The sequence below is a fragment of the Dendrobates tinctorius genome, unplaced genomic scaffold, assembly GCF_039654945.1.
Source record: "Dendrobates tinctorius isolate UK_male_01 unplaced genomic scaffold, ASM3965494v1 ptg000032l, whole genome shotgun sequence".
NCBI lineage: Eukaryota > Metazoa > Chordata > Amphibia > Anura > Dendrobatidae > Dendrobates > Dendrobates tinctorius.
In genome coordinates this window covers 37,591,071-37,710,302 of record NW_027361700.1, presented here as the reverse complement: position 1 = coordinate 37,710,302, position 119,232 = coordinate 37,591,071, and the positions used below count along the sequence as shown (strand labels likewise).

The 119,232-nt window shown below is 45.9% G+C and overlaps 4 protein-coding genes across 9 annotated transcripts in view; 2 read left to right on the top strand and 2 right to left on the bottom strand.

Moving 5' to 3' along the window:
- The first annotated feature begins 7,964 nt into the window (after positions 1-7,964).
- ASB16 (ankyrin repeat and SOCS box containing 16) lies at positions 7,965-52,347 on the top strand. 3 transcript variants are annotated; one of them, XM_073572773.1, is made up of 5 exons: positions 7,965-8,303; positions 44,565-44,832; positions 49,354-49,843; positions 50,187-50,300; positions 50,625-52,347. In XM_073572773.1, the coding sequence occupies exons 1-5, from the start codon at positions 7,994-7,996 to the stop codon at positions 50,808-50,810; spliced, it is 1,368 nt and encodes a 455-aa protein (XP_073428874.1). In that variant the 5' UTR covers positions 7,965-7,993; the 3' UTR covers positions 50,811-52,347. The 3 variants fall into 3 exon arrangements, with proteins under 3 accessions (XP_073428874.1, XP_073428872.1, XP_073428873.1); XM_073572771.1 differs by lacking the exon at positions 7,965-8,303 and adding an exon at positions 40,164-40,283; XM_073572772.1 differs by lacking the exon at positions 7,965-8,303 and adding an exon at positions 40,755-40,851.
- Positions 52,348-55,120: 2,773 nt separating this feature from the next.
- SPRTN (SprT-like N-terminal domain) lies at positions 55,121-60,973 on the bottom strand. Its single transcript, XM_073572770.1, has 5 exons — positions 60,696-60,973; positions 60,465-60,564; positions 58,719-58,847; positions 58,110-58,377; positions 55,121-57,343 (listed from the first exon to the last, which is right to left on the bottom strand). The coding sequence occupies exons 1-5, from the start codon at positions 60,971-60,973 to the stop codon at positions 56,694-56,696; spliced, it is 1,425 nt and encodes a 474-aa protein (XP_073428871.1). The 3' UTR covers positions 55,121-56,693.
- Positions 60,974-61,045: 72 nt separating this feature from the next.
- TMUB2 (transmembrane and ubiquitin like domain containing 2) lies at positions 61,046-69,348 on the top strand. The gene is made up of 3 exons (XM_073572774.1): positions 61,046-61,188; positions 66,545-67,200; positions 67,937-69,348. The coding sequence occupies exons 2-3, from the start codon at positions 66,554-66,556 to the stop codon at positions 68,295-68,297; spliced, it is 1,008 nt and encodes a 335-aa protein (XP_073428875.1). The 5' UTR covers positions 61,046-61,188; positions 66,545-66,553; the 3' UTR covers positions 68,298-69,348.
- A 32,878-nt stretch (positions 69,349-102,226) lies between these two features.
- The window catches only part of ATXN7L3 (ataxin 7 like 3), a 20,346-nt gene continuing 3,340 nt past the window's right edge, over positions 102,227-119,232 (bottom strand). Inside the window, exons 3-12 of one of the 4 annotated variants that reach the window (XM_073572766.1) lie at positions 118,512-118,644; positions 117,009-117,180; positions 113,528-113,646; positions 113,230-113,252; positions 110,662-110,707; positions 110,478-110,509; positions 109,768-109,839; positions 108,948-109,063; positions 107,992-108,125; positions 102,227-105,786 (exon numbers count right to left, since the gene is read on the bottom strand). In XM_073572766.1, coding sequence (XP_073428867.1) covers positions 105,644-105,786; positions 107,992-108,125; positions 108,948-109,063; positions 109,768-109,839; positions 110,478-110,509; positions 110,662-110,707; positions 113,230-113,252; positions 113,528-113,646; positions 117,009-117,180; positions 118,512-118,644 — 990 coding nt within the window. In that variant the 3' untranslated portion in view covers positions 102,227-105,643. The remainder of the gene's footprint in view (positions 105,787-107,991; positions 108,126-108,947; positions 109,064-109,767; positions 109,840-110,477; positions 110,510-110,661; positions 110,708-113,229; positions 113,253-113,527; positions 113,647-117,008; positions 117,181-118,511; positions 118,645-119,232) is intronic. The other 3 variants (XM_073572767.1, XM_073572768.1, XM_073572769.1) reach the window with 3 other exon arrangements.

The following is a 119,232-nucleotide window of genomic DNA, read 5'->3' as shown; positions in this document are numbered from 1 at the left end:
AAAATCGGTGACGCTTAAGCGATATCGCTTAGTGTGACGGGGCCTTAAGCCATGTGATGGCTGCACAATTATATCCATGTATGTGTTTCTCCAAAATAGTGTGGCGGTTAAGAGAAGATATAATTTTAACATCCAGCCAAAGACAGAGACGAGACTTATTCAGCACCGTCCCCAGTCGGCTTCCCCTATTCCGTTCTAGTTGCTTGACAGGTCTCACCTATATGTGTACATCGGGAGACACCTGTCAGTCATCTGGTGCGGTTCATGGAGAAGCTGACTAGAGGTTGGGATGGACCAGTCTTTTCTCTGCCTTTTGGTCCCTGGCCAGATCTTCAGATTATATCTTCTCTGAACCATTTTTTGGAGAAAAACATTCCTGGATACAACTCTGCAGCCAGACCCTGATTCATGTTGCCCATGGTTTGGCAACCCCCCCTTCCACTAAAAACACAGTTTAATAATAATTTCCTTAAAAATCCAAAAGAGAATAGACTAGTCACAACAAATACAAGTAGTTACCAAAGTTAACCTACAGTTGCATCTCACAAAATTAGAATGTCATCAAAAAGTTAATTTCAGTTCTTCAATATAAAATATGAAACTCATATTATATAGAGACATTAAAAACAGAGTGATTTATTTCAAACAGAATGATCTATTTCAAGTGTTTATTTCTGTTAATGTTGATGATTATGGCTTACAGCCAATGAAAACCCAAAAGTCATTATCTCTACACTGTGTTCCAAATTATTATGCAAAAAATATTTCCTCATATTTTCTCTAAATTACCTATATGAATTGCAGTCATTGTTATTTTCCAGTCATCTAATATTCTAGTATAATTGCAATGTTTTTGAAAAAACTGCCTATGAAAACAGTATATTTTTAAAAATAAGAAACACTCAAAATGCATGTTCCAAATTATTATGCACAGCAGAGTTTTCAACCTTTTTATTTTTATTTTGAACAAAAAAATGGTCAATTGTGAAATTATAAGCATTATCAGCATATTACAAAATGAAATCAAACTGGTTTCAAGTCAAAACTTTATTCTAGGTGATGTTACATTTGCACATAGGACCCCTTGTTCGAAAGAAGCTTCTGAACTCTCTCGTCCATTGAATTTGTCAGTTTTTGGATGGTTTGAGCTTCAATTGTTTTGCATGTGGACAGAATACCCTCCCAGAGCTGTTGCTTAGATGTAAACTGCCTCCCGCCATCATAGACACTCCTTTTGATGATGCTCCAGAGGTTCTCAATGGGGTTGAGGTCAGGGGAAGATGGTGGCCACACCATAAGTTTGTCCTCTTTTATGCCCATAGCAGCCAGAGATGCAGATGTGTTATTTGCAGCATGAGACGGTGCATTATCATGCATGAAAATGATCTGCGGAAAGCACGGTTCTTCCTCTTGAACCATGGCAGGAAGTGCTGTTTTAGAAACTCCACATAGATTATGGAGTTCATCTTTACCCCTTCAGGGATCCTAAAGGGGCCGACAATCTCTCTCCCCATGATTCCAGCCCAAAACATTACTCCACCTCCTCCTTGTTGGCGCCTTAGCCGTGTTTTCATGGGGTGTCCATCAACCAGCCATCCTCCACTCCATCCATCTGGACCATCGAGCGTTGCACGGCACTCATCGGTGAACAAAACAGTTTGGAAGTCAGTCTTCATGTATCGTTTGGCCCACTGGAGCCGTTTCTGCTTGTGTGCAGTGGATAGAGGTGGTCGACAGGATGGCTTATGCACAGCTGCAAACCTCTGAAGGACCCTGCATCTTGTTGTTCGGGGGATGTTGGAGGCACCAGCAGCTTCAAAAACTTGTCTGCTGCTATGACAAAGCATTTTTGCAGCTGCTCTTTTAACCTGACGCAATTGCCTGTTGGAAAGAGTCCTCAATCTTTCCTTATCAGCACGCACACGTGTGTGCTGGGAATCAGCTACATACTTCTTGATTGTGCGATGATCACGACGAAGTGTCTTGGCAATGTTGATTGTAGTCATGCCTTGACCTAAATACTCCACAATTTGTTGCTTCTCAGCAGCCGACACATCCTTTTTCTTTCCCATTTTGGCTAAAAATGTAGGCTGCTAAATAATGTGTGTAACGGGGTCTTCCAAGCTGGGGTACCTCTTTCAGTACCACCCTGTGTTTTCGGAGGTCTGCTCTGCGTTGGCTGGAGTCTGACTGAATGACGCTGGCTGGAATTCCTCTGAGTGCATGGGCGCATATAAAAGATCACTGCTTCTCCATGTATTTCCAGTCTGACAACACTTTACTCACAGGACACAGAATATATCACACAGATACAGAGGGTCGGCCAATAGACAAGCGTCAGGCCAGACATGCATTACAAAAGCCGCAGGTGGCCGGAGCCTGCGGATGTTTACTGTGGGAATTACAAAGGTGGGGGGAGGGCGGACACTGCTGATACATTAGGGACATGCATCTCACATGGAACCTATTATATATACATATAACTGCACAACATATTCTGGGTGCTTAGTGGTTCTGTAACAATGTGGAACAGCCTTCTTAAGTAGTCTTGCCTTTATTTGGACACACCTGCCAAACTAATTTGCACAGGTATCTGCAATTTCTTTCAGTGATATAAAGAGCCCTGACACACATCACCATCAATGAGTTTAAATGACAAACAAAAAAATTCTAACCCTATCACTCCTAAACTCTTTTTGCATAATAATTTGGAACACAGTTTATAAATTATAATACTTTATACCACCAGTTTGAAAAATGATTTTAAAATCCGAAATGTTGGCCTCCCGAAATGTATGTTCAGTAAATGCACTTAAGACTACGGCCACACTATCAGTATTTAGTCAGTATTTCACATCAGTATTTGTAAGCCAAAACCCGGAGTGGGTCAAACATGCAGAATTCTATTATACCTTGTTCTCTGATTGTTCCTCACCCGGTTTTGGCTTGCAAATGCTGAGAAAAAACACTGAACAAATACTGATAGTGTGGCTGTAGCCTAAAGTCCCCGTCATACAGCGATCTCGCTAGCGAGATCGCTGCTGAGTCACAAGTTTTGTGACGCAACAGCAATCTCACCTGCGAGATCGCTGTGTGTGACGCTGACCAGATTCCGGCCCCCCTGCCGGGTATCACTGATCGTCCTGGAATGGCCAGGACATTTTTTTGATCGCTGGTCTCCCGCTGGCCAGCACGCATTGCTGCGTGTGACAGGCGGGAGACCAGCGAGCGGGAGCTGGTAACTAAGGAAAACAGAGGGTCTCTAAGCGGCGCGCAGCGCTTAGAAACCCGATGTGTACCTTAGTTACCAGCGCGCTGGTGCAGGTAGCTGGTAACCAAGGTACACATCAGGTTTCTAAGTGCCGCGCACCGCTTAGAAACCCGATGTGTAGCTTGGTTACCAGCTCCCTGCACCAGCGCGCTGGTAACTAAGGTATACAGTAGGTAACTAAGCGACGTGCGTCGTTTGTTACCCCCGTGTCGCTGGTGCTGATCGCAAGTGAAGCTGCCTGTTTGGCAGCTCACCAGCGATCATGTAGCGTCACACCAGCGATCCTGACAAGGTCATATCGTTGTCAGGATTACTGGTGCGTCGCTATGTGTGACGGGGCCCTAATACTTGGTCAGGGCTCCTTTTGCATCAATTACTGCATCAATGTGGTGTGGCATGGAGGCGATCAGCCTGTGGCACTGCTGAGGTTTTATAGAAGCCCAGGTTACTTTGGTAGCAGCCCTCAGCTCGTCTGCATTGTTGAGTCTGGTGTCTCTCATCTTCCTCTTGACAATATCCCATAGATTCTCTATGGGGTTAAGGTCAGGGGAGTTTGCTGGCCAATCAAGTACAGTGATACTGTTGTTTGTAAACCAGGTATTGGTACTTTTGGCAGTGTGGACAGGCGCCAAGTCCTGCTGGAGAATGAAATTTCCATCTCCAAAAAGCTTGTTGGCAGAGGGAAGCATGAAGTGCTCTAAAATTTCCTGGTAGACGGCTGTGCTGACTTTTTGGTCTTGATAAAACACAGTGGACCTACGCCAGCAGATGACATGGCTAATCAAACCATCACTGATTGTGGAAGCTCCACACTGAAGCGATCACAAACAAGGACACAGGTGGTAGCCACATGCCAGCTGCAACCTTCTGTAAGAAAAGTGATTAAGGCTCATTGTGGTCTGAACTACCTCTTATAACATTTTATGAGCATTTCATCATCTTTGTAAGACCACTTTTTGAGACTTCATAGGACAATCTGAAAATCCAGGACCTACACATGATATAACCAACAGAAGATTGCCTTCCCTATGTCTTTTTTGCCCAAGACAAACTAATAAAACTCTAAAAGCAACAAGTTCTCGCTTCATATTTTTGGAGTGTGCCGGGGTTAGATATTTTGTATTGTACAGACAATAGACATTACAGCATAACAATAAACACAGATACCAAGAGGAATGAGGGCCCTGCTCGCAAGCTTACAATCTATAAGGAAAAAAGGGGAGACATGAAAGGTGGATGGTAACAATTGCTTTCGTTCGAACCAGCCATAGTGTAAGAATCGGGTGTTCCTGTTGCTGCATGAACCAGTTAACAGTCTAAATATGTAAACAGTACAGACACAGAGGGCTATTAAATGCATAATACTTTTTGTATTGAAGAGCTGAAATAAATTAACTTGTTGATTATATTCTAATTTTGTGAGATGCACCTGTATATTGCACTTAAAGGCGCATATTCAAAGAGGTCTCAATGCAATTAATGAAGCATACTCGGCGCAGATGATAGAGAAAAAAGATACATCAAAATTAATGTAAGTCCCTGCAAACCCCTAGGGCCATGTGCACACGTTGCGGATTCTGCTGCGGATCCGCAGCAGATTTAGCTGCGTTGTACAGTACCATTGTTTGTAATGGTAAACTGAAAAACGCAGTGCACATGCTGCGGATTTTTCCGCACGGATTTGCTGTGGGTTCAAATCCGCAGCATGTCAATTCTTTGTGCGGAATCCGCAGCGGTTTCACACCTCCATTGTAGAGGTGTGAAACCGCAGGGCTAAACCACAGGTCTTTTGACCTGAGAATTTACCTGTGGATTTTTTCCAAATCCACGTCGAAAAATCTGCAGCACCTAAAACTACGTGTGCACATAGCCTTAATGTCACTCTGCTGGACTGTGACGTTTGGCACCCTAGGAATTAATGCAAGAAAGGTTCCCCTGCTTTCTAAAACAAAAACTAGAAATCTTTAAAAGGATACATAATCCCATATGTAATCCAGATGTCACACATATCAGACAGATAACAGATCGCGCAAATCAGCACTGCCAATACTGAATGCTATTCGCATACTGAAAATTGCCCATACCCATAATATCCCTTATAACTTTGTAAAACGTGTTCCCCATAGTTACCGATTCACAGTTTGCCCTCCAGACAGCAGGTTCTTCAGCAGGAATAAGGCAGCACGGTGGCTCAGTGATTAGCACTTGCTTTGCAGCGCTGGGTTCCTGGGTTCAAATCCCACCAAGGACAAAATCTGCAAGGAATTTGTATGTTCTCCCCATGTTTGCGAGGGTTTCCTCTGTGTAAAAAAGGAGAGAAGCCAGCACTGCTTGTGGTCAGAACGCAATACATAAAGTGCATATGCACATATTAATTTTTAACTATTTCAAAATGAGACATTTAGCAAAAATGTTGGTTTATGGCTGACCACCATGGTTGCCGTGCGCGCTGGGTTATGTTCGCCATTTTTTCTGTATTCATTGTGATTGATCTAGGCTGCTGTACACACACACAGCATCCCTGCCCTACCCCAGGGCTCTAATTAATTGTGCTCCTGTATTTGGGCCTGTGTTGCCCTTCATCTGTGATTACTGGTCAGGACAGTGGCGGTTCAACCTGAAATGTCTGTCTGGACCTGGTCAGCCTTTATCTCCGCTCACCTCTTCTGGCTTCATGGGAGCGATTCAGAAACGCTTCAGGTACAGTGTGCATTTAATATGGTCTTGCTTTTAGTACATTTAGGAGGCTGCAATGGCACAGAGCATATAAAAAACGTAGAGTAGGACTGCCCCATATGGCAATGCCTTGGCATGGCGGGGTGGCTCAAAGAATTGATCAATTGTTTGCTAAATGTCTCATTTTAAAGTACAGTTAGAAATCAATATGTGCATATGCACTTTATGTATTGCGTTCTGACCACAGGCAGCGCTGGCTTCTCTCCTTTTTTTCCTCTGGGTACTCCGGTTTCCTCCCATTCCAAAGACACACTGATCGTGAATCTAGATTGTGAGCCCCATCGGGGACAGTGATGATAATATCTGTAAAGCGCTGTGGAATTAATGGCGCTATATAAATGAGTAAAATAAAATAAATAAGGATGTAGAATCCAAAGTGAAACATAGGTGAGCTTGTCAGATGTTTAACAGCGGTGCCTTAGTGGTGTTTTTAGCACATGGATTGAATATATGCGTTCAAGGATGACGGGAGTGCCGGCTTTTTCCTATCCAAGTCTATTGTTTTGTTTTGACTGCTGAGCACCCAGATTGGATTGCACATGCGAACAGTTATTTTTTTACTTTACATTCTTAAACATTTAGGATTGGTTACTAGTGATGAGTGAGCATGCTCAAGTGCTCACAGTGTCTTCTGCATACGCAAAAAATATTGACTGCCTGCACCTCCATGTCTCATGACTGTTCAACAGCTTCAAACCCATGCAGGGATTCTCTAACAAACAGGCAATCCCTGCTTGTGTTGGAGTTGTGGAATAGCCATGAGACATGCAGGCGCAGGGACTCGAACATAGTATTTGCGCACGCCGAAGACACACGGTTAACACCTTATGTGGCCGTCAGCACCCTAGTTGTTCAATAATAAAATTAATCATCAAAAATATAGTGTCTAATAATTTTGCACGCAGTGTATGTATAAAGCCTCCAGGTATTTAACCTGCCTGTGGGAACATGGATGTGGCTACAAGATGGTTATATTCAGTTATTATTTCTAGAGTTTATGCTCCTTTTTTTTATTAAGTTATATTTGGAACAAGATTTTTTTTTTTTTTACTGGCCATAAAAGCAAGAAACCTTTATTTGTGCAAAAAATGGGCCCATGGTAGTCTGAAAAGGTAAAAAACAAACAAACATAGATTTAACTTATGTGTCAGACACTTGCTGTTCCTCGGCACCGCTCCCATCTATCTCCTTACTCTATTGGCGGCGGATGTCACCGGCTGTACCAAGAAACAACGATATATAGTTTATAGTAGGTGGTGGTGCGACCTCTGAACCCCACCAATTGCTAAAACTCCCCACCCCCTCTTCACTGACATTATTGCAGTGTGTCGGGTTGTGGTGTTTGTATGGATTGGGTGTCAAGTGAACAGGGTTGGTCAGCACAAAATGACTGGTCAAACTAAGCACAGTAGCTTGGTGCACCCTTAGTGTGGCCAAACTGTTCAGTGCACCTTCGCACCTGCTTTCTTTTGCATCTGTGTCTGCTCACCTCATCATTAATTGACAGCTCTGGCATTACCAGAGCTAGAGAAGGGCAGAGGTAGGAAGGTACCCCAAGATCCCATGTGCTTGGATTAATCAGTCCTTTTGTGCTTTACACTGTGCTTTACATCTTTTATGTGTAATAAGGTCATCTAAATAGATGGGGGGGTCACAAGTGGGGGGGTCTCCCACTCATTTCCATCTTCTCAGGCTGTTATCACAGGAACATAGGACTATTGAACAACCTATATATTATACATGTGCGAATACTGTTCTTGCTTTTACACATGCCTAATGGTGATAGCAATAAATGTACAGTGAACAAGGGATCAGATAGTGACAACCGACACCCATAATTATACTCAGGAAGGTGACACTGCAAAAATATGTTTACCATGTGGAGAAGCAGCGATCCCGGGGTTATAAATAGGACCGCTCTCCTCTCACGGACTCAATGAGGCTTTGGGTTCCAGGACTGGAAGGGAATGCTAAAACCCATATAAAATGGCCAAAGAGACCTTCCCCTACTCGGCTGCCACCCTGCGATCCCTGCAGCAGCAGCGAGAACAGCTGGAAGATGAAGAACGGAGGAGGGCGGTGAGGAGTCAATGTCTCACCCGCAGGTTCCTGTCTGACAGCCGGCCTTCATTCCCAACTGCCAACCGAAGGCTCCAATATTGCCGGGACATTGCCATTCATAATGCCCTGTACACAGGAGACGTGGAGAAGATTAAAGGGATATTCAAAGAAGATGGATCAGCAGAAGTGTTGGTGGAGACCGTCAGTGAGGAGCTCCAATGGTCCCCGGAAATGGGTGAGAAAGTCTCTGGGGTGTGCAGTTCACTATAATGAAGGGTTAAATTAGCTGAGCAGATGTCACCATGTCGAGAAAGAAACGCCAGCTGCAAGGACACTGGAAAGTATTCAGACACTGAGGCGAGGGGGCAACAATAGTGGTAGGATAGCTACACAGATATAACTCAAGGCAATGGCAGCAGCTGAGCGTATACAGCTCGTGAAACTTCTCTCAAATAAAACACGGGAAATGATTAGTTGTTGGGAAAAAAATACGTAATTGGTGAAATAGAAAAAAAATTACAGGAGCTATTATTTTTTTCTTCTTCCTGTATTTCTATGACAGAAGAATTCATAAAGGTATGGCCTTCACTAATATTGTCCATCAGGGAGATTCCAACTTTCCTGAAGAGCGTCAATAGATCAGCTTTGCAGGACGGAGCCTTGTCATAATCCAATTATTTACTGTCCAACATAAATTTTCAATCAGATTTCGGTTCAGACTGCAGGCTAATCTTATCATTGAGGAGATATGTTTTCTGAAGACAAGCTGTAACGCTCTTTACTTTATCGTAAAATGAATTGTCATCCTAAAAAATAGCTTCATCACCTTTCATCTAAGAAAGTATTGTGAGACATGTTTTGATTTCCATGTGCAGTCATGCCCAAAATTTTAGAGACTGACGCAAATTTAGTTTTTAGCAAACTTTGCTGCTTGCTTTGCCTCGCTGAGCGTGTAGATGCACTGACACCTGCCTGCTGCAATTCCTGAGCAAGCTCTGCACTGTTGTTGAACGGATCCTGTAGCTGAATCCTCTTTATGAGATGGGCTTGACACCTGGCACCCTTTGCCCTAAAGAACACCCTACAAGGATTGCACCACTTAAATGCTGCTGTCAGAGATAGACAGTGGGTGGTCTTTAAGTGGTTAAACAGCAATCATAGAATCGTAGAGTTGGAAGGGACCTCCTGGGCTATCTGGTCCAACCCCCTGCTCAAAGCAGGATTCGCTAAATCATCCCAGTCAGATGTCTGTCCAGCCTCTGTTTGAAGACTTCCATTGAAGGAGAACTCACCACTTCTCGTGGCAGCTTGTTCCACTCATTGATCACTCTAACTGTCAAAAAGTTTTTCTAATATCTAATCTGTATCTCCGCCCATTCAGTTTCATCCCATTGCCTCTAGTCTTTTCTTGTGCAAATGAGAATAAAGTTGATCCGTCTACAATGTGACAGCCCTTTAGATATTTGTAGACAGCTATTAAGTCTCCTCTCAGTCTTCTCTTTTGCAAACTAAACATTCCCAAATCCTGCAACCTTTCCTCATAAGACAGGGTTTGCAGACCGGTCACCATTCTGGTCGCTCTTTTCTGAACTTGCTCCAGTTTGTTGATGTCTTTTTTAAAATGTGGTGCCCAAAACTGGACACAATATTCCAGATGAGGTCTGACCAAAGAGGAGTAGAGGGAAATAATGACTTCACGTGATCTAGACTGTATGCTTCTGTTAATACATCCTAGAATTGCATTTGCCTTTTTTGCTGCTGCATCACACTGTTGTCTCATATTCAGTCTGTGATCTATTAGTATACCCAAGTCTTTTTCACATGTGCTGTTGCTTAGCCCTATTCCTCCCATTCTGTATATCCTTATTTCATTTTTATTGCCCAGATGTAGTACTTTGCATTTTTCCCTGTTAAAAACCATTCTGTTAGTTGCTGCCCACTTCTCCAGTTTATTTATATATTTTTGAATCCTCTCTCTCTCTTCTCTAGTATTAGCTATCCCTCCTAGCTTTGTGTCATCAGCAAATTTAATCAGTTTACCCTCAATTCCTTCATCTAAATCGTTGCTAAAGATGTTGAACAATACAGGGCCCAGGACAGAGCGCTGTGGTACCCCACTTGAGACATGCTTCCAACTGGATGTGCAGCCATTTACGACCACTCTTTGGGTCCGATCACTAAGCCAGTTATGAATCCACCTAACAGTTGCCTTGTCCGTTCCATACTTAGTCATTTTTTCAATAAGGATTGTATGAGATACTTTGTCAAATGCTTTGCTGAAGTCAAGATATACTATATCTACAGCATTTCCTTGATCCACCCAATCAGTGATTCCGTCATAGAAGGAAATTAAGTTAGTCTGACATGACTTATTAGTTACAAACCCATGCTGACTCTGTTTAATCACTTCAATCTTATCCAGGTACTGACATACATGTTGTTTAATAATTTGTTCAAAGATCTTTCCTGGTATACAAGTCAGACTCACCGGCCTATAGTTGCCAGGGTCCACCTTCTTCCCCTTTTTGAAGATAGGAACAACATTTGCTCTTCTCCAGTCTTCTGGGACTTCTCCTGTTCTCCAAGAATTTTCAAAGATTATGGAGAGGGGTTCAAAAATTTCTTCTGCTATCTCCTTCAGTACTCTGGAGTGTAATTCATCTGGACCTGGAGACTTGAATTCATTTAGGTTAGCTAAGTGTTTCCTCACTATCTTTCTGTTTATAGATATCCTGGATTCTTCTATTCCCTTAATAGGACAGTGAAGAACAGTTGATGTTACATTTCCTTTCTGAGAGAAAACAGATGCAAAATAGGAATTTAAAAGTTCGGCCTTCTTAACATCCTGTCTTACCATTTCATCATTTTCATCCTGTAAAAATCCTATAGCATCTTTGACTTTTCTTTTACTTTTGACATATCCCCAAAATCCTTTATTATTGCTTTTGACATCTCTTGCAAGCCTCAATTCATTGTCAGCTTTAATAACCTGATTTGTGCCCTGCAGGTTCTGCAGACAGCATTATATTCTTCTTTAGATATGCCTTCCTATTTCCATTTTATAAACATTTTTTTCTTCCTTTTTAGCATGTGCTAAGTTCTGTGTTCATCCATCCTGGTTTCCTTAAATGCTTCCTATTCTTCCCTCTTTTCGGAATTGCTAACAATTGTGCTTTGAGAATTTCATTTTTCAAGATTTCCCATCCTTCCTGGACATTTTTGTCTTTAAGGATATCCAGCCATTGGATCCCTCCAATTCTCTTTCTGAATCCCTTAAAATCTGCCTTTCTGAAATCTAACCTTGACGTCTGAGTCTTCACAGGTCTTCCGCCTCTAGTTATCCAAAATTCTAAAATAGCATGGTCGCTACCTCCTAGGGTCCCAGCCACTTTTACCTCCTCAACCATTTCCTCCCTGTTTATGAGGATTAGATCCAAGGTAGCAGTTCCCCTTATTTTCTCCCCTACCTTTTGGAAGTTAAAGTTGTCAGCAAGAGAGGATAAGAATTTCCTTGACCTGTTAGTTTTGCCTGAGAGAGATTCCCAACAAATGTCTGGATAGTTGAAATCTCCCATGACAACTATGTCATATTTTTTGGAGAACTTGGCCATTTGATGCATAAAGAGTTCATCCATCAGAGCGAGCTCCAAATACTGCTGGCATCTGCCATGTATGGTCTAGGTTCATCTTGGTCCATGGCTGATGAATAAGTCATGGAGGGGCTAATGATTAAGGAAACGTGATTACTGTCTTCAGGAAGCTATCTTTACATGTTTCATTAGAACAGGACCCGACAAGTTCCAGCATCATCTGCTTGGCCAATATTCACTGAATATCACTTTCATCCAGTCATCCGCATTCAATGATGGTGTTTTGCCACCGCCCTGAATCCTGATTTACTTTGTGTTGTTTCTGGTTTTCATGAGACTTTTATTTAAATACCATTTCATTAATTTGCGTTCTTACAGTTCAGTGGGAAAGATGTACCCCATCTTCCCTTTCCTCTTTGGTTCACGCAGCTGACTGGGAAAACTCAACCACTCAAGTTTTTGGCATAAAAAACACTGATGCAAAATACCGACCACATACAGATGTGTGAATAAGCCCTTAGTACCAATGGCCGGACATATGTGGAGGAAGACAGGCAGAGCTCCGGACAGTGGTGGGGGAGGGAGATGTTTATTCAGGGAGTGCAGTGTACAGAGGAAAACCTCATTCACAGGTCAGTATTTTTGCATCAGTATTTGTATGCCAAAGCCGGAGGAAAACTATGATTGAAAGATTGACACGTGTTCTGTGTTTTGGAGACACTCCTGATTTTGACTCAAACAATACTGAAATGTGAATCAAGCCAATGACAGTCATTATGCGTTGTTTCACTCCACGTGTGAGGGACCACTCCAGGCTTGGACTGGCCCACAGGGTAACAGGGGAATCCTCCGGTGGGCCCCTGTGCAGATCTGGGCCCCCAATCCCACTGTATGGGCAGTACTTGGCATAATTCACTTGATTCACTCTGTACAGAAAAAAGCAGCCTCTCATCATTCAGTAACCAAGCTATCTAGTTTATTATAATAGAGAAATATAGGTACATTTCTGAACGAGGGTAGTGTGATATTTGTATGCAGAAGAAAAGTGGGGCCCCCAAAGTCAGTGTTACTGGTGGGCCCTTGGCACCCCAGTCCGACACTGGACCACTCTAATGATCAGTGTGCATTAAGAAATTCTGTGCAAGCAATTCTTTTTGTAAAAAAAAATATATATATTTTAATTATTTTAATTTTAGGCAAAATCACCCAGCCCTTAATGATAGTTCCAAGAAGTTATTTTGGGACATGTAATGTGCTAAGTAAAGGTGCTGGGGGCTTGGAGGGATATAAATTAGAATGATGAACTTTGTTTTAAACTTGTATCTGCTTTTGTCTGGCACATCCAGTGTGAATTTTGATAATCCGCTCTGCAAACTGCACAAGTAAATGTTAAAAATAAATGTTATTGTTCTAATTTATGTACTCCCAACCGCCCACCACCTTTACTTCTAAATAACTTTTTGGGACTCTCATTGGTTCAGGGCGCTTGTGTGTGTATATGAATTTGGGGGCTAATGAATACTGAGAAATAAATATACACGCCTCTTCCAGATAATCAAAGATTTGCAAGACCCAGGTCGAGCCGCCACATCTGTAGTCAGTGTCTTGCAAACAACCTCCTACCCGCTGACATACCCCCATCTTTATTAGTCAGCTTCATTGATGCTTGTTGCCTGTGTGATGTTGCTCAAGGCTTACTACGCGAATGGGGGCTGGGTATGTCAATAGGTAGGTGGAGGTAAGCAAGGTTTACCAGCCCAGCGTGGCAGCTGGATCAGGGTAGTGTGAATCTCGTTGCTCAACCATATATTAAAAATATTGATATAGCTGCATCCGCCATAATGTACACATTTTATACTTTCACTATAAATATACGTGTGTGTGCAAGCCCCCGAAATACTCATCTCTCCCTGGTCTCCACTGCTCCTGGTCTCTTCAGCATCTTCTGACTCTATCGTCTCAGGGCAGAGGGTGCGGTGACGTCACTACAGTGCATTCTCTGTGTTGAGCAGTGCAGAGTCAGAATATGCTGACGGGAGCAGTGGAGACCAGAGCAACGGGGAGAGGTGAGTATTTGATTATTTTTTTTATGAATGAAGCAATATATGGGGCTATTATACTGTATGCAGCACTGTATGGGGCCATTATATACTGAATGGAACATTATATGGGACCACTGTATACTGTATGAGGTAATATATGGGGCCATTATGTACTGTGTGGAGCAACATATGGGATCATTATACTGTATGGAGCAATATATAGTGCCCATAATAGTGTGGAGGACTATGTGGTGCCCATAATACTGTATGGAGTACTATACTGTCCGGTCTAAAATAAGTCTGCAGTCACACTGCGCTCTGCCAGGATTTGCGCTTTCTGAGCTGTAGTAGAGTTTACAATAGATATCAGTCATGTAATGTAAGAATTGAAGTCTTTGCCATTGTACTATACCTAGGTTTCTTATCTTGCATCATGAATCATAAAAAAATGGGGTGAATTGTGGATTTAATCTGCGCTGCTGAAAGATTCAAGGTCCAAAACATGTAGCCATTCAATTGTGGATTTATTGTGTTGTTCCTGATGAAGAAGTCTTGTACTTTGAAACGCGTTGAGTAAATCCACATTTGAATGGCAACACGTTTTGGACCTTGAATCTTTCAGCAGCGCAGATTAAATCCACAATTCACCCCTTTTTTTGGACCTTCGGCTGGTCACGAGTGGACCGGTGGATCTGCTGCAGCGAATATCTTTACAAACCTGTTTCGTGGCTCTATCTGGTGAGTACAATACAATCATTGGTTTCTCGGATAAGACCCTATTGCGCCATTTTCTCCAGCAGCATACATTGCATCATGAATCACGGTATGTGTTGAAGGGGCCCACAAAAACCTGGAGCCGGCCCTCTGTGTGTGTGTGTATGTAAAACACATGGACATCTACATACATAGAAAAATACTATTTTTCTATGAGTCTCTCTTGTAGACCGTGTTCTCGCGTAGCACAAATGCTGTGTGTTTACTGCTGCATTTTTATGTGTTTATGTGCAAAATGGATTTGATTAGTAAAACTCCTGCGAAGACGCTGTTGAACTCTGCGTTATTACTCTGTAGGCTTCTGTGGGAAGCCTGAAAAAATACATGTAGAAATGCTTGTAAAAACTCTGCCTTCTACATTACAAGCACAGTGGATGGGATATATAGAAATCCCATTCCTACTGCGTATACTCGAGTGTTAATGAGCAGCAGCATGTCAATTAGACTGTCATTAGATGCGGCAAATCCGCATAGTAACCTAAACACGCATTTATTAGAATGCTGCATCCAAAATGCTACTATTTCTGATTGTGGGCATGTAGCCTAATACAGAGGGATGAGAGCGGTACTATAATACAGAGGGATGAGAGCGGTACTATACTACAGAGGGATGAGAGCGGTACGGTAATACAGAGGGATGAGAGCGGTACTGTAATACAGAGGGATGAGAGCGGTACTGTAATACAGAGGGATGAGAGCGGTACTGTAATACAGAGGGATGAGAGCGGTACTGTAATACAGAAGGATGAGAGCGGTACTGTAATACAGAAGGATGAGAGCGGTACTGTAATACAGAGGGATGAGAGCGGTACTGTAATACAGAAGGATGAGAGCGGTACTGTAATACAGAGGGATGAGAGCGGTACTATAATATATGGGGATGAGAGCTGTACTGTAATACAGAGGGAAGGGAGCCGTACTATAATACATGTGGATAGGAGCCGCGCTATAGTATCTGGGGATAGGAGTAGTAGCATAATATGTGGAGATTGGAGCAGTCGTATATTTCACGGGGATAGGAGCAGTACTATAATACAGGGGGAGAGTTGCGGTACTATAATATATGGAAAGAGGAGCAGTACTATAATACAGGGGTATAGTTGCGGTACTATAATATATAGAACGAGGAGCAGTACTATAATACAGGGGATAGTTGCGGTACTGTAATATATGGAAAGAGGAGCAGTACTATAATACAGGGGGATAGTTGCGGTACTGTAATATATGGAAAGAGGAGCAGTACTATAATACAGGGGATAGTTGCGGTACTGTAATATATGGAACGAGGAGCAGTACTATAATACAGGGGATAGTTGCGGTACTGTAATATATGGAAAGAGGAGCAGTACTATAATACAGGGGGATAGTTGCGGTACTGTAATATATGGAAAGAGGAGCAGTACTATAATACAGGGGATAGTTGCGGTACTGTAATATATGGAAAGAGGAGCAGTACTATAATACAGGGGATAGTTGCGGTACTATAATATATGGAACGAGGAGCAGTACTATAATACAGGGGGATAGTTGCGGTACTATAATATATGGAGTGAGGAGCAGTACTATAATACAGGGGGATAGCTGCGGTACTATATAATATATGGAGAGAGGTGCAGTACTACAATATAGGGGGACAGGAAACTGCAGAGAAAAAAGATTGTGAAGGTAGGAGATAAGTCGGTGATGTAACCAGCATAGAGGGAGCAGATCAGGTATCCTAATGCAGGATAATATAGACTCCGTATAAATAATATTAGAGAGGAAGATGTAACAGCTTTGTAAGTTTTATGGATGTTGTAAGAGTAAAAACAAGATCGGGCATATCCTTCTCGCACCGGTTCCGGAACTGCCAGGACTGTAACCAATGTTGCGGGGGGGAAGATTTTCAGACAAGGACCGACCCTTGCATGTGACTTCTGTAGGCAGGGCCAGGTTAAAAAGCGCTGTGCGCGGGAAAAGGGTATGAGTCCGGGTGGGAAAGCTAAGTGGACAGTCATGTGCAGTGTCGGCTGTTAAAACAGAGCATCCTGTGGGCGCAGGCCGACTTGACCGATCCCCTGAATACAGGTCCACTGTAGGTGAACGACAGACTGCCGTTATCCCGCCAATCTCCGTGTTAGGAGGTGACCTGCTGTTGAAATCAGAGACTGTAACGTGTGTGCGGCGCAGTGAGAACAGGTGACTAGGCCAGAGCCACTTAGCCAAGTACATGTATACACCGCGGAGCTAAGCCTCATTCCGGTGGTTTCTTGGACCACACTGAGCCCAATGATTGGCGTACGTGAGTGCGGGGACCCCCCACATCCTTCACAGACTCTTCACTTGCTCCGTGGATTGGAACCCCATTCTCTGCAGACAGCTCTGAGACGTCACATGCCGCTGTTGTCTGTGCCACTGTTGGAGCACCGAGACGCTGCAATCAAGAAGACTACAGACTGATAAGTTTATTTGTCTTTCCTGCCCTGACCCTACCAAGCTCTCAGTTCTTCCCATCTTCCAAACGCTCTCCCCTTTACCTCCAACTCCCTGCGCGGAGTAAACATGTTGTTAATAAACCTGTTAAATCTTGTTCTGCCTCCTGTCCGCGACGACATCCCACGTTCATGCAATTTCTACAATGTCATGGGCAGAATGGCTGATTTGTGCTGTACTGATGAGGAGGACAAGAAGTCCCAGGATGGCTTCTCTCACACTGATCAAGCAGTGGCCACATGGAGCAGTACAGGAGCAGAGTCCTGGCCATGAGGATGGGGGCATCACTGGCTGTTAGGATAGAAAACAGGCACAGGAAGCTGCGGAACCTAGAGGAGCATGTAAACAGCTGACATGAAGGTAAGGAACCAAGACGATGGAGGGAGTGAAGGTAGAAACAATGAAAACACACCATGTGGGCTTTATCATTACCATCCTGCGAATATTAGCTTATAGAAAAACAAATTGAGTTTTGGGATCAGACAACCCCTTTAATTTCCCCGCTCTATATTGCATTTCCATTCATTTCCATTGTTTCTACTGAGAACTCTCTGACTGGGGTTTTGCTTTCTTTCCAAACAGTCCAGTCCTACAACTTGGGGAAGTGCACTCTCATTTTTAGCTGCTGGTTAAATTGCATTGATTTTTGTATTAGAAATGCAACACTCGAGGTGACCCCATAATTCCTCCCTCTTAGGGCTTGTTCACATGTACCAGCAAAGTGAATGAGATTCCTGAACTCTAGTGCAAATGGTCCTTATTTTTCCTTGCAGATTTGAACCTTCAAAATGTTTTTTTTTCAATCTGCAGTGTGTCTATTCTTTAAGCGATTTGCTGTGTTTTTCACCCATTCAAATGATTGGGCAAAAAATGCAAGTTAAAAACTGATAATAAACGTGCATATTTTACAACAGCCTTTTTCCTGCCAACACTCCGGTTTTAGTAGCAGAAAAATGTGCTGCAAATACTGAAGCTGTACACATCGTTATTGGACCTATAAAAAATATGCCTCCTTTGTGGTGTATACAGCAATTCTGTGTCTCCTATGTGATCTATAGACAGCAGTCTCAAGTGTTTCCTACGTGATGCATATACAACAGTCTGTGTCTCTTATGTGATGAATAAAGCAGTCTCATTGTATCCTGTGTGATGTTTACAGAAGTCTCAATTTTGTGATATATATACAACAGTCTCAGTGTATCTATGTGATGTACACCGCTCAAAAAAAAATAAATAAAGGGAACACTTAAACAACATAATGTAACTCCAAGTCAATCACACATCTGTGAAATCAACCTGTCCAGTTATGAGGCAAAACTGATTGTGAATCAAGTTCTCCTGCTGTTGTGCAAATCGAACAGATAACAGGCAAAACTTATAAGCAATTAGTAAGACAACTCCTATAATGGAGTGGTTATGCAGAGGGTGACCACAGACAATTTCTCTGTTCTCATACTTTTTGGCTGTTGTTTTGGTAACTTTTGCATTTTGTCTTTGCTCTCACCTCTAGAGATACAGTAGCATGAGGTGTTGTCTACAGTACAACCCGCAGAAGTTGCTCAGGTAGTGCAGCTCATCCAGGATGGCACTTCAGTGCGAGCTGAGGCAAGAAGGGTAGATGTGTCTGTCAGCAGTGTCCAGAGCATGTAACAGATAGCAGGAGACTGGCTAGTACACCAGGACACGTGGAGAGGGCTGAAGGAGGGCAACAACCCAGCAGCATTACCCAGAGGCGCAGCTAGGGTTTGGCTCGGGGGGGGGGCGAAACTTCTCAGTGGGCCCCTAACCATGTAACCTTGATTACAACTGGGTGACGCACCCATATAGTGGATGTAGGGGAACCTCAGCAGATGACCGCACTGTTGCTGAAAATAATCTCTATATAAAGACCAATATTGATATTGCTGCTATATGGTCAGTGGTAGATACTAGTGATGAGCGAGTATACTCATTACTCGGGTTTTCATGAGCATGCTCGGGTGTCCTCTGAGTATTTTGGCTTGCTCAGAGATTTAGTTTTCATCGTCTAATCTGCATGATTTGTGACTTGTAGACAGGCTGAATACATGTGGGAATTCCCTATCAAACAGGCATTCCACACATGTATTCAAGCTGTCTAGCAGTCGCAAATCATGCAGATGAGACGACGAAATCTAAATCTCCAAGCAAGCCAAAATACTCGGAGGACATCTGAGCATGCTCGGGGAAACCCGAGCATCGAGTATACTCGCTCACCACTAGTAGATACCAGTCCTACAGAACTTATAAGAGATCACAGTACAGATACAGATGACTTACAGCTGACGTTCTTTCTGATGGAATCGTTCACTTTTCCCGTCTTTTCCACCTGGCCCAGATCAACATGACAACTTCTTCTAGCCAGGACTCGGTTACAGAGATTGCAACAAAGACACATTTCACAACTCGCATTTTCAGCACTGTCCAAAACGGGACTATTCCCAACCTGCACAAACTCCTCATCCTGCTGATACCCCAATGCTGAGCTGCTGCTGCTGCTGTATGTGTCCCTATTACTTCACCTACTGTGTGACCTCTAAATTCTAAAGCACCCTCTAGAAAATAGTAATGCTGGCTGCAAGTGACCTAGAAAACAGTGTCCACATTTTCTCCCCTAGAAAGTAATAATGCCCTCTGTGTGCCCCTTTGATAGTCACAGTAACCTGAGTTCCCCTATAACAATAAGAGCCAGGCTCGGACTGGCCCACCGAGGTACCGTTGGATCCCTCGGTGGGCCCCGCCCCCGAATGTCACTGTCACTCACTGGTCGCTGGTACCCAGGGGCAGGGCCGGCGTCAGCACCCGGGCAAGTCACTGGGATACCCGCCGGCCGCCGCCACGCCCCCCATGTACTGGCCCCATCCTGCGCCCTCCGCGAGGGACCCACGCAGTGACGCAGCCCCTTACAGCCAGCAATGATCATCGCTTCCTTGGGCTGTAATCTTGTGTGCGGTGCCAGCACAGGACCTGTGATGAGGTCACAGGAGGGGAGGAGTCGGGTCACATGACCAGGGCGGCTGCAGGACTCTGCTCTGCTGGCCGCTTGTCATTATGGTGCTGGTCTGGATGGATGAGGTAACGTTTATGTGTGGGACAGTGGGGTCAGGGAGGGGTTTACAAGGTGGATGTAGCAGAGCCGTGTGTGTACTTTGTGTGGGGTCAGGAGGGGTTTACAAGGTGGATGTAGCAGAGCCGTGTGTGTACTTGTGTGGGGTCAGGGAGGGGTTTAACAAGGTGGATGTAGCAGAGCCGTGTGTGTACTTGTGTGGGGTCAGGAGGGGTTTACAAGGTGGATGTAGCAGAGCCGTGTGTTTACTTGTGTGGGGTCAGGAGGGGTTTACAAGGTGGATGTAGCAGAGCCGTGTGTGTACTTGTGTGGGGTCAGGGAGGGGTTTACAAGGTGGATGTAGCAGAGCCGTGTGTTTACTTGTGTGGGGTCAGGAGGGGTTTACAAGGTGGATGTAGCAGAGCCGTGTGTGTACTTGTGTGGGGTCAGGAGGGGTTTAACAAGGTGGATGTAGCAGAGCCGTGTGTGTACTTGTGTGGGGTCAGGGAGGGGTTTACAAGGTGGATGTAGCAGAGCCGTGTGTGTACTTTGTGTGGGGTCAGGAGGGGTTTACAAGGTGGATGTAGCAGAGCCGTGTGTGTACTTGTGTGGGGTCAGGAGGGGTTTACAAGGTGGATGTAGCAGAGCCGTGTGTGTACTTTGTGTGGGGTCAGGAGGGGTTTACAAGGTGGATGTTGCAGAGCCGTGTGTGTACTTGTGTGGGGTCAGGAGGGGTTTACAAGGTGGATGTAGCAGAGCCGTGTGTGTACTTGTGTGGGGTCAGGAGGGGTTTAACAAGGTGGATGTAGCAGAGCCGTGTGTGTACTTGTGTGGGGTCAGGAGGGGTTTACAAGGTGGATGTAGCAGAGCCGTGTGTTTACTTGTGTGGGGTCAGGAGGGGTTTACAAGGTGGATGTAGCAGAGCCGTGTGTGTACTTGTGTGGGGTCAGGAGGGGTTTAACAAGGTGGATGTAGCAGAGCCGTGTGTGTACTTGTGTGGGGTCAGGAGGGGTTTACAAGGTGGATGTAGCAGAGCCGTGTGTGTACTTGTGTGGGGTCAGGAGGGGTTTACAAGGTGGATGTAGCAGTGCTGTGTGTGTTCTTGTGTGGGGTCAGGAGGGGTTTACAAGGTGGATGTAGCAGAGCCGTGTGTGTACTTGTGTGGGGTCAGGGAGGGGTTTAACAAGGTGGATGTAGCAGAGCCGTGTGTGTACTTGTGTGGGGTCAGGAGGGGTTTACAAGGTGGATGTAGCAGAGCCGTGTGTGTACTTGTGTGGGGTCAGGAGGGGTTTAACAAGGTGGATGTAGCAGAGCCGTGTGTGTACTTGTGTGGGGTCAGGAGGGGTTTACAAGGTGGATGTAGCAGAGCCGTGTGTGTACTTGTGTGGGGTCAGGAGGGGTTTACAAGGTGGATGTAGCAGAGCCGTGTGTGTACTTGTGTGGGGTCAGGAGGGGTTTACAAGGTGGATGTAGCAGTGCCGTGTGTGTTCTTGTGTGGGGTCAGGAGAGGTTTACAAGGTGGATGTAGCAGAGCCGTGTGTGTACTTGTGTGGGGTCAGGAGGGGTTTACAAGGTGGATGTAGCAGAGCCGTGTGTGTACTTGTGTGGGGTCAGGAGGTGTTTACAAGGTGGATGTAGCAGAGCCGTGTGTGTACTTGTGTGGGGTCAGGAGGTGTTTACAAGGTGGATGTAGCAGAGCCGTGTGTGTACTTGTGTGGGGTCAGGAGGTGTTTACAAGGTGGATGTAGCAGAGCCGTGTGTGTACTTGTGTGGGGTCAGGAGGGGTTTACAAGGTGGATGTAGCAGAGCCGTGTGTGTACTTGTGTGGGGTCAGGGAGGGGTTTAACAAGGTGTATGTAGCAGAGCCGTGTGTGTACTTGTGTGGGGTCAGGAGGGGTTTACAAGGTGGATGTAGCAGAGCCGTGTGTGTACTTGTGTGGGGTCAGGAGGTGTTTACAAGGTGGATGTAGCAGAGCCGTGTGTGTACTTGTGTGGGGTCAGGGAGGGGTTTAACAAGGTGGATGTAGCAGAGCCGTATGTGTACTTGTGTGGGGTCAGGAGGTGTTTACAAGGTGGATGTAGCAGAGCCGTGTGTGTACTTGTGTGGGGTCAGGAGGGGTTTACAAGGTGGATGTAGCAGAGCCGTGTGTGTACTTGTGTGGGGTCAGGAGGGGTTTACAAGGTGGATGTAGCAGAGCCGTGTGTGTACTTGTGTGGGGTCAGGGAGGGGTTTTACAAGGTGGATGTAGCAGAGCCGTGTGTGTACTTGTGTGGGGTCAGGAGGGGTTTACAAGGTGGATGTAGCAGAGCCGTGTGTGTACTTGTGTGGGGTCAGGGAGGGGTTTAACAAGGTGGATGTAGCAGAGCCGTGTGTGTTCTTGGGTGGGGTCAGGAGGGGTTTACAAGTTGTACGGAGCAGAGCCGTGTGTGTACGAGGTGTACGGAGCAGAGCCGTGTGTGTACGAGGTGTACGGAGCAGAGCCGTGTGTGTACGAGGTGTACGAAGCGAAGCCGTGTGTGTGTACTAGGTGTATGGAGCAGAGCCGTGTGTGTGTACGAGATGTACGGAGAAGAGCCGTGTGTGTACGAGGTGTACGGAGCAGAGCCGTGTGTGTACGAGGTGTACGGAGCGAAGCTGTGTGTGTGTAGAATCATAGAATCGTAGAGTTGGAAGGGACCTCCTGGGCCATCTGGTCCAACCCCCTGCTCAAAGCAGGATTCGCTAAATCATCCCAGTCAGATGTCTGTCCAGCCTCTGTTTGAAGACTTCCATTGAAGGAGAACTCACCACTTCTCGTGGCAGCCTGTTCCACTCATTGATCACTCTAACTGTCAAAAAGTTTTTTCTAATATCTAATCTGTGTCTCCTCCCATTCAGTTTCATCCCATTGCTTCTAGTCTTTCCTTGTGCAAATGAGAATAAAGTTGATCCTTCTACAATGTGACAGCCCTTTAGATATTTGTAGACAGCTATTAAGTCTCCTCTCAGTCTTCTCTTTTGCAAACTAAACATTCCCAAATCCTGCAACCTTTCCTCATAAGACAGGGTTTGCAGACCGGTCACCATTCTGGTCGCTCTTTTCTGAACTTGCTCCAGTTTGTTGATGTCTTTTTTAAAATGTGGTGCCCAAAACTGGACACAATATTCCAGATGAGGTCTGACCAAAGAGGAGTAGAGGGAAATAATGACTTCACGTGATCTAGACTGTATGCTTCTGTTAATACATCCTAGAATTGCATTTGCCTTTTTTGCTGCTGCATCACACTGTTGACTCATATTCAGTCTGTGATCTATTAGTATACCCAAGTCTTTTTCACATGTGCTGTCACTTAGCCCTATTCCTCCCATTCTATATATGCTTTTTTCATTTTTATTGCCCAGATGTAGTACTTTGCATTTCTCCCTGTTAAAAACCATTCTGTTAGTTGCTGCCCACTTCTCCAGTTTATTTAAATCTTTTTGAATCCTCTTTCTCTCCTCTCTAGTATTAGCTATCCCTCCTAGCTTTGTGTCATCAGCAAATTTAATCAGTTTACCCTCAATTCCTTCATCTAAATCGTTGATAAAGATGTTGAACAATACAGGGCCCAGGACAGAGCCCTGTGGTACCCCACTTGAGACATTCTTCCAACTGGATGTACAGCCATTTACAACCACTCTTTGGGTCCGATCACTAAGCCAGTTATGAATCCACCCAACAGTTGCCTTGTCCATTCCATACTTAGTCATTTTTTCAATAAGGATTGTATGAGAGACTTTGTCAAATGCTTTGCTGAAGTCAAGATATACTATATCTACAGCATTTCCTTGATCCACCCAATCAGTGATACCGTCATAGAAGGAAATTAAGTTAGTCTGACATGACTTATTAGTTAGAAACCCATGCTGACTCTGTTTAATCACTTCATTCTTATCCAGGTATTGACATACATGTTGTTTAATAATTTGTTCAAAGATCTTTCCTGGTATAGAAGTCAGACTCACCGGCCTATAGTTGCCTGGGTCCACCTTCTTCCCCTTTTTGAAGATAGGAACAACATTTGCTCTTCTCCAGTCTTCTGGCACTTCTCCTGTTCTCCAAGAATTTTCAAAGATTATGGAGAGGGGTTCAAAAATTTCTTCTGCTATCTCCTTCAGTACTCTGGGGTGTAATTCATCTGGACCTGGAGACTTGAATTCATTTAGGTTAGCTAAGTGTTTCCTCACTATCTTTCTGTTTATAGATATCCTGGATTCTTCTATTCCCTTAATAGGACAGTGAATAACAGTTGATGTTGCATTTCCTTTCTGAGAGAAAACAGATGCAAAATAGGAATTTAAAAGTTCAGCCTTCTCAACCTCCTGTCTTACCATTTCATCATTTTCATCCTGTAAAAATCCTATAGCATCTTTGACTTTTCTTTTACTTTTGACATATCCCCAAAATCCTTTATTATTGCTTTTGACATCTCTTGCAAGCCTCAGTTCATTTTCAGCTTTAGATAATCTGATTTGTGCCCTGCAGGTTCTGCAGACAGCATTATATTCTTCTTTAGATATGCCTCCCTCTTTCCATTTTATAAACATTTTTTTCTTCCTTTTTAGCATGTGCTTAAGTTCTGTGTTCATCCATCCTGGTTTCCTTAAATGCTTGCTATTCTTCCCTCTTTTCGGAATTGTTAACAACTGTGCTTTGAGAATTTCATTTTTCAAGATTTCCCATCCTTCCTGGACATTTTTGTCTTTAAGGATATCCAGCCATTGGATCCCTCCAATTCTCTTTCTGAATCCCTTAAAATCTGTGTACGAGGTGTATGGAGCAGAGCCGTGTGTGTACGAGATGTACGGAGAAGAGCCGTGTGTGTACGAGGTGTACGGAGCTAAGCCGTGTGTTTATGGAGCGGAGCAGAGCCGGGGGTGTACGGAGTGAAGCTGCGTGTGTACAAGGTGTATGGAGCAGAGCCGTGTGTGTACGAGGTGTATGGAGCAGAGCCGTGTATGTACGAGATGTACGGAACGGAGCCCTGTGTGTACGGAGCTGAGCCATGTGTTTATGGAGCGGAGCAGAGCCGGGGGTGTACGGAGTGAAGCTGCGTGTGTACAAGGTGTACGGAGCGGAGCCGTGTGTGTACGAGGTGTATGGTGGGGAGCATTTATACCTCCCGAGTCCCAACTGTCCCGGATCCAGCGAGACAGTCCCGATTTTGAGAGAGAGACTGCCCCAGCCGGGAGCATACTTTCCCCGCGGGACACAGGAGTACACAGCGGAGCCCCAAGGAGCAATTTAAAACTTGCACGTAACGTTCTGCCGGAAGTGACGTGCTGGAAGCTGACCAGAAATTAGGTCATTTCAGTAGGAGATTGTGACGGAACCATGGAGGCACTTCAGGGAATGCTTCAGATCCATCACCGTGTCCTCCTCTGACAGCGGACAGCGAGATCGCCCTGGAATCGGGGATGTCGGCCATGTGAGCGGATCATGATATGTCCTGCACCAGGAGGCTCTGGTAGGCACTACAATGGGAGCTGGGCTGCTATAGTATCTTAATAGAATTTTTCTTTCTCTGTTTCTTTCTCTCTCTGTTCTTTCTCTCTAATCTTTTTTTTCTCTCTCTCTGTTCTTTCGCTCTCTGTTCTCTTTTTGTCTCTGTTCTTTCTCTCTTTTCTCTCTTTCTTTCTCTCTCTCTGTTCTTTCTTTCCCCTCTTCCTCTCTGTTCTTTCCCCTCTTTCTTTTTCTCTCTACCTCTCTGTTCTTTCTTTCCCCTCCTTTTTCTCTCTCCCTGTTCTTTTTTTCTGTCAACTCTTTTTCTCTCTCCGTTCTTTCTTTCCCCTTTTTTCTCTCCCTCTCTGTTCTTTATTCCCCTCTTTCTTTCTCTTTCTTTCTTTCTTTCTTTCTTTCTTTTTCTCTCTGTTCTTTTTTTCTGTCCACTCTTTCTTTCTCTTTGTTCTTTTTCTTTCTTTCTTCTTTCTCTCTGTTCTTTCTTTCCCCTCTTTCTCTATCTGTTCTTTCTTTCTTTACCCTCTTTCTTTCTCTTTCTTTCTGTTCTTTTCTTTCTCTGTGTTCTTCCTTTCTTTCTCTGTTCTTTATTTTCTTTCTTTCTTTCTCTGTTCGTTCTTTCTATGTTCTTTCTTTCTTTCTCTCTCTGTATCTTTCTCTGTTCTTCCTTCCATTCTTTCTCTTTCTTTCTCTGTTCTTTATTTCCCCTCTCTTCTTTCTTTCATGCGTACACTACTAATCAGTAGCCTCCATCACATGAACGTGTTTTGTCACAGAGCGAGTGTCCGTGTGGATCACATGCGTGTCCGCGTGATCCACACAGAGAGAAGTCCGTTTTTGGCCGTCACCACGGATGTCACACGGCATGAGTCGTGGTATGTGTTAAGGGGGGGCCAACTGAGACTTTTTCGCCTGGGGCCCTCAAAAACCTGGAGCCAGCCCTGCCCAGGGGTGGGATTCAGCGGGTTCTCCCCGCTTCGGTGGAACCGGTTGTTAAAAAAGCAGCCAGTTCCCCGAACCAGGGAGATTCACAGCCGCGATCCGGTACTTTGATGTTCCTGCAGTGCAGCCGGCAAGGAGCAGGAGCAGAGGAGGACTCTTGCTCTGCTTCCTAGTCCCGCCCGCCGCGCCGGATACCGCGCATTGATACGTCGGGTCGTTCTCTGCTCTGTCTCTGACTACCGGACAGAGCACAGCACACCCCGGAGGCCCCCGCCCCGCGCACTGATTCCTGCGCGCAGTGCGGCATTGGCGGGTAACTGGAGCTCGCTGGAGGAGTCACCGCCACTGCCCAGACTTGTCAAGTCAATGTGAGCTGAGCCCAGGCAGCGTGACGGACCGGTGATTTGCGCACACCCGGAGGCCAGAGGAGCAGGACGGGCGGTGCGGGGCCTGGCCATCCAGGAGGCCTCAACCGCGGCCGTGGGATTACAGTGACAGTCTTCTTCTTCTTCAGAGTCAGACGCGTCGCAGCCTGTCGACTGTGTATCTGGTACACAGGCCAATGCCGGGTCAGTGAGTTACTGTCTGTATGTGCTGCGTATTAGGGACCTGTGCTGCCTACTAGGGACCTGTGCCTGCCTATTGGGGACCTGTGCTGCCTATTAGGGACCTGTGCTGCCTACTAGGGACCTGTGCCTGCCTATTGGGGACCTGTGCTGCCTACTAGGGACCTGTGCCTGCCTATTAGGGAACAATGCTGCCTATTAGGGACCTGTGCCTGCCTATTGGGGACCTGTGCTGCCTATAGGGACCTGTGCTGTCTATTGGGGATCTGTGCTGCCTATTGGGGACCATTGCTGCCTATAGAGAACAATGCTGCCTATTGGGGACCTGTGCTGCCTATTGGGACCTGTGCTGCCTATTAGGGAACAATGCTGCCTATTAGGGACCTGTGCCTGCCTATTGGAGACCTGTGCTGCCTATTGGGGACCTGTGCTGCCTATAGGGACCTGTGCTGCCTATTGGGACCTGTGCTGCCTATTGGGGACCTGTGCTGCCTATTGGGTACAATGCTAACCAATGGGGACCTGTGCTGCCTATTGGGACCTGTGCTGCCTATTGGGGACCTGTGCTCCCTATTTGGGACCAATGCTGCCTATTGGGGACCAATGCTGCCTATTGGGAACAATGCTGCCTATTGGGGACCTGTGCTGCCTATTGGGGACCTGTGCTCCCTATTGGGGACCTTTGCTCCCTATTTGGGACCAATGCTGCCTATTGGGGACCTGTGCTGCCTATTGGGGACCTTTGCTCCCTATTGGGGACCAATGCTGCCTATTTGGGACCAATGCTGCCTATTGGGGACCAATGCTGCCTATTGGGGACCTGTGCTGCCTATTGGGGATCTGTGCTGCCTATTGGGGACCTGTGCTGCCTTTTGGGGAGTTGTGCTGCCTATTGGGACCAATGCTGCCTATTGGGGACGTGTGCTACCTATTGGGGACCTGTGCTGCCTTTTGGGGACCTGTGCTGCCTATTGGGAACCTGTGCTGCCTATAGGGAACCTGTGCTGCCTATAGGGACCAATGCTGCCTATTGGGGACCTGTGCTGCCTATTGGGGCAGCTAATCGCCCGGGTACCGGGAGGCTTTCGCCGCTAAGACCGGCAGGCAGCATCGCTGCCTGGCTGGTCCGGGCGAATTTTAGCCCCTCCTGCAGATACGAACGCTTCGATTGGCTGGGCTGTGTAGCATCTACCATGGAACTCTTGTTGGGACAAAGTGATCACTATACCCCCTACGTCAATCCTTGGGGGTGTAGATTCCAAAATGGGGTCACTTTTTAACTTCAAAGTAACACAGGTCAGATTTGCAAAAAATGGCCTGGGCATTAAGGTGAAAACAGGCCTGCGGCCCTAAAGGATTAAATGAATCGTAGTGCGGAAAGAGCTGCAGCATATGAACAACGGTGCAGCTTTTAGTAGAATTAGGATGCTGAAATGATGCAGATTTGGCGTGGGATATACGGCAAAAGAACCCATGGTGTAATTCCGCGGTCTCAAAGCCTAAATGTTGAGTTGTACATTACTGTAGGTGGGCCCCTAAAATTAATTCCCTTGGTGGGCCCTAGACACCCCAGTCCGACCCTGATAAGAGCCCACTTTACATTTAATAATGTCCCGAGTCTCCCCCTGTACAATTCCCTTATACACAGTATGATGTTCTCATATATACAGTCTAATGCCCCCTCACTGTATATATACTGGCCCCTTCGTATCACCCAAACTGTTTGATAGCGCCAACACTGTAATCTTCACACTGTATGATGACCCCTAGATAGCCTCCATATAGTATAATGCACCAGACAAGCTTCAATATAGTCCTCAATATAGTATAATGCACTCTCCATAGGCAGGCTCTATATAGTATAATGCACTTCCCATAGGCAGACCCTATATTGTATAATGCGCCCCCCATAGGCCTCCATATACTTTATTGCACTCCCCGTAGGCAGACTCTATATAGTATAATGGAGCCCTCCATAGGCAGACTCTATAGTATAATACACCCCCATAGACAGACTATATAGTATAATGCATTCCCATTAGGCAGACTCTATTGTATAATGCACTTCCCATAGGCAGACTCTATGTAGTATAATGCACCTCCCATAGGCAGACTGTACAGTATAATGCAGCCCCTAATATAATGCACCCCCTTAGGCAGACTGTATAGTATAATGAACTCCCCATAGGCAGACTGTACAGTATAATAAACCCTTATAGGCAGACTCTATATAGTATAATGCAACCCCCCATAGGCAGACTCTATAGTATAATGCACCCCCCATGGGGAGATTATATATAGTATAATGCACTCCCCATAGGCAGACTCTATATATAGTATAATGCATCCCCAAATAGGCAGACTCTATAGTATAATGCACCCCCATAGGCAGACTATATCAAGGGCGTGGAATCTTTTTTCTGCCAAGGGCCATTTGGATGTTTATACCATCCTTCGGGGGCCGTACAAACTCCACCCACAAAGTAATATAATGCACCATCATAGGCAGCCTCTATAGTATAATAAAGCCCCTAATATAATGCACCCCCATAGGCAGCCTTTATAGTATATTGCGTCCCCTAAGATAATGCACCCCCATAGGCAGCCTCTATAGTATAATGCATCTCCATAGGCAGCCTCTATAGTATAATGCACCCCCATAGGCAGACTCTATAGTATAATGCAGTCTTTAATATAATGCACCCGCATAGGCAGACTCAATAGCATAATGCAGCCCCTAGCCCAGATAAAAGGTCATGGAGGGTCGTAACTGGCCCAGGGGCCTGAGGTTCCCCACCCCTGCCCTAATATAATGCGCCCCCATAGGCAGCCTCTATAGTATAATGCAGCCTTTAATATAATGTACCCCTATAGGCAGCCTCTATAGTATAATGCAGCCCTTAATATAATGTACCCCCATAGGCAGCCTCTATAGTATAATGCATCCCTAAGATAATGCACTCCCACAGGCAGCCTCTATAATATAATGCATCCCTAAGATAATGCACCCCCATAGGCAGCCTCTATAGTATAATTCAGCCCCTAATATAATGCACCACCATAAACAGACTATAGTACAGGGTGGGCCATTTATATGGATACACCTAAATAAAATGGGAATGGTTGGTGATCTCAACTTCCTGTTTGTGGCACATTAGTATATGGGAGGGGGAAAACTTTTCAAGATGGGCGGTGACTATGGTGGCCATTTTGAAGTCAGCCATTTTGGATCCAACTTTATTTTTTCATTGGTAAGCGGGTCATGTGACTCATCAAACTTATTGAGAATTTCACAAGAAAAACAATGGTGTGATTGGTTTTAACATAGCTTTCTTCTTTCATGAGTTATTTACAAGTTTCTCTTTGTTTACAGCCATTGACATGTCGCAGAGGTTAACACGTGATGAGCCGGTAGAAATTGTGTTGATGTCTAGTGAACGCAGTACCTGGGTCATTGCAGCAGATTTCAATGCAAGACACCCTACACAAGAAAACTGTCACTATTCCCATTTTATTTAGGTGTATCCATATAAATGGCCCACCCTGTATAATGCAGCCCCTAATATAATGCACCTCCATAGGCAGACTCTATAGTATAATGCAGCTCCTAATATAATTCCCCCCCATAGACAGCTTCTATAGTATAATGCAGCCCCATAAAAAAATAAATACAATACTCACCTCTCCTTCTCCTGGTTCCTCCGCTGCTCCGAGCTCCCACGTGTCTCCGAACCGCAGGTGCAGAGTAGTGACGTCATCGCGACCCCCTGTCAGTGTCAGCGTCGGTGACGTCAGACGCTGAGGGGGAGATGATGGGAGAGGAAATGTAACGTTCCTTCTCTCATCAATGCAGTCAGCTGTATCGGCATCTAGCTGATACAGTTGAACCTGTGATGACGGGTGGGGGGCCCACTGCTGGCACTGGGCCCCCTGCCTGCTCAGGGGCCCCATAGTGGTTGGGTGGCCGAGCAGGGAGATCGATTCTCTGGGGGGTCCGCAATACCAAGACAGGTTATTACACTTGGGGTTATTTAGTTTGGAAAAAGGGTGATCTTATTACAACGTATAAATATATGCGGGGACAGTACAAAGACCTTTCTAATGATCTTTTTACTCTTCGACCTGTGACGGGGACAAGGGGGCACCCTCTACGTCTGGAGGAAAGAAGGTTTAAGCATAGTCACAGATGCGGATTCTTTACTGTAAGAGCAGTGAGACTATGGAACTCTCTGCCATATGATGTTGTAATGAGTGATTCCCTACTAAAATTTAAGAAGGGACTGGATGCCTTTCTTGAAAAGTATAATGTTACAGGGTATACGGTATATACTAGATTCCTTGATAGGGCATTGATCCAGGGAACTAGTCTGATTGCCGTATGTGGAGTCAAGAAGGAATTTTTTGGGGGGAGGGGTGGCGGCAGCAGAGGAGCAGGGTCACAAGAAGCAGGAGCTGGCAGCTTTGGTTGACAGTGTGCCCGCTATTAAAGAAAATGAATATTCACTGCTCCCCACATCCATAATCTTGCCCACCTCTACGCACTGAAGCCACCGCCAAGAGGTGGGCGGGACTATGGGAGTAGAGAGCAGTGAATATTAATCTCCCTTTATAGCGGGCACACGTGTTAGCCGCAGCCGCCGGCTTCCTGGAGCGGCTGGGCAATTACAAGTGTACTCTACTAAAGAGAATTAACATACAGGCGTGGGGAGTAGTGAATATTCCCGCAGCTGATGTCTGCGTGTGGAGGCGCATGACAGTGATGTCACATGTTGCATCAGAACAGGACGCCATGCTGGCAAGGGAGAAAAAGAAATGTGAGTAGAATCTTTTTTTTTTTTTTAATGTGTGCGGCGAGATCTATACAAGGATAGTGGGCCATACATCCCAGGATGGTGGGCATAATACAATATATCATGATGGGGGCAATCTATTTCAGGATGGTTGGCCATATATATCAGGATGGGGGTGGGGCATATATACCAGGATGGGGGATGCATCTCTACCAGAATAGGGGACATCTATATCAGGATGGGGGGCCATATATACCAGGAAGTTGGGCCATCTACACCAGGATGGAGGACCCATCTATACCAGAAGAGGGGGCATCTATAGCAGGATGGTGGGCCATATAAACCAGAATGGCAAACTATACCAGGATGGGGATCATATATTCCGGGAAGGGGCCCAGAATGGGGGACATTACCCCCATAACAGTGTCAGCAGCATATTCCCCCATGGTATAGGCCATGGTTCATAAGGGCGGATGGTATAGTGGTTATAGCTGATAATGGCAGACCGTGTGGTGGGTGTAGCTTATTAAGGCGGACAGAGTGGAGGCCGAAAATACTATAAGAGGCTTATTTAATATGGAGAGATATTTTTATGCAGAGGGCATTATAGTAAAACTCTTATTTTTAAAGGGCACCATGTAAGGATGTGATGCAGAAGACAGGAGAAAATGGAATATAGAGAGACAAGATGTGGATGTGAAAAGTCACTTTGCTTCTGGACAAAATGGAGATGAAAAGAAAGAAAGTGCTCAATCAGAGAAGATGTCACCTATAAGATACCTGGATGTAAATGTTTACTTGTTGATATTGCCAAAGCTCATCACTACTGTGATTCCTGTATGGTCTGATAAAGACTGATAACAACAACTCCCATCACCTCCTAACCACTGTTAAGGACATACTGGGAGTTGTAGGTTCATGAGATACAAATGTATATGGGCATGATGGATTCAGCTCGTCAGTTATTAATCATGTGATGTCACAGACCTACTGGAAAAAGAAAGAATTAACTGATAGGGAAAGATGAGCAATTGTAAGTATGCAGTGCTATATAAATTGATGATTGCAATATATACTGCTAAAAAAAATAAAGGGAACACTATTGCATTTGCAACAAGCTGTTTGTGTTCCCTCTATTTCTTTGAGCAGTATATTAAAAGGTAAACCTGGGCATGGGCGGACATGCAGCCGCTGCCCGGAGGTGGAGGGGGGCCCCTGTAGGGTGGCTAATAATGAGGGCAATCTGTTTCTCTGGGCCTGAAGCTCCGGGGGGGCCCCTGGCCAGATTGCCCTCATGTGCGGCTGGCAGGGAGCGATCCCAGCAGCTCCGCTGCCTACAAGAGAAAATAGGTATGGCGCAGAGCTGCAGGGATTTGTCCTGCTTCCTGCCCGGCGCCCGCATTTCCTGTCTCTGACACAGACAGCAGCGCCGCTGGATGACGTCGCTGGGTGATGTCATCATTCAGCGGCCGGCTGTGCCAGAGAGAGGAAGCAGCCGGAGTCGGTGATGCTGCGGCTGCAGGAGAGCGTGCAGACAGGTGAGAGTTGCTGTGTGTGTGGGTTTTTTTGTATGTAGGTGTGTTGTGCGTGAGTGTAGAGATGAGTGGTGGTTAGTGATGAGTGAGTATACTCGTTGCTCAGGTTTTCCCGTGCATGCTCGGGTGCCCTCGAGTATTTTGGCTTGCTCGGAGATTTAGATTTCGTCGTCTCATCTGCATGATTTGCGACTGCTAGACAGCTTGAAGACTTGTGTGGAATGCCTGTTTGTTAGGGAATTCCCATATGTATTCAGCCTGTCTAAAAGTCGCAAATCATGCAGATTATACGACGAAAACTAAATCTCCGAGCATGCCAAAATACTTGGAGGATGCAAAACACAAGCCGCGGAGACACCATCACATGTTTCTCAACGCAAGCAATGACTAGCCAGGTCTTTCCCCGGGAAGGAACAACCACGGGAAGAGCAGTCTCCAATGAAGGAAACCACCTATGCCAAAATATGGTATCCATCCACATACAGCTGTTTCGGGGTATTGCCCCTCATCAGTGTGGAGTAGGAAACTGGTCAGTAGACTGACCTTCCCGTGGTTGTTCCTTCCCGGGGAAAGACCTGGCTAGTCATTGCTTGCGTTGAGAAACATGTGATGGTGTCTTCGCGGCTTGTGTTTTGCATGTTTTTACATATTTCCCATAAGGGATGGGGGCATTGCTCTAGAATCACTGCGTTGAGAAACATGTGATGGTGTCTCCGCAGTGTTGGATGTTGATCTCCATGAGTTCATTCATCCTCATTTTTCACAGTCTTCTACTAGGCATTGCTCCTACTGGCCAGTTTCCTACTCTACACTGATGAGGGGCAATACCCCGAAACAGCTGTCTGTGGATGGATACCATGTTTTGTCATAGGTGGTTTACTTCATTGGAGACTGCCCTTCCCGTGGTTGTTCCTTCCCGGGGAAAGACCTGGCTAGTCATTGCTTGCATTGAGAAACATGTGATGGTGTCTCTGCGGCTTGTGTTTTGCATGTTTTTACATATTTCCCATAAGGGATGGGGGCATTGCTCTAGAATCACTGCGTTGAGAAACATGTGATGGTGTCTCCGCAGTGTTGAATGTTGATCTCCATGAGTTCATTCATCCTCATTTTTCAAAATACTGGGAGGACACCTGAGCATGCTCGGGAAAACCCAAGCAACGAGTATACTCGCTCATCACTAGTGGTGGTGTGTGTGTGCGTGCATGCATGCATAGCACTGCGGGGAAATGTGCAGAGAGGTGAATGGTGCTGTATGTGTCTGTGTGTAGGTGGAGGAAAGGGCAATGATAGGGGTGATGTGAAGAAGGCAATGATGAAGGTGATGGGGAGAAGGCAATGATGGGGGTGATGTGGAGAAGGCAATGATGGGGGTGATGGTGAGGGCAATGATGGAGGTGATGGGGAGAAGGCAATGATGAGGGTGATGGAGAGGGCAATGATTGGGGCGATGGGGAGAAGTCAATGATTGAGGTGATGGGGAGAAGGCAATGATGGGGATGGTGGTGAAGGAGGAAATGATGAAAGTGGTGGAATGGGCAAGGATGGGAGTGGTGGGGAAGGAGGCAATGATGGGAGTGGTGGAGGAGAAGGCAATGATGGAGGTGGTGGAAAGGGCAATGATGGGGTGAGGGAGAGGGCAATGATGGGGTGGTAGGGGAGAAGGCAATGATGGAGGTGGTGGAAAGGGTAATGATGGGGGTGGTGGAAAGGGCAATGATAGGTTGGTGAGGGAAAAAGCAATGATGGTGGTGGTGGAAAGGGCAATGATGGGGTGGTGGGGGTGAATGCAATGATGGTGGTGGTGGAAATGGCAATAATGGGGGTGGTGGGGGAAGAGACAATGATGGGGTGGTGGGGAGGAGGAAATGGTGGAGATGGTGGAATGGGCAATGATGGGGTGGCAGGGGAGAAAGCAATGATAGTGGTGAGGGAGAAGGCAATGATGGAGGTGGTGAAGAGGGCAATGATGGGGTGGGGGAGAGGACAATAATGGGATGCATGGGGAGGAGGACAATGAGGGGTGTGGGGGATTGGGAGGAAGGGGGACTTATAATGAACTTAGGAACAGTGGGAGGTGGAGGAAGACATTATTATCGCTTATTATGTCTAACACAATCCCTTAGTATATAGTGTACGTACTTATTATGTATAACACAGTCCCTTAATATATAGTGTACTCACTAATTCTGTATAACACCATCCTTAGTTACATAGTTTCCTCTTTTATTATGTATAACACTGTCCCTTATTACGTACCATTCTCTCTAGTTATATATAGTGCCGTCCCTTATTATATAGCTTTCTCTGCTCTTATGTACAGTGGTTTCTCTTACATAGTGTATTCTTGTTAATATATGGTGCCGTCCCTTATTATATAGCTTCCTCTGCTCTTATGTACAGTGGTTTCTCTTATATAGTGTATTCTTGTTAATTTTGTTATTCACAGCGCCCTCTTTTATTACATAGTCCCCTCTCTTTGTAGATATAAAATGACTGCTGATGGAGCAGCCGGTGACCAGACTACCAGTCCATCAGCTGCTCCATTAGAATGGAAGCTTTCCTATGCTCCATCAGCCATCATTGCATTATACAGCTAACAAGACTGGATGGTATGTAATAAAAAACAGGGCTCTATATAATCCAATATGCAAGGGACGGTACTATACATAACAAGAGAGGGCACTTAATAAGGCCAGTCTCACATGTCCAGATATTTCCGGTACCAGAAAAATCGGTACTGGAGCTATCCGTGTCCGTGTGTATACATGGTATATCCATGTGGCACATGTGTGGCAACCGTGTGCCGCATCAGGACCACACGGACGGCCGCCGGGGTAGAAGCGCTACAGTAAGCGCTGTTCCCCGGCGGCTGGTGCTGAACACGGCTGTCATTCTTCGCTCCTGCTCTGCCGGCAACAGCTTGAGCAGGAGAGAATGAATGAATGAATGAAAACCCAAAGTGGGGTCCCCCTCTGTTTGTGAACCAACCCGGCAAAACTCACCAGCTGGGGGCTGCTATTCTCAGGCCGGTAAGGGGCCATTGATCTTGGCCCCCCCAGCATAAAACAGCAGCCTGCAGCTGCCCAGAAAAGGCGCATCTATTAGATGCGCCTATTCTGGAGCTTTGTCGGGTTCTTCCCACTTGCAAAGTAGCGGTAGCAAGTGAGGTTAATAAGGGGTTAATGTCACCATGCTATTGTAAGGTGACATTAAGCCCGGCTTAGTAATGGAGCGGTGTCAATAAGACACCTATCCATAACTAATCCTAGCGTTATTCAAGGCTTAACTCAACACACACACACACACACACATACAATAAGAAGTATTTTAATGAAAGAATACACTACACAGTTTTAAAATCTTTATTATACTCCTAATCCCATATCAAAGATATTGGCGTGGAATTTAAAAGGGATCTGTCACCTCATTTTTGGCCTATCAGCTGCAGCCACCGCCATCAGGGGCTTATCTACAGCATTCTGTAATGCTGTAGATAAGCCCCCGATGAAACCTGAAAGATAAGAAAAAATAGTTAGATTATACTCACCCCGGTTTTCGGTCCGGTCCGATGGGTGTCGCTGTCCCGTCCGGCGCCTCACATCTTCATATGATGATGTCCTCCTCCTTGCATCTCCCTCGGCTCCTGCGCATGCGTACTTTATCGGCCCTGTTGAGGGCAGAGCAAAGTACTGCAGTGCACAGGCGCCGAACCTCTGACCTTTCCCCGTGCCTGTGCACTGCAGTACTTTACTCTGCCCTCAACAGGGCCGATAAAGTACGCGTGCGCAGGAGCCGAGGGAGAAGCAAGGAGGAGGACATCATCGTATGAAGATGGGAGGCGCCGGTCCGCGACCGTAACACCCACCGCCCCCGCCCCCCGGTGAGTATAATCTAACGTGTTTTTCTTATTTTTCATGTTTCATCGGGGGCTTATCTACAGCATTACAGAATGCTGTAGATAAGCCCCTGATGGCGGTGACTGCAGCTTATGGGGTAAAAATGAGGTGACAGATTCCCTTTAAATAAACTACATGCATATTCTAGAATACACGGTGCGTTAGAATCGGGCCACCATCTAGTATATATATGTAGCTTTGCCCCATTAGCAGAGTGGAGCGGAAAATAATCCACTGCTTCGTGGACGTGACGTCAGCAGAGGCAGCTGAATCACCGTCAGGAGCAGTCTGTGACAGCTCTGCCGGAGAAGAAAGGCACCATGCACAACAGGCAGGTAAGCAGCAACTACCTGCCTGCTAGTACTTAGGTACATTTTTTGTTTTTCAAATTGTCCCGGATATCCCCTTAAGGCCACATTCACATGTTCAATATTTGGTCATTATTTTACCTCAGTATTTGTAAGCCAAAACCAGGAGAGGAACAGTCAGAGGAAAAGTATAATAGAAACCCGTCACCAGTGGCGGATTATAATGAGGTCAATTTGGGCAGTTGCCCCGGGCCCAGTGGGGTTAAGGGGCCCACAGCCCAGGCCAGTAAATTGCCCCATTATAATCCGCCACCGCACAGGGCCGGATTATAGGCAGGGCAGGCGGGGCTTCAGCCCCGGGGCCCCCACCACAAGAGCTTCTAAGGGGGCCCCCACCACATTCCTGCTGGCTGCTGCAATGGCACTCCATCTTCTCCCCACCTAAAAGTGAGTGACCGTGGGGGCGGCATTATGTGCTCTGCTACCAGCAGCATCTACAAGTAGCGTGAACGCTGATGCTGCTGGTAGCGTGCAAAGGCTTGTGATGAGATCACAGGAGGTAAGGTGTCAGGGCCTGCGATCATGTGACCCCTGTCTCCTCCCCTCCTGTGACCTCATCACAGGTCCTGTGCGCACAGCACAGAGCACTGAGTGCAGCCATGTATGTGGAGTGTGGCTCTGCGGGTGGAGGTCGGTGCCGGAGGCTCCATTATTCTCTATGTGGAGTGTGGCTCTGCGGGTGGAGGTCGGTGCTGGAGGCCCCATTATTCTCTATGTGGAGTGGGGCTCTGCGGGTGGAGGTCGGTGCCGGAGGCTCCATTATTCTCTATGTGGAGTGTGGCTCTGCGGGTGGAGGTCGGTGCTGGAGGCTCCATTATTCTCTATGTGGAGTGCGGCTCTGCGGGTGGAGGTCAGTGCTGGAGGCTCCATTATTCTCTATGTGGAGTGCGGCTCTGCGGGTGGAGGTCGGTGCTGGAGGCCCCATTATTCTCTATGTGGAGTGCGGCTCTGCGGGTGAAGGTCGGTGCTGGAGGCTCCATTATTCTCTATGTGGAGTGCGGCTCTGCGGGTGGAGGTCGGTGCTGGAGGCCCCATTATTCTCTATGTGGAGTGCGGCTCTGCGGGTGGAGGTCGGTGCTGGAGGCTCCATTATTCTCTATGTGGAGTGCGGCTCTGCGGGTGAAGGTCGGTGCTGGAGGCTCCATTATTCTCTATGTGGAGTGCGGCTCTGCGGGTGGAGGTCGGTGCTGGAGGCCCCATTATTCTCTATGTGGAGTGCGGGTGGAGGTCGGTGCTGGAGGCCCCATTATTCTCTATGTGGAGTGCGGCTCTGCGGGTGGAGGTAGGTGCTGGAGGCTCCATTATTCTCTATGTGGAGTGAGGCTCTGCGGGTGGAGGTCGGTGCTGGAGGCTCCATTATTCTCTATGTGGAGTGCGGGTGGAGGTCGGTGCTGGAGGCCCCATTATTCTCTATGTGGAGTGCGGCTCTGCGGGTGGAGGTCGGTGCTGGAGGCTCCATTATTCTCTATGTGGAGTGCGGCTCTGCGGGTGGAGGTCGGTGCTGGAGGCTCCATTATTCTCTATGTGGAGTGCGGCTCTGCGGGTGGAGGTCGGTGCTGGAGGCTCCATTATTCTCTATGTGGAGTGGGGCTCTGCGGGTGGAGGTCGGTGCCGGAGGCTCCATTATTCTCTATGTGGAGTGCGGCTCTGCGGGTGGAGGTCGGTGCTGGAGGCCCCATTATTCTCTATGTGGAGTGCGGCTCTGCGGGTGGAGGTCGGTGCTGGAGGCTCCATTATTCTCTATGTGGAGTGCGGCTCTGCGGGTGGAGGTCGGTGCCGGAGGCTCCATTATTCTCTATGTGAAGTGCGGCTCTGCGGGTGGAGGTCGGTGCCGGAGGCCCCATTATTCTCTATGTGGAGTGCGGCTCTGTGGGTGGAGGTCGGTGCTGGAGGCCCCATTATTCTCTATGTGGAGTGCGGCTCTGCGGGTGGAGGTCGGTGCTGGAGGCTCCATTATTCTCTATGTGGAGTGCGGCTCTGCGGGTGGAGGTCGGTGCTGGAGGCTCCATTATTCTCTATGTGGAGTGCGGCTCTGCGGGTGGAGGTCGGTGCCGGAGGCTCCATTATTCTCTATGTGAAGTGCGGCTCTGCGGGTGGAGGTCGGTGCCGGAGGCCCCATTATTCTCTATGTGGAGTGCGGCTCTGCGGGTGGAGGTCGGTGCTGGAGGCCCCATTATTCTCTATGTGGAGTGCGGCTCTGCGGGTGGAGGTCGGTGCTGGAGGCTCCATTATTCTCTATGTGGAGTGCGGCTCTGCGGGTGGAGTTCGGTGCTGGAGGCTCCATTATTCTCTATGTGGAGTGTGGCTCTGCGGGTGGAGGTCGGTGCTGGAGGCTCCATTATTCTCTATGTGGAGTGCGGCTCTGCGGGTGGAGGTCGGTGCTGGAGGCTCCATTATTCTCTATGTGGAGTGCGGCTCTGCGGGTGGAGGTCGGTGCTGGAGGCTCCATTATTCTCTATGTGGAGTGCGGCTCTGCGGGTGGAGGTCGGTGCTGGAGGCTCCATTATTCTCTATGTGGAGCGCGGGTGGAGGTCGGTGCTGGAGGCCCCATTATTCTCTATGTGGAGTGTGGCTCTGTGGGTGGAGTTCAGTGCTGGAGGCTCCATTATTCTCTATGTGGAGTGCGGCTCTGCAGGTGGAGGTCGGTGCTGGAGACTCCATTATTCTCTATGTGGAGTGCGGCTCTGCGGGTGGAGGCCCCATTATTCTCTATGTGGAGTGGGGCTCTGCAGGTGGAGGTCGGTGCTGGAGGCTCCATTATTCTCTATGTGGAGCGCGGGTGGAGGTCGGTGCTGGAGGCTCCATTATTCTCTATGTGGAGCGCGGGTGGAGGTCGGTGCTGGAGGCCCCATTATTCTCTATGTGGAGTGTGGCTCTGTGGGTGGAGTTCGGTGCTGGAGGCTCCATTATTCTCTATGTGGAGTGGGGCTCTGCAGTTGGAGGTCGGTGCTGGAGGCTCCATTATTCTCTATGTGGAGCGCGGGTGGAGGTCGGTGCTGGAGGCCCCATTATTCTCTATGTGGAGTGTGGCTCTGTGGGTGGAGTTCGGTGCTGGAGGCTCCATTATTCTCTATGTGGAGTGCGGCTCTGCGGGTGGAGGTCGGTGCTGGAGGCTCCATTATTCTCTATGTGGAGTGCGGCTCTGCGGGTGGAGGTCGGTGCTGGAGGCCCCATTATTCTCTATGTGGAGTGCGGCTCTGCGGGTGGAGGTCGGTGCTGGAGGCTCCATTATTCTCTATGTGGAGTGCGGCTCTGCGGGTGGAGGTCGGTGCCGGAGGCTCCATTATTCTCTATGTGGAGTGCGTCTCTGCGGGTGGAGGTCGGTGCTGGAGGCTCCATTATTCTCTATGTAGAGTGTGGCTCTACGATTCGTGACCCCCGTCACGTGACGAGGGGGGCCCACAGAGTCTGAACTGCCCCGGGCCCTGGCTACCCTTAATCCACCCCTGCCCGTCACCACTTCTGGATTTATCACCCTCTCCTGGTTTTGGCTTGTAAATACTGATGTAAAATACTTAATGTGTGAACATGGCCTTAAGAGGATAAATTTTTTTATGGACGTGCTTCTTTAAAAACAGTCATACATATCTGTATCCCTTTATAATGGGGTCTGTTTAGTTTCCATTAGGGCATCCGCCAAATCATGGACACTTTAAGTGAAACCAAACAGCCCCTATTATAGTGAAGTCATATTAGTTTCCAGGACTGTCATTTTGCGTTATATAGAAAATTTTGGGTGTCAGAGATGAATATCGCTATTTATCCCTCGTATTGTGTAAATGGTCCACAAACAATGAATTTGTAACTTTGAAAACGCTCTCTCTATTGAGCCTCAGCCCAAAAGTCCATCACTTATTTTAATGTTTACTGGTATTTTTTGGTGAAAGGGTGGGGCACTTTACGGGTCCTTTTACCTTAGTTCCGTACTCATTCCTTTACTTGGGTGCTGAGGTTCATCGGAGGGTGAGAAAGGGGACACCTTCATCGGCCTAGGGCACCAAAATACCTTGTCTCGGTCCTGCCCCTAATCATGGCTCTCACTTTAGTGAGCTGTGTGCTTGTTCAAAGGCCCCATTATGTCCGTAGGTAAATATAGTGATAACAGTGGGCACCAGAACAGTAGCAGACTGTTAGGGTATGTGTACACGTAAGCGTTTTTTTCGTGTTTTTTAAGCGTTTTTACCAAATAAAATGCTTAAATAACGCTTAAAAGAAGCATCCCATTCATTTTAATGAATTCTGCACTTTTTGTGCATATTGATGCTTTTTTTCCGTGAAAAAAACGCATCGCAGTAAAAAACGCAGCATGCTTATTAATTTCGTGGAAAAATCCGCATTTCTAGCTATTTTCTATGAGACTATGGACGCTCCTGAAAAAAACGCATAAAAACCGCGAATTTTCTGCAAAAAAATGAACAGAAAATGCATGGAAAAAAATGCGCGTTTTCTGGGAAGGAGTCCGGTTTTCAGTCAGGAATTTTCTGCATACGGGTGCACATAGCCTTAATATATCAAAGCAGCAGGTGAACCTGCTGAACAGAACTGTCACTCAAGGAGGAGCGCCTGACCCCAGTCCCCAGCGACCAGGAAGTGAGTACACAGCAGAGCTGTGTGTTGCTCAAGGCACAATTAGAGAATTCCCCTTTAAAGGGAATCTGTCATTATGATCAAACCACCTAAGCTGTCTATAAGGGCACTTAGGTCATAGGAAACTGAATAAAATGATACCTTGATACTTACGATCTGATATCTTATTCCAGAGAAATCCACATTTTTCTTAATATATACACTTGCTGGTAAGATATATGGATAAGACTTTGATCTCCCTGCCTCTAGATATTTTTTTAAATGGAAGTGGGAGTTACCAGTGTGAGACATGTAATGACTGACAGTCTGTACTACTCTCCTGCAAAGCTGTGCGTGATTATAACTAACACAGTGCAGCAGAGCTGAACTTTGTCTCATTCAAAAACACATCTGCAGTCATAGCTCTCCTCTCATAGTGCTGTCACCTGGGCTGCAAACCTCTGCCCGACTCCAAGTAACACTGATTTAGTTTTCATCTCACACAGTCCGTGTGGTGGGAGACTAATACAACTGAGCTAAAATCAGCAGTGTAAGAGGAGAAATACAACTTCAGATGCGTTTTGAATAATACAGAGTTCTGCTGTACTCCCCTCCCCCAACACTAGCTGCCTCTGAGAGGAAAGCTGAAGCATTTTTAGCCATCATCCAGGTACAGAGCTGATAGCACTATGAGAGGAGAGCTACAGCTGAAGATGTGACTGATAAGCCAAAGATCAGTTCTGAGTATGATTATCGCTGTTTGTCATTACATGTCTCACACTGGTAGCACCCCCTTTTATAAAAAAAAATCTCTGGAGGCCGATTCTCATGCAGATCAGTGTCCAGCCCATAGTCCTGTACGTTTACATATAAGAAAAACATGGATTTCTCTAGAATAAGACCTTGGATCACAGCTATCAAGGTATCATTTTATTCAGCTTCCTATGACCTACTTGTCCATATACAGTTGTGTTCAAAAGTTTACATACCCCGGCAGAATTTTTGCTTTCTTGGCCTTTTTGTCAGAGAATATGAATGATAAGACCAAAACGTTTTACCCACTCATGGTTAGTGGTTGGGTGAAGCCATTTTTTGCCAAACTACTGTGTTTTCTCTTTTTAAATCATAATGACAATTTTCATTAGTGTGCTTGATTCAATTCTCATCCATTATTAGTCTGTGTGGTCGTTTTTAACATCTGAGGTTTTTCTAGCATTAGCCTGTGAAAAACAGATAGCATCTATGTGCTGTGCTTTTTCTCCATTGAGTCATTTATTTGTCATGTGAAACAAACAATTAACTAAAACTGGTATGAGCTCTAAAAAAAATGGGCAAAAAAAAATGGATAGAAACTTGGATGTGTGAATGGTACATAAATGACATGAGAGAAAAAGAATGAACAAAAAATAGATACTTAGAATGATAGGTATGAGATAGATAGATGATAGATAGATAATAGATTGATAATAGCAGCATCTGCAAAAATGGCAGATAAGCAGTATATGGAGCCAGCGGATCTACTTATGCCCCCCATAGACATAATGATAATTCTCCATTACTCGACCTTCTACCACAATCATCACAATTATGGAAAATCTCAAAATAGAAAATGTCGACTAAAACCTGTAGTCATTTGCCGCTAACTTCTACCCCTAAATATGACTCCAGTAATAAAACATGTGGAGAAAACATTACGGTATGAAGCAATAGTTGTGAAATGAGACCTTCTGCCACTGATCAATGAGTAGTCATGCACCGTCATAGGATCCCTGCCAGGCCAGTCAAAGTGTAACTTCACCCACTAACCCCTCTATCAGACTGCCAGAAGAGGTCAGATGAAGCCCCCATACCTGGCTCTTTACAAAGAGGTTGGTTATATGAGGCGAGTGTTTTCCATACTAGTAGTGTTAGTTTATCTATGAGTTAAGTTTTCCTAGGGTAACAGTGGGTTCCCTCTAAGTCGTACCTTACATAGGTTGTCCAGTGTTAAAGAAATATGGCTGCCTCGTTCCAACGACAGTGCCATGGTTTACTGTAGGTTGTATGTCGTATAGTTTCTCTGAATTCACTTTGCTGGAGTTGGCCTGCAGTACCAGATATGAACAGGTGGGGCACTGTTTCAGGAATAAAGCAGCCATGTTTCCTGGTCCTTCACAACCTTTTTTAGAGTCAGTGCCAATTATTTCATAGCCAACACTCCTCCTAATGCTATTGCCAATTACCGCATGATTTTGTATCACAATTGTGCAGCCATTGGTCCATCAGGAGTGTGTGGAGCTTAGGATTCTATGGTGTATTACAGTGAAGTAGAAACATTGGGTTTTATGGGCGTTATATGCCGTTTTATCTAGCAGGCTGATACTATGGATCATATTTCCTCCATGTAGTATTAATATTTGCTTTCTTCCCAGGCCTCTTCTCACTGACACCTAAGAAGTCGCACACCAGTCCACTGCGCATCACTGCTGGTCGCGGGTATTCTGACTGTGTGCGACATTTGATATGCCACGGAGCAAATCCCAACACCCTAGCGGGTGGACGTGGTGCCCTCCATGATTCCTGCGAGAGTCACCATACCGAGTGTACTCAACTGCTACTGAGCCGTGGAGCGGACCCCAGTCTTCTGACTAAAGATGGAGAGGCGCCCCTCCACATCTGTACCACCAAAGAATCACTGGAGTAGGTACCTAACATGGGATAATCCTGGAAAATGTATGAGCATGCTTGATAATCATAGTAATGGGTCATAAATTATCCGGTGATCACTGGAACATCCAAGACGACCATCATTAGATTATAGGGGCACTGTAGTCAATGCTCCATAGTATATGATGGACCCTGGTCAATGACAACCTTGACCTCGAGAAAGTCTACTCTTCTTGTGAATAACCAACGGTCATGGTCATGCCCTAACTAAAAAAAAAAAAAACATCAGCAGTGAGACTAATTTCACCAGAAGAATTTATGACTCATATGGATTAGCCCTTCTTATCTTAAAGGGGTTGTCCACTACTATCAACCACTACTGGAACAAGTCCTTCTCAATCTGAATGTTTGCCCCATTAAAATAAAAACACCTATATTCACCTCCTGTGCCTATGCCGTTCCAGTAGTGTTGGTGCTCGCGTTCTCATGGCTCACGTGAGGTTGTTACGTTACGCGAGTCCTGTGCCCAATCAGGTCTGGCGGACTGTCTCTGGCCGCTCATTTCCTCTTGATTACTTATACGTTTGAAGTTGGGGACAGTGATGTCAACGCTGATTGGGCACAGGGCTCACATGACACAACAACCTCATATGAGCCCTGGGAAAGCGAGTACTGACACTGCTGGAACGTCGCTGGCATGGGAGGTGAGTATAGGTGCTTTTATTTTAAGGAGGCAAACATTTAGATTGAAAAGGGATTGTCCTAGTAGTGGACAACCCTTTTAATTTTCCTTATTGCATCTCTTACACTACATTCACATCGAATTTCAAAATGCTCTTCAATAAAGGCTTGGAAAACTCGTCCTATTCATTTGTATGGGAAATCCATTTTCACATGAGGACATTTTTCTGTATTTTTTTTCCCTGAAGGAGGTTTTGAAAAACCACAACTGCATGTGACTTCTTTTCAGGTGAACCCGCCAAATTTTTCAAGCAGAAGACTCCTCAGGAAACTGCACTTTTTTTTACCTGAAGCGTCTTTTGTGTCGTATTTTTTGGTCGTTTTCTGAACGTTTTTCCTTTGGTTTTGGCCACCAGTGGGTATTTTTGAGGGTTTTCCCATGTTTTTAGTGAAGTCTTTTTTTAATGTGATTTTTTTAGTCTCTTTATTTTTCATTCCATTGAATAAGGAACAAACCACCAGTGTTTTTTTTTAAGCAAAATTCATGGCAAATAGCTCCGAGTGGAAAAGACCAGAATAATGGAAGTCACTTCTTTTAACCGCTTGGTGTTTTTAGACACCTGTAGTAGTTAAAAGACGTTCAAAAGCCTGAATATAAGAACAGCAAGTTGCTTTTTTTTTTTTTCCATTTTTCAGTTGAAAAAGATGTTGTGTGCACTTAGCCAGAGGGAAAAAAAAGCGCGTCACTTTATTTAAGTGAATCCTGATGGAACGTGACCGAAATGTCTCGAAACTACGTCCTGACAAATGAAAAAAGCTTAAAAAAAACACAGGGAAAACTCTTCCAACAGTCTTCAAAACCTTTCAGGAAAAGGTCATTTCCTCCCAAAACACCCTAAAAAAGAAGCATTTCCTGAACTGCTCAATGTTTGAAAACTTGTCATGTTTGTCCATCTTAAAAATTCCATGTGAACATAACCTTCAGGCGTGCAAGGCCTGGACCAACACCATTCTGAAGAGCATGCCCAATGATGGTAATTTGAAATCTGGTGATCACTCGGGTTCTCCTCCCAGAAGGAGTACCTATATTGTATATAAAAAAAAGTCTACACACCCCCATTAAAATGCCAGGTATGTTTGGTGCAAAGTTTATGCACTCATTCTGACAATGATCTTAAGCATACCTCCAAATCAACAAAACAATGGCTTCACCAGAAGAAGATCTGAGTCATGGAATGGCCCAACCAGAGCCCAGATCTGAATACAATTGAAAATCTGTGGGTGACCTGAAGAGGGAGCTGTCCCCCGGAAATGCCCTCACAATCTGAAAGATTTGGAGCTACTGCAAGGAAGAATGGGCACACATTGCCAATTCTAGATGTGCCATGCTGAGAGGCTCCTTCCCAAAAAGACTGAATGCTGTCATAAATTGTAAGGGTATTTCAGACCAGTATTAGAATAGCCCCTTAGTGACAGAGCCAATTTTGTACTTAATGACCAAGCCAATTTTTACAATTCTGACCACTGTCAATTTATGAGGTTATAATTCTGGAACGCTTCAATGTATCCCACTGATTCTGAGTCTGTTTTTTCATGACATATTGTACTTCATGTTAGTGGTAAAATTTCTTCAGTATGAACGGGAAAAAAAACGGAAATTTGGCAAAAATTTTGAAAATTTTGCAATTTTCAAACTTTTAATTTTTGTGCCCTTAAATCAGAGAGTGATATCGCACAAAATAGTTAATAAATAACATTTCCCACATGTCTACTTTACATCAGCACAATTTTGGAAACATAATTTTTTTGTTAGGACGTTATAAGGGTTGAAAGTTGACCAGCGATTTCTCATTTTTTCAACAAAATTTACAACACCATTTTTTTAGGGACCACCTCACATTTGCAGTGAGTTTGAGGGGTCAATATAACAGAAAATACCCAAAATTGACATCATTCTAAACACTGCACCCCTCAAGGTGCGCAAAACCACATTCAAGAAGTTTATTAACCCTTCAGGTGCTTCACGAGAACTAAAGCAATGGGGAAAAAATGTACATTTTACTTTTTTCACAAAATATTTACTCTGGAACCAAACTTTTTTATTTTCACAACGGTAGCAGGAGAAAATAGACAACAAAATTTGTTGTGCAATCTCTCCTGAGTACGCTGATACTCCGTACATGGGAGAAAGCCACTGTTTGGGTGCATGGCAGGGCTCAGAAGGGAGGGAGCACCGTTTGACTTTTTGAACGCAGAATCAATGGCGGACACCATGTCACATTTGGAGACCCCCGATGTACCTAAACAGAGGAAATTTCCCAATTCTAACAAAGCCCTAATCCCAACCCTAACACATCCCTATCCCTGATCCCAACCCTAACCATAACCCTAGCCACAAACCTAACGCCAACACCAGCCTAATCCAAACACAACCCTAGCCCCAACCCTAACCCCACCCTAATCACAACCATAACCCTAACCCAGGCCCTAACCCTAATGGAAAAATGAAAATAAAACCTTTTTTTTATTTCATTATTTTTAACTAACTAAGAAGGTGATAAAGGAGGTTTGATTTACTATTTTTTTTATTTTGATCACTGTGATAGACCCCATCACATTTATCAAAATAAACCAATAGGAAAATTCTCCTATTGTTGCCGGGTACCGGCCTGCAGATCTCGGTGGGCGCTTTGCACATGCACTTGACATTTTCTTCGCGGAAGAAGATGCAGAGGGCCGGGGACACAGCCGGTGGGACCGGGGACCTCATTTCTCTCTCCTCTGATGTGCTAGATCATAACAGAGGAGAAAGGAAAAAAAAGGAAATCTTTTTTTTTTTTTTTGCAGTCGCCGTTATTCCGTGAAAAAACTGATCGCAGCACTGAGGTCGGTAAAAACTGACCTGAATCATGTTCTCCGGGGTCTCAGCTACTCCCGGTAGCTTATTTCTCAGCTCGTTAAAAAGCGGCATTGAGGGATAAGTACCCTTAACTGCCACCGTTGCAAGGTGTATCAGCAGTCGTTAAGGGGTTAAGGCTTCGTTCACATCTGCATATATAAAGTCACTCCGATGGTCATCCCGAAACGTTGGATGAGTGTCATGCGTATTTCTCTTCGCATGTCATGCGAGTGTGTGATTTTGTTTTTCGCCAAGTATCTTTGAGATGCGTACACAATCTATATGCAGTGCGTTTTTAACATAGTCTTCTACGCACTATAATACTCTAATAATAATACTCTATAATACTTTAAAAAACTGTGCTGGTTTCACACCTCTGGACTGTGCGCTGGGATTACGAGGAGGTCCATGGTTATTGGCCCCTTTCCAGCCTAAAAATACCAGCCCGTAGCGGCCCCAGAAGTGGTGCATCACATGAGATGCTTCAATTCTAGTGATTGCCTGCTCTTCCCGATTGCCCTGGTGTGGTGGGAATCGGGGTAATGGTAGTTGGCGTTGATGACAGATGTGAATTGTTAAAAATCACAGCTGCCATCAAGCCCTGGTGTTAGTAATGGAGAGGGGTCTCTTAGACACCCCCAATACTAACCTGGTAATAAAAAATAAAGTCACACACACTCTATTCTCATGGTTCGGGTTGTGAATTTACTGTACTTGGCTCATGAAACTTTCATGGTTCCTCTGAGATGTAGTTTTTTTATGCTCACACTGACTTACATTGGCAAGTCTTCTCTGATACACACGGCCAACCCAACATGCTGCGATTTTTTTTTCCTTAGCCTGATTACCGCTGAGGAAAAACTTGCAGATGAACACTGCCTCTTCTCCCCTAGATGCCATGCATCACATATTGTATTAATAGACACAGAATTTACATACGACCATTACATCGGCTTTACTCGTTTTTTTCTCAGGTGTGCAAAGGTACTTTTGGACTATGGCGCCCTCATCAATCTTCCGTGCCATTACACCCGTGCCACCCCACTACATGTGGCTTCTTCTCGAGGTCTGGAGGAACATGTGGCATTATACCTAAGCCTTGGTGCTGACCCATGTGCCCGTAATCGTGAGGGTGAGACACCTCTAAATTCAGCGTGTGCCGCCTGCGAATCCCCCCAAGACCATGCTAGGTATTTGAGGTTGGCAGAAACACTCCTGAAAGCTGGAGTGGATCCCGGGATGCCAGGGAAGAAGGGCCATGGACCCCTCCACAATGCCAGTGCCAATTGCCATCTTGGAATGGTGCAGTTGCTTCTGGAGAATGGGGCATCCGTTAATGCCACAAACTGTGCTGGTTTCACGCCTCTGGACTGTGCGCTGCAGGTGTGCTTGGATTACGAGTGCCAGCCCCAGAAATTGATACAGACACTCCTTAATCACGGTGCCGAGCGCCCCAGTATCAAGGTAAGTGAAGCCGCCATTCCCAAGGTTGATATATCCAGTTATTTTAGGTCCTTTACTGAAATGATTGACATTCAGTCCTATAAATTGTAATGTCTGGTGTGAAAGGACAATCTGAGCTCTGCTCCATCTGTGTATGTAGTGTGGTGCTCTGCGGGTACAATGCTTGGCTGTCTCAGACAGTTCCAGAGACAATGGAAGGTGGCATGCATGGTGGACACTGGTCCGTTCTAATAGGGCATTTCATGGTTATTGGGGGTCCCAGCAATCGGTCACAATAACCATTTAAACAGACCTAATAAAACAATCATATCTTGCGAGTCTCAAATGTACCCTGTGCCCACAGATGTGGCGATTCTGTGCCTCTTCACCTCTGGCCTTTGAGATCCTTCTCAACGCCTATGACCGAATTCCACCAGGGGATTTCTGGGTCCAATCTGTGCCCACTAAAATATGGGAGGTAAGGAAGACGCATGTTCTATTTTTCTAATCTAACCCCATTCAGGCCGTGGGTTCTGGGAACATAAATCTTTATGGAGTTTTCTCTGCACAAACATTTATGGTAAATGCTTAGGATTCTTGGTCAGTGTCCACCATAAGGGGTTGGACTGCTGGTCACTAAAACATGGTGACTAATCACATGGCTACCAGAAAAAGCCAAACAGAAGCATCCTTTAGCCCATCTATGAATCTACCAAAGTTGCAAAGGAGCAGATCTAATAGTTATGGCCACGCAATGAGTATTCTTATGTCTCAGCCGTTATGTCTTCTTCTTTGCTTTCAGCTGCATCACACATTTTACGACTCCGTCCTGCAAGTTACAAATCAACCTCGTCGCCTCCAACATCTCGCCCGCTGCGCTGTGAGGAACATATATAAAGGGGAATGCCACAAAGCAGTAGCAGACCTAAGGCTGCCAGCCACACTGACTGCCTACCTCCTGCTGGTTCCAGAGGGCGTCATGCACTAAAATGTGTCAGTTACCGTTTCACATTAAACTGTCCACAAGGGGGCGCTAAAAAGGGTAGTGTAGTCAGGGTAAGAGTCCAGTAGTTATAGAAAATGGTCTTTTGTCTCCCACCACCCAGTGCAGACTTTTACAGGAGGGTGGGGTGAAGGGAGCACATGGATTATCCCATATAGGTCGTGGTTTTAGAAATTGCATTGCATACCTTCTAATCATTTTATCATAGTTGGCTCTTGTTTAGCTTTGCTTCAGTTGGCTGTATTCTACCTCTTGGTTATTTTGAAACTCAGGCTGTCTCCGGCTTTACACTGCAGTCTATGAGTTGATTGCAGCAATAAGGTCCTGTTGAACCTTGGATGAAAATAATCATTTTAAATTATTTTTTTAAATTTGACTTCAAAGGGGATTGTCTTCTACTGGACAACCCTTTATTAATGGGCCCAAGGAGATTCAGAAGAAATCCCAAAACCCCAACAAACAATATTCACCTTCCGGACCGGCACCCCTTCTCCATACTCAGCAGGGGTATTTTTTCCTTTTGGATGGAAAGTGAATGCTGCAGCCGATCTTCAACTCATTGACCCCGCCGAATGTTGACACAGGGGGACAAAACGGAATCGGCCTGGAGTGGTGCTACTAATCTAAGTGCCCCTAGTATTCTACACTGCTCAAAAAAATAAAGGGAACACTAAACAATACAATGTATTGTTTAGTGTTCCCCTTATTTTTTTGAGCAGCATACTTTCACAGTCAGTCTTCTGCGGGTTGTCCTCTGCCAGATCGCTCCAGTGTTTACTGGGTGAGGTGGAAGTCACAACTCCATGCAAGTCAATGAACGCCCGAACCAGTCCCTCATAGTTTTACCAAGAGCTTGTGACCATTACCTCTGACTTCTGGTCAGTCAGAAGTTGTGGTTACAAGATGGTGGATCGGGGCCTGAGCTGCGCCAGGGAGAGCTGAAGAGGGCCGCTGGTATTTTACTGCAGGCAGGAAACATGCATTAGTAATACCACTCCAAAACTACCGTATTAGACACCCGACTTATGTCCTACGGACTCACACCTTACCGTAGAGAGCATGAAGTCCAGGATTCCGGATGGATCATGGAAAAATGTCTGCATTTGTCAGAAAACACACTGTCTAGCTGTACAGTACTTATCTTACACAGAGCCCGTCCACTTAGTTGGATGAAGGCCCTGCAGCGGATGTGTCATGGATACAGGTGTACATTCATCTGGTCATCAGAACTTATTTTTCTTAGAAAAAAATGAAACAGAATGTGACAGCAGCCAGAGGAAAAATGGAATAGTTATTTGTAGCTTTTGTAACCACAGAGTGTAGATCTGGATAAACACCGATGTCGTGTGATGTTACAATAAACTTCTATGGAAAGAAAAGATCTGATGAGGACGGATGGTCATTGGCACCAGCCATCTGCAGGGATTGGGCTTAGCAATGTACCACAGAAATAAGACTCTCGGCGGCGTGTGTAGCAATGTACTGCAGAGGCGCGCCACTCGGCGGCGAGTGTAGCAATGTACCGCAGAGAGGCGCCACTCGGCGGCGAGTGTAGCAATGTACCGCAGAGGCACCACTCGACGGCGAGTGTAGCAATGTACCGCAGAGAGGCGCCACTCGGCGGCGAGTGTAGCAATGTACCGCAGAGAGGCGCCACTCGGCGGCGTGTAGCAGTGTACCGCAGAAAGGCGCCACTCAGTGGTGTGTGTAGCAATGTACCGCATAGAGGCGCCACTCGGCAGCGTATAGCAATGTACCGCAGAAAGGCGCCACTCAGTGGTGTGTGTAGCAATGTACCGCATAGAGGCGCCACTCGGCAGCGTGTGTAGCAATGTACCGCAGAAAGGCGCCACTCGGCGGCGTGTGTAGCAATGTACCGCAGAGAGGCGCCACTCAGTGGTGTGTGTAGCAATGTACCGCATAGAGGCGCCACTCGGCAGCGTGTGTAGCAATGTACCGCAGAAAGGCGCCACTCGGCGGCGTGTAGCAATGTACCGCAGAAAGGCGCCACTCGGCGGCGTGTAGCAATGTACCGCAGAAAGGCGCCACTCGGCGGCGTGTGTAGAAATGTACCGCATAGAGGCGCCACTCGGCGGCGTGTGTAGCAATGTACCGCAGAGAGGCGCCACTCGGTGGCGTGTGTAGCAATGTACCACAGAGAGGTGCCACTCGGCGGCATGTGTAGCAATGTACCGCAGAGAGGCGCCACTCGGCGGCGAGTGTAGCAATGTACCGCAGAGAGGCGCCACTCGGCGGCGAGTGTAGCAATGTACCGCAGAGGCACCACTCGACGGCGAGTGTAGCAATGTACCGCAGAGAGGCGCCACTCGGCGGCGTGTAGCAATGTACCGCAGAAAGGCGCCACTCAGTGGTGTGTGTAGCAATGTACCGCATAGAGGCGCCACTCGGCAGCGTGTAGCAATGTACCGCAGAAAGGCGCCACTCAGTGGTGTGTGTAGCAATGTACCGCATAGAGGCGCCACTCGGCAGCGTGTGTAGCAATGTACCGCATAGAGGCGCCACTCGGCGGCGTGTGTAGCAATGTACCGCAGAGAGGCGCCACTCAGTGGTGTGTGTAGCAATGTACCGCATAGAGGCGCCACTCGGCAGCGTGTGTAGCAATGTACCGCAGAAAGGTGCCACTCGGCGGCGTGTAGCAATGTACCGCAGAAAGGCGCCACTCGGCGGCGTGTGTAGAAATGTACCGCATAGAGGCGCCACTCGGCAGCGTATAGCAATGTACCGCAGAAAGGCGCCACTCAGTGGTGTGTGTAGCAATGTACCGCATAGAGGCGCCACTCGGCAGCGTGTGTAGCAATGTACCGCAGAAAGGCGCCACTCGGCGGCGTGTGTAGCAATGTACCGCAGAGAGGCGCCACTCAGTGGTGTGTGTAGCAATGTACCGCATAGAGGCGCCACTCGGCAGCGTGTGTAGCAATGTACCGCAGAAAGGCGCCACTCGGCGGCGTGTAGCAATGTACCGCAGAAAGGCGCCACTCGGCGGCGTGTAGCAATGTACCGCAGAAAGGCGCCACTCGGCGGCGTGTGTAGAAATGTACCGCATAGAGGCGCCACTCGGCGGCGTGTGTAGCAATGTACCGCAGAGAGGCGCCACTCGGTGGCGTGTGTAGCAATGTACCACAGAGAGGTGCCACTCGGCGGCATGTGTAGCAATGTACCGCAGAGAGGCGCCACTCGGCGGCGAGTGTAGCAATGTACCGCAGAGAGGCGCCACTCGGCGGCGAGTGTAGCAATGTACCGCAGAGGCACCACTCGACGGCGAGTGTAGCAATGTACCGCAGAGAGGCGCCACTCGGCGGCGTGTAGCAATGTACCGCAGAAAGGCGCCACTCAGTGGTGTGTGTAGCAATGTACCGCATAGAGGCGCCACTCGGCAGCGTGTAGCAATGTACCGCAGAAAGGCGCCACTCAGTGGTGTGTGTAGCAATGTACCGCATAGAGGCGCCACTCGGCAGCGTGTGTAGCAATGTACCGCATAGAGGCGCCACTCGGCGGCGTGTGTAGCAATGTACCGCAGAGAGGCGCCACTCAGTGGTGTGTGTAGCAATGTACCGCATAGAGGCGCCACTCGGCAGCGTGTGTAGCAATGTACCGCAGAAAGGTGCCACTCGGCGGCGTGTAGCAATGTACCGCAGAAAGGCGCCACTCGGCGGCGTGTGTAGAAATGTACCGCATAGAGGCGCCACTCGGTGGCGTGTGTAGCAATGTACCGCAGAGAGGCGCCACTCGGTGGCGTGTGTAGCAATGTACCACAGAGAGGTGCCACTCGGTGGCGTGTGTAGCAATGTACCGCAGAAAGGCGCCACTCGGCAGCGTGTGTAGAAATGTACCGCATAGAGGCGCCACTCGGCGGCGTGTGTAGCAATGTACCGCAGAGAGGCGCCACTCGGCGGCGTGTGTAGCAATGTACCACAGAGAGGCGCCACTCGGCGGCGTGTGTAGCAATGTACCGCATAGAGGCGCCACTCGGCAGCGTGTGTAGCAATGTACCGCAGAGGCGCCACTCGGAGGCGGGTGTAGAAATGTACCGCATAGAGGCGCCACTCGGCGGCGTGTGTAGCAATGTACCGCAGAGGCGCCACTCGGAGGCGGGTGTAGAAATGTACCGCATAGAGGCGCCACTCGGCGGCGTGTGTAGCAATGTACCGCAGAGAGGCGCCACTTGACAGCCATCCAGCACCAGCTTCATCCTATAAACGCTCTCCATCCGCACAAAACAGTGACAGAAGTCCCTATAGTACAAGGAGGTCACATTCAGAAAGTCTCGTTCCATATATTGTTTAAAATTTTATAAAACTTTTAATTTAACATTTAAACAAACTTATTTTGTATTTATAACTTAACATAGAAAAGATAAAAGTGAACATTGTCCCAAAGCAAGGTAAACAATGGAAAAATCCTTATTCAGAGCCACCTTTTCCAAGGAAGGCTGAACGTAGAGGGGACAGATGTACAGCGCCACTCTTATCCACAGGTGGTGCCTGGTAATGCAGTGTTCACTGATAGGGACCGGACTGCAATACCAGATATCACCGATGGATAAGAGTGGTGCTGTTTCAATTAAATGTGGGCAGAGGCATTTTGCAAGTGACTGAGGCAGAGTCCCCAGTGTGAAGATACTATATTGCACAAAGATAAAGATTAGTAAAATGCAGACACAATTTGATTAGTTATTCCTAAAAAAACTAAACCTGTAAATATGCGTCCACGATTTCTCCTGGCTGAAAATTAATAGGGCAGCTCATAAAAGAAGGCCTATAACTAGATAGTAATGGGCAAGTCATTACCTAATCTGCCGATAAAAGCAGAAAGTCATAAATCATTCCTACCAAAACAGCGCCACACCTGACCACAGATTGTGTCTGATATTGCAGCTCACACCTATTTCCCTGAATGAATTTGAGTTGCAATACCATTCACCACCTGTGGACATGTGTGGTGCTGCTGTTGGAAGAAAGCAGCCATGTGTGTATCAGTCCTGCTCAAGGAAGCACACCAACACTTCTGACGGCCCGGTCTTTAACACCACTAAGTAGATGATGTAGATAAGAGTTTGAACGTCTATACTGCAGTTCATACTGGTAGTATAAATGAGAAAATCAAGTTTACCAGTTGCTTGCTGTATGTAAATTAGATGTCAAGTGTCAGGTGGATGTGCCCTAAAAAAAGACCTTGTTTCCGATTTTCATCTGTAAATTCTCCCCATCTCTTCCGAGTGATGGCTCTAGTGGTGTGTGCCCACGTATGTCACTCTGCCTACTACCCACCGTACAGCACAAGCGTTGGAATCAGATTAGACATGGTTCCTCACTAGAGCCATTGGTCAATGGGTAAAAGGAGGATTCATGGGTGAAAACCAGACACACTTTACTTTTTTAATGCCCAGTGATGACAGCATAGGACTGATCAAAGCTTCATCTTCTCATGCATGCTACCAGGGTTGGCTTCTGGTATGGCTAGTCTTTCTACGTCACTTATCTGGCTGACAAATGTTCTTCAAGGAAGCTTTAATAGAACCCATATTGGTGGTGCACCTGTCTTACCTAAATAGAAAAATATTAACAGGATAGGAAGAGTAAAAAAAAATTGCTTACATAATAATGTTAGTATCTGGAAGAATTGTTTTGGGTTTTTTTTTTGCCTGTGACAATAATAATAATGTAAAAGCATCAGAGATGTTATAAATTAACAAGTCCCTTAAAATCCTTCCTAGCGGTCAGGTCCACCGCTTGCTCAGTGCCCCAAGGTATGGATAACATCAAACAACAGTAGCGCAAACATGGCTTAAACATCCCCAAGAGCCAAGGAATGAGAAAGCAAACAGAACATGGGTAACGCTCCTCTGTATTAGCCATTTAAGCAGTTGTCCAGATGTTCATTGATATTGGCTGCTAAGACATTTGCTCCACACACCGGGCAGTTAACTGTCTCACTCTGATTGTTGGATGTTGGGTTAGAGGATGAGGCACCATCTAAAACTATGACTGGGGCTTCCCTAAAGGAGTTGCCTCCAGGGAAACTGCTCTTTGAGGATTCAGTGTCCAGGCGAGGTCTTTTTGGAGGTTGGTTTTGACTTTCATCATAGCTTGACCCCTGTGAGGTAGAGGGTGCACCCTGAGATGAGGTGGGCACTGCAAATGAAAGCCTCTTCTGGGCGAAGCCATCGAGAGTCCCCAGCTGTGACCCAGAGGATTTGCAATTGTTCCTGTCTTTTATAGGGAGTTTCATTGGGGATCCGTTGATATTTTTGAACACTTTGGTGTTTGCCACAGACACTTTTGGCAGGGTTTGCCTGGGGTGGATACTTTTGTTGGTAATGGAGGACAAGGCACTGGTATTCTGAACTGGCTTTACAGGAGAGTTTGATAAGGCTTTACTGGAGAAGGGAGGAACACTATGGACCTTAACCATGACTGATACTTGACTGGACTCCCCGAGCTTGTAACCAGTGCCACTAAAAGGGAAAAATGACCGTATATCACTTCCACCTGGTTTTCCTGCAAAGAAAAATATATCATTATGTCACATGGGTAAAGACTGGAAATACATTAATGACAAGTATCGTAAAGATCTAGACCATAGGTGCCCAAATGGTGAAAGTGCCAAATTTTATGATTGCATCACTTCTAAAAAGGTCCGAGAGATAGATCAATAATACAATATATGACAATCTAATAAGTGGGTGTTGCTTCTGGAACTTTCCCTATTGTAGACAAAAAATGTTCCTTTCCCCCCTACTTAGCACAATTAGAAAAATCAGTCAAGATGATTGTAGAATCAATGCAACCATCCCCATAGTATATGAGCGTTATTCAACACAGTGAAGTTAAGAAATGGCTGGGGGCAGCACAGATTGGCATCAAGGACTGCAAGTGGCACTCGAGATCAGAGGTGCACATTCTTCAAAAATACAGACCAAAGTCTATCATAGCATGGTCGTTTCCAATCAAGTCCCATGAGGCCTTGCCCAGGCATCTCATAGAGAAGTGTGGCCAGGTCACATCCAAAATTATTGTTATATTAACCATTCTAAATGGTAAGCAGGATGTTGGAGAACCATGGATGCAAGGCTAAGGCCCAGGAGAGGCTGCAGATTGTGTCTGTGCAGCAGCAAGCATGTCACATGCAGGGTGCAAATTTCAGCTACTGAGGGGAAGAGGTAATGGAAGGAAGGAAAATATTCAGGAATGAAGACAGTTGTTTAGGAACAGAATGAACAAGGGAGAACGTTCCCATGTGATTTCATGACAAATCCTGCAGTACCTTTCACTTCTGGGACATTACTAGGATGCACTTCAGAGGAGCCTTCCTTCTTGTCTTTACCAGTTTTCTTCTCAGGCTCCTTCACTTTTAAATACGTCCCTCCACAAGTTCTCTGATGGTCGGCCCACCATGGATCGAGCTTGGATGGAGCCCTGTTCATTGCACGCTTCACATAGCCATAATAAGGAGGCCTTTTCTGACAAGGTCCATTGCACAGCCACCAATGTTTTCTGTATTCTTCTACCTCATCGTGGAAACTGTGAAAAACCTGATCACACAAAAGGAAAACATACCCAAAAATGAACGTACATATGTGACACACGCTTCATAAACAGCGCCATTGCCCCTATCGGAAAGTGAAAAAGTAATGACACCATACATATATAATGCTGCCATTCTGAACACACCATATTGTCAGCGGTCTGTGTTGGTCTTGGCCAATGGCCAATAAAGTGGTAAAATGTACCATCATGGTGGGGTCACCTCAAAATACAGAAGAGTAAAGGGATGAGGCTATAACTCCCCAAATCCTTGTCTGCACCCCTGCACTTACCATACATAGTGATGTGCTCATTTGGTAATCTGAGGCGGGCATTTTGCCATGCTTACCGATATCTTAGCACCAGTGAGACCATTTATACGATTCATGTGTTTGTGGAACTCCGGCCCGTGACCATCATGATCTTTATTGTTGTCGGTGACAAAGAGAAGGGCGTGAATCATCTCGTGAAGAAGAGTCTATGGTGGACACAGAAAGAAAAAATAAAATTATAAAAGACTTTATCCTGTGACCTCCCTCCCCCAAAATATTCACCGATGTGCTTGTCAGTCTCATTTTTTGCAGTGTATATTGGGGGATAAAAGACTGCATCTAAATTGGCTGAACACTCCTCCCCTCTGCCCCAGGCTGGATCCTACTTGCCCTACCGACGTGTGCTCTTAGGCCCAGGAGACACTTGTGCCAGTTTACTGTTTCCTCTGAAGAGGTCGCTTTGCTGCAGGCAGATGGGCGCACATGATTTGATCAAACTGTGACCAGTACATTGATGTTATAACAGAGCTTGGATCCTGGAACGATGATACACGCGTGTCAACGATGCGAAATGTGTAGTGGCGATGGTATAGGTGTATTCTAACGTAGCGACAATGGTATATATGTGTGTAGTCTAAAGCGTGGTGATGATGGTATGCATGCAAGTCTAATGCGTAGAGACGATACATTTATAGCCTAACATGTGGCGCCGATGGTACAGATGAAGACTAACGTGTAGCGACGAGAGCATACGTGTGGCGATGATAGTATGCGTGCAGTCTAGTGCGCAGCGACAATGGTATGCACGTGGCGATGATGGTATAGGTGTAATGATGATGGTATAGGTGTAGTCTAGTGTGTAGCAACAATGGTAAACGTGCAGTCTAACGTGTAACGATGAGGGTATACGTGTAGTCTAACGTGTAACGATGAGGGTATACGTGTAGTCTAACGTGTAACGATGAGGGTATACGTGTAGTCTAACGTGTAACGATGAGGGTATACGTGTAGTCTAACGTGTAACGATGAGGGTATACGTGTAGTCTAACGTGTAACGATGAGGGTATACGTGTAGTCTAACGTGTAGCGACGAGAGCATACGTGTAGCGATGATGGTATATGTGTAGTCTAACGTGTAACGATGAGGGTATACGTGTAGTCTAACGTGTAACGATGAGGGTATACGTGTAGTGATGGTATACGTGTAGTCTAACGTGTAGCGACGAGAGCATATGTGTAGCGATGATGGTATATGTGTAGTCTAACGTGTAACGATGGAGGTATACGTGTAGTCTAACGTGTAGCGACGAGAGCATACGTGTAGCGATGATGGTATATGTGTAGTCTAACGATGAGGGTATACGTGTGATGGTATACGTGTAGTCTAACGTGTAGCGACGAGAGCATACGTGTAGCGATGATGGTATATGTGTAGTATACACGGTAACAATTCAGAAGTCCCATGTACTGTATGTTAGCGTGGTTGTCAGTTTGGCCCCCAGCCACTGCTGGAATCACACTCCTGTTTTCCTATGAACGTCTCCTCTTTGCTGATGTACGTACATGTATATTGCGGTGTGATGCTGATGATGGCGCCGCACACTTCTGTCTTGTTACACGCTGCTCGTCTCTCTATAGTGTGTGAGCGCCCACCTTTCCATCCCATAACCCAGCACATTGTGCCGCCACCCTTACGTGACGGATTGCCTGATCCCGATCAGTCATGGCGGAAACGTCAGTCACTGGCGTCTCTGTGGTGACCCGGCATGTACACATAATGTACACATATGACCCCGCAGATCTCATTACCACGCGATTCCTACCTCCACCAGATCCTTCCGGGGTCTCAGCACCAGGAGCGGTTTGCTGAGCCGTATGGAGCACAGGCCCCCCCGCCCTTCATAAGAACAGACCCCCGCACATCTGTAAGACACAGAATACAGATCACATTCTGGCAGTGAGGGGTTAGAGGGGCTCTCCAGCACCCACAGATCACAACACACTGAGTGCAAGGTCGGCACGCTGGGACTTGTAGTGTCAGCAGCACTCCTTACAGCGTCATCCTGTGGCTCCACTTCACCTCCACTCCCGCCAGCTTCCCCCAGAAGAACATCTCATTAAACTGCAGGAACAGCTCATGGACATTGGGACTGGGGTCCAGCAGCTCCCAGGACGGGTCCACCACGGCCATGAGAGGGGGGTGCGCGGCGGGGCCATGACTGGCGGCTGCCTTGGTTCGCTGCTCCCGGTCGCACTGCTGCCTGTCCCCGGCCTTCTCCCGGTCGTACTCCCTCTGCAGCTGCAGCGCCAGTAACAGATCCGCCTCCATCATTCCTCCGCCATAACAAAACTTCCTAACGGCTGAAGCAATGATTGGCAAGCCCCGCCCACAAGCGTCACATGACCGAGAGCGGCGGCGTGAAACTTCCGTCTCGCTTGGATGACGTCACGCTAGCCAGCCTCCTCGGTCGCATTCTTGGTGACACCACGCCTTCCTGAGTCGGGTGGTCTGGATTGGGACTGTCAGGACCCCAGCAGTGGCCGGCGGTGAGTGACGTCATTTCTTGCGTTTGTCGCGGACGTCATGTTGTGATCAGCTGCTCGCGGCTGACGACATTGCTGCCCTGTCGGGACGTGCTCTCTTATGTGACAGTAAACATGACGCTGGGTGCCTGCCCTGCGGGGACAGCTGTGTACAGACTCCAGCAGAGAGTACACGGGGGGCCCATATAGGGGGGACATAGTGCAGAGAGTACACGGGGGGCCCATATAGGGGGAACATAGTGCGGAGAGTACACGGGGGGCCCATATAGGGGGAACAGAGTGCGGAGAGTACACGGGGGGCCCATATAGGGGGAACAGAGTGCGGAGAGTACACGGGGGGCCCATATAGGGGGAACAGAGTGCGGAGAGTACACGGGGGGCCCATATAGGGGGAACAGAGTGCGGAGAGTACACGGGGGGCCCATATAGGGGGAACAGAGTACGGAGAGTACACGGGGGGCATATAGGAGGAACAGAGTGCGGAGAGTACACGGGGGGCATATAGGGGGAACAGAGTGCGGAGAGTACACGGGGGGGCCCATATAGGGGGAACAGAGTGCGGAGAGTACACGGGGGGCCCATATAGGGGGAACATGGTGCGGAGAGTACACGGGGGGCCCATATAGGGGGAACATGGTGCGGAGAGTACACGAGGGGCCCATATAGGGGGAACATGGTGCGGAGAGTACACGGGGGGCCCATATAGGGGGAACATGGTGCGGAGAGTACACGGGGGGCCCATATAGGGGGAACATGGTGCGGAGAGTACACGGGGGGCCCATATAGGGGGAACATGGTGCGGATAGTACACGGGGGGCCAATATAGGGGAAACATGGTGCGGATAGTACACGGGGGGCCCATATAGAGGCAACATAGTGCGGAGAGTACACGGGGGCCCATTGAGGGGAAACATAGTGCGGCGAGTACACGGGGGCCCATATAGGGGGCACATAGTGCGGAGAGTACGCGGGGGGCCGCTATAGGGGGCACATAGTGCGGAGAGTACGCGGGGGGCCGCTATAGGGGGCACATAGTGCGGAGAGTACGCGGGGGGCCGCTATAGGGGGCACATAGTGCGGAGAGTACGCGGGGGGCCGCTATAGGGGGCACATAGTGCGGAGAGTACGCGGGGGGCCGCTATAGGGGGCACATAGTGCGGAGAGTACGCGGGGGGCCGCTATAGGGGGCACATAGTGCGGAGAGTACGCGGGGGGCCGCTATAGGGGGCACATAGTGCGGAGAGTACGCGGGGGGCCGCTATAGAGGGCACATAGTGCGGAGAGTACGCGGGGGGCCGCTATAGGGGGCAAATAGTGCGGAGTTTACACGGGGGCCGATATAGGGGGTAAATAGTGAGGAGATTATACGGGGGCCGATATAGGGGGGCAAATAGTGCTGGGGTTACACGGGGGGGGGGCAAATAGTGCGGGGGTTACACGGGAGGCCGAAATAGGGGGGCAAATAGTGCGGGGGTTACACGGGGGGCAAATAGTGTGGGGGTTACACGGGGGGCCGAAATAGGGGGGCAAATAGTGCGGGGGTTACACGGGGGGCCGAAATAGGGGGGGGCAAATAGTGTGGGGGTTACACGGGGGGGGCAAATAGTGCAGAGATTACACGGGGGGCTGATATAGGGGGAAAATAGTGGGGAAAATACGTGAGTGGCCGATATAGGGGTCAAATAGTGCAGAGATTATAGGGGGCAAATAGTGCGGGGGTTACACGGGGGGCTGATATAGGGGGCAAATAGTGCAGGGATTACATGGTGGGCCGATATAGGGGGGCAAATAGTGCAGAGATTACACGGGGGGGCCGATATGGGGGGGCAAATAGTGCAGAGATTACACGGGGGGGCCGATATAGGGGGGCAAATAGTGCAGAGATTACACGGGGAGCCGATATAGGGGGGCAAATAGTGCGGAGAGTACACGGGGGGGGCGATATAGGAGGCACATAGTGCGGAGAGTACACTGGGGGGCCTGATATAGCGGGCACATGGTGCCGAGAGTACATGGGGGGGGGGGGGGGCGATATAGGGGGCACATAGTGCCGAGAGTACACGGGGGGGGGGGGGGCATATAGGGGGCACATGGCGGACAGACGAGCTGGGCTGAAATGTGTTTTCTGGGAATTCCTGCCCTCAGCTGTAGCCTAATAGTATTGCTGATCAGCCAGTCACATAAATCGCCCCAATGGTTCCCCCATATGTTGTAGATATTATGGTAATCCAGTACTGTGAAACTACAACTCCCAGCATACCAGGAAACCACTGATTAATGTGACGTGTGTAATCCAGTACTGTGAAACTACAACTCCCAGCATACCAGGAAACCACTGATTAATGTGACGGGTGAGAGTGTGATTTTTCAGGACACTGGTATGGGGGTAGCTGATGTTTGCTGGGACGGATAGATGCAGTGCTCACGATCAGCTGATCACCAGGATCTCCTCTCATCACGTTAGCTGGACGTTCTGCAGGGGAGTAATGGAGTGAAATCATCATATAATTTACCACTTTTCTCATCTGCTCCCCATTTGTTTGTAAGATCCCAGTTTGCGGTCAGTGAATCGGAGTGTCCCCGTTTACCTCAGCAGAGATGGGAATGCCGCTTAGACCTTGTACTTATCACAACCGTTGTAAATGATGTGCTGGCTTGTAGGACTGTCAGCAGCTGCTCCTGTTGTGGATGTATTAGGACTATGGAGCCTCTGATATTTCTATTCCTTGACAGCAAGCAGAGATCAGACTTAACACCTCTGTTATATTTCTGTTGTCTGCGTTAGTTGAACTCCCCTCTGTCTTGCAGGGCTTGGCTGAGGTCGGCTTTTTCTGTAAGTTCCTTAGCAGCGGGTGTCTGACTTTTAAAGAATTCTGTCACCATGGAAAAGTGTGCCCAGCAGAGAATGCATTAAAACATAACTTGTAAGCAAACCACATATAACCCTCAATCAGGTATTAGATTAATAAGGTAAAACCAGTTTAAAAAAACTATTGGGTATCAAATTAGTAAAAGGGGACAAATACATATAACATATCTGGTTTAAAAAATCCGCAAACATGACCTACGTATAAAGTGCCCATGACGTAACCAGTGCAAGATAAAAAATTGTAAGGACCTCACCCTTATCTTCAGAGACACAGGATAGGGGTGTTCTGGCATCACTAAGGGCCAGTTGTAGATGCCCTTTATGAGGCCTAGTGCCACTGCACGGATTGTTATATTTTCTGTTACCCCCTGCATACTTCCCCCCCCGAAACCCCCGATATTCCCCTGAACAGGCCATCAATAGTGCGCTGAAATGCATAGGGATAGGCTGTGTGGTGGGGTTGACAGTACTAGGTATCACTTGGTTACTGCCCTTGTTAGGGCAGGAGTCTTTACATGGGGCACATCAGGGGAGATTAGGGTTCCATACGTTCGCCCCTCTCCCATTGCTATCATTGTTTCTATGCAGTTCTTCCATCAACAGGTCTTCCAGTTTTTTATCTTGCACTGGTTACTTGATGAGCATGTTATATATCATGTTTGTGTATTTTTGAATCCATATATGTTATATGTATTTGTCCGCTTTTACTAATCTGATACTCGATTGGGGGTTTGATTTGGTCTTGACCTCTCTAATCTGGTACCTGATTGGGTTTTAACACCGAATTGGGGGTTTTATATGGTTTGATTAAAAGTCACGTTTTAAGGTGTATTCTCTGCTGTACATACTAATTACTAATGGAAATCTGAGTAACTTATTTACTGTATGCCCTTGCTGATACAGTCGAAAGGGAAAAGTGGTCAGTTTTCCCTCTGTTTTTCCCCCGGCTCCCAAGTAATCCTTCTTCTTTTTTTTTTTTTTCCACCATTTGGTTCCAGGGAGATTTGCCTAGTTAAAATGCATGTTTTCTTGAGGGTCCCAGAATCCCCTATGTGAATATCGCAGTAATACTCACTAGTGCCCGCCACTTCATTCACTTCTATGGGACTGACCTATAGAAGTGACTGTCTCCTTCCCCACCATCCTGTAGCATGTAAGCCCGAAAGGGCAGGGTCCTCTCTCCCCTCTGTATCAGTCTGTGATTGTTAGTTTACTGTAAGTGATATCTGTAATTTATATGTAACCCCCTTCTCATGTGCAGCACCATGGAATCAATGGTGCTATATAAATAAATAATAATAGTGGTGGTCACTCTTGTACACACTACTGTGAGCTCCATTCACACAGGAGACTTTGGGACCCCTATTCTCGGGATCAGTGGAGGGCCCAGCAGTTGTACTGTCATCAATCCTACATTTGATGAACACTCCTCCCATCAAAATTGTTATCCCCTTAATATATTGCAGTTGTCATATTATACAGCTCTGTGTACTTACAATTGCTCATTTTGCCTTTCTACCCAGTTAATTCTTCTGTTTTCCTTTAGGTCTATTACATCACCTGTTTAAAATTGGACTAGCTGAATCCTTCTAAGCTCTATGTAGAAACAGTAGGTCAATTTTCCCTGTATGTGTCATAAGTCACTGCAAAAATTCCTGACGGGGATGGAGGAGTTGATGAGGGGAATCATAAATGCAGGGACAGGAGCCTTTTTTGTATTTCTACATAGAGCAGAGAAAAGAGAAGAATTAGCTGGATAGAAAGGTAAAATGAGTAATTGTAAGTACACGGTGCTATATAATATGATGAGTGCCATATACAAAGAGGATAGAAATTTTGATGGGAGGAGGAGGGCTTCTATAACCCCCTGTCCTGTGAATAGGCGATAAATGTATTTAAGTAATATAGGAGGTCCTTAACAGAGGACCCTTCTCCCCCAGAGCGCCTCTTGTTCTGTAGGACCTGCTCTCACCTGCATTACAATAACTTATGAATCCGACTAGTCACTGTGTAATGCTTCATTTCTCCTATGGTGGTGCTGCTGCAGGGAAATGTAACTCTTCTTGTCACATTATAGCTGATTGTTGGGGCATTTTGTGATTTGATTAATTAGAAGGGCCCTTTCTAGTAAAGTGATTGTCTAAAGTGGATGACCCCTTTGCTGACATAGACCCAAGGATCGAGTTACGCTACTGCTGGGTAAAGTCATGCTAATATAGCACAGGGTTGTGTTTGCTGTATTTTGGATTTGCCAGTATGTTATGTGGGTGGTGGCATGTGTGAGGTGCATCCTTTATCGCTGTGTCATTACTAATCAATGACTCACATTTTCCTTCTCGTGGAAGTCATCAGAAGCCATTGGACTTGCCAATATGTCCCAGGCAGCAAGAAGAAATTTTCTTGATTTTAGGGTAGTGTGGAGCTTGTGGTGCCTCATGAACGGTTAAATGCTATGTTCTGATTTAATACAGTTTTCTCTTTTTCCCATAGGACAAGGGCATGGATTCGCCCCCGCCCACCATGATAGAGGGGCTCGGTGATGAGGTGACTGTTGTTGTAGGAATTTTTATTTTTCTTTTAGCACTAATCCTGGCATGGTTGTCCACGTATGTAGCCGAAGGCAACGATCCCCTGCTAGGTAGCCTGATACCCTCTGGACGTAGAGAACCTCTACTAGGGCTCAGCAATCCAGTGCCCCCAAGTCCTGAACCACAAAGTCCTGTGGCTCCTCAAGTAGAGAAACCAGAAGAAGGGGAACAGGGCCAAGGAGGTGAGCAAGATGCAGACAGCGAGAATGCCACCCTTGATCAGATGCTGGATATCCAAGGAGTGCCTAAGCGCAGTCAGCCAGTGCCCCCTGTGAGCGAGGAAGAGGAAGTGCTGGCATCAGGAGATGCTGCAGCTCAGGAAAGTTCTCAGGAAGTCGCAAGACGTATAGGTCCAGAAGAAGATGATGGTAAAGAACAGGAAAATGGCGTCAGGCAGCGGAGTATAGGCAGAGACCATGAATGGCAGAAGACAGCTGTCACGGTCCAGGAGCAGAGCCAGCCAGAAGAAGGAATGATCACCGTTCGGCTCAAGTTCCTGAATGAGACTGAAGAACTGGCTTTTGTGAGGCCCGATGACACCATTGGGACATTGAAAAGGTGAGGAGGCTTGAATTGGGTTCAGAAAGCACACCTCTAGCTATTGGTCATCATGATGTAGTTCCACAAGTGATGGAGATCTGCAGTATATCTTGGACATATGCTATTTTTTGTTCTTTTTTTAAATGTGTGTGGTCACTTTTATGTTCTCCACTATGGTCGGTGAGCCGATGACAATGCGCCACCTTACAAATTATGAGTGGGTTGTACGAGATACTAGTGCACGTGGCCGGGTCTGTGCGTGTCCTGAGTCCACAGTAAAGTTTTACTGTATAGATCTGTATTGTTGTCCTAGAGGAATGTAGACAGACCAGATATTATAGAAAGCCTCCAGATGGGGAGGTGAGATGTCTGCGCTGCTCTGCAGTGTTGAGTAATAGTGTGGATGCATCACCAGACTGAGGGCATGGCTACACCTGGATGGGACAAATCTTCGTAGCCAAAGTGTTCAGTCTTCAGAGCCAGCACAGAGCCACATTGGTCCTTTTAGCTGACTCTGGAGACTGGGGATTTTGATATGGAGATTCTTGTCATGAGTTTTGTCAATAAAGCCCTAGTCTGCATAATATTGGTTTCCTATTCATTTCAATGTGAAGGCATATGTATAGTACTCGGTGTGTTTTTTACACATGTCAAAAAAAACTGTTGGGAACGCCATTTTATATAGTTATGTATGATTATTATTTACCCGTGATTCCATGTTTTTTCCCTAATTACTTGTCTTTTTTTTGCCCAGTAAATACTTCCCCGGTCAGGAGCCACAGATGAAGCTCATATTCCAGGGACAGCTTCTTCACGACTCCACCCAGACCTTGCGCTCTCTTCATATCGCAGACAACTGTGTCATCCACTGCCACCGCTCTCAGGCCACTGTCTCCTCCCCTGTAGGACCTGAATCAGGAGGGACTTCCCAGGAGCACGCTGGTCTCTCACCACCCATTGGGAACCTGATGATCCCAGTCTTTGTGGTCATGTTGGCACTGATCTGGTATTTTCGGATAAATTACCGTCAGTTTTTCACTGCTCCTGCCACTGTCTCTTTGGTGGGGGTCACTGTATTCTTCAGCTTTTTGGTCTTTGGCATGTATGGACGATAAGAAAGAGACTTGGCAATATGGGAACATTGGACTTTTGTGTAGAATTACTCTATGGGATGAAGCAAGAAAGCCTCTGATATGTATTCTGTATCGGTTTGCCAGTACTGCAATCAGACGTAATCCGGCGGTATGAGTATGATTTTATGCGATATAAAATTATTGTGCGGTATCAGATATGCCTATTGTCCTGATGCCCCGATCTGTCCCTAAAGGCCTTGTCACCAGCTTCATGTAATGCCATACAGCATCACCCCACAATCACTAAGACGCAATGCAGGCATTGATGTCACCACTGTTCTACAGAGAAAAGAAAGGTCTTCTATCTAGCAGGCTGTGTCTCTTAGACATGATGCCACCTCCAGAAAAGAGGGCGACATACTCTTCTAGAAGTAGGGCACCTGTAATGGAGGAATCCTGGTCATGAAGCAATACTTAGACAGTCTATAACAATGTGCCACGTTAAGAAGCAGACCATGATGTGCGCCCCTCACACAGGATCTTAACTTCTTTTCCACTTGTATGAAATTTGGGATGATGCATGTTAGAGTTGAGCAAACCACCGATATTGGGAAATGTGTGCATGTTGTGATGCACTATTTTTTTTTTTTTAGGACCCATACAGTTTTTATTTTAGCAGTATCTGCAGCTCATCTCATTGAGAAGACTTCTATGGGAGGATAAGTCATCTTAAATCCATGAGTGACGTACCATGGTTTCTTCAGGGTTGTGGGGTTGTCCTTTAAATAAAGCCTTGTGATTTCGGTAACACTGGCCAGAATCTGTCAGTGATGTGTCTTACAATCTGATCTCGTAACTATTTATCTGTGCCGTATCGTTGGAGTGAAAATGCCGAGATCTATTTATGTTTCCACAAGATAAGATCTTGGATGAGAAGGTTGTATCGCCTCCCTATCTGCTTCCAAAAATAAAGGATGATTCTGCTAAGGGAAGGACACAGGGTAGGTTGATTATGTCCATCTGATTTTAAATATAAATCCACAAGGTTAACATATAAATTAATAAAATAATTTTGCTTCTTCATGAACTGGAATTGAGGGGTGAGAGCCTATTATTTATCGGCAGGGAGAGTGCTTGTTCATCTGACCTCTCTTACCAATCTATTGAGGAGCAGAGATGTTGAACACATAAATGCACATTGGCACCAGTAGGTGCCTTGTAATGCTTCATGGTTGGGACACCTTTTAGGCCTTATTCAGACATATGGATTGGTTAGTGCATCAGTTTTTAATATCACAATTTTTCTCATGTGCCAAAAAATAAAATTAGCAAATCTCCATCCCATTGTGTCTCCAAGCAATGCCTTAGGAGCATAGAACATGTATCAGGACATGGACCTTTACAGAGGAGAGCCGGACAGGGCCATAGCAGAGCCTCAACCCATCAACAGGACCGGTATCTGATCCTAAAAAAGTGGGAGCACTGCAAGAATCTTACAAAATGACCCCCAGAGAGCTGCTGGTGCACATATGTCTGACCAAACTGCCAGAAATGGACTCCATGATAGTGGCCTGACATTTTGTTATGGGACCTACGCTCACAAGCCTGCACCATACAGCTTGATTGGCATACAGCAGAGACCACCAGAATTGGCAGGTGTACCATTAGCACCCTGTTCTTTTCATAGATGGAAGAAGGTTTGTACCGAGCATGTGATGGACTTAGAGACTGAAGACTCCATTATGATCATTATGGTGCCTGGAACATTATCAAGCATGACCGGTTGGTTGGTGTGTCAGTGATGGTCTGTGAGACCAGATTATGGATGATGCCGGTGTTGATGCCATTGACTGGTCTTCATGTTCTCCAGACCTGAATTTGATTGAGTACCTCTGCAACATTATGGATCAGTGCATCCAATCGCGACAAAGCCTGTCCAGGAGCTCACTGATGCCCTGATTCCGGTCGGCGAGGAGATTCCCCAGGATGCCTTGCCATGTAATGTGAACCGTGCCCAGAAATTGATGAGAGCTTATGTGGGTACATGCACGGACTATTAATTGCTATGAAGAAAGTCACACAAACATGATATGCTTGGGGTATCCATCTTTGATTTTCAGGTGATTTAGAATATTAATAGAATCGTAGCCTAACAGTGTGTTTGCAGTGGGAGGCTCTGCTGCTGTGACCTGGAGATACCTGTACCCCATACTGTCACGCTGTCTCTGGGTCACCACAGCGGAGCGCCCTACTGCACAGGCGCAATTAGCATTGTAGGACCGGTATCAGAACAAGACCGCCACCTTTTAACCCCTTAATGACCGCCAATACGTCTTTTTACTGACCTGAGATATAAGAGACTAGCCTCCCCATACAGGTGACAATCCAGCAGCTGTCTGTTGTACACTATAACTGACAACTTGCTGCATCAGCCACAATCAGTGTTGGTATCAATTATAGTCTTTTAACCCCTTAAATGCTGCTGTCAATAATGACTACAGCATCTAGATGGTTAACAGAGTGTGGGGGCTCCCTCTTTAACCCCCTTGGTGTAGTAAGATTTTGATCGTGTGGTCCTGATGTTTGCCATGATAATTCACGGCCAAATATTGGCTTTAACCGCTTCCCGACCAACGGTAGATAAACGTCGGTGCAAGAGCTGGGCTTTGTGCAGCACCGACGTTTATCTACTGTCGGCGGTTTTGTGACCCCCACGTACCTTATAACGCGGTGATCCCGGCGCACAATGAATGCTGTCACCCTCAACCTCATCGAGACCTGATTGGTTCAGGTCCTGATGATGTCAGTGTCACAGCAGCCAATGAGAGAGATCGCTGGGAAAGCTTGTTGTAGCAATGAGTTTTCCCGGCGATCTGACTCATAGTAACGCTGCTTCTCCTCTGATCTCCTGACAGTGCGAGATCAGAGGAGAAACCGTGTGACAAGCGCTGCTGGCAACAGCTGTTCCAGGCAGCGATCGTATCACACAGTAAAAATAGCAGGTTATGGCTAAGGTTAGTGCTATAGTTAGGGTTAGGATTACTTTTGGGGTTAGTGCTATGGTTAGGGTTAGTGCTGTAGTTAGGGTTATTGTTAGGGATACTGTTGGGGTTAGTGCTATAGTTAGGGTTATGGTTACTGTTAGGGTTAGTTTTACTGTCAGGGTTAGGGTTACTGTTAAGGATACTATTAAGCTAAAGTTAGGGTTATCGTTAGCTAAAGTTAGGGTTAGGCTAAAGTTGGGGTTAAGCTAAAGCTTGGGTTAGGAAACAGGCTAAAATTAGGGTTATAGTTGGGGCTAGGGTTAGGGGTGTGTTGGGGTTAGGATTGTGGTTAGGGTTATGGTTGGGATTAGGGTTAGGGGTGTGTTGGTGTTAGGTTTGTGGTTAGGGTTATGATTAGGGTTAGAGGTATGTTGGGGTTAGGGTTGGAATTAGAATTGGGGATTCCACTTTTTAGGCACATTAGGGTCTCTGAAAACGCAACATGACGCCCGCAGACCATTCCATCAAAGTCTGCATTCCAAAACCGACCTTCCCTTCCGAGCTCTGCCATGCTCCCAAACAGTGGTTCCCCCCCACATATGGGGTACCAGCGTACTCAGGACAAATTGGACAACAACTTTTGGGGTCCAAATTCTCCGGTTACCGTTGTGAAAATAAAAAATTGGGGGCTAAAAGATCATTGTGGAAAAAAAAATGATTTTTTTATTTTCATGGCTCTACATTATAAACTTTAGTGAAACACTTGGGGGATCAAAGTGCTCTCCACACATCTAGATACATTCCTTGGGGGGGGGGGGGTCTAGTTTCTAAAATGGGGTCACTTGTGGGGGGTTTCCACTGTTTAGGTACATCGGGGGCTCTCCAAACACAACATGGCATCCAATCTCAATTCCAGCCAATTCTGCATTGAAAAAGTCAAACGGCGCTCCTTCCTTTCTGAGCTCTGCTGTGTGCCTAAACAGTGGTTTACTCGCACATATGGGGTATTGGCGTACTCAGGACAAATTGCACAACAACTTTGGTGTCTAATTTCTCCTATTAACCTTGGGAAAATAAAAATTTGGGGGCTAAAAGATCATTTTTGTGGAAAAATTATTTTTTATTTTGATGGATCTACGTTATAAACTTCTGTGAAGCACATGGGGGTTCAAAGTGCTCACAGCACCTCTAGATAAGTTCCTTGAGTGGTCTAGTTTCCAAAATGGGGTCACTTGTCGGGGGGTTTCACTGTTTAGGTACATCAGGGGCTCCAAACGCGACATGGCGTCCGATCTCAATTCAAGCCAATTTTGCATTGAGCTCTGCCATGTGCCCAAACAGTGGTTACACCCACATACGGGGTATTGGCGTATTCGAGAGAAATTGCACAAAAATATTTTGTGGGTTCATTTTCTCTTTTTACACTTGTGAAAATAAAAAATTTGGTTCTGAAGTAAAATGTTTGTGAAAAAAAGTTAAATGTTTATTTTTTTCCTTACACATTCCATTAATTCATGTGAAGCACCTAAAGGGTTAATAAACTTCTTGAATGTGTTGCAGATTTTAGAATGGTGTCACTTTTGGGTATTTTTTGGTCCCTAAAAAAATGGTTTTGTAAATTTTTGTAAAAATGAGAAATCGCTGGTCAACTTTTAACCCTTATAACTTCCTAACAAAAAACAATTTTGTTTCCAAAATTGTGCAGATGTAAAGTAGACATGTGGATAAAAAATAATTTTTATCGTAATTTTCAAAATTTTCACCAAATTTCCATTTTTTTTTAACAAATAAACGCAAGTTATATCGAAGAAATTTTACCACTATCATGAAGTACAATATGTCACGAGAAAACAATGTCAGAATCACCGGGATCCGTTGAAGTGTTTTAGAGTTATGACGTCATAAAGTGACACTGGTCAGAATTGAAAAAATTGGCCCTGTTCCGAAGGCAAAAACAGGCTCTGGCGCGAAAGGGTTAAAGTCTGCCAGCTATAGCGACCTGTTCAGAAGTTAGAAAAATTTAGGAGGTAAAAATACATTTCTTCGTTCTTGTTATACCACTTTGCATTCCTGAAAAATATCTGAAGGGTTAATAAAACTACCTAAAAGCAATTTTGAATATATTGAGGGGTGCTGTTTTTAAAATGGTATCACGTTTGGGGGTTTTCCAATATATAGGATCTCAAAGTCACTTCAAAACTCAATAGGTCCCTAAAAAAGTAAGTTTTGTAAATTTCTTTGAAAAAATGAAATATTACTGCTAGATTTTTAAACCTTCTAAAATTCTAATAAAATAAATTAACATTTTATAAATGGTGCAGATGTAAAGCAGACATGAGGGAAATGTTATTTATTAATGTTTATGTGTGGTATGACTCTCCAGACTAAAGGGATATTCAATCAAAGTTCGATAATTGCAAATTTTTTCAAATTTTTGTAACATTTCTCATATTTTTTTATACATAAATGCAGAAAATATTGACAAATTTACCATTATCATAAAGTACAATGTGTCATGAAAAAAGAGTCTCAAAAATGGGATATGTTCAAGCATTCCAGAGTTATTACCATATAAAGTTACACTAGTCAAAAAATTTGGCCCCGTCACTAAGGGGGGGGGGGGGGACTAGAGTCATTACCTCTCTAGATGGTGATTTTCTAATTAAAAGGTATTTAGGAATATAATCATAATGACATGTATAATCTCAAAAGGTACAAGCCTAAATAGGCAGTGCTGTCTGTATAAGTTAAAGCCCTTTAACCCCTTAGTGACCTAGCCAATTTTGACCAGTCCAAATTTTTAAAATCTGACCAGTGTCACTTTATCTGGAAATAACTCTGAAACACTTATCTCGCCGAAAGGCCGGGATCACACATGCGAGAAACTCGGCCGAGTTTGTATTTCTATGCAGCCGCACGTTTCGCACTCGAGTGCCGGTGGCAGTGTCGGGTATTAAGATGCGAGACTCATCCAACTTTCTCGCATGTGAGAATGTTTCTTCGTGACCTATTGTGCTTCATGATAGTGGTAACATTTCTTCGATATGACTTATTTGTGAATACATTGGAAATTTGGCAATAATTTTGAAAATGTCTCAATTTTAAAACTTTTAAAGGGATCCTGTCAGCAGGATTGTGCACAGTAACCTACAGTGTCAGGTCGGCGCCGTTATACTGATTACAATAATACCTTGGGTAATGAAATCCGTCTTGTGGTTGTTTAATCTTTATTTTCAGCTTTTAGTTAATGATATGCTTTTGCTCTGGGGAGGCCTGTGGGGGTGTTCATGTGGTGCTCTGATTAGGTATTCATAATCCAGACTGCTGACAGGTCACTGATCCCTCACGGACCTGCCCCCTAGTTTACATAATGAATATAAGTACATATTGAAGAAAAAAATAAATCACCTGCTGCAGGCGCCGACCTGACAGTGTCTGTAGGTTACTGTGCACAATCCTGCTGACAGGTTTCATTTAATTCTTATGCCTTTAAATCAGAAAAGTATGTGACGCAAAATCGTGAATAAATAACATTAAAGGAAATCTGTCACCACATTTGACCTATCTAAACTACCAATATGGCCATATAGGTTATAGACTGCTGACAACAGTCCTCCATGTGTCTCTTATCAGCTGAGTGGTTGCTGAGAGATCATCTTTTATCACTTTATATTCAAGTGCTTCTCACTAAATTAGAATATCATCAAAAAGTTAATTTATTTCAGTTCTTCAATACAAAAAGTGAAACTCATTATATTATATAGAGTCATTACAGAGTGATCTATTTCACGTGTTTATTTCTGTTAATGTTGATGATTATGGCTTACAGCCAGTGGAAACCCAGAAGTCATTATCTCAGTAAATTAGAATAATTAACAGAAAAACACCTGCAAAGGCTTCCTAAGTGTTTAAAAAGGTCTCTTAAGGCTCCATTACACATAACGATGTCCCAGCGATCCCACCAACGATCCGACATGATGGGATCACTGGGACATCGTTAGGCTGATCGCTGGTGAGCTGTCATATAGACAGCCCCTCCAGCGATCAGGACCAGCGAGCAAGCTGGTTTCTAATGTAAACATCGGGTATCCAGGAACCGCGGCTCTTGGATACCCGATGTTTACATTAGAAACCAGCGTCGCTGATCGCTGGTCTCTCGCTGCCACACGCAGCGATGTGTGCTGGCCAGCGGGAGACCAGCGATGGAAAAAATGGTCCAGGCCGATCGAGCACGATCAGCAATACCCGGCAGTGGGGCCGGTCGCTGATCCCCGTCACACACAGCGATCCCGCTGGCGAGATCGCTGTGGCGTCACAAAATCAGCGATCTCACTAGCGAGATCGCTGTGTGTGACGGGGCCTTTAGTCTGTTTCAGTAGGCTCCACAATCATGGGGGAGACTGCTGACTTGACAGATGTCCAAAAGGCAGTCATTGACACACTCCACAAGGAGGGTAAGCCACAAAACATCATTGCTAAAGAAGCTGGCTGTTCACAGAGTGCTGTATCCAAGCATATTAACGGAAAGTTGAGTGGAAGGAAAACGTGTGGTAGAAAAAGGTGCACAAGCAACTGGGATAACCGCAGCCTTGAAAGGATGGTTAAGAAAAGGTAGTTCAAAAATTTTGGGGAGATTCCCAAGGAGTGGACTGCTGCTGGAGTCATTGCTTCAAGAATCACCACACACAGACGTATCCAGGTCATGGGCTACAGGTGTCACATTCCTTGTGTCAAGCCACTTATGACCAATAGACAACTCCAGAAGCGTCTTACCTGGGCCAAGGAGAAAAAGAACTGGACTGTTGCTCAGTGGTCCAAGGTGTTGTTTTCAGATGAAAGTAAATTTTGCATTTAATTTGAAATCAAGGTCCCAGAGTCTGGAGGAAGAGTGGAGAGGCCACAATCCAAGCTGCTTGAGGTATAATGTGAAGTTTCCACAATCAGTGATGGTTTGGGAAGCCATGTCATCTGCTGGTGTAGGTCCACTGTGTTTTATCAAGACCAAAGTCAGCGCAGTAGTCTACCAGGAAATTTTAGAGCACTTCATGCTTCCCTCTGCCGACAAGTTTTTTGGAGATGAAAATTTCATTCTCCAGCAGGACTTGGCACCTGTCCACACTGCCAAAAGTACCAATACCTGGTTTACAAACAACAGTATCACTGTGCTGATTGGCCAGCAAACTCGCCCGACCTAAACCCCTTAGAGAATCTATGGGGTATTGTCAAGAGGAAGATGAGAGACACCAGACCCAACAATGCAGACGAGCTGAAGGCTGCTATCAAAGTAACCTGGGCTTCCATAACACCTCAGCAGTGCCACAGGCTGATCGCCTCCATGCCACGCTGCATTGATGCAGTAGGAGCCCCGACCAAGTATTGAGTGCATTTACTGAATATACATTTCAGTAGGCCAACATTTCAGATTTTAAAAATCATTTTTCAAGCCGCTGTTATAAAGTATTCTAATTTACTGAGATAATGACTCTTGGGGATTTAATTGGCTGTAAGCCATAATCATCAACATTAACAGAAATAAACACGTGAAATAGATCACTCTGTAATGACTCTATATAATATATCAGTTTCACTTTTGTATTGAAGAACTGAAATAAAGTAACTTTTTGATGATATTCTAATTTAGTGTGAAGCATCTGTAAGCGACCTCTTCCAGGCTGCGGGGCAGACGGTGCCTGGAGATAACTCTGCCCCTAGAGCTTATTTTACATGAAGGAGGCATTCTCAGTGTTAGACAAGTAACCAACACAGATCAGGAGAAATAAAATCTGTCATCTTGCACACATATTTTTAGCTTCTTTCTCAGCTCTGCTGTATTACAACAATATTGCAACTTTTTTTTTTTTTTTACTTTTTGCATGCTTCAATGGTCTCCATGGGAGACTAGAAGCTGCTGTACTTTGATTACCTCTGCTACACACAGGAGATGATCAGGTTGCTCATAGCAATCTGGCATTGACAACCACAGAGGTCTGCAACAGTCCTCTGGTTGTCATGCCAACCCATCGGTGATCCATGATCATGTGATGAGGTCACCGATGGGCGGACCCAGGGACGCGCTTCCTGTAAGTGTGAGTTAAATGCTGCTGCCAGTGATTGACAGCGGCATTTAACTAGTTAACAGCAACAGGTGGATTGCGATTCCACACGCAGCTGTTGTGGGCACATGTCAGCTGTATAGATCAGCTGTTGTGCCCGGAAAGGTGCGGGATCAGCGCCAGAGCCTGCACAAAACAGGAGGATTCCGACGTGTGTATTATTACGGTACATGTTTACATCTGCACAACTTTTTAAACATATTTTTGTGTGGAAGTTAGAAGGGTTAAAATTTGACCAGCAATTTCTAATTTTTCCAACAAAATTTACAAAGCCATTTTTTTAGGGACCACATCACATTTGAAGTGACTTTGAGGGGCCTATATGAGAGAAAATACCCCAAAGTGACACCATTCTAAAAACTGCACCCCTCACAGTAGTAGGTTTTTTTTTAACCCTTCTGGTGCTCCAAATTTGTTATTTTCACAAGGGTAACAGGAGAAAATGGACCCTAAAATTTGTTGTGCAATTTCTCCTGAGTATGCAAGTCAGTTAGGCTGCAGCAGCCATGCAGAAGGAAGATATTTCCAGGGAGAATGGAGTCCAGAGATGGCATCCAGATCTTCAAATTTCAGGGAAATGTATGCAGGTCCAGTCGATGGTCAGAGGCAGGCATATAAAGCTGTCCAACAACATGACGGCGGTGGCATTCTTACGTCACCAAGGGAGACCAAAACATCTTACACTGCAACACCTGGCCAAGAAGAGCTTCAGATGGTTAGAAAGGACTGTCCTTTCCGTCTCTGCAGTACACCTGGAAGGATTCAGGAACCAGGTGGCAGACTTCCTGAGCAGGCAGAAGTTATCACCCACCAATTGGGAGCTGACCGAAGAAGTGTTCGGTATGCTGTGTCACCACTGGGAGATGCCACGAGTTGATCTATTTGCAGCCTGAGAAAAGGTCAGAAGGATTTTCTCGCTAAACCCCCTAGACGGTTCAGCGGGAGTCGACACACTGTCCTAGATCATCCTGGTAGTGCCCTTCTGGCCAAAGAGGAGTTGGTTCCCGCTGAAAATGGCAGAAGAAGACCCCATCTTCCTTCGAAGGAGAAAAGACCTCCTCCACCAGGGCCCAGTTCTCCACCACAATCCGAATAATCTTCAACTCTCAGCATGGATCCTGAAAGGCAGGTCCTGAAGTCGAGGGGGTTGTCCGACGAAGTGATATCTACCCTTCAAGCAAGCAGAAAGCCGGTGACCTCTGCTACAGTGCCTACAAGTAGTATTCAACCCCCTGCAGATTTAGCAGGTTTACACATTCGGAATTAACTTGGCATTGTGACATTTGGACTGTAGATCAGCCTGGAAGTGTGAAATGCACTGCAGCAAAAAAGAATGTTATTTCTTTGTTTAATTTTTTTTTAAATTGTGAAAAGTTTATTCAGAGGGTCATTTATTATTCAACCCCTCAAACCACCAGAATTCTGTTTGGTTCCCCTAAAGTATTAAGAAGTATTTCAGGCACAAAGAACAATGAGCTTCACATGTTTGGATTAATTATCTCTTTTTCCAGCCTTTTCTGACTATTTAAGACCCTCCCCAAACTTGTGAACAGCACTCATACATGGTCAACATGGGAAAGACAAAGGAGCATTCCAAGGCCATCAGAGACAAGATCGTGGAGGGTCACAAGGCTGGCAAGGGGTACAAAACCCTTTCCAAGGAGTTGGGCCTATCTGTCTCCACTGTTGGGAGCATCATCCGGAAGTGGAAGGCTTATGGAACTACTGTTAGCCTTCCACGGCCTGGACAGCCTTTGAAAGTTTCCTCCTGTGCCGAGGCCAGGCTTGTCCGAAGAGTCAAGGCTAACCCAAGGACAACAAGGAAGGAGCTCCGGGAAGATCTCATGGCAGTGGGGACATTGGTTTCAGTCAATACCATAAGTAACGTACTCCACCGCAATGGTCTCCGTTCCAGGTGAGCCCGTAAGGTACCTTTACTTTCAAAGCGTCATGTCAAGGCTCGTCTACAGTTTGCTCATGATCACTTGGAGGACTCTGAGACAGACTGGTTCAATGTTCTCTGGTCTGATGAGACCAAGATCGAGATCTTTGGTGCCAACCACACACGTGACGTTTGGAGACTGGATGGCACTGCATACAACCCCAAGAATACCATCCCTACAGTCAAGCATGGTGGTGGCAGCATCATGCTGTGGGGCTGTTTCTCAGCCAAGGGGCCTGGCCATCTGGTCCGCATCCATGGGAAGATGGATAGCACGGCCTACCTGGAGATTTTGGCCAAGAACCTCCGCTCCTCCATCAAGGATCTTAAGATGGGTCGTCATTTCATCTTCCAACAAGACAACGACCCAAAGCACACAGCCAAGAAAACCAAGGCCTGGTTCAAGAGGCAAAAAATCAAGGTGTTGGAGTGGCCTAGTCAGTCTCCTGACCTTAACCCAATTGAAAACTTGTGGAAGGAGCTCAAGATTAAAGTCCACATGAGACACCCAAAGAACCTAGATAACTTGGAGAAGATCTGCATGGAGGAGTGGGCCAAGATACCTCCAGAGACCTGTGGCGGCATGATCAGGTCTTATAAAAGACGATTATTAGCTGTAATTGCAAACAAGGGTTATTCCACAAAATATTAAACCTAGGGCTTGAATAATAATTGACCCACACTTGTATGTTTAAAATTTATTAAAATTTAACTGAGCAACATAACTTTTTGGTTTGTAAGATTTATGCATCTGTTAATAAACCCTGCTCTTGTGTGAAGTTTGAAGGCTCTAACTTATTTGCATCTTATCAAACCTGCTAAATCTGCAGGGGGTTGAATACTACTTGTAGGCAGTGTATATATAATAAAATCTGGAAGCACTTCTGCATTTATTGCGGAGAATTGTCAGTAGATACAACTCTCCCGGACAACCCCAAGATTCTTGATTTCCTGCAAACAGGTTTCAATAAGGGTCTGAGACCAAGTACTCTAAGAGTACAGATTTTGGCCCCTAGCATATTTTTCGACTCCCCCCCTTATCTACCTACCCATGGATAGCTGGAGAGGTATACAGAGGCTGAAGCCTTCTGTGAGGAAGTCTGTCTCACCTTGGGGCCTAAACCTAGTGCTAAACGCACTTTGTAAACACCCATACAAACCAAATGAGATGGACATTAGTAGGCTCTCATTTAAAACTGCTTTCTTGGAAGCAATCACATCGGTCAAAAGAATAGGGGAATTATTACAAGCCCTTTCTATTCAAGACCCGTACTTACAATTGTTTGAAGACCGACTGGTCTTGAGCCTCGACCCAGTGCTCCTCCCAAAAGTGGTAACAACCCCGAACATGAACCAGGAAGTTGTTCTCCCCTCCTTTTGCCAGCACCCTAGGAACCCGAAGGAGCAAACCTTTAATTGCCTAGATGTTAGGGAGACAGTTCTCCAATACCTAGAGGCAACTGGGAATGGAGACAGGACACAAACTTTTTCATGCAATATGGGGGTCAAACGGGTAAGAAGGCGGCAAAATCCACAATAGCTAGGTGGATCAGATACACAATTGGTCTAGCCTACGAGGCTGAAGGAAGATCTCCCCCAGAAACTCTTAGGGCCCATTCGACTAGGGCCATAGCTACTTCATGGGCTGAGAAAGGGGGGGGGGCTTCAGTGAATCAGATATGTAGAGCTGCAACATGGACGAGTTTAAATACTTTCTCGAGGCATTATAAGCAAGATGTAGTCTCAGGGCAACTGGCCTTTGTTAGGGAGGTTCTTCATACAGTTTTCCCACCCTAGATCATCATACTTTGGTATTCTCCATGTCTCCATAGTGCTGTCAGGATTGGTGAACTGGAAAACAGTAATTAGATCTACCAGTAATTGTATTTCCAGGAACCCATCCTGACAGCACTACTAGTTCCCTCCCTTCTGTGAAGAATTGTATGCTAATTTGACATAACATTTGCATAAAAAATAATACATTTATCCAGATGTGGTAGTTTGAAAAGACACTGAGGGGTGGAGATGGGTGGGTCCTTTTAACCTCTCGTTGTTTCCTGTCCCAGTGAGGATAAGAAGGATGTCCTCCATGGTGCTGTCAGGATGGATTTCTGGAAATACAATTACCGGTAGGTCTAATTATTTTTTTTTGTATTCACTGCAAATTTGCCAGGTACCTAATGGTTAATAGGTGAAACTAGACCCCATAATTTATTGCAACGTTTCTCCCGAAAGCGGTGCTGCCCCCATATATTGTCAGAAATTACTGTTAGGCTACACGTCAGGGCTGAGAAGGAAGGAGTGCCATTTGGCTTTTGGAGCACAGATTTTGCTAGAACAGCTTACAGGTGACATTTGCGGAGTCCCGAAGGTGCCAGAACAGCAGAAAAACCAAAAAAATATATGGCCGCTGACGGTGATTTAGGCACTCTGGGGCTCAGAAGGAGTGGGGCATTTGGATTTGGGAGCACAGAATTCAGTGGATTTTATTGAGAGGGTGGGAGCCATATCACATTTCCAGAGACTTTGTCCTACCAGTAATGTGGGAACTCCCCATAGTTCTAGTGAAAGATGATGGACCTGAGTGGAGACTGGTTATGTGTGGGATAAATTAGGGTTTTTATTGCTAACATTTTGGGGTACATAATATTTTTTGATTGTTTCCAGTATAAGGCTGGATCACATTCTAGTGTTCTATGCTGACATTTCCATTTGTACCATTTTTTATTTATTTTTTTTACATATCACTTTTTAATTGCTTTTTTTTTCACATTTTTGTGAGTCATTATGATGAAAAAGTGACATTTTTAGTATGTTTGTTTTTATTTATTTATTTTTGTAACAACATTGGCTAAATGAAATAAATAATGTACCTGTTTTATAGAGCAGGTAGGTCCAGACACGGTGATACCAATTATATGTGTACTATTTTATTTATTTTTGTTTCATCAGAAATGCGTGGCAAAACGGATTTTCGTAATTTGTATTTTTTTTTACATATTTTATTTTGCGTCTTCACTTTTTCCCTGTGGGATATGTATAATTTTTATTTTGATCACCGGTCTCATTACACTGCTGCACTCATATATAGCAGTGTATAAGACTGTCAGGCTGTGTTGCCTCGTAAGCGTTTTTTTTCGTGTTTAAGCGTTTTTACCGGCAAAAACGCCTAAAAATCGCTTAAAAGAAACATCCCATTCAATTTAATGCATTCTGCACTTTTTGTGCATATTGATGCGTTTTTTTTCGTGGAAAAAACGCATCGCGGTAAAAAATGCAGCATGCTCATTAGTTTTGCAGAAAAGTCCGCGTCTTTAGCTATTTTCTATGAGACTGGGGACGCGTGGAAAAAACGCATTAAAAAAACGCACGTTTTTTGGGAAGGAGTCCGGTTTTCATTCAGAAATTTTCTGCATACGTGGGCACATAGCCTTAGTGTCTCACTGTCTGTGCCTGTGAGAGTCATCTTAGAGCTGGATCTCACAGGCCACCGTAGCAAGGTCCCATGGTAACCATCGGGACCCACAATTCTCATCTCGGGAGTCCAATGGTTACTAAGGGGGTCTTGTGACCCCCTCATAACTCCTTAAATACCATTGCCGCAATTGATTAGGGGTTAATCCAAAACCAGACGGGGCTGATACTGCAGTGTCAGCTGTCATGCCAGGCGGCGCTATTCCCTTATTCCCCATCGCGGTTTTAAAATAAGGGGTTAAGATACACAGATAAACGGAAAGAGGAGTAATGCACAGTAGCATCACTATCTGTCTGCTATTGTGTATTTGCTCCACAGTATATTGACCCATAGATCCTTACCTTCTCATGGGTACAATATCCTAACAAACAGGAGAAAATTTTGTCTTTTCTTGGCCGGAAGTGTTTAGTAGGGCTCATACTCACATGCGAGAAACTCGGACGAGTCTCGCACGTCAATAATAATAATATAATAATAAATTTTATTTCTATAGCGCCGACATATTCCGCAGCACTTTACATTTCAGAGGGGACTTGTACAGACAATAGACATTACAGCATAACAATAATCACATAGATCATAACAGATACCAAGAGGAATAAGGGCCCTGCTCGCAAGCTTACAATATATGAGGAAAAAGGGGAGACACGAAAGGTGGGTGGTAACAGTTGCCCTGATTGTATGGACCAGCCAGAGGGCTAATGGATGCATAAAGCATGTGGGAACATGATGCGGGGAACCTGATTATGGTAAAACTTTTGGCTCTGCCACACAGGGATAGATTAGGTTAATGTGTTGAGGCGATAGGCCAGTCTGAATAAATGCGTTTTCAGGGCACACTTAAAATTGTGGGGATTGGGGACTAATCGTATTGACCTGGGAAGTGCATTCCAAAGAATTGGCGTAGCATGTGTAAAATCTTGGAGGCGGGAGTGGGAGGTTCTGATTATTGAGGATGCTAACCTCAGGTCATCAGCAGAACGGAGGGCGCGGGTAGGATGGTATACTAAAACAAGGGAGGAGATGTAAGGCGGTGCTGAGCCATGGAGGGCTTTGTGGGTTAGGGTAATAAGTTTATACTGAATTCTGGAGTGGATGGGTAGCCAGTGTAATGACTGGCACAAGGTAGAGGCATCGGTGTAACGATTGGTGAGGAATATGATCCTGGCTGCAGCATTCAAGACAGAGTGGAGAGTGGAGAGTTTTGTAAGAGGGAGACCGATTAGAAGAAAGTTACAAAAAGAGACGGGAATGAATAAGAGAAACAGTAAGAGTTTTTGCAGAGTCAAAAGTAAGAAAAGGTCGAATTCTAGAAATGTTTTTGAGGTGCAGATGACAAGAGCCAGCCAGTGGTCAAATGTGGGCGGCAAAGGAAAGCTCGGAGTCAAGTATGACCCCAAGACAGCGGGCTTGTTGCTGGGGAGTAATAGTGGAACCATGCACAGAAATGGCAATGTCGGGTATAGGTACATTAGTAGAGGGAGGAAACACAAGGAGTTCAGTCTTTGACAGGTTCAGTTTCAGATATAGTGAGGACATGATGTTAGACACAGCGTTTAGACAATCGCCGGTGTTTTCTAGAAAGGCTGGCATGATGTCAGGAGAAGAAGCGTATAATTGGGTGTCATCAGCATAGAGATGGTACTGGAAACCAAATCTACTGATTGTTTGACCAATAAGGGCAGTGTACAAGGAGAAGAGGAGGGGGCCTAGAACCGATCCTTGAGGAACCCCAACAGTAAGGGGAAGGTGAGAGGAGGAGGAACCAGCAAAAGATACAGTAAAGGAGCGGTCAGAGAGATAGGAGGAGAACCAGGAGAGAACGGTGTCCTTGAGGCCAATGAAATGGAGCATAGCGAGGAGGAGCTGATGATCCACAGTGTCGAATGCTGTAGAGAGATCCAAGAGAATTAGCATGGAGTAATGACCATTTGATTTAGCTGTTAGTAGATCATTAGAAACTTTAGTGAGGGCAGTTTCAATAGAGTGTAAAGAGCGGAAACCGGATTGGAGAGGGTCGAGAAGAGAGTTATCAAAGAGATAGCGGATAAGACGGGAGTGGACCAGATGTTCCAGGAGTTTAGAGATGAAGGGAAGATTAGAGACAGGTCTATAGTGAGCGGCACAGTTTTGGTCGAGGGATGGTTTTTTAAGTAGTGGATGTATGATGGCATGCTTAAATGAGGAGGGAAAGATACCAGAAGAGAGAGAAAGAGGTTAAATATTTTAGTTAGGTGAGGGGTGACAGCAGGGGAAAGGGACTGGAGGAGATGTGACGGAAATGGGTCACTGGTGCAAGTGGTTGGGCGAGAAGATGCAAGGAGCCTGCTTACTTCTTCTGTGACTGGTTCAAAATCAGAGAGTGAGCTAGATGCAGTGGGGGAGAGAGGACAGTGCATGGTATGAGGTGATTGGGAGATAATTTCCTGTCGAATCTGGTCAATTTTTTCTTTGAAGTAATTGGCGAGATCATCAGCTCGGAGCTCCATGGTTGGGGCCTGTACTCTTGGGTTGAGTAGAGAATGAAAAGTGTCAAAGAGACGTTTTGGGTTATTGGACAGTGAGGTGATGAGGGTGTTGAAATAGGTTTGTTTGGAGAGGTGAAGGGCAGTGTTGTATGTTCTAAGCATAAACTTATAATGGATGAAATCTTCGGGTAGGTTGGATTTTCTCCACAGACGTTCGGCGCACCTGGAGCACCGCTGCAGGAAACGTGTTTGCACCGTGTGCCAGGGTTGTCGCCGTCTGTGTTGTGGTGTTCTATTTATAGGGGGTGCAAATTCATCCAGGGCACTTTGAAGTGTTTCATTGTAATGCTTCAATGCAGAATCAGTACATGAGAGGGAGGAGATAGGGTCCAATGAAGACTGCAAGTTCTTCATAAGTTTCTGGGTGTTAATGGCCTGTATGTTTCTATAAGTATGGACAGTGGGGGTGACCTGAGCAGCCTGGCAGTTCTTGATAGAGAATGAAAGAAGATTGTGGTCAGAGAGCGGGAGAGGGGAGTTTGCAAAATCATCCACTGCACAAAGCCGAGAGAAGACCAAGTCGAGGGAGTTTCCGTCTTCATGCGTTGGAGAATTAGTAAGCTGCGAAAGGCCAAACGAGGTTAGAGATAAAAGGTGAGTAGCAGATGGGGAGAGGGGAAAAGCAAAGGGGATGTTGAAATCTCCCATGATGAGGGTAGGGATGTCACAGGGGAGAAAATGTGGAAGTCAAGTGGCAAAATGATCCAGGAACTGATGGGAGGGGCCGGGAGGACGATACACCACCGCCACTCGCCTGGAGAAGGGGGTGTAGAGTCTGATGGCATGGACCTCAAAAGAAGGGAAGACTAGTGAGGGTAGTTGAGGGATGACCTGAAAGGTACATTTTGGTGATAGGAGCAGACCAACGCCTCCACCTGCTCTATTGTCTGATCTTGGGGTATAAGAGAAGTGTAGCCCCCCGTATGAAACAGCAGCAGCAGCGGTAGTGTCTGACTGCTGGATCCAGGTTTCAGTAAGAGCCAGGAGGTTAAGAGAATTAGAAAGGAAAAAGTGTCATGAGTGAAGGAGCGTTTGTTACACACTGAGCGAGAATTCCAAAGTGCACAATTAAGAGAGACAGATGGCAGGCAGGGAATATTAATAAGATTAGAGGGGTTTCTAAGTGTAGCAGTTGGGGGGTTTGACTTTCTATAACATGGGGGACCAGGGTTGGGAGCAATGTCTCCTGCAACTAGGAGAAGGAGGATAGAAAGAGTGAGCAGATGGTTAAGTGATTTGTGAGAGCGTCTCTGATGTTGAATGATAGGACTGAATGGATCTGTGCAATTTAGCAAAGTGAAAAGAGTGTGAGTGCTATACATAGGAGAGGAAAGGAGTGAGGGGCCAATATGGAAGGAGTGTAGAGAGTTAATGCCAGGGCGGTGGATGTGTGTGAATGCAGCGGCCAGGATATAAATTACACAAATGCATACGGTATATATTTGGAAAAAAGAACTGGCCCGCATTTTTGTGAGGGAATATATTATTTCTACCCACATTCATCATGAATCACCTTGCCCAGGGTTTTTGTTGTATCCGGTGACTATGATAATTTCTACTCAATCTTTTAATGCCGTTGTGTCTTGTTCTTCTGTCTTACACAATAAAATTTGTTACTTTATAGTAGTTTTGGACTCCTTCCTTCTCTTTTTTCTCAGTCTTGTGCGAGTCGTCTCTACGCTCTCATTACTTTTTGGGGGTTTCTTTGTGCACTTGCACAAGCATGAATGAAAATGCATTTTAAGGGTTTTTTTCTTCTTTGTGATATGGTATATATTTGTTGTAATCCAAATGTACAGGGAATAGATGTATATAAATGTCTTACCTGTCTCCTGCCCTGTCTAACTGCCATGTTATAACTGCCAGTACTTTGATACATGTACTTCGATTACATGTGCATAAATGCCCCCCCAAGCTATGTCTGAATATATAGGAGGCTGAGGCTTAGATTTTTTTTTTTTTTGTGCTCTCTCTCTTCTCGTTAATCAATCAAACTAAATTGAGACAGCAGGACCCAATAAAATGTTGTGGTCAGCTCGGATTGGAGCGTTCAGCTGCACAGAAATGCATGGAGCTGAATGCTCCGATCCGAATGCCGTCAGTAGTGCCAGGTATTGACCTGCGAGACTCGTGCGAGTTTCTCACATGTGAGTATGAGCCCTTAGAGGATAAAACAGAATCCGCAATGCAAGTTACATGATAAGCGACTGACGCGTGTCAGGTGACTACGCACCCTTAGGGCCCCGTCACACATAGCGATCTCGCTAGCGAGATCGCTGCTGAGTCACAAGTTTTGTGACAGAACAGCGATCTCACCAGCGAGATCGCAGTGTGTGACAGCGATCAGAGACCGGCCCCCCTGCCGGTGTCGCTGATCGCTGTAGGAAAGCCCTGGACATTTTTTTGGTCGCTGGCCAGCACACATCGCTGCGTGTGACAGGCAGGAGACCGGCGATCAGCTGGTAACTAACGTACACATCGGGTATCTAAGGGACGCACGTCCCTTAGAAACCCGATGTGTACCTTAGTTACCAGCTCCCTGCATCAGTGCGCTGGTAACTAATGTACACAGCGACGCCGCACGCTCGGCGTCGCTGTGCTGATCGCTGGTGAAGCTGTCTGTTTGACAGCTCACCAGCGATCACATGGCGACTTACCAGTGATCTTGACACGTTGATATCGTTGTCGGGATCGCTGGTGAGTCGCTATGTGTGACTCCAGCTTTAGTCATTGTGTCTGACATTTTGGTGAGTAACACTTTTTATTCGAAGTTCTGGTGAAAACACAGAGGAGCTGATTAATTAGCATAACAATGGTAACATGAGGAATACATGCGAAACTTTAGCTGACTTGAGACTAATAATGATAAGCAAAGCAAAATCAATCATTATTAGTCAAGACCCCGCCAAAGTTTGTGATTTTATTCATTTTATATGTATTCCACATGCCACCATTGTCTTTTTCATTCTCCATTGAAGACCATAATATCATTACATACCATGTTCAAATTTATAATGTTTACACACACAAAACAAATATAAGTAAATATATATATCTAATATATAAAGCTCAAGTTTTTGTATGTATGTGTGTATGTCCGGGATTGGCATCTGCACCGTCGCAGCTACAGCCACAAAATTTGGCACAGTCACACGTCTGGACCCCGAGAGTGTCCTAAGCTATGTTGTGAGGCGAAATTTTAACCCCGTGCGTTCCAATTCACCAAACAATTTTGCCCCTATCTACATAATGGGGAAACAGTGTGTGTGTATCAAGCCCCACCCCTCATTATGATGTCATAATGGTTGCCATGGCGACGCTTATGTCATCATAGGTTGCAAGCCCCGCCGCTCATTATGATGTCATAATGGTTGACTATGGGATGGAGGATGTGTGATGGGTATATGGGCACTGGACTATGGGATGGAGGATATGTATGACGGGTATATGGGCACGGGACTATGGGATGGCGGATATGTATGACGGGTATATGGGCACGGGACTATGAGATGAAGGATGTATGATGGGTATATGGGCACGGGACTATGGAATGGCGGATATGTATGATGGGTATATGGGCATGGGACTATGGGATGGAGGATATGTATGATGGGTATATGGGCATGGGACTATGGGATGGAGGATGTGTGATGGGTATATGGGCACTGGACTATGGGCACTGGACTATGGGATGGAGGATGTGTATGACGGGTATATGGGCACGGGACTATGGGATGGCGGATATGTATGATGGGTATATGGGCACCGGACTATGGGATGGAGAATATGTGTGATGGGTATATGGGCACGGGACAATGGGATGGTGGATATGTATGATGGGTATATGGGTACTGGACTATGGGATGGAGGATATGTATGACGGTATATGGGCACGGGACTATGGGATGGCGAATATGTATGACGGGTATATGGGCACGGGACTATGAGATGAAGGATGTATGACGGGTATATGGGCACGGGACTATGGAATGGCGGATATGTATGATGGGTATATGGGCATGGGACTATGGGATGGAGGATATGTATGATGGGTATATGGGCATGGGACTATGGGATGGAGGATGTGTGATGGGTATATGGGCACTGGACTATGGGCACTGGACTATGGGATGGAGGATGTGTATGACGGGTATATGGGCACGGGACTATGGGATGGTGGATATGTATGATGGGTATATGGGCACCGGACTATGGGATGGAGAATATGTGTGATGGGTATATGGGCACGGGACTATGGGATGGAGGATATGTATGATGGGTATATGGGTACTGGACTATGGGATGGAGGATATGTATGACGGTATATGGGCATGGGACTATGGGATGGCGGATATGTATGATGGGTATATGGGCACGGGACAATGGGATGGAGAATATGTGTGATGGGTATATGGGCATGGGACTATGAGATGAAGGATGTGTGATGGGTATTTGGGCACTGGACTATGGGATGGAGGATATGTATGATGGGTATATGGGCACGCGACAATGGGATGGAGAATATGTATGATGGGTATATGGGCATGGGACTATGGGATGGAGGATGTGTGATGGGCATATGGGCACTGGACTATGGGATGGAGGATATGTATGATGGGTATATGGGCATGGGACTATGGGATGGAGGATGTGTGATGGGTATATGGGCATGGGACTATGCGATGGAGGATATGTGATGGTATATGGGCATGGGACTATGCGATGGAGGATATGTGATGGGTATATGGGCACTCGACTATGGGATGGAGGATATGTATGATGGGTATATGGGCACGGGCCTATGGGATGGTGGATATGTATGATGGGTATATGGGCATGGGACTATGGGATGGAGGATGTGTGATGGGTATATGGGCACTGGACTATGGGATAGAGGATATGTATGATGGGTATATGGGCATGGGACTATGGGATGGAGGATGTGTGATGGGTATATGGGCATGGGACTATGGGATGGAGGATATGTGATGGGTATATGGGCACTCGACTATGGGATGGAGGATATGTATGATGGGTATATGGGCACGGGACTATGGGATGGAGGATAATTATAATTTGCTAGAACTAACCACAGTTAGTTACTATGCCCGGGCAGCGTCGGGCTCTTCAGCTAGTCTACATATAAGAGGCATCGTGATTACTCGCTAATCCCGCCCCCTGCACAGCAGCTCCGCCCCCCCACCACATTACCACACACAATCCGGCCCCCACACCACATTACCACACACAATCCGGCCCCCACACCACATCACCACACACAATCCTACCCCCCGCCGCATCAGCACGCACAATCCCGCCACCCCGCCGCATCACCACACATAATCCCGCCCCCCACCGCATCACCCCACATAATCCCGCCCCCCCCACCGCAACACCACACATAATCCCGCCCCCCACCGCATCACCACACATAATCCCGCCCCCCCACCGCATCACCACACATAATCCCGCCCCCCACCGCATCACCCCACATAATCCCGCCCCCCCACCGCAACACCACACATAATCCCGCCCCCCACCGCATCACCACACATAATCCCGCCCCCCCACCCCATCACCACACATAATCCCGCCCCCCCACCCCATCACCACACATAATCCCGCCCCCCCACCGCATCACCACACATAATCCCGCCCCCCACCACATGAACCTTAAGAAAGGCTGCTGTGTTATGCTACTCCGCAATCTAAATCCAAAGAAAGGACTGTGCAATGGTACTCGATTAATTGTAGAAACTCTTGGCACAAATCTCATCGACTGCAGTATTTTTTTCTGGCGAGCGTCGTGGCGAAAATTGCGATATCCCGTTTAAGTTAACAAGAAAACAATTCCCACTTTGTCTGGTTATTCCATGACAATTACAAAATCGCAAGGACAAACATTCGATAAGATTGGCGTTCTCCTACCTGATCCTGTATTCACAAATGTCAATTATACACTGCATTCTCTAGAGTAACAAGTTGTAAAGGTCTTTCAGTTCAAATTGTACCTGGTAGAAGTCAAGGAAAGATCTTTGAAACTGACGAAAATGACTATACATTTAATTGTGTTTACAGAGAAATTTTAACTTAATTTATGTTTCGTTATGAAATTTGTTTAGATGCTGGAATGAATAAAAAACGCACATCTTACTGAATCCAGTTTGTTTTTGATTTTACACTGTGAATAAAATGTATCATTAGTATTATTCAGATTTTGAATGATTATTATTGTTATTAACTTCATTTTAATTTAATTTACCACCTGCGTAAGTGCTATTGAATGTTGTCATTATTTACTTTAGTTTAATCACCAGCAGCGTTAATTAGATAGCAATGAGCGTGCCGAGCGTTAGCTGGCTGGAAACAGCTAGTATATCTAATATATAAAGCTCAAGTGTGTGTGTGTGTGTGTGTGTGTGTGTGATTGGCAACTGCACCATCGCAGCTACAGCCACAAAATTTGGCACAGTCACACGTCTGGACCCCGAGAGTGTCCTAGGCTATGTTGTGAGGCGAAATTTTAACCCCGCGCGTTCCAATTCACCAAACAATTTTGCCCCTATCTACATAATGGGGAAAAAGTGTGTGTGTGTATCAAGCCCCGCCCCTCATTATGATGTCATAATGATTGACTATGGGATGGAGGATGTGTGATGGGTATATGGGCACTGGACTATGGGATGGAGGATATGCATGACGGGTATATGGGCATGGGACTATGGGATGGAGGATGTGTGATGGGTATATGGGCACTGGACTATGGGATGGAGGATATGTATGACGGGTATATGGGCACGGGACTATGGGATGAAGCATGTGTGATGGATATATGGGCACTTGACTATGGGATGGCGAATATGATGGGTATATGGGCATGGGACTACGGGATGGAGGATGTGTGATGGGTATATGGGCATGGGACTATGGGATGGAGGATATGTATGATGGGTATATAGGCACAGGACTAGGGGATGGAGGATAATTATAATTTGCTATAACTTAACACAGTTAGTTACTATGCCTGGGCAGCACCGGGCTCTTCACCTAGTGTGTATATATATATATATATATATATGTATATATATATATATATATATATATATATATATATATATATATATATATATGTGTATATGTATATATATATATATATATATATACACTCACTGGCCACTTTATTAGGTACACCATGCTAGTAAGGGGTTGGACCCCCTTTTGCCTTCAGAACTGCCTCAATTCTTCGTGGCAGAGATTCAACAAGGTGCTGGAAGCATTCCTCAGAGATTTTGGACCATATTGACATGATGGCATCACACAGTTGGCGCAGATTTGTCGGCTGCACATCCCTGATGCGAATCTCCCGTTCCACCACATCCCAAAGATGCTCTATTGGATTGAGATCTGGTGACTGAGGAGGCCATTTGAGTACAGTAAACTCATTGTCATGTTCAAGAAACCAATCTGAGATGATTCGAGCTTTATGACATGGCGCATTATCCTGCTGAAAGTAGCCATCAGATGTTGGGTACATTGTGGTCATAAAGGGATGGACATGGTCAGCAACAATACTCAGGTAGGCTGTGGCGTTGCAACGATGCTCAATTGGTACCAAGGGGCCCAAAGAGTGCCCAGAAAAAATTCCCCACACCATGACACCACCACCACCAGCCTGAACCGTTGATACAAGGCAGGATGGATCCATGCTTTCATGTTGTTTACGCCAAATTCTGACCCTACCATCCGAATGTCGCAGCAGAAATCGAGACTCATCAGACCAGGCAACGTTTTTCCAATCTTCTACTGTCCAATTTCGATGAGCTTGTGCAAATTGTAGCCTCAGTTTCCTGTTCTTAGCTGAGAGGAGTGGTACCCAGTGTGGTCTTCTGCTGCTGTAGCCCATCTGCCTCAAAGTTCGACGCACTGTGCGTTCAGAGATGCTCTTCTGCCTACCTTGGTTGTAACGGGTGGCAATTTGAGTCACTGTTGCCTTTCTATCAGCTCGAACCAGTATGCCCATTCTCCTCTGACCTCTGGCATCAACAAGGCATTTCCGGCCACAGAACTGCCGCTCACTGGATTTTTTTTCTTTTTCGGACCATTCTCTGTAAACCCTAGAGATGGTTGTGCGTGAAAATCCCAGTAGATCAGCAGTTTCTGAAATACTCAGACCAGCCCTTCTGGCACCAACAATCATGCCACGTTCAAAGGCACTCAAATCACCTTTCTTCCCCATACTGATGCTCGGTTTGAACTGCAGGAGATTGTCTTGACCATGTCTACATGCCTAAATGCACTGAGTTGCCGCCATGTGATTGGCTGATTAGAAATTAAGTCTTAACACACAGTTGGACAGGTGTACCTAATAAAGTGGCCAGTGAGTGTATATATATATATATATATATACATACACACGGTATATAAAAAAAAGAGTATATGTGTGTGTGTGTGTGTGTGTGTGTGTAAATCAAGGCCCACATTATGATGTCATAATGGTTGCCATGGCGACGCTAATGTCATAATGGTTGCCATGGGGACGATGATATCATAATAGGTTGCCATGGTGACGATGATGTCAGAATGGTTGCCATGGCGAAGATGATATCATAATGGGTTGCCATGGCGAAGATGATGTTATAGTAGGTTGCCATGTTGATGATGATGTCATAATGGTTGCCATGGTGACTATGATGTCATAATAGGTTGCCATAGCGACGATGATGTGATAAAGGTTGCCATGGCGAAGATGATGTCATAATAGTTGCCATGGCTCATGGTTGAACATTGCTATATACAAGGGGAGATGATATATAGATATATACTATATCCAGGGGGAGATGACATACAGGTATATACTGTGTCCAGGAGGAGATGACATACAGGTATCTACTGTGTACAGGAGATGACATACAGGTATATACTACATACAGGAGGAGATGACACAAAAGTATATACTATATACAGGAGGAGATGACTCACAGATATACACTGCATACAGGAGAAGATAACATACAGCAACAATTTTTGTGCAATATAACCATTATAATTTTTTATGACAAATACACCAGAGTTAGTTACTATGCCCGGGCAACGCTGGGCTCTTCAGCTAGTATATATACTGTATATATACGTAATACCAAGCCCGAGGTTTAGTAATGAACAGGTGTCAGCCAGATACCCTCATTAATAATATGGTACATAAAGAGTTAGACCGGGTCACACTTGTGAGCGTGATACGAGAAACTCGCATGAGTCTCTCGCATCAATACCCAGCACTGCTGCCGGCAAGTTTCTCGCATCACGCTTGCAAGTGTGATCCCGGCCTTAAATAAAGACACACACCAGCTTATGTAGGAGCATTAACATAATTAACCCAAATATGCTGTAACAAAACAGCACCTGTCAGAAATCTGTGTGAAACGCATTATCTGTATTTTTTTTTTCCAAAAATTAAAAACAAGAAAAAATTGCGTGGGCTCCCGCATAATTTTCATAACCAGTAGAGAGAAAGCCAACGGGTGATGTTATATTTCTGGGAAGGAGCCAATAGCCATAAAGGTTCTCAGCATATTAATATCAGCTCACAGATGTTTGCTTAGCCTTTACTGGCTAATTTACAGGGTAACCCCAGAAAAAAAAATTGACATGGGGTCCCCCAACAAAATCAAACCAGCAAAGGCTAGACAGACAGCTGAGGGCTGATATTCATTGCCTGGGAAGGGGCCATGAATATTGGCACCCCCCAGGCTAAAAATATCTCTCAACTGCCCCCAAAATGACACATCTTATAGATGTGCCAATTCTGGCACTTAGCTTCACTCTTCCCACTTGCCCTGTAGCGGTGGCAAGTGGGGTTCATGTTTGTGGGGTTGATGTCACCTGTGTATTGTCCAGTGACATCAAGCCCACAGGATAGTAATGGAGAGGCATCTATAAGACTCCTATCCATTACTAATCCTATAGTTATATGGTAAATAAAGACACAGCCAGATTAAAGTCATTTATTTGAAATAATCACACAGACTCCTTTATTGAATCTAAATTAATCATATTTACCGAACGCCTAATCCCTGACACCCTTGTCTCCTGCAGCAAAAATAAAATAATAAGCCAACTTATAATACTATTTTGTCCGACAGGAGATCATCGCTCCTGCAGTGTATCACTGCGCTGCCGTGAGAGTTCACCGGAGTTCATCAACTCCAGTGCACTCATGGCACTACCGCTGTGTGAGAACTTTCTCACGCAGCGGTGCCGTAAGCGAGAGCACCGGAGCTGATCAGTTGATTTACTCCGGTGAACTCTCACGACGGCTCAGTGATACACTGTGGGAGAGATTACCTCTTGTCAGTGTATCGCTGGCGGCCGGTGACATCGACGTTGGACACTCGGTATTAAATGTACTATGGCATACAGGGAGTATATGTTGGTTTATTATTTTTGATTGATTGCAGGAGACACGGGCGTCGGAGATAAGGTGTTTGGTGAGTATGTATACTGTATGTGAATATGTAAATGTTTTGATTTTTTTTTTTTGCAATTGAACTTAGGCGCCGGCTGATGAGACTATTCTCCCATCATCGGCTCATGCGGTCTCTGTATATGTGACAAAAGATACATATTCTCCGCCCACACACTCTTCCTCCTTCTGACATCATTTCCTTTGACAAATCGGCAGCGTTTTTGGCAGAAAATCTGCAAACCTTTTTACACCTGCGTTTTTGCTGCAGATTTGAGTGACTCAATGGAAGTCAATGGGTGAAAAACGCTGCAGATCCACAAAAAGAATTGACATGCTGCAGAAAATAAACCGGTGCAAATAAGGATGGAAATTTCTGGATCATGTGCACAACACGTCAGGATTATCACTGATTAACCATGCTTTAGTATTCCACCGCCTTTTTGGAGCATTTACGCGTGTAAAAAAAAAAACACTACGAAAACGCAACAAATCCACATCGTGTGCACATAGCCTAAGGGTGCACAGTCACCTGAAACGCAGCGGTCGCTCATTATGTAACTTGCATGGTGGATTCTGTTTATCCTCTACTGATCACTTTCGGTGAATAGAGAAAAAAGTTTGTTCACAAGTCCGGTGAGCTGGATTTTCTCCCGTTTATGTGATTGACCTACACCCCGACGTGTTTCCTGAGCTCCACACACACCAAAGGACGTCTATTACAGTGAGCTGCACTTATCCTGGGGTCATTAGGCTCCTTAGTGATGTAAGGGCGGGGCAGAACTGGGGAAGGGACAAAGTCAATTATACGCAATGATAAATCCAGATAAGTGCGATCCCGTGATCAGCAGTGTAACCAGTGTGCAGTGGCCACATCACTATTGCACCCCAATAAAGCACAGTATTTGGCCTCGGGCAGGTAACTGAAGTTGTATGGATACATTTCATGTATATCCTGGGAGCCTCCTTACATTATGTCTAGTAGTTCATCATCTGTAGCTCTATATTCAGGATCCTGCTCATCGGTGCTTAAAGAGAAGTTTTTACATATAAAAGTGTTGTGGTAGTGTCAGCAGACTGCAGGATGCAGTGACGGACAGGAGTCAGAGCAAGGGCTAACGTGTTTCACTTTAAGGCCTCATACCCATTGGCGATTTAAAAAACGGTCAGATTTCTGGACTGGAAAAAAGGGTGGAGTGTTATGCGATTTCTATGCAATTTTTTATTTTTCCATCCGTTTTCCATCCGTTTTTTTTCCCAGCCACTCTTTTTCTACAGTCATTTACAGTGTTCTATACCACAGAATGGTGATGTATCCGTTAAAAATGGATGGTCCGTTTTTGGTGCGTTTTTTTAATCGCACCCATTGACTTCTATAGGCCAAAATCGCTGCTAATCACAGCATGCTGCGATTATTTTCTCAGACCGATTTTGGCTGAGAAAAAAATCGCAAGTGAGATGTCACCCATTGACTAACATGGGTCAGAGTGCAATCCGATTAAAAATCGGATTGCACTCTTCCGATTTAATCGCCAGTGAGTATGAGGCCTAACATATGTACTCCACGCAGGGAGATAAGGGATTAAACAGTGATGATGCAGGTAGTAGATAACAAAGGGTATGCAGTTTGGACAAAATGCAGGGGAGCAATGACGGTAACAGTTCCAGATTGTAGAGTCCACAAAACAGGCGTTGGTGCCAACAACGGACAGCCCCAACAGTTCCAGACCCAGCGCAAGAAAGGTACCCCCAGCCCGGTCCTTCTGCTTACACTCCCCCTCTTCTTTTGCTCGCCTTTACATGAGCGAGAGTTCTTGCAGTAACCGCTGACATTCTTCCATTTCCTGGACGATTCACTGCCAAATAAATTGATCTTGACTGTATCTGTTGGGGGGTATTCCAGCTGTTGTTCGTTCAGTGCGGCATAAGTCAGTTTGAGTAATAGAATCCAAGTCTAATGGAGCAGCCCTTTCAGTAGACTGATCTTCTTCTGGGTCAACAGGTGGCGAGTCGAGAAATTCTTCCTCATCATAGTCTACAGCTGCAGGAGGAGATGCTTCAGGTACACTTTGCGGCTCTTACGTTTGATCAGGGTCCGTTGACAGGCAAGGGCGTAGAATATTCCGTTGTACGATTCGAGTAGGAGCGTCTTCTTTTTCCTCCAGTTGAACTTCGTAGATGGGACCTTTAGAGCTGATTTTTCGCTTTACCAAATACGGGGTCTTCTCCCACCGGTACACAAACTTGCCTCAGGGGCGTTTGTCCCAGACATACACACGGTCTCCGACCTTAAGAGCTGTCCCTCGCAGGGGAGCCACCTCAGGATGTTCTAGTTCCAGAAACTTAGGTTGCACGAGCCAATGTAGTGTCTGTAAATGATGACGATGTTCTCAAACCCAGGTGGACACCCCCTCCGCAGGTAGTCCTCCTCTGGATCCAACTCCAGCTCAGTGATTTCTCGCCCCAGGTGGCCAAACAGGAGGGTGTATGGTGTGTATCCAGTGGTGCGATGGACTCTGTTATTGTACACTCAGACTAGTTCAGTCACAAACTCAGGCCAGCGAACTTTCCAGTCGTCTTCTAATGTCCTTAGCATCTGGCTCAAGGTTCGATTGGACCGTTCACAGGCTAAATTTCCCTGGGGATGATAAAGGTGTCGTCCGAGATTTCTCAATTTGATACATGCAAAAAAGTTCTTCCATCACTCGTCCTTGGAAACAGGCACCTTGATCAGAGTGAATCCTCTTCTGACAACCAAACACTTGGATGAAGTCTCTACAAATGGCCTGGGCCGCTGCTGTCTGATCCTGGGTCGGGGTTACTATGGCGAACTTGGTGAAGTGGTCAGTCATCACTAGACAATGTTCGTATCCCATGTGAGCCGGGCCTGTAGTCAGGTAGTCTATCAACATCACCTCTAGGGGAGCCAAAGTCACGCTGGTTTGCGTGGGAGCTCTCTGTTCTGGAGGTTTAGCTAACTCGCAGCTTCTACACTGTTGCAGGCCTCTTCAACCGCAGTCTTGAGTCGAGGGTGATAGGCCAGCCTCTGTAGCCACTGGAACGTTTTCTCTGGGCCAAAGTGGGCCCCCTTTCATGAGCCTCTGTAGCCACCTTGAGAAGCAGTGTCTCGGGGAGTATCACTTGCCAGGTGACCCCCAATTCTGTGTTCAGCTGGACCTTCCGGTACAAGAGACTGTCCTGGAGCTGGAGCCTTTCCCACTGTCTTCAGAGTCCCCGGGGAGAGGGCGTCTCTCTCCCTTTGGTTGGGAAGTTGTTTTAGAGCCACCCACTGTCTCATCTTTCTGTTGGAGTTGTATCTCGTCACGGGATCGCCCCAGGATGTATTCTTTGGATGCTGCCTGGACCTGTTCCAGAGTGGCCGCCACAGTCCTGGCAGAGCTACGGAATTCAGGAATCTCTTCAGCCTCCAACTCTTCATCCCGGTTAGGCCCAGGTCGCTCATGTATTACTCTGGATAGGGCGTCAGCATGTGTTCTCAGCTCCCTTCCTATAAGCAATCTTGAAACAGTATTTAGCCATCCGCGCCACCCACCACTGCTCCATAAAGGCCGGTTCTAGCTGCACTTCAACTCCTTCCAGCGGGGTACAGGCTCAGATGGGCAGGGTCAGCACAGTTTGCCCTGGTGGAAGAATAAGTTTGGCTGCAGCCAGGTCACTTTTCCCAAGGTTTTTCCTGCACTTGAGGCCTCTTGGGCCTGAGCCACCCGGATCAGCTGTTGGAACACTTTCCTTTGAGGGGTGCGTGGGCTCCACCGTTTCAGAAACACATCTGTTGACTCATTAATCAGGAGATTTCTGAGTTCCTTCAAAACATTCATCCTCAAAGTCACAGCAGAGCCTTTGCCAGGGTCTGCAGCAGTCAGCACCACTCTTTTATGGCCTTGACACACACAGTGATTTGCATCCAGACCACCCCTGCGACAAGGATGGGTAACTGATTAGCAGCAGTGAACCTGATAACCAGGCCCCATTCTGGCCATATCGTCTCGGAGAAGTGTCGCCTGAAGTAGGTCTCATGCATCGTGGTTACTTGAGAGTCGGTATCAACTAAATAGCAAACGGCCCGACCATCCATTTCGGCCCAAACGAGAGGACCCAGAGAGGCTAAACTTGTGGGACTTCCTACTCTCCTTCTTGACTGCTCAGGCTTCGGGCTGCAACCCCCAGGAACGGAGCCTCCTAGTTTAACGGACGGCGTTGAAGGGATCTTCCTCGCCGGCACATCCGCTAGCAAAAAGTCCAATTTCCCCACAGTTATAGCAAGTAGGTTGTTCTTCCATGCGGGGCGTTCTCACCTCCCGTCGAGGTTCAGGACCAGCTCTGCCCCCAGAGGTGTTCAATGGGGCCGTAGATTTCTTCTTCGAGTCAGACCATTCCTCACATATCCTGAATCTCTTTCCGCAGCTCTCTCACCCAACTTGGTTCGATGTTCAGTGGCATAGATTCCTCCCCGCTCCGGACCTTCCCCATCGGGACTGTCTCCCCCTGCTCTTGCTCGCACACTTCGCCTCCAACTTCTAAAAAAGTCATGCGCGGATTTACCCACAAGCGATTGTGCAAGGCCTGTTTCAGCAGTGCATCTCTAAGGCCTGTCACTAACTGGTCTTCCAGCACTACATCAGAAGGGCCCACAACTACGCCGTCTCGCTTAGCGATTGCAGAGTAGATTTCCTGCAGCGCGTTCATGTAGTGGGTCACAGTCTACCCCTCCCTTTGAACATGGACAAACAACCGCATGCGCAACTCACCGACGTCTGTGGGGTCTCCTTGCATTTCCTCCAGAATTTGCAGAACCTTGTCAAAAGGGTCTCGTTCACGGGGAGCCGGAGCATCATAGAACTCCTTGCCTCTCTGTCCAGGGCCATCAGGGCTACCTCTGCCTCCATAGCGGGGGTCATGGGGTGCATCCTCAACATACCCGACCCGCTCTGTCCAGTCCAATAGGAGGGTGTTGTTCCCTGTAAATTTGGTGAGGTTGTTCAACATCGCCTCTAGGGATATGCTGGTCCTAGGGGAACCCACCAACCGCTTGGTCTGTCTCTTCGCCGGCGGATTGCATCCTGTCGACAACGCCAAGAGTAAGCAGGTTGCGGGATGCAGTGACGGACAGGACACAGAGCAAGGGTTAACGTGTTTTACTTTAACAGATATATACTCCATGCAGGGAGATAAGGGGTTTAACAGGGATAATGCAGGTAATAGGTAATAAAAGGTATGCCGTTTGAATAAAATGCAGGGGAGCAATGACGGTAACAGTTCTTAAGGTATCACTTATCCAATCCGACTTCCAGACTGTAGAATCCACGAAACAGGCGTTGGCACCAACAGTCAGCGCGGGGTTAATCCAGTGTAGTCCTTTAGACAACGACGAGCTGTGTCCTTCCGGCAGCGGTGAGCCTCGGGTGTCTCCTGCGGGATCCTCAGTCCAGTGGAGGGTAAGGCACAGGCCACAGCAATGTCGGAGCCAAACGTGGCCCCACAAACATGCACCGGGGAGTCAGGGATCAGGTCACGGTCACACACCTGGTACTTCTTAGGCGGCATGCATGCGGTACTCACGAGCCCGGAGCATTTGGCACCTTGCTTTGCGGGTGCCAACAAGTACACAACCCGTCTTCGTTCAGTCTCTGCGGGCGGCAGCAGGGATGCTGGAGCATGGGCCTGCGCTGCTACGGTGCTCAAGGGACGGAGCACTCACCTCCCCCTCCTGCAAGCTATCAGTTCCCGCCAACTCTCCCTGCTTCCGCTTCTGCTTTTTAGCCTCAGACATGCCCCCTGCTGCCATGTGAAAAGATTGGTCCGGTTGTTTAAGCTTTCCCCTGGACAACAGAGGAGACAGCTCCGACATCTCCGGACCCGGCGCAAGAAAGGTACCCCGAGCCCGGTCCTTCTGCTTAGTTTTATTTATAAGTGCTATTGCCCACCTCTTATCCTAAAAAAATGCACTTTTTTTTGTAGAGACCAGATGCGCCATTTGTGAGAAATCTAGTGTTAAAACCATATGCAAATCAGGATGGAAGTGCACAAGGGCTGGGTCTTCCAAGTGTATTGACACACCCCCAGGGCACTTCCAGCTTGATATGCATATGCTTTCTCATGACTGGAACACTTGATCTCCACACACGACAGGCCTCGATTGTATTGGGGGGACAAGCACCTAAGCCAGCCTTACCACTACTTCTATATGGATGACGTACAGACAGCCATGTCCCTGACCTCCTGCATTGCATTCTGGGAATTTTGTGGAAAGACGCTTTCCAGATTGCAGATCCCCACAGCTGGTAAATCAGCAGGAAGTGCTCCGAGCTCAGACATAGGTAGAATCTGGCATTTCGGAGAAGATGCAGGGTAAGTCAGCACAAGCAAAGACACCAACGGGTTTGGATAATTAGAAACAAAAGTAGTGGGTTCCCAAGACAATGATGAGAGTAATACTACCAGACATGTCACACTTTTTTTCTTTTTATTACACATACAAATGTACAGAGTCATATATGCAACATCCTATTCCTCCGGGGTAGGTAATGGATCCCCTATATACAGTACATGGATTCTATCATACAGTCTGATAACCACTTATATCATGACCCGCAAATGTGTCCTATTGACTAGAACCAGCTGTCAGACCCATAGGAGAAACACCAGTGGCCAGTGCAGGGCATCGTGCATGTCCGTTTCTAATGCCAGTGGTGGCGCGATATGCATTGAATCCAGCAATAGGTCAAACTCTATATACATATAGTGAGAACTGTCTACACTACAAATACTGTAGTTCTTGATGCAGGCAGCTAGGGGGCAGCGCTCAACCTCCATTTGCCAAATAGCTTGGAAAAGGAAATCTGAAGACTGATTGGTTGTCAGGAAGGGGAAAAAAAAAAAAAAAAAAACATATTGTGTGTACATTCAGGGCCAGCATCTGCACCAGGCAGATGTCAGGACCCTTGTAAATCTGCGTTAGCATGCTGTGTTACGCAAGGGGGTGTACATGACACCAGTTTTGAAATGAGGGGTCTATGGTAGTTCAAGTCTCCATTTCTCTCCATAACATGTGTAATGTATTAAAGATTATCCCAAAAAGGATCAGATAAGTCACTTGTCCCCACCGATCAGATCCAGAGGCCCCCTCCATTTAACCTTGCTGTGGTCAGGAGCTGGAATGGAGTGTAGATCACACATGGATCCTGCTGCTCAAAGTCTACGGGGCAGACAGAACTAGTCGAGCTCTTCAAACAGCAGTAAAACTCCTTTACCGATTAATCCACAAACAATAAGAGTCGTAATCTCCCAGAATCCATACTGGTCTTGCATTCACATGAAGGACTATATAGTAATCTTACATAAGGGGGAAAACAAAAAGAATATAGTGCAGATCAGAAAATTATACTTTAGACCTCAACCAAGAGGTAACTAGTTGTCATCTAATTCCAAAAATCAAACAGCCAGAATTGTAAATACAGCTCTGGAGCATAATGCCAACTGTAGTGCTCAGGATCAGTGACTCCACCAATTCTGTAGAGGATTGCTCTAAATTAAGGGTATAATGGCAGACACATGCTTGATGTGGATTATTACTGAGCATATGTGCAGACATGTACGATCCCTCGCCCATGTCATCCTCACGTCACAGAATTACTGATCATGAACGCATCACATTGGCAGCAACATCGCCCACAACCCTGTATGCTCGGCTCCTCAAGCAACCGTGTTAAACAGCTTCACAGACATTGAGAAAAATAAGTTTTAGAAAAAAAAAATGTCTCAAATCGTTTCAAAACTTTCTGGGCAAATGAATAAAAATAATATAGTGCAAAAATATATATTCCTACATAACATCCTCATGTTTTTAGATCCTGCCCTGCTGTTATATGAGAAAAGTATTCCAGCCTGCAGCCACCACTAGAGGGAGCTCATTATGGATTTTATCACGTCATGTGCAATACTCCCTCTAGTGGTGGCTCAGGGGAGACGGAATTTTATCATTTACCTCTATGCAGGGAACATGGTGCTGTGTCTCAGACACCAACTCCCTTCTAAACCTTTCTTTAAAGAAAATCAAACCACCAGAACCTGTGAGTATAATTAGGTGACTGTATGAATGTGCTGCATACAGTCCGTTTCCACATTTTTGGCACATAGTACACACGGCATAAACTCGTCTCACGACGGGTGCAGTTTGTGTCTTAAAGTGGCATGGGACCCTTCTGTAGCCCAGCTGAATGAGACTGCTTCGTGCACAGCGACGCCGTCCTCTCATCTGTCCCTTGCAGCCGGAGATGGTCCTGCTTATACTCTAACACGCTCGACAGGTGCACTTTAAAATGCCATGCCGAGGCAGAACATGCCAGGGACGGGTGTGACAAGGATCTCACATGGGGACAGGATTACTGCAAGGGAAATGTGGAGTAGTTCCCATAGCAACCAATCCACTTCCACCATACACCTAGGTGCATGCCAAGTAATGAGGAGAGACGAGCGGGGGGGCAGAACCCCCAGAGGAGCTCATCTTCTAAATAGTATTGTGATCTCTCCGCAGAACCCGGGAGTGCCACGGACTTGGTCTCAGGATCAGGGTGGAGCCAAGTTATGAAGTGACCTGTCCTGCATTACAGAAAAAAAAAAGCCATTGGATCGAATGATAACATGTAATGCTTCATTTTCCCTGTGGTGGCGCTATAGAGACAGTGAACGCTTAGGTTTACAGTCAGAGGAGAGCAGGGAGACACTCATCAGATGACCGTCTTTTACAGGACAGCCCCTCTACTCTGCACGAGCAGATGATCCGCAGCCGTTAGGTCACGATGGGGGATATAGTTTCACCTCAGTAATGACTTCTCACCTTTACACATCACCCGTTCATATGATCTGCTTGCCACCATTTACCCATGAGCACTGACAAGCAGAGTGCCAGTTATAGGGGGCTTCCTGTGCTGCCGCCTGCCCTTCTAACAGCTGCCAGAACAACACTGAATATAAGTGCAATATACCCTCCTGTGTGAGCAGGGAGGAACGAAGCTGCTGCCATCCCCATGTCCCTATGCCCTCACCCCACGCTCTCCAATCAAAACACATCAATGTGACGGATGCTTCCACTATATATACATTGCAAGGAAATACTTAGTGTGAATTTTTAATACGTGCAAGATATCCTTCCACCCTCCATCTGCCAGAAGCAGAAACACTTGGCTGCCCCTTGGGTCGCGTTGGGGCCCACACCCAAACACCTAAAGCACTTCAATGTCTCAGAAGTGATGAGGTCAAACGTGGTTTTCTCTTTTTTTTTTTTCAAATTTTTTTTCTTTTTCTGAAAATCTTCAAGTTTACGGCCTCGCATTCCAGAAAGTTCCAGAGATGGGAGTTTTAGCACGGGCGAGCTGGAGTCCCGTTGTGTTACGTAGAGTCCAGTTATCCACGGAAAGACCCCAGGTCTCCATTCAAATCAGCAGCAGGGGTCTAACATTCCGTTGCTAGCTCAAATTTTAGTCTCAGTTTTGGACTCCATTTTTAAACCTCCCATTGGTTTTGAAGTCCCCTCCCCCCACAAACTCCTCCCGATACAGCTGTGAGGACCACACATGACGTGACGGGCAGCCAGGCAGCACAGATGCAGCATACAGAACGTGGCAACGTGCAGACGCCAGGCACGATGGACAGGAGGAGACTGCCTTACACAAGGCATGGCCATTGCCTTCGATATAGGACATGTTTTGTATTTTTTTCACAGTAGAGGGTTAATCACAGGGAGGGGGGGAGGCACGAGCCTGGTATTAACCATTTGCAGCCAAAGGGCTAAGCAGGCAGAGGTAACAGCCCGTGTCGACAGGCGTTCGAACAGCCATTGGATCCACACACCACTACGTCTCATGCGCTCAGTTGAGTTCACTGTACATTCCCGGCGTTAGCGGTGCGGGGGCTTTGGGTTTCTTCTTTTTGCTGCCTCCACCTGCACTACTCATGCTGATGTGACTTGGCTTTTTCTTCTTGGGTTTCCGCGTATCAGAGTTATTTGTACCTAAGTGCCAGATAAAAGAACAAGTCAGAAACTGCCGATATCGCTCTATAGTATCTGTGGTCACTTAATACAAAACTATGGCTGCTTTCTTCCAAAATAAACAAAAAAAAAAACCAGCACCCCACTGTGCACAGGTCATTTGTGGTATTACACTTCAGCCCCGCAGATTAACCAAAGCTTAGCTGCAATGTGGTGTCTTTCTGGAAGAAAGCAGCCATGTTCTTCTATTCCTGTACAGCCCCTTTGAATGGATGGTTATACAAGTTGAAAAAAAAAAGACGAGCCCGTAATATGAAGGGGGGGGGGGGGGGACACGGCCCCTATCTTTGCATCACATGTATCCATAGGCTGTGCCTAGTATTATAACTTGGCTCCGCTCACATTAATTAGGCTGCAATGCAATAAATGAGGAAGAAGAAAAAACAAAAACAAAAAAAAAAAAAAAAAAAAAAAAAAAGCTCATGGACAACAAAAGTGTAATTATTGTGGGTGCTCCCTGCCATCATATTAGACAGAACTGGTGCCAAAAAAAGGTTATAGATATATTTGGGTTATTTTTTTGCCAAGATATGGACAAAAATAAATGGTAATAAAATGATTTATTAAAAAAGGTTCACTATGTTTTCTGAAGCCTGCATGCGTTCTAAAACATTGCAGGCTGCTCAATCCCATTTGTGTGAAACTTATCAGACTTTGTGATGACTCACCATCCTACTTTCCTGAATGCTCAATAAAGCAAACATACTTTTAGATTTGCATTTATTCGGTTTGACTGTAAAGATATTGGCTGGTATTTATAGGAAAGAAAATGGGGCTACAGACCGATCAGGCAGAGTGCTCGTCTGACAGATATCCCACTGAACAGGCCTGAGCAGCTTGTGATGTATTGCAATGCATGCAGGCTAAAGATGACAAATAGTTAAACATTTTTAACAAATCCCAATTACAAGAATTATTGGCAGCCAAACAAAGGCATTTCAGCAAAAAGCATCTCCAAAATGGATGGAATCAGACAAGAGTCTATGAGCAATTGCTCCACTATTTCTTTATGCCAAGTCTGACAGATCTTCCCCAATTGTGTTTTGATTATAGATCACACATAGCATTGCTGTTCTGTATCTACAATCATGCCAAGTTTTAACAAAACTCCAGTTTCTAACATTACTTTTACATTTGTCATATAGATAGCCTAGAAATGACTCAATCTCCACTTTTATCTAGGTTCTAAGGGGAATCTTTTCTTCTTTCATAGAGTGCCAAGCTGGCGTAAAGAGACTTATAGGCCACGCAATATGCCGCCATGAATTTAAATATGCAAATAGCCTCTTCAGAGAGGAAGAAGACTTGAACGTTATTGACATCTATTGGATGTAGCAATCCTAAAAATTAATATAAACTCTTTAACAAGCCATGCTACATGACTTGGAGTTTCTGGTTTGGCTTCTTACCCCATTTGCAGACACGTGTTTCAGGATGTTTGCCCATCATCAAAAAACAGGAGGAGATCTGATTTGACTAGTTGAGCAACCTTTAACTCAAGGTCTAAGGGGGAAAGTTTCTCCTTTTGGGGAGTGCCAAGGCAGTGGAAAAAGTCTTACATGCCATGCAGTTCTCCTCCACAAATTTAAATATGCAAATAGTATTCTTCAGAGAGCAAGATCTCTTGAACTCTAGCGCCACCTATTGAATGTAGCAACCCTAAAAGTCAATATCGACCCTTTAACAAGCCAAATCAGATCTCCTGCTTTGCACTGAAGAGGAGCAAACACCCCGAAATGTGTATCTGCAAATGGAGTTTCTAGTTTGGCTTCTTTTGCTCTTGTGCCAAGGCTTGTTGAAGGGTCGATATTGACTTTTAGGATTGCTACCTCCAATAGGTGGCATTAGAGTTCAAGCCCTCTTCTTCTATGAAGACACTATATGCACCATTATCTATATACTGCAGCACAGGCTATCAATGTGTCTGGGAGTGATTACATCTGCTGCTCACGGTATACTAAGCAGGAACTACATGCTTAGTGCACACCTTTTACTTCGTCCCACTGGCCATCATTTCAGTGAAGCAGCCAGGCAGTATTTTAATGCCATTTATCATCAGATTAATGCTATATCTGCAGGTAAATAGCAATTTTTGAACTTGATATATTCATTTCAAGCTCATATGTGCTACCGCATGTCCCGTAGCCCTTGGATAGAACATCTTACTGGCTTTGGAGGAGGCAGAATCAGACGGAGAGATATCAGATGATCCATCCCACGGCAATCGACTCATCAACGCCTGTCCTTCCACAACGTCAAAGCTGTCGTTATCCGTGCTGCCATCAGGCTCCGGGAGAGAGCTGTGATGGGAGAGGGATGTGAGCAATTGTCAACGTATCTTTATATAACATTTAGGGTATATGCATGACATTTTTGTATACATGAGAAGAACTATGCCGAACCTATTTATGAAAAAAAGTTAAGATTTTTCACAAAAACCATTATGTATAGATCAGTGAAGGCCACACAATCAACAACACTGACCTGAGCACTGCAAGCCCCTCACCATCACTGCCTGCGCCTGGTACTGCAGCTCAACCCATTCATGGGAGCAGGACGGAGCGGCATTACAAGACATTGTCAGGTCAGTATGGATATTGCAGTGCCAGTTACTGCAGGGCTGGGGCGCTCCAGCAGGTGTCGCTGATCCTCCCATACATTAATTCCACTTTACTGCTCATACATAAGCATCAGAGAAGAGCAGTTTGATTCACCCTGCCCTGGTTCGGCCTTCACTTCTGTGCCCGGCATCCTGGGCACCTCCAGTGCTCACTACTCCCCATAACGTCATCTAAAGGCTGTTCACAAGGCCTCACACCAGGTCATGATGTACCTACTAAGCAGGTATAGAAAGACCAGGGTATTGGGTACAGAAGTGCAAACCAGCTGCCATGGAGGAGTGGACTGAACAGTTTCTCAAACAGATATCCTATCCGAAAGAGGCCATCACCGAAACCCCCTATAAAAACATCAACTGTACGGTCAAAATGTGATAAAAGCAGATTGTCTAGAAAATCATCTTCGATCGGCGCGAGGCAAGCCAGGTTCTGGGACCTGAACGGAAATATCTTTTTAACAGTAATGCTGGGATTTTGTACACTGCTGAGCAGTATATCACTTACGCTGAGGATCCAAGGAGGTAAACCCTGACTGACCTCCGCTGGTCATCAGTGTGTTGGGGGCAGCGTAGAGACCTGGTGCACATCTTCTTGGTATGCTCAGATATTACTCCACATTGCTGGAAAAGAGAAGAAAGCGCCATATGATATACATTATATACCCACAAGTGTGCGGCACTTTTGTGACTAAATAGCAGTTGTTCAAGAACATAAAAACCACAAGAGCTGGGCATGATGGTGCTTGCAGTGCCACACCCCAAGCTATAAAAGGTGGCATCAGCTTTGGCATCCAAGAGCTTACAAAGCTTCTACTCCAACCAGCAGTAACAAGACGTTTGGGGGGGGGGGGAATTTACTAAAGAGCCCTATCCAGCCGCAGGGTGACTGAGAAGGTGGTCTTCCTGCCTTGGAAGAAAACTGAACACTTATTGTATTTACACTGCCTCCCTAAGGCTGAGTACATGCAAGCAGGAAAAAAAAAAAAAAATCATATGAACTTCATGTTTTTCTCACTTGTCATCCGTATGTGAACATACCCTAAAAGTCAAAAACCTTTCGGGAAGATGGAGCGAGCAGAGGAGGGAAACTGTCCTCTAGAGTGGACACAACGCAATTAACACACAACCAGAAACCCTCTTTAAATGGTCACATCAGACGCACCTTCTCAGTGCACAATGTCCTATAGGTCTGATGGACATGGGGCTCATCCACCTAGGGAATGTGTGACCCTGGCACCCTCCATTCACTTCCATGGGAGTGCTAGAAACAGATGAGCAGCCAAAGTCCTCTTAATCTTGGGGAACTTCAAGGCCGATACACTTACCGTAGTTAAAAGTGTATGTAATTCTTCTGGACCCAGATTTTCATAACTAATCCCTGAACTGCTACTGTACTGCTGTGGAGAGAACAGAGGGTACGATCAAGACGAAAAAAAACACGGCAATGCACATTATTCTGCCTGTTGCCAATTCATAAAAAAAAAAAAAAAAAAAAAATACATAAAACAAAAATTCTGTTTAATAAAGCGAACATCACAAAAAGAAATTAAAATAACTTTCCTCTTAATGGGAGAAGAGAAAAAAAGATCTCCATTTACTCTGAAGCTGAATGCAATATCCCAGTTATCAGCCATTTTACACTAAGATTGGTCACCGCTCTTGTGGCTGCGTCTGGTATTACCACTCTGCCCCAGCTCACTTGAATGGGGCTAAGGTGTAGTACCAGTCATGGCCACCTACACATGGATGGTGCTATATTGACTACCGTAGTAAAGTGATACAGATTGGTGGGGCTGATGCTCACTACACTATACCATACAACAAAAAAGGGAGGAAAACCCCGATTTACACTGCCTTTAAAAAGTATTCATACCCTGTGAACTTTTCCACATTTTTTCACGTTACACCCTCCATCTTAAAATGCATTTTATGTGATATGTGCACAAACGGCATCTGAAAATTGTGACGTGCATTTGTATTCAACACAAAGATACGTGAAAGCCGCCTAGAGCATGAAGGAAAGCTAGAAACGTACCTTAAAGGGGTCTGTGCTTACGGAGAGGTCTCCTAAAGGAAGCGAAAGAGACATAAGGCCAAATTAGAAGACAGCTTTTATTACACAACCCCTCAGTGTGCCAGCAGGAAACCCTCCTCCCCTATTACGTAGAGCTGACGGGGGCAGGAGAGGCGTCGTTGCTGGCTCCGTATGTACGACTTACCGTTTTTGTGTTTTATAGATTTCGATCTCCGCGGAGAGTTTGGATTCTGGAAGATTAATGAAATCCTGATTTTATTAATGGCGTGTGAGCAAAATCAACTGCAGCGAGTATTGGCAATAGCGAAATGTTTAATGGCGGAGGAGACGTTACTAAATGGGGCTCCCTAGCGCTTTTCCTAATATGATGGCGGCTTTGTCATTCGGAACTGACTAATAGTCCCATTCTGGCTGCCATATCCAGCTTTCCCGGGAAGAGATGGCCTGTTTCTTCAATTGCCGGGCTGCGATACCAGCCAGTGAACAAGGCGGCAGCTATTTCACGGGGGACGGCGAGGATTTAATCATTAATTCAGATAGAAAGTTCCTTAAAGGAAAAATCTGCTCAAAATGATCTTTGGTCATAGATATATGTGAAGTTCACACTTGTCAAGTCTTGTTTTGACCACTACCTGCAGAATGAGGGCTCTATAGTGCACTCCTAACCCTCTGACACTGCTCGGAGATTTCTGGTAATAAAGCCGCAACGCTCACATCAGAGGTAATGTGCGTTCTTACTTTAAAGGCGCTGCTAGAGTTCAGATAAAAATTGGGTTTAGGTAGTGTCAAATTAGGCAAAAGGCATCTGTTACCTTTTGAACTCCATTCAGTGTCGCCTCTCATGGACAGGCTGTAGCAGGGATATTTAATCTACAACACATGACCACATCAACCAACCACTAATCTCCAGGGTCCATTACAGATTAGCTTCTTAATTACCTCCATTTGCGCTATACGTCAATAAAGAGTTTAAGTAGCAGCCTCAGGAGCTGGACCTGCACCATACCAGGCAGACGCTGGCTGTGTTACATGGTCGGCATCTGCAGCAGGACGGAGTGCGTTTCGATCACTGTAGTTTAGTCACTTACACGCTGCGGTAAAACTCCTGAGAGCAGCATACAACAAAGTGCCAGCTCACACGGTCATCAGCTTCCAACAGCTCCCCACAACGCAATTGTGGGGAAGTGATGGGTTATCAGGGTCGCCGGGTGCCTTCAACTGCTATGTTAGTTCTCCCATGAAGCTCAGCCACAAGCTGCAAATTCTCTATATATCTGAAAAAACTGTTTTACCTAATGGACACAGGTTCAAATCCCCTAGGGCAGGGTTCCCCAACTCCAGTCCTCAAGGCCCACCAACAGATCATGTATTCAGGATTTCCTTAGTATTGCTCAGGTGATAATTGCTTCATCTGTACAATACAAATGAAATCCTGAAAACATGATCTGTTGGTGGGCCTTGAGGACTGGAGTTGGGGAACCCTGCCCTAGGGGATACTAAAAAATAGTGATTAAAAAAATTTAAAAAATAAATAGAAAAAAAAAAAAAAAATGTGTATCGTATCTCAAAAATCCAATGCAAATTATTGTGTTTAAAAAGTCTAAAGAAAAAAAACAAACAAAACACATTTGCTCCAACAAAGTGTTAATCCGCACAGCGGGGAAGCCCATTCATTGCACAAGTAATTGTGTGAGCTGGTACTGCAAACATGCGTACTGTGGGAAGTGCTCCATAAACCGGGGTGCCACTAGAAAGGACTTAGCCACAATGAATACAAAAAAAAAAAAAAAAAACAACGGATGGCACTCACCGGTTAAAAACTTCTTTATTCCAATACTTTAAAACATCGGCATAGGGAGGATGGGAGCGGAAAGGACGACAGTAGTTTCGCGCTGCAGTAGCGCTTCTACTGGTCACACATTTGAAACACCAGAATGATGTTTCTTTTGCTTGCTCCCAATAAAATGCAATCAAAATGTCGAATATACCCCCAAGTGGTATTAATAAAAACATCAGCTCAGCATGCTAAAAACAAGCCACCTAACGGCACCATGGATGGAAAGATAAAAGTTACAGGTATCAGAAAAGGCTGACTTTTTTTTTTTTTTTTTAACGTTCCAAATTTTTTTTTTCACCTCTGTATATACAAAAAAAAAAAAGTCAGAAAAATTGGACAAGTTTGGCATCACTGTAATCGCACTGACTGGGTGAAGAATCATTTTTATTTTCTTTTTTACTGCACAATGACCGGCGTAACTTTCTTCGCAGTTGTGGCTCTTGGAAGAACGGAAGGAAAAAACTAAATCCCAGGATCATTAGGTATTACCAATGAGGGATTGGCTGCAGCGGTCATGTGTTGTAGATCGGACATCAGTACTGCAGCCTTGTGAGCAAAAACCAGAGGGGCCTCAATCGGTAAGTAATGCTTATTTTGTGGTTCTACAGCATTACCTGACAAGTGCCAGTCCTCCAATTTAACCTGAATGTAGAGACCCCTGTAAATAACCTCACCTAATTATTTTAGTTTGGCTCTAGAACAAACGGAAAAGCGTAAAGGAATAGTAAATGCATGGTACAGGGCCCGAGGGGGCGGAGCATGACTCCGGGATCATGATTGGTGATCTGAGAATCCCGTGTCATGTTCCGCCCCCGAGGGCTTCTGCAGGGTTACAGTACATATTGCTTTCCTTCCACACGGGGTGACACTTTCTTACATTTTTCGTAGGATATATAAACGAGGATGAGGTCTTACCTTTTCTGATTTTCTCTTTTTAGCTACACAAATACAGGCGAGCATGGATATAAAAGACAGTAGGGATCCGGCATATAGCAGGAGGGGAGGACATGACAGTGAATGGGGGAATTGCCATGTGTATAGGTTTATCAGGTAGGACAAGGCCAGGGAGAGTATGGCAGACATGTAGAGAACAAAGTGTCGGGGGAGGGGGCACAAAGAGAGGGAAAAAAAAAAGGGGAAAAAATGTTTAGTTTAGGCCAATGAATGGGATCTAGATATGCAGAATAGTAAAAAAAACACAGCTGCTAGTTACCTCCGGACTGACTAAACGCACCTTTCTTCTCTGCTCCGTATGACCAGTCATTATCATTGACATCGTCGTTGTCTTCCTGGTCACTCTCAGATTTATTCATATTGTTGCTGCTTGCAATCCTGGAAATCCGTAACAAATACATAATCTACCTACAGTCATCTAATAGGGAGCTGACACGGGTACAAGCTCCTGCCGCTGACCTCAGCCAGGGCTCAGGATGACATGCTAGTTCTGAAATCACTGACAAATGAGTGGTAATCCACCTGGAAAACTGTAAAGAGACCATATTGATCGTCACCCAGCTTTCTTAAGGCCCCTTCACATATCCTGATATTTCTGGTACTGGAAAAACCAGTACAGATGCTATCCGTGTATTACATACATGTGGCATCCATGTGCCGCATTAGTGACATGTACCGGCGCCTGGGAAAAGCAGTATAGTTCGCTCTGTTCCCAGGCGCCGGGTGCTGATTGCAGCTCTCATCACTGTCACCTTGTCTCCCTGTAATCAGAGACCAAGCAACGCTGATGAGACCTGTAGTCAGCACTGCAGTCTGTGTACCGCTCGTATAAAATTTAAAAAAAAAAAAAAAAAAAAGTGTGGAGTCTCCCGCAGTTTTCCTAACCAGCTTAGGGAAAGCTGACAGCTGGGGGCTGGTGTTAATGTTCTGGGAAAGGGCCAATAGTCATTAAGCTTCCCAGGCTATTAATATCAGCCCACAGGTGTATGCTTAACCTTTACTAGTTGCTAAAAGAAAAAGATGTGGGGGGGGGGGGGTCTCCCCTATATTGACTAACCAGCAACTGCTAAACAGACAACTGCAGGAGGATAGTAATAGGCTAGGACAGGGCGATGGATATTGGCCCCCTCCCAGACCGAGAACATAAGCCCTTATCCGCCACAGTAATGGAGCATCCATTAGATGTGCCAATTCTGGCGTGGTGGCCGGCTCTTCCCACTTGATCTGGTGCGTTGACAAGTGGGGTATTAGTTTTGGGGTTGACGTCAGCTGTTTTATGTCCACTGACACCAAGCCCAGGGGTTAGTATTGGAGAGGCATCTATCAGACCCCCCCATAACTAATCCCGTTGTCAAATTTAAAGAGAACCTGTCAACATGTTTTAGCCCTATAAACTAAAAGACATGGCTATAATACCTTATGACGTATTCAGAAAATGACGTCTTCTGTGCTCCACAGGGTCGTCTTCTCGTTTCTTGTGCTCGTCACTGATTATTCAACAACTTGCCTCCTTTTTACAATTCCATACTGCCTCATTGTCTTTAATAAAGACACAGAGAAAAGTCCTTTAATTGAAAGAAAAACTCCCAGACCCTCCTTAACCCATTTATTAATGTAAAAATAAAAAAAAAAATCAAAGTTATACTCACTTCTATGCTGACAATCCATAATGCTCATGCCCACAACGATCCCCAACTCGGCTATATCCAGATGGTGTGATGAGCGGTGACATCAGTGATGCGACCGCTCACCACATCAGCCGGATCACATGGAGCAGAGTGTGAGATCCGCTGCCTGTGACCGGCGGTAATCATAATGATGTCACCAAAGGTCACAGGCAGCTGCATTCTCACACTCAGTTCATTGTGTCTCGGTTGGTGTGGCGAGCTGTGGCATCAATGATGTCACCACACCATCTGGATGTAGCAGAGCCGGGGATCGTCGTGGGACTTGAGCATTATGGATTATCGGCAGAAAGACAAGTATAACTTAGATGTTTTATTTTTTGGTTAATACATGGGTAAAAGGGGGTCGGGGAGTATTTCAATTCAAAGTTTTTACTCTGTGTCGGTATTAAATTTGACCATGTAATGAGGGTGTCTGATAAACACCTCTCCAATACTAACCCATGAGCTTGATGTCATCAAACATAAAACAGCTCACGTCAACTCCAAAACCATCACCCCACTTTCCACCACACCAGGTCAAGTGAGAAGAGCGGACGCGAAGCACCAGAATTGGTGCATCTCATGGATGCGCCATTTCTGGGGCAGCTAGGAGCTGATGTTCTTAGTCAGGGAGGGTCCAAATATCCATGGCCCCGTCACAGCCTATTAATAACAGCCCGCTGCTGTCTGTTTAGCCTTAGCTGGTTAGTAAATATAGCAGGTACCCCACGTCATTTTTTTTTTTTTTCCAGGGGGGGGGGGGGGGGTTTCCACCCTATAATAACCAGTAAAGACTAAGCAAAAAGCTGTGAGCTGATTTTAATAGCCTGGGAAGTTTCATGGCTATCGGCACCTTCCCATAATATTAACACCGGCCCCCAGTTGACGGCTTTCCCTCAGCTGCTTAGGAAACTTAAGGGGTACTCCATGCCATTTTTTTTTTTTTTTTATACGCACAATACATAGCCGGCGGTGCTGACTACAAGTCTCATCAGAATCGCCTGGTCTTGCTGATCGCAGAGAGATCAGGCAACAATGAGGAGAACTGCATTCAGAACCCGGGCGCCTGGGAGCAGTGTTAACTGTACAGCTTTTCCCAGGAGCCGGTACGTGTCACACTGATGACAAACGAAAGTCATCCAGCCATTCACGTACACAGGTCATCTTTCGGACGGTGCTGCAGGGCAGACCCATACATTTGAATGGGTCTACGTGTGTAAGTGTCGCCGGCATATGTGGAAACTATCACCACATGTACCGGAGATACTGACGTGTGAAGGAGGCCTAAAGATGTTGTCCATGATATAGACAACCCCTTCTCATTCCATGTGTTTCCCCCATGTCCCAGTGCCATTCCAGCAGTGTCAGCACTGGCTCTCCCCGGGATCATGTGACAGTTAGGTCACATGATCCCTGCGGCCGATCATCGCTGACTTCTCTGACTGAGAGAAACACGCATCTGGAGAAAGTGAGAAAGCAGCCGCAGTTGTTACTTCCTACAAATTTATGTGATTTGTCCAAAGGCAGGGAGAGTGAAGTGGCTACTTATTGGCTGCAGGGATTGCGTGACAATGTCACGTGAGTCCCGGAGAGCAAGTGTCGACACCGACGGAAAGGTGCCAGAGGTGAGTAGAGGTTTGTTTTTTTTACTGGGGGCAAACAGATTCAGAAGGTGCTGTCTGAGTAATTGACAACCCCTTTAAAAAAATGGAACTGCCCCAGATTACAAAAGGGGTACTTTCTTTCAGAAACAGCACCACTCCTAACTATGGGTTGTGTCTAGTATTACAACTCAGCCCCTTTGAAGTGAATGGAGCCAAGCTGCAATACCAGACACAACCTACAGTCAGTGGTGGGGCCGTTTCTGAAAGAACGCAGCCTTGTTTTTCTACACTTGGACAACCCAGGCAACATTAACTTTTTTTGGTCTTACTTTAAGAACTAGGTGCGAGGGGTATACATGAGTTTGTGACTGATTAACAACGTACTTGAAATTCAGCTTTCCTTTCTCATGTTTGGGCAGAGGCGCAGACACGATTAGCATTATTAGCTACAGGACCCTGTTATACCCACCTTCGATTAGCAATGCGGCTGCTGTTCCTGCCCATGCCTAAACATTTCTCAAGGTGGGGGGCAAAGCGGGAGGCTGCTATACTGCGATTACAGTTGGGGCATACACACTCTTTGCTTTTCCACTGATTATACACTTGGCCAAAGATGTCCACACCCGGCTGGTCTATGATTTCTGCATGAAAGGAGGGAAAAAAGCAGCTGAACACAAGAATGAAGGCAGAGGCCAGTATTTCGGAAGCAGGAACAAGGAAAGAGGAGTCAACCCGTTACATAAAAAACATCAATGGTGTTTACAAAAGGTTATCATCATGTTCTTTAACCTGTCTGGTCAGATTAGCCCCATGTCTGCAGGATAATACGGTTATGGTGGTGCCCGACCGCAGTACAAAAAGTGTGACACTCCAGAGAAAATTAACATTATTCTTCAAGGAACCGCCGGCTTTCAGTCATGCAGGCATGCTCGGAGTTATCACAGTCACTGCCCACAGCACGGATAGCAGCAGCTGTAAGTATACTTCGACACTGACTGACAGTGCAGCAGAACTAGCTGTCAGTCATTGTTGGGGTATACTTACAGCTGCTGCTGTCCGTGCTGTGAGCAGTGACTGCGATCACTCTGAGCATGCCTGCATGACTGAAAGCTGGCGGCTCCCAGGAGAAATATTATTACATTTTTTCCCGGGTGTCACACTTTTAGTACTTAGACTGAGGCACCTCCATAACCCCATTATCCTGCAGATTAGCCCTATGTCTGCAGGTTAACAGACTTATCGGACCTGACAGGTTCCCTTTTAAAACTGAAAAGTGAATTGAAATTTACTTGCTATTAAAAATGCTCTTCTTTCTTAGGAACAGAATGCTTTTAAAGTTATCATTTACTATGTGTAAACTTAAAAAACAAGCCTTCACTCGGCTATGCTTATGGAAAGATTAAAATAAAATATGTCTCTTAAGAGAAAGGGGAGAAAAAACTAAAGCGGAAAAAAAGTCCTGAAGGGGTTAAATGACAATTTCAGGCAAGACATCAGTGGTCGCTGACCTCCTGATTTGTCCTATATAGCTCGTACTGTATCTACATCCCAACTCCCACCGAGCTTGGGGACCACATTACACAGATGTTCCTTAAAGGGATGGCATATTGCTAGGGAACATCATCCCTTTATGACTGTGGGGAGTCACCCTCTGGGCGAGAAAGAATAATGAATCAGTACTGCAATGCCTTCACTCTTCCCCTGTGTTCATGGTAAATGGGGGTCTGCAGTCGTACAGATAAAAATGGTGAAGGGGCTGCAGCGCTGAACTCCCTTTATTCACAGAAGGGGGTCAGATCTATAGTGACGGCACACCCCAGCATTTCCCTGATGACAGCGCTGGGGTGTACTTTCCAGTTCGGGGGCCCAAATCTAAAAATACCCGACATGTTCCCTTTAAAGTCAATCCTTCTTCCTATTTGTGGCGGCACGCACGAGACATGATATACGCCCACAGCAGATCGCTACATACCAAAATCCTTCATACTTTCAGGGTCCGTCTCATCCAGTAAGAAGTATCCACACTTTACAGCTCTGTGGACCTCAAAACTCAGTCCCAGACACGTGTCTTCCACCAGATCCGTGTATATGTCGTGAGCAAGAGCCTAGGAAAGAGCACGGACGGGCGTCACCCGGCAGAACACATTAGCCACCTTTGGGGGCATTGATTTCTTACATAAATGCAATGAAATCATTTGTCATTAAACACTGTGTCTTCTATATCCTTTGTGTTGCAGGCTGCAGGATGAGTCAACTGAGAATCTGTCAGTCAGCTCGCTGCCCCCCTCAAACCGGCCATGTTTGCCATGGCAACCAGAGTTCAGCTTAAATTTCTTAATCTTCTGTAGGAAAAGCTATAGGCAACTAGACCACTTTTTCCTCTACTCCCACGTGTTCTCATGCACAGGGATTGGAAACGGATATTGAACCCCTTATCCATCAGGCCTGATGACAGCCGGCTCCCTCACTGTCCATTGCCTTGAGTAAAAATATCAAGGCAGCTTTATTCTACGTGTCGCTACTACTGATGAACGCCAGTGTTGGCCACGTTCACACTATCAGTAATTGGTCACTAATTTACCTCAGTATTTTTAAGCCAAAAGCAGGAGTGTAGTTTTCACGGATACCACACGTACCCATTATAATCTATGGTGCTAGTCAGATGTCTGTGTTTTTTTTTCATGGACGATGTG

Bases quoted from the DNA above. Each gene is read 5' to 3' on its own strand.
- SPRTN (XM_073572770.1), bottom strand. From the start codon at position 60,973: ATGATGGAGGCGGATCTGTTACTGGCGCTGCAGCTGCAGAGGGAGTAC. The intron at 60,565-60,695 runs GTAAGGAGTGCT...TGTGTCTTACAG, and splicing joins TGGAGCCACAGGATGACGCT to ATGTGCGGGGGTCTGTTCTT. The intron at 58,378-58,718 runs GTAAGCATGGCA...TTGTGTGATCAG, and splicing joins TCACTGGTGCTAAGATATCG to GTTTTTCACAGTTTCCACGA.
- TMUB2 (XM_073572774.1), top strand. From the start codon at position 66,554: ATGGATTCGCCCCCGCCCACCATGATAGAGGGGCTCGGTGATGAGGTG. The intron at 67,201-67,936 runs GTGAGGAGGCTT...TTTTTTGCCCAG, and splicing joins ACCATTGGGACATTGAAAAG to TAAATACTTCCCCGGTCAGG.
- ASB16 (XM_073572773.1), top strand. From the start codon at position 7,994: ATGGCCAAAGAGACCTTCCCCTACTCGGCTGCCACCCTGCGATCCCTG. The intron at 44,833-49,353 runs GTAGGTACCTAA...TTTTTTTCTCAG, and splicing joins ACCACCAAAGAATCACTGGA to GTGTGCAAAGGTACTTTTGG. The intron at 50,301-50,624 runs GTAAGGAAGACG...CTTTGCTTTCAG, and splicing joins TGCCCACTAAAATATGGGAG to CTGCATCACACATTTTACGA.